The sequence below is a fragment of the Pongo pygmaeus genome, chromosome 20 (genome assembly GCF_028885625.2).
Source record: "Pongo pygmaeus isolate AG05252 chromosome 20, NHGRI_mPonPyg2-v2.0_pri, whole genome shotgun sequence".
Taxonomy (NCBI): Eukaryota; Metazoa; Chordata; class Mammalia; order Primates; family Hominidae; genus Pongo; species Pongo pygmaeus.
Window position 1 is genome coordinate 59728349 of NC_072393.2, and position 121896 is coordinate 59850244.

The 121896-nt window shown below is 44.5% G+C and overlaps 2 protein-coding genes, 1 long non-coding RNA gene and 1 pseudogene across 20 annotated transcripts; all 4 read left to right on the plus strand.

Annotated features, from left to right (window-relative positions):
• The first annotated feature begins 8160 nt into the window (after positions 1 to 8160).
• On the plus strand, positions 8161 to 37370 carry LOC129020869 (zinc finger protein 813). 6 transcript variants are annotated; one of them, XM_063658409.1, is made up of 6 exons: positions 8205 to 8243; positions 17674 to 17779; positions 18544 to 18681; positions 24159 to 24245; positions 27834 to 27960; positions 33121 to 37370. In XM_063658409.1, exons 4-6 carry the CDS (start codon positions 24231 to 24233, stop codon positions 34830 to 34832), a joined length of 1854 nt encoding a protein of 617 aa, XP_063514479.1. In that variant the 5' UTR covers positions 8205 to 8243; positions 17674 to 17779; positions 18544 to 18681; positions 24159 to 24230; the 3' UTR covers positions 34833 to 37370. The 6 variants fall into 6 exon arrangements, 5 of the variants coding, with proteins under 5 accessions (XP_054321731.2, XP_054321732.2, XP_063514481.1 ...); XR_008495917.2 differs by lacking the exons at positions 17674 to 17779; positions 18544 to 18681 and having other exon boundaries at positions 8161 to 8243; positions 33121 to 35787; positions 36469 to 37370; XM_054465757.2 differs by lacking the exon at positions 18544 to 18681 and having other exon boundaries at positions 8185 to 8243.
• On the plus strand, positions 17720 to 20755 carry LOC129020873 (tropomyosin alpha-3 chain-like; annotated as a pseudogene).
• Positions 37371 to 44972: 7602 nt separating the features above from the next.
• Positions 44973 to 55336, plus strand: LOC129020877 (uncharacterized). 3 transcript variants are annotated; one of them, XR_008495918.2, is made up of 6 exons: positions 45426 to 46477; positions 47161 to 47297; positions 47407 to 47478; positions 53917 to 54102; positions 54813 to 55000; positions 55143 to 55336. It is a non-coding gene; the product is annotated as an uncharacterized LOC129020877 (long non-coding RNA). The 3 variants fall into 3 exon arrangements; XR_010125009.1 differs by lacking the exons at positions 53917 to 54102; positions 54813 to 55000; positions 55143 to 55336 and adding an exon at positions 48955 to 53304 and having other exon boundaries at positions 44973 to 46477; XR_010125010.1 differs by lacking the exons at positions 53917 to 54102; positions 54813 to 55000; positions 55143 to 55336 and having other exon boundaries at positions 44973 to 46477; positions 47407 to 48339.
• A 7649-nt stretch (positions 55337 to 62985) lies between these two features.
• On the plus strand, positions 62986 to 119808 carry ZNF331 (zinc finger protein 331). 11 transcript variants are annotated; one of them, XM_054465766.2, is made up of 7 exons: positions 63021 to 64054; positions 64587 to 64654; positions 81418 to 81484; positions 95875 to 95933; positions 108912 to 108995; positions 111175 to 111301; positions 116223 to 119808. In XM_054465766.2, exons 5-7 carry the CDS (start codon positions 108987 to 108989, stop codon positions 117476 to 117478), a joined length of 1392 nt encoding a protein of 463 aa, XP_054321741.1. In that variant the 5' UTR covers positions 63021 to 64054; positions 64587 to 64654; positions 81418 to 81484; positions 95875 to 95933; positions 108912 to 108986; the 3' UTR covers positions 117479 to 119808. The 11 variants fall into 11 exon arrangements, with proteins under 11 accessions (XP_063514482.1, XP_054321741.1, XP_054321738.1 ...); XM_054465763.2 differs by lacking the exon at positions 95875 to 95933 and having other exon boundaries at positions 63021 to 63205; positions 63826 to 64054; XM_063658412.1 differs by lacking the exon at positions 95875 to 95933 and having other exon boundaries at positions 62986 to 64054.
• Positions 119809 to 121896: the final 2088 nt, after the last annotated feature.

Consider the following 121896-nt stretch of genomic DNA (forward strand, 5'->3'; position numbering starts at 1 on the left):
GCGTGGCAGCATGTGCCTGTAATCCCAGCTGCTGGGGAGGCTGAGGCAGGAGAATGACGTGAACCCCGGAGGCAGAGCTTGCAGTGAGCCGAGATTGCGCCACTGCCCTCCAGCCTGGGCGACAGAGTGAGACTCCGTTTCAAAAAAAAAAACCTACATAGAGGCCAGGCGCGCTGGCTCATGACTGTAATCCCAGCACTTTGGGAGGCTGAGACAGGCAAATCACCTTAGGTCAGGAGTTCGAGACCAGCCTGACCAATATGGTGATACCCTGTCTCTACTAAAAATACAAAATGAGCCAGGTGTGGTGGTGTATGCCTGTAATCCTAGCTACTCAGGAGGCTGAGACAGCAAAGGGGACCTGCCCCTCTAGACCTGTGGGTATTTCTCATCAGGTGGAGATGAGACACTGAGAAAAGAAATAAGACACAGAGACAAAGTATAGAGAAAGAACAGTGGGCCCAGGATACTGGCATTCAACGTGCAAGGACCCGCACCGGCACTGGTCTCTGTGTTCCCTTAGTATTTATTGATCACTATTTTTACTATCTTGGTGAGGGGAATGTGGCAGGGCAACAGGGTGATGGTAGGGAGAAGGTCAGCAGGGAAACATGTGAGCAAAGGAATCTATCATGAATAAGTTCAAGGAAAGGTACTGTGCCCAGATGTGCACGTAGGCTAGATTTATGTTTCACTTTACACCAACATCTCAGTGTAGCAAAGAGTAACAGAGCAATATTGCTGCCAGCATATCTCACCTCCAGCCATAGGGCAGTTTTCTCCTGTCTCAGAATAGAATGAATGGTCGGCTTTACACTGAGACATTCCATTCCCAGGGATGAGCAGGAGACAGAAACCTTTCTCTTTTCTCAACTGCAAAGAGGCCTCCCTCTTTCACTACTCCTCCTCAGCACAGACTCTTTACAGGTGTCGGGCTGGGGGATGGTAAGGTCTTTCCTTTCCCATGAGGACTTAGCTCTGGCTGTCTCAGTTGGGGGGAAACCTTGGACAATACCCAGGCTTTCTTGGGCAAAGGTCCCTGTGGCTTTCTGCAGTGCATTGTGTCCCTGGTTAACCAAGAATGGAGAATGGCAATGACTTTTACCAAGCATACTGCCTGCAAACATATTGTTAACAAGGCACATCCTGCACAGCCCTAAATCCCTTAAACCTTGATTCAATACAGCACATGTTTCTGTGACACAGGGTTGAGGCTAAAGTTACAGATTAACAGCATCTCAAAGCAGAACAATTTTTCTTAGTACAGATCAAAATGGAGTTTCTTATGTCTTCCTTTTCTACATAGATGCAGTAACAATCTGATCTCTCTCTCTTTTCCCCACAGAAAGGAGAATCACTTGAACCCAGGAGGCAGAGGTTGTGGTGAGCTGAGATCATGCCATTGCCCTCCAGCCTGGGCAATAACGGTGAAAATCTGTCTCAAAAAAAAAAAAAAGAAAAGAAAAAAAGCTATATACTCCCCTCACAAACTGGGGACCTCAAGATCTCCACCCTAAATTAGTTATTTTGAATTTCCCCCTGGCAATGCAAACTGAGTGCTTATCTGCACAGGTGTGGGACAGAACCATCCCTCTGCACACCTGAGACAAATGCCTATCTGATTGCTTCCCCTGCCCTATTGTTTACATAAAAATGCAGGGTCACTGAGGCAGTCTAAGGCATAAGTAACTATTCCTCCACCATCTCTCACATATTGTGTATTTAGTGAAAGGTTGATCAAAGACTCAAAGAATGTGATCATTTGTTATCTACCTGTGACCCAGAAGCCCCCCAATTCCAGTTATTCCACCTTTCCAGACTGAACCAATGCATATCTTACATGTATTGATTGATGTATTATGTCTCTGCAAAATGTGTAAAACCAAACTGCAGCCTGAACACCTTGGGCACACATTGTCAGGACCTCTTGAGGCTGTGTCACGGGGGCATTTTTAACCTTGGCAAAATAGATTTCTAAATTGACTGAGACCTAGTAGATACTTTTAGTTCACAAGCTCATCAATGCAGAAAAAATCAAGATAGAATAAGAAAAAAGCTAGGCGTCATGGAAAGCACAAAATCAGTTCCAAAATCTGAACTCCTTCATATTTATTCAACATAAGGAAATGCTCTTCAACTTTGTGTGATTAGATTCCATTTGTGAATGATATATATTTCTAGTATTTGATTAAAATAACCCATTCTATGTAATTTTAGCCAACTTAAACTGCAAATAATAAATGATCAATTATATACATACATAAAACTTCCTAATATTTCACTTAGTATTGCTATTACTATGTTCTTGGGGCAGAAGCTCAGTCTGTCAGATACAAGAGAGTGGTGTCTCCATAATTGTGCTTAGGACTGTGTTGCATGAATGGATAAACTGTTAAGCAGGAACCTAGGAGAGCTAGGGTGACAAAGTTCAAGACCATTAAAACTAGCAAGACATATTCCTTACTGCTCATGCACGAGTCACTGTCATAAGATGTTTATGGTTAAGGAAAGCAGCTTATTGATACCTGCAAGGACAAACTTCTACAGAAACACAATGTCCAGATGACCCAATATCCCATGACAATGTATGCTTTTAAGATAGCAGGCTGGTGATCCACCTGCCTCGGCCTTCCAAAGTGCTGTCAATACAGGCGTGAGCCATCGCGCCTGGCCAAGGATAGCTTTAAATCAACAAAGTAATAAGTTTTGTTACACTGTCAGCCCACCGGCAGGTAGACATACCTTAGCTTTTACGTAGGCCTTGGCCGGGCGCGGTGGCTCACACCTGTAATCCCAGCACTTTGGGAGGCCGAGGCGGGTGGATCACGAGGTCAGGAGATCGAGACAATCCTGGCTAACACGATGAAACCCCGTCTCTACTAAAAATACAAAAAATTAGCCGGGCGTGGTGGTGGGCGCCTGTAGTCCCAGCTACTTGGGAGGCAGAGGCAGGATAATGGCATGAACCCGGGAGGCAGAGCTTGCAGTGAGCCCAGATAGTGCCACTGCACTCCAGCCTGGGCAACAGAGCGAGGCTCCGTCTCAAAAAAAAAAAAAAGCTTTTACGTAGGCCTCGATGTAAGAAAAACTTCAGGAGGAGGCATTCCCCCTGCTTTCTGAGGACGCCCTAATGTGTAACTGGTAGCTTTCAATAAACTCTCTCTCACTACACTCAGACACTCGCCTTGAATTTTTTACTGCACAAGATCAAAAACTCTCACATGGGGTGTGGACTGTGACCCCATTTTACGCAACAAAACGACTGAACGTTATACAAAAACAGACAATTAATCTAATTCTCACAAAAGTAGGAATTTTGTAGTCCTTATCCACCAAGCCAAGCAAAGATCCACACTGTGGAGTCACCGCTCACGAGAGCAAAGCGGGTGACATCTGGGAAACATGGGTGGATGAAGGGTGAGGCGCTCGGCAGCCGCCAACTGGAATTATTGAAAAGGGCAATAGGGTCTTGAAAGGCGGAGGACACGGTCTAAAACGATACAAAAGCTGCAGAGCCACCGGGCCTGCGAGCTTCCCATGGGGAAGCTGGGACTCCCTGACAACTGCACAAACTCGCGTGGGGATTTCAACATCCCGAAGCACCCAGATTCCTGGTGTGGCTGGACTCGGGGCTGGGATGCTGCGAAAGACAGGTTTGAAGCAGAAAGACAAAAAACACTCACCTGAGTCAGCCCCGGGCGCTGCAGAACAACCGTGGGCCGGTCCTGGACCCTGTCTGGGCGGCTTCTGGACAGCGAGCGGGGACGGGAGGGGTAAAGGTCGCCGAGGGGGCGGGGCCAGAACAGGTGCTGGGTCGGGGAGAGAGGGTGGAGCCGCTTTGGAAACTGGGCCTGGTTAGAGGGTGGGGGTGGGGCCTGGAATGGGAGTGGGCGGGGCAAGAGGGAGGAGGCTGCCTGGGGGCTGGGCTGGACAGCAGGAAAAGGCGGGACCGGAGGGTTAGCGTCATCTTGGGGGTGGGTTCTGGAAGGGGTTTTGTTCTGAAGGGCGGGGCCTGGAGGGGGCGGGTCCGGGTTCTTTTCTCAGCTGGGCGCTGGATGTCGCCTACTCTCATCCCCTTGCCCGCCAGGACTGGGTCCTCCAGGTTCTGATTGGTGAATTGTTTCTGATGTGCTATGATATTACCCCTAATATCACAGGGATGCTTCCTGCCCGTTTAAGTGACTATTTCGAGCAATCGAAGGTAAAACAACATATTGTGTTGGGCCACCTGTACTGAACGTTGAATCGTTTTTCCTCGTAAGTTGAAAACAGTTTTAATGCAAAGAGCCTTTTTGGAGCAGGTAGAGTCGCGCGTCCTGCAGGCGGGGCAAGCTCCCCTCAGTCTGGGGCAGGGCGGGGGAGAGGGGCAGAGACCTCGGTAAAGGGGTGGAGTGGGGCGCTGGTTGCAGCGGACACAGACAATTGGAACGGCTTATTAAACTAAGCAAGGTCCTGGGTTGGGTTGTTTGAGTGGATAATGGAAACTGAAAGGTGACAAGCAGAACTGCCTATTATACACAGGAGGTGAAGGACAATTTCATATTTCATGGAAATAAAGTCAGGGCCCGGAGCGGTGGTTCATACCTGTAATCCCAGCACTTTGAGTGGCCGAGGCGTGAGGATCGCTTGAGCCCAGGAGTTTGAGATCAGCCTGGGCAACATGATGAGACCTCGTCTCTACTAAAAATCAAAAAAAAAAAAAATCAGCCAAGTGTGGTGGTGCGCGCCTGTGGTCCCAGCTGCTGGAGCGCTGAGGTGGGAGGAGTTGAGCCAGGGAGTTGGAGGCGGCAGTGAGCCCTGATTTCACCACCACATTCTAGCCTGGGTGTCAGAGCTAGACCCTGTCTCAAACAAACAAGCAAATATATGAGAGGTGTAATTCCTCCTTTGAAAATAAAGAGATTTACTTTCCTTTCGTCTCTTTTCTTAGGACACTTATTTAGAAAATTTGTAAATGGATTTTCTCTGTCTTCTGAGGTTTTTTTGTTTGTTTTTTAGATGGAGTTTCACTCTTGTTGCTTAGGCTAGAGTTCAATTGCGCGATCTCAGCTCACCGCAGCCTTCAACTTCCGGGTACAAGCCCGGTTTCGAACTCCTGACCTCAAGTGATTCGCCACCTTGGCCTCTGAAAGTGCTGGGATTACAGGTGTGAACCACCACACCTGGTCTGAAGTGGTATTTTTTTAGAAACTAACTAAACCTTTTTTCAGCTTGATGACCCAGGGATGTATTTCTGAAGGACTTGGGAGCTCTCTTTGAAAGGCAAAATACAAGGGAGACAGTACCTGTATCTCAGTAGGAAATTAAACAATTCATACATCAAATAATTCCAATTTAAAGCTACGACCTTTAAATAATTATGAGCCTTTGAAGAGAGAGGCCATTTCTCTTACTGTCTCCTGTCTCTGAAGTAAAAGCTGAAAAACAACAGGAATGAAGTCAGTGGCAAGACCAGCTGGTGCCACTGATGACCAGGCCTGAGGTTAAAAGATTAACCCCCAACTCTAACCACACGTGCTCTCAATCTATCACGACCCTTTCACGTGGAACCCCTTAGAGTTGTAAGCCCTTAAAAGGACCAGGAACTCTTTTTTCGGGGAGCTCAGTTCTTGAGACGCTGGTCGGCTGATGCTCCCAGCCAAAAAAGCCACTTCCTTCTTTAACCCTGTGTCTGAGGGCTTTTGTCTGTGGCTTGTTCTGCTACACCTTGAGAGGAATGTGCTCATTCAACTTGAGTCCAGTGGAATGCAGGCGTAACTTCTATAAGTCTTCCTGGCCAAGTGTGGTGGCCCACACCTGTAATCTCACCACTTTGGGAGGTCGAGGTGGACAAATCCCTTGAGGTCAAGAGTTCAAAACTAGCCTGGCCAACATGGTGAAACCTCCTCTCTACTAAAAACACAAAACAAAAGGCCAGGCATAGTGGCTCACACCTGTAATCCCAGAAAATTGGAAGGCTGGGGTGGGTGGATCACAAGGTCAGGAGTTTGAGACCAGCCTGCCCAACATGGTGAAACCCCATCTCTACTAAAAATACAAAAGTTAGCTGGGCTCCCAGCTACTCGAGAGGCTGAGCCAGGGGAATCGCTTGAACCCGGGAGGCGGAGGTTGCAGTAAGCAGCTGGGATCGTGTCACTGCACTCCAGCCTAGGCAACAGCGAGACTCTCTCTCAAACAAAAAAAAACACTAGTGGCATGCACCTGTAATCCCAGCTACTTGGGAGGCTGAGGCAAGAGAACTGCTTGAATCTGAGAGGTAGAGGTTGCAGTGAGCCGAGGTCACCCCACTGCACTCCAGCCTGTGCGAGTCTACCTCTTATTTACAGGAAAAGAGTTTTCCTGTAAATAATTAGAAAGACTAAGCAGCCCCAGAGATAAGACCTCCTGGGATCATTGTCCCTTTTTATGGAATGATAAAGTAACCTTCCTTGAAGTGTATCACTCTGTCACCAGTCAACTTGCTGCAGCCTATGCACTGGTCTTGAATGGAAAATGTGGTGATTGTCCTAAAGCTTCTCTGTCTTTCCCTGTGTGTGAAACTTTAACGTCTGTGCTTTGGAACGCTGATCACATTCATTTGGAGTTGATGTTTGCCGGTGGCTATCCTCACGCTTTGTGTTCAGATAAGCTGTATACTTAATCATAAATTCTAAATTTTATTATTTACTGCTGACAGTTTCTGTCGGATTTTAGGAGCCTCACTAGAGAAGGCACCTATCGCCATGTTGTAAAACTCACACTTGTCAAAAAAACATGGGTTAGGGTTTCTTCCCCTCCTCGGCATGAAGCTAATTAGCTGACACAGATGGTCACCTCCATTACCAAGTAGAGCCAGGATGAACTATGTGTGACCAAGGGTGTTGGCAAGTCCTCTTCCCTGAGGACTGATTAGCGTTTATCTTGAAAACATGTACTTAATGGGTTGTATAGAACAGTGAAGTTTCTCTTTTTTCAACCTCTTAGCTGTTTGCCTGTATTTCGCATCACAATCTGGTCTAAGGCTTATTTATTAATGAAATGGTTTAAATTTCTTTCTCTATTATCATCGTGGAGATGATTTCTCATTTGGGGGGAGACTTTTTGTTTTCAATTATATTTTCTCAACAATTAGTGAAGTAAAAAGTATTTGTTGGGCCAGGTGCGGTGGCTCACGCCTGTAATCCTAGCACTTTGGGAGGCTGAGGCAGGCGGATCACTTGAAGTCAAGAGTTTGAGACCAGCCTGGCCAACATGGTGAAACCCGTATACAAAAATACAAAAATTAGCCAGGCATGGTGGCACGCGAATTTAATGGCACTTACTCCAGAGGCTGAGGCAGGGGAATCGCTTGAACCCAGGAGGAAGAGGCTGCAGTGAACCGAGATCCCGTCACTGCCCTCTAGCCTGGGTGACAGAGAAATACTCTGTCTCAAAAGAAATAAGTAAATAAATAAAGTAATAAATCTCTTCCACAAATGTGCTGAGACAAGTAACTGAATATCCAGATGGAAAAGAATACTGTTGGATCCCTATCTCACACAATCAAAATTGTATTTTAAAACATAAAAAAAAAAAAAGGAAAAAAAGAGACAGAGACGAGAAAGGGAGCCCTGCGGGAGGGGGTGTTACTTTGTCGCCCAGGCTGGCCTGGACCCCCAGGCTCAGCGATCCTCCCGCCGCTGCTTCCCGAGTAGCTGGGACCTCAGGCTCCTACCCCGGGCGCCCACATCCTTGCTGTGTTTATCCAGCAGTTGGTCATCTCACTCCTCCCTGGCCTGAGCACTCCGTCCCGCATCCCAGGTGGTGGCCCTAGGGAAGTCTCTGAAGCTGAGCACAGGGTGGACTTGCCCTCCTGAGTGAATGGAGAGTGGAAAGGCAGAGGATTTCTATTCTGTTCTATGGGCTGTCAGCATGAAATCGTACCTTCCGCCCAGGCAGGGCTTTGCATGTCACATTCTAGTTTGCATCCCCGTTCCAGACAATTCCAGGGCTTTTGAATCATACTTCAACCTTAGTGGTCGGTCTCGACTCCAAAACCCCAAAACAGGCGCTGGAGCGAGGGTGAGGGACTCACAGGTCCCACCCTGGCCCCGCCCTCTGCGCATTCCAAAGGTCAAGGTCTCTCCGCCTCGCGCCCCGCCCCTACCTCGTCCAGGCCCCGCCCACCTCCTCCCAGGTCCCGCCCAGGCCTGGCCTCTGTCCTGCGCGCAGATTGGCGAAAACCCGGAAGCGGATCGCGTGGAGTGACGGTCCCACGGCAGCGCGTGAGTTTGGCTCTGTGTTGTATTAAGTCTGCGCTTCCCAGGTCCCTGGCGCTTCTGTACCTGGGGCGTGGGGTCCCCACAAACCTGGAAATTCTCAGCCATCTTCCTTCACCTAGAGCAAATTGAGACGACCAGTGAGAGTCCGGGGGTCGCTTCCTTTTGTGTTTAAGGTCGCCCTGAGGCTGGTCCCCTCCTGGGTCTTTTTGCTATAGGGCAATGTATACACTTTCTATCGCACATTTTTCCTGCTCTAAACCTTTCTCTGACTCCTCTCACCCAGCGCTTTATAAAGTCCTCACCCAAGAGATGGATTCTCGCCCTCTTTGGCCGGTAGAGCACAGAACCGCGGCCCCAGTCCCGGGAAGGCCGCGTCCTCTGTCTGGTCCTGGGATCCTGCAACCCCACCCTTGTCTTAAGGCGCCCTCACCCCCACCACCTCCCTCTTCCTGCCAGGCCCTGCTGCTCCCTAGGTCTCTCCTCCGCAGTCACGGCTTCCCCTGAGCCCACATTGGGGAGGTGCCCGGGGCTTGTCCTGTTGAAGGGGGCCAGCCCTTCCACACCTGTGGGTATTTCTCGTCAGGCAGGAAGAGAGACTGAGAAAAGAAATAAGACACAAAGACAAAGTATAGAGAAAGGACAGTGGGCCCAGGGGACCGGCGCCAGTGCCAGCCTCTGAGTTCCCCCAGTATTTATTGATCATTATTTTTACTGTCTTAGTGAGGGGCGTGTAGCAGGGCAACAGGTGGGGAGAGGTCAGCAGGAAAACATGCCAGCAAAGGAATCTATATCATGAATAAGTTCAAAGAAACGTACTGTGCCCGGATGTGCACATAGGCTAGATTTTTGTTTCTCTTTACCCAAACATCTCAGTGTAGCAAAGAGTAACAGAGCAAGCAGTATTGCTGCCAGCATATCTTGCCTCCAGCCACAGGGCAGTTTTCTCCTATCTCAGAATAGAACGAATGGAAATGGTCAGCTTTACACCTAGACATTCCATTCCCAGGGACCAGCAGGAGACAGAAGTCTTCCTCTTATCTCAACTGCAAAGAGGCCGCCCTCTTTGACTATTCCTCCTCAGCACAGACTCTTTACGGGTGTCGGGCTGGGGGATGGTAAGTTCTTTCCTTTCCCACGAGGCCATATCTCAGGCTGTCTCAGTGAGGGGAAACCTTGGACAATACCCAGGCTTTCTTGGGCAGAGGTCCCTGCAGCTTTCTGCAGTGCATTGTATCCCTGGTTAATCGAGAATGGAGAATGGCAATGACTTTTACCAAGCATACTCCCTGCAAACATATTGTTAACAAGGCACATCCTGCACAGCCCTAAATCCATTAAACTTTGATTCATTACAGCACATGTTTCTGTGAGCACAGTGTTGGGGCAAAATTTACAGGTTAACAGCATCTCAAAGCAGAAACAATTTTTCTTAGTACAGATCAAAATGGGGTTTCTTATGTCTTCCTTTTCTGCATAGACTCAGTAACAGTCTGATTTCTCTTTCTTTTCCACATATCCTGTGACACGGGGTGTTCTTCCCTGCCCAGCTTCAACCCCTTGAAAATGCACTCCCCTGGTATGTAGGCATCTTACTCCAAACCATCATGTGATTCTGTGGGCCAAAGGGATCAGGAGACACAGGCAGTAGAAAACCTGAGAAAGAGAAAAGAATGAGAAAGGCCCATAACAGATGGCAAAGTAGAGGATGGGTGAGGGATTTGCCAAGAGACAGCAAAAGTGAAAAAAAAAAACAAAACAAACATAAGAAAGCAGGAAGAGAAAAGCAATTGGAGACATGCAGAGAAAAGCTAGATGTACAGAGAGATGAAGGACAGCAAGATAGGGAGAGGGGCAGCAAAGAGGGAGGCTCACCAGAGTGAGGGAGAGGAGGAGGGATTTGGAGCCAGGGCAGACAGAGCAGAGTGATGCTGGTGGCAAAGAGAACAGAGGGAGAACCACAGCAGGGAGGACACCTGGGGATCTAGGCTGCCAGAGAGTGGGGACAAGGGGTATAACAGGGAAGAGATAATCTAACAGGGAAAGCAGAGGAGGCACAGAGATGGTGTTGTGGGAAACTGAGGACTAGAGAGACTGATATGGGGGAGACAGGAGGATGTTTATTTAAGTACGCACCAGCTCAGTGGATTTACATCTAAAAAGCTGAGCATTTCAATGAAGAGTGGGGTTTTTATAAGCAGGCTTACAGAAGCAAAATAAAAGCAGTTAATCATATAATGATAGGTCACATAATCTATAGCATACCATAACTTGTAGGCTTGCATAGCTGGTGGTCTTGCAGCTGCATTGAAAGAAAAACAAGAATAGCTAAATACATTTGTTTGTTTGTTCTTTTTCTTTCTTTCTTTCTTTCACTCTTGTTCTAAAGGGGAGGAGGTGTCTGGAGCCCATTCCTTTGACTTCAACTTCTCAAACAGCGTTATGTTATAACTGTCCTTGAAGTGAGCTTGCTAGGCAGAGGAAAACTAGTTCTTTTCTTTTTAACCCTTGCCTTTCCTGATAGTTTTCTTGGAGTGAATGAATGCATATTTTTTTTTTAATTTCTGCCTCAGTTTTCTCCCTTTGCTGCTTTTTATAAACAAGATTTTAATAGAAAGCACCACTATTACTTGATTCTTCATGAAAGAGCAGGTTTTCTTCTTTAGACACAGGCTGATATTTATACGGAGCTATTAGCTGAGTGCTAGTCTGCCTGGTCACAATTGCTTCTATAGTTGATTGAATGTTTCTTAACAAGGAGAGGTGAGGCAAGGCAGTATTAAACCAATTCTTAGTATTTCTAGAACTACTCCTACTAAGGTTTTGAATCTACTGAAGGAGGAAAACCAGCCTCAAAAGAGGGACTCAGGAGTCTACTTTATCTAAGTCTGGACTGGAACATGGGCTAATTTTTTCATTCTTACAGTTATTTCTATAACAGCCTTCCTATTGTCACTGATTTCTAGGTAGCAATTAGTTAGATTAAACTTTCTACATACTCCTGCTTCCTGGGCTAGGAGGTGTCTAAAGCTAATCTATTTTGGTAGATGGCATTTCTCATTTTTGTGGCTTGCTGGGCCAGTAAGTCTAATGCATTTGCTGTTTCATTAGCGACGATTCCAAGTACTGTTTTTAACTTTATGATGCGGTTAAGCATGTAAATTGGTGTGCGGTACCCTTATGACTTATCTTGTGCCCAGGTAGCTGGCCTAGAGTACTGAATTAGTCTTTCAGGAGGCCAATCTGTGTCTTTCTAATCTTCTATTTTTATGTCTTTTCTTATGTCTATATCTCTTTTGTTTTTTTCTTTGATTTTATTGTAGACAGGATACCTTCAAGTTTCTCCCTGTTGCAGTAGGAGTAAGAAGAAACATGGTCTAATTGTTTCAAGTACACAAGCCCTTGTCCTTTTTCCTGGCAACTGTCAGTAGGCCTGTGGCACACAGTTCTAACAGAGACCAGAGGGTGCTTGCCAGGTATTTGGAGCTTCAAGCTGATACTAGGTGTGGTTTAGAGAAGAGAAAGAGGAGAATGGGTTTGGATGAGGTGATCTGGAGTCATCTTTGCCTTGCCACAAAGTTTTCTTTAGTGTTTTATTATAATATTGCTGTCTTAAACAAGTTAATTCTTCTACTCAGTCTGTAAAAGCTTTTCCTTAGTGAGCAACCCAGTATCTCCTGATAATGGAAGTTTTTAAGAGCTAGGGGCTTAAGGCTGGGTGTGGTGGCTCACACCTGTAATCCCAGCACTTTGGAGGCCGATGCAGGTGGATCACGAGGTCAGGAGATCAAGACCATCCTGGCTAACACGGTGAAACCCCGTCTCTACTAAAAATACAAAAAACAATTAGCCAGGCCTGGTGGCGGGCAACTGTAGTCCCAGCTACTTGGGAGGTTGAGGCAGGAGAATGGCATGAACTTGGGAGGCAGAACTTGCAGTGAGCCGAGATCGCACCACTGCACTCCAGCCTGGGTGACAGAGTGAGACTCTGTCTCAAAAAAAAAAAAAAAAAAGCGCTAGGTGCATTGGTTCGGGAGAAGAGTCAGTTAGAGTGAAATTATCTTGTGACATTAACTCTTTTGCTTCTTAAGGCCAGTGGCCTCCTGTTAGTCCTTCTACAAACATAACATGAGAAAATGCTTAAGCTGCTGGCAATGTTTTCAGCCAGCTGAGCAAACAGCTTTTTAGCTAAAGCAGGAGGCTGTGGTAACTTCTTGTCTACATGCTTATGGAATGATTTAAAGACTCAGAATTGTTGCTGGTCTGGGTTCCTTTTTGGTAACATATATGTAGGTTGCTGGGTAGGTGTGTGTGGAGACATGTATGGGGTAACCTGCACTCCACATGGGTAAGTCTGGCTTTAGAATGGTGAAATTTACAGGATGACAGGTTTTTGTTTCACAATCTGGTTTTACTGGCATTTCAATAAGCATAATTGGCCTTTGTTGTGTGCTAGGGTGCCACAATATGCAATACTGACCATCTTTTTCTGGGTCCCAGGGGGACAAGCTGGCATGCATACATATTTGTAGTCATTTCTGTAGTATCTTTGTATAGGTAGGTTACCATGGATGGGTGAGTCTAGGTCTGCTGCTGGACAAGCATCAAAATACAGAGAAATAGGCCATCGGTAAAAGGGAGGGACCTTGGTTTGGTTTAAGAGAAGACTTTCTTTTGACCTTGCATATATTTTAAACTATTCACCAGGTGAAAACTTGGTGTTATAACATACATAAGGTTGGTTATTTCCTGGGTCACAAATTGAGTAGATGGTCTGATTATAAGTACAAGTCTTTTTTTTTTTTTTTTTTTTTTGAGATGGAGTTTCACTCTTGTTGCCCAGGCTGGAGTGCAATAGCATGACCATGGCTCACCACAACCTCCACCTCCTGGGTTCAAGTGATTCTCCTGCCCCATCCTCCTGAATAGCTGTGATTACAGCCATGCACCACCATGCCTCGTTAATTTTGTATTTTTATTCAAGACGGGGTTTCTCCATGTTGGTGAGGCTGATCTCGAACTCCCGACCTCAGGTGATCCACCCGCCTTGGCCTCCCAGAGTGCTGGAATTACAGGCATGAGTGACCACACCTGGCTTTATAAGTACAAGTTATTAAGCGAGTCCTTGTACACTCATAATAAGTATGGTGCAATAGAGTCTTAGTTATCCTGTTCCCTGACCAGGTAGTATGTGTACAGTGGGGACACCTTTCTATAGATGCTTCTTCTAACATGGTGAAAGGGGGTAACAACAGCAAAACAGTGTACAGCATATTCATATCCAGCAAGGACAGAAGAGGGCCTTGCCTGGGGGAGGAGGTTGAGCACAACGACAGAACAATAATAAAACAGTTAGTATTACAAGGAAAACTACCTGCCTTAAGATTTCTAACCACATTTACTTGCTTGATGAGTCCTCAAGCTTTGGCCGTGCGTAGACTAGTCAGCTTCTGGTGTGTGACTAGAGCAGGGCTTGTCGTCCCCTCCACCTTCAGCTGTGCATAGACTGGTCAGCCTCCAGAGTGACCAGAGCAGGGCTGTCATCCTCAGCAGCAGATTGGTCTCATCTCAGGATCAGCTGAGTTGGATGATCTGGGTCTTGCTGGCTGGTCCACTTGCCCTGAGCTGCCAGTTTCAGCTGACTGTGGTGGATCTAAGGCACAATTCCTGCAAGTTGAACAGCAGTGGGAGTGGACAAGATTACAGTATAGGGCCCATCCTATATGGGTCCTAGAGAAGTTGGATTCTACTTTTTAACCTAAACAGAGTCTCCAGGTTTAAAGGGGTGTACTGGATCTGTCAGACTTATAGGAATTCTTTCTCATATTCAGTTATGGACTTCTTGCATGGCTATTATTAAAGCCTGCATTTGTTTTCTTAAAGTTAATTCCTCTAGTTCTTGGAGATCACTTTTAATTTGACTTATGATTGGAGAGGCTGACTGAGCAAACTCTCATAAAGTGAATACCTAGTTTGTTTGGTGGGGGTGCACCTGACTCAGAGGACAACCATAAGTAAGATCTGATCTTATCTCAGGTGAGTTTCTTGGCAGTATTTCTTCAGTAGCTGCTTAGTGTCCGGTTCACTTTTCTTGAACTTTCTGGCCAATAGGCTGTGTGTAACTTCTATTTTATTTTTAGCAGTCTTTTTAAATCTTGCACTATTTCAGCTGCAAATGCAAGCCCACTGTCTGACTTTAGAGATAGAGGCAGTCCAAACCTGGGAAGAAGTCTTCAGTCACTTCTCATGCTTTTTCTGTCCTGGTGGGGAAAGCCTTAACCTATCTTGAAAAGATACAAATAAGCACTAGCATATACCGACATCCTCTGGCATGGAGCAGTTCGGTAAAGTTTATAACCAAGTTTTCACAAGGCATGGCTCCTGCTTCTTGAATTCTTGGGGGCCAAGTGGGCCCCATCACGGTTATTCTGAGCACAGGTTAAGCATTGTTTACAAACGGCTCAAATGACAGCAGAGAGCCACGGCACATAGAAATGGCACTTTTGTGGCCAGGCGCGGTGGCTCATGCCTGTAATCCTACCACTTTGGGAGGCCAAGGTGGGCAGATCACAAGGTCCGGAGTTCAAGACCAGTATGAGCAACATGGTGACAACCGGTCTCTACTGAAAAAACAAAAAAAGTAGCCAGTCATGTTGGTGGGCACCTGTAATACCAGCTACCAGGGAGGCTGAGGCAGAAGAAATGCTTGAACCCGGGAAGCAGAGGTTGCAGTGAGCCAAGATTGCACCACTGCACTCCAGCCTGGGTGACAGAGTGAGACTCCATCTCAAAAAAAAAAAGAAAAGAAAAGAAATGACACTTTCATAACGTTGCTAATGCTGTTTTTCTTATATGAGTTTCTTGATGAGTATGCTTCACAAACTTAGGAGCTAACATCTTTGGAATGGCTAATATCCTATCAAAGAACTACTACCTTCTTTTAATATATTTTTTATCTTCTTGGGCAAACCAGGTTTTTTGATTTGGTGTATAACTTGGGTCCTCTTGGAGAGGAGGTTCTGGGAGGAGAGGCATAGCTAAGTCTTCCTCTTTAAAATGTGGCATAATCATTGCTGCCTGCTTTGCCTCTGTCTGCCTTTCTGTTTCCTTTGGCTTCTGGCATCCTTGCCTTTTGGTGCCCTCTGCAGTGCATTATAGCTACTTTTTCTGGAGCCTGTACAGCCTCTAAGAGCTGTAGAATCTCTTCTTTGTACTTTATTTCTTTCCTCTAGCTGTTAAAAGTCCTCTCTCCTTATATATAGTTCCATGTACATGCAATGTAGTAAAAGCATACTTAGAATTAGTGTAAATACTGACTTTCTTGTCTTTTGCTAGCAACAGTGCTCTTGTCAGGGCTATTAATTCTGCCTTTTGAGCTGATGTTCCAGTAGACAGAGGCTGAGCCTCTACTGAGTCTAATGTTACCACTGCATACCTGGCATGTCCAAACTCTTCTAGCACAGAACTACTTCCACCTGTGAAGTACTTGACATCTGGGTCTCTGAGGGCTCTCTCTGTAAGATCTTTCTCATTGGGGAATACCTCATCTGTTGTTTTGACACAGTTATGGAGAGGAGCTCCCTGTTCGACTGGGAGCAGAGTAGCTGGATTAGGGTGTTTACTGTTCTAAAATTGTGTAAGCGTTTTCACATAGAAACCCTTGGTACTGAGTCATCCTCAGGTTTGATTACTAATGGTGCCTTCTTTGATCCATCAAAGTTATGACCCTGTGGCACCCAGACAGTTAGTTGCTGTCCTACAGTTAATTTGCTGGCTTCTTGTGTTAACAAGACGGTGGTGGCTGATGCCTTAAGGCAAAGAGGCCATCTTAACACCACGGAGTCTAGTTGTTTGGATAAATATGCCACTGGGTGACGCCATGATCCTATAAGTTGAGTCAGAGCCCCTATAGCCATTCTTTTTTGTTCATGAACTTATAGAAAGAAAGGCTTAGTTATGTCTGGTAGTCTTAAGGCTGGGGCCTGAGTTAAAGCTTCCTTGACCTGCTTGAAGTCTATTTCTTGATTAGGTTTTCAAAGGAAGGGCTCCTTTTCTCCTGCTTTTGTGGCTTCATATTAATGACTTAGCCATCAGTGAAAAATTTGGAATCCAGAATCTTGCTGCCTCTCAAAATTCCTATTTGATGTTGGGTGGTCGGGGTTGGAAGGGCACAAATGGCTTTCTTCCACTCATAGCCGAGCCAGTGTTCCTCGTGGCTCACTATGACATCTAGATATGTAACCTCTTCAAGGCAAATTTGAGCTTTCTTTTTTGATATTTTGTAACTTACTTTCTATAGGAAATGGAGGAGATCCTGGGTTCCCCAATAACAGTCCTCTTAGATTGGGGCCGGCAAAAGAAGCTCGTCTGCATACTGCAACAAGGCGCGGTTGTTTTTTGGCGGGGTATAAGCCATGAGGTCTGAGGCCAATGTTTCTCTAAAGATTGTGGGAGAGAACCGGGCATCGTGGCTCATGCCTGTAATCCCAACACTTTGGGCAGCTGAGGCGGCCAGATCACGAGGTCAGGAGTCCAAGACCAGACCGGCCAAGATGGTGAAACCCCGTTTCTACTAAAAATACAAAAACTGACCACGTGCGGTGGCTGGCACCTGAAATCCTAGCTACTCTGGAGGCTAAGGCAGGAGAATTGCTTGAACCCAGGGGGCAGAGGTTGCAGTGAGCTGAGATCGTGCCACTGCACTCCAGCCTGGGCAACAGAGCAAGACTCCATCTCAAAAAAAAAAAAAAAAAAGATTGTGGGAGAGTTTTTTTGTTTGTTTGAGATGGAGTCTCACTCTGTCGCCCACGCTGGAGTGCAGTGGTGTGATCTCGGCTCACTGCAAGTTCCACCTCCTCCTGCCTCCTAGGTTCACGCCATTCTCCTGCCTCGGCCTCCCAAGTAGCTGGGACTACAGGTGCCCACCACCATGCCCGGCTAATTTTTTTATTTTAAGTAGAGACAGGGTTTCACCTTGTTAACCAGGATGGTCTCGATCTCCTGACCTCGTGATCCGCCCGCCTCGGCCTCCCAAAGTGCTGGGATTACAGGCGTAAGCCACCGCGCCCAGCTGTGGGAGAGTTTTTAAATCTTTGTGGGAGTCTAGTCCAGGTGAACTGTGACGCTTCATTGTCTTATGAAATGCAAAGATAGGCTGACTAACTGGTGCCAGACAGATATAAAAGAAAGCATCCTTTAGGTCTAAGACTGTAAACTAGGTAGCACTTGCTGGAGTCCTATCAAAATGTACGGGTTGGCTACCACTAGATGGATAGTTACCGTGGCCTGGTTTACAACATGCAAATCTTGCACCGGCCTATATTCATTAGACCCTGGCCCTGGCAATGGCTTCTGAACTGGCAAAGGTGGAGTGTTCTAAGGCGACTGGCATTGGACTAAAATCTTATGTTTATAGAGCCTTTCTAAATGCTTGCAGATGCCCTGTATGGACTTTTGAGGAACTGGGTACTGACAAACCTGAACAGGAGTTGCTCCTGGTTTTGATTCTGCTTCTACTGGTGCATGATTTACAGCTAACCCAGGTGGGTTGTCCTCAGCCTGTACTCCAGGAATTTCTTTAACTAACTGGAATAATTTTTCTTCTACTTGAGTGTGAGGTTGCATTGGTGCCTGAAAAAGGGGTTGGGCACAGTGGCTCACTCCTGTAATCCCACCATTTTTGGAGCCTGGGGCAAGGGGATTGCTTGAGTCCGGGTATATGAGACCAGCGTGGGCAACATAGTAAGGCTCCCGTCTCTGCCAAAATAAATAAATAAATAAAATTAACCGGATGTGATGGTGCACACCTGTACTGCCAGCTACTCTGGAGGCCGAGGCAGGAGGATCACTTGATCTCAGGAGGTCCAGGCTGCAGTGAGCCGAGATCATGCCACTGCACTCCAGCCTGGTCAACAGAGCGAGACCCTGTCTCAAAAGAATGAAAGGGGTGGGGGACTTTGGGTTCAGATGACTGGGTGAGTTCATTGGATATGATTACTTGTGACATGTTGAGTTCTGTGTATATAATCTAATAACTTAAAATTTCTTTAAATTATACAGATGAGATTGAGAATTTAAAAATTCCCATCTATAAGACGTACATTCTGTAAATCTTGGCATAGAGGTCAGCTTCCACTTGGAACCCCTATTCAGCCAGAGGGCAGTGACTTATTCAGTTGTGACTCACTCTGTTCCCTTTTCGCAGGGCGGGGGTAGAAAGTGGGGCAATGAAGTGGGAAAAAAATCAATTTCTGTTATTACATAATACTTTTAATTAAATTAATTAATAATTAATATTTTGGGACAGGGCCTGGCTCTATCGCCCAGGATGGAGTGCAGCGTGATCTCTTCTAACTGCAGCCTTGACCTCCTGGGCTTAAGCGATCCTCCTACTTCAGCTTCCTGTGTAGCTGGGACCACAGGCATGAGCCACCAAGTCAGACAAGTATTGTATTTTTTTTGTAGAAACGGGTTTCACTATGTTTCCCAGGCTGGTCTCAAAATCCTGAGCTCAAAGGATCTTCCTGCCTTGGCCTCCTGAAGCACTGGGATTACAGGGATGAGCCACCACACCTAGCCTACATAGTACTTTTTAAAGGGGACATCAAAACGTGGTGGCTCCTGCCAGTAACCCCAGCACTTTGGGAGATGGAGGTGAGTGGGTCACCTAAGGTCAGAAGTTCAAGACCAGCCTGGCTAACATGGTGAAACCTGGTCTTTACTAAAAATACAAAAGTTAGGTAGGCGTGGTGGTGTGTGCCTATAGTCACAGTTACTGGGGAGGCCAAGGCACAAGAATTGCTTAAACCTGGAAGGTAGAGGTTGCAATGAGCCGAAATTGTGCCAGTGCACTGCAGCCTTGGTGGCAGAGCGAGTCTCCATCTCACAAAAACAAACAAGCAAACAAAAAATAAAATAAAAAACAAAAGGGACATCAAAAGTACATTTGTTCTTATGTGTAATAGATTTACTTTATTTTCTTTGTTTCCTCTTCATTGCTTTCTTTATTCTTTTTTTTTTTTTTTCAGTTTGAGATAAATTGTAGGGTTTTTTTGTTCATTTTTTTTTTTTGGCAGAATCTTATGCAGTCACCCAGGCTGGAGTGTAGTGGCATGATGTCGGTTCACTGCAACCTCTGCCTCCTGGGTTCAAGTGATTCTTTTGCCTCAACCTCCCGAGTATGTGGGACTACAGGCCCACGCCACCACACCAGGCTAATTTTTGTAATTTTAGCAGAGATGGGGTTTCACCATGTTGGCCAGGCTGGCCTTGAACTCCTGACCTCAGGTGATCCACTCGCTTCGGCCCCCCAAAGTGCTGGGATTACAGGTGTGAGCAACCATGCCCAGCTGAGATAAATCTTAGTTTTCAAAATTTCTTTTTTAATTCATAATCACAGAGAGGAGGCTGCAACGCCGAATGGAGGAGGCAGGAACTGGAGTGTGAGCAGTAGCTGGGTGGGCACCATGGCTGGGATCACCACCATCGAGGCAGTGAAGCGCAAGATCCAGGTTCTGTAGCACCAGGCAGGTGATGCAGAGGAGCGAGCTGAGTGCCTCCATCGAGAAGCTGAGGGAGAAAGGCAGGCCCGGGAACAGGCTGAGGCTGACGTGGCCTCCTTGAATGGTAGGATCCAGGTGGTTGAAGAGGAGCTGGACTGTGCTCAGGAGCACCTGGCCACTGCCCTACAAAAGCTGGAAGAAGCGGGAAAAGCTGCTGATGAGAGTGAGAGAGATATAAAAGTTATTGAAAACCGGGCCTTAAAAGATGAAGAAAAGATGGAACTCCAGGAAATCCAACTCAAAGAAGCTAAGCAAGTTGCAGATGAGGCAGATGGGAAGTATGAAGAGGTGGCTCGTAAGTTGGTGATCATTGAAGGAGACATGGAACACACAGAGGAACGAGCTGAGCTGGCAGACTCCCATTGCCGAGAGATGGATGAGCAGATCAGACTGATGGACCAGAATCTGAAGTGTTTGAGTGCAGCTGAAGAAAAGTACCCTCAAAAAGAAGACAAAATGTGAGGAAGAGATGAGGATTTTTACTGATAATCTCAAGGAGGCAGAGACCCATGCTGAGTTGGCTGAGAGATCAGTAGCCAAGCTGGAAAAGACAATTGATGACTTGGAAGATCCACTGAAATGCACCAAAGAGGAACACCTCTGTACACAAAGAATGCTGGACCAGATTCTGCTTGACCTGAATGAGATGTAGAATGCCCCAGACCCACCCTGCTGCTGCTCCTCCCTCTGACCCTGACTCCACCTGAGGCCAGCCTGCCCGAAGCTGACCTTTACCTGAGGGCTGATCTTTAACTGGAAGGCTGCTTTCTCCTCTCGCCACCCCCTCCTCCCCTGCTTCTTTTTCACCAAACGGTCTCTGCCTCTTCCCGGAGATTCCAGCTGGGCTAGAGGCTGAGAACCTTTGGAAACAACATTTAAGGGAATGTAAGCCCAATGCATAATGTCTTTAAAAAGCATGTTGTGATGTAAAAAAAAAATACATAATTACTTCTGAAAGATGCCTTTGTCACATCCTGTAATCAGCTCACATCATTTTTTTTTCTGTACATTTCCCAGTTATTTTCCTGTTGACCCCAGAATTTGTTAGATTTTTTTAAAAAACAATTTCAAAATAGTTTCTGTTTGAAACTAGTTGCATCTGGTTCAGATTGAGGTCTGCATGCTTTCTAGTCTTTATTATTTATTGAAAACCTTTAGTACCTAATACAGAAGTTTGCTTATTTCAGTGTGTACCTGGTAAAGATGTCAGTGACCTTTTACCTTAACATCAAAATGTAGTTTAACCAGTTAGTATATTTTTCAGTTTTCTTTCCTTATGTCATCTGTGAACATCTTGAGCTGTGAGCTATTAAGTGCATGTTTCCCTCAAGGCCCTCTGGTCCATTCTGGACTAACGTTGAAAGATGGGCTGGATTGGCGTGGAACTTTTGGGGTGGCCAGACCCAACACCAGGCCATGGGGGCTACGAAGTCTGGTGGAGTCAAAGGAATGAGAAAAGACAAGTTAAGAATGCATAAGGTGGGTCTAGGGGGCCAACGCTAGTATGGAGGCTGCAAAAGACCCAAGCTCTGGAAGCCCACACTATTTATTGGTGATCAAACAAAGAAGCAGGTGGTGAGGATGTGGGGGTTGATAGGAAGTGGTACATCAAGCACATGATCTATAGGTGTGTCGGTTTAGCATTTATATGGAACGTGTTCTGCTACTTGAGATCATGGGGAACTTGAGATCATGTTCTTCTAGTTTAAGATACAATCATTTTATGAGCCTGGGAGTGCTAGAAGCAAGGAAGCAGCAAGTCTGGGCACATTCCAGAGGCCATGAGGGGTTTTATGCCCTGGGCTTAGATTATGGTGCAGCAGGGCAGCCTTCAACCCTTTGGCACAGAGCTTGGTGTTCCAAAGGCCACAAAGGGTTATAGACCCTGGACCCTGGCATGTTCCAAGACTCTTTTTATATTATGTCAGACTAGCAAGCCCTGCCTCAGCTTTTCCCCAACATGGAATGCTATTCTAAAAGCACCCATGTGTTCTTTTTTTTTTTGAGATGGAGTTTCACTCTTGTTGCTGGGCTAGAGTGCAATGGTGTGATCTAGGCTCACTACAACCTCCACCTCCTGGGTTCAAGTGATTCTCCTGCCTCAGCCTCCCAAGTAGCTGGGACTACAGGCACCCAGCCACCACGCCCAGCTGAATTTTTGGATTTTTAGTAGAGATGGGGTTTCATCATGTTGGCCAGGCTCATCTCAAACTCCTGACCTCAGGTGATCTACCCACCTCAAACTCCCAAAGTGCTAAGATTACAGGCATGAACCATTGCACCTGGCCACCCATATATTCTTGATTGAAAATTTTTTCTTATGTCTTAGTTCTACAGCTGACCCTCTTTCACTGTTTTCAAGGTCAATAGCTGTGTGTTCACACTTCTGTGTTTTATAAATGTTACTGTGATTTTCTTGTAATGAAGAATTAAATGTTGGGAATCAATGGCATCAGAACCTTGCAAATGAAGTTTTTTTAGCCCAGGCATGTGAAAGATGCTTCTCCAATTTTCAAGGATGGGGTGATAAAGACCAACACTTCCCATTAGCACTTCCAGGCCCCAGTAAGAATTCAGGCACACATTTTCACTCATCTCAGACATTCTCAGGGTAACTTGGTGAAAATGTCTCTTTCTCTGAGCCCCAGTGAGCCTCCCTGCAACTAGGAGATGAGGGGCTAGACAAGAAAAGCTCATCCTGAGTGGCCCTGGTCCCTGAAATGATTGGCAAAATAGAGTGTGTGTCTGGGTGTGACTTTTCTTGTGGGAGAGAGGAGTGCCCAGTTGTAATTAGAATTTTAAATGGGATGCAGTACCCCAAAAATAAAAAAGAATGAAAAAATGCAAAAGAATAGAAGAAACAGAGTTGTAGACTCAGACACAGAGACCATCTTCGAGGCCTTTCTCTGTATGATGATATCACAGTGAAATCTAAAGCAGGTCATGCCAGTCCCTGGCAGGGAACCCTCCACCGGCTTCCCGTGTTCCCCAGGACAAAAGCCCAACTCCTCACTGTGGCCCCACAGCCCTGTGTCCAGGGCCCCTGCCAGTGTCCAGCCTCCTCCTGGGAGCTTACCCTCATCTCCTGACTCCTTCTGCACCAGTCACATTTGCTTTTCTCTTTTCCTAATCAGCAGAATGCTTCCTGTCTCAGGTTGTTGTCCCTGCTCTTACTCTATGTCCCTAAATGATCACAGCACTGTCCCTTTCTCCTCCTTCAGTTCCAGGCTCAGAGCTGTCTCCTATGCCCTCCCACCCCCATCTGAAGTTCCCTCTGCCCATCAGTCTCTATCACGTTACTCAGGTTTTATTATCTCTGCATCAATCACATCAGAAATGCTTTTTTTTTTTTTTTTTTTTTTTTTTTTTTTTTTTTTTTTTTGAGAGAATCTCACTCTATTGCCCAGGCTGTGAGTGCAGTCTTGTGATCTTGGTTCACTGCAACCTCTGTTTCCTGGGTTCAAGTGATTCTTGTGCCTCAGCCTTCCAAGTAGCTGAGATTACAGGTGTGTGCCACCACACTAAGCTAATTATTTTATTTTTATTTTTATTTTATTTCTGAGTCTTACATTGTCACCCAGGCTGAAGTGCAGTGGCATGATCTTGGCTCACTGCAACTGCCGCCTCCTGGGTTCAAGCGATTCTCCTGCCTTAGCCTCCTGAGTAGCTGGGATTACAGACACCCACCAAGCCCAGTTGCTTTTTGTATTTTTAGTAGACATGGGGTTTCACCATGTCTCTGACTTCTGACCTCAAGCAATCCACCCCCCTTGGCCTTCCGGAGCGCTAGTATTACAGGCATGAGCCACCGTGCGTGGCTCAATTTTTGTATTTTTAGTAGAGACCGGGTTTCACTGTGTTGGCCAGGCTGGTCTCGAACTCCTAAGCTCAAGCAATCCTCACACCTCAGCCTCCTAAGTAACTGGGACCACAGACACACAGACGTGCACAACCATGCCTGGCTAAGTTTTTGTATTTTTGGTAGAGATGGGGTTTCACCATGTTGCTCAGGCTCGTCTCAAACCTGAGCTCAAGAGATCTATGCACCTCGGCCTCCCAGAGTGCTGGGATGACAGGCATGAGCTACCGCACCCAGCCTTTTTGTGAGGTTTGGTCAGGTCTGGGTCTGTGCCCTAAAGGGGAGCTCATCCCACCCCAGCTCCCCACTGCTACAGCATGTGTGTGGGCTTCTCCAGGAGGGGAGTGGGAGTTTTCCTGTAGGAGTTTATTGTCCCTGGTGCAGTGGGCAGCATAGGGGACCATATTTCCTCAGGATGAGGTCTCCTTTGTATGTGTGGTTATGTTCCAGGGAGGAGGTGTGTTGATTCTGAGCAATAAACAACATATTTCTAACATTCAGGATTGACTTATAAACACCTTGGTATGTGAGGAAGAAACCCAGAAGAGGAAGAGGAAAGCAAAGGAGTCAGGGATGGCTCTTTCTCAGGTGAGATGATATTTTTGGTGGATTGTTCCGTCTCCTTCCTTTCAGAAATGCTGGGCCTTGGAGTTGGGAGTCTTCTCTGAGTCTGAAGCATCCTGCCTGACAGGTTTACTCACATTCACCCATGCCTTCCCTCAGTCCCTCTCATCTCACTTAGATTCCATCTCCCATGATCCAGTGACATGAATTTGGGAAGAGGCTGCACTAGGCATGGTCTTGGGAAGGGGTCACACCCAGACATGGATGGAGACGGGGTGAGGGTCCCATGGTGTCAGTGCTGTTGGGCAGCAGGGATTGTTCAGGGGCCACATCTGGATGCACTGTCAGCTCTCTGTGGACCAGGATTAGAGCAGCTGCCAATGGAAGTCATGTATTCATGTGCACGAAGTACGTGGTAAATTCTAGAAAAGGCGACCAATATGGAGAAATTTTCTGCCTGATTTTATACTGCATTTTTAGTTTTTTGAGTGAGTTACTGTGTTTCTGAGTCCAAAAATCTTACTAATTAGAATGGAAAGTTCATACACAGACATGAATGATACAAGATGTTTTATTCTATCATTATTTTAAGAATAGGAAATCAACCTAAATAATAGCAGGAGATTCATTAAACCATTCTTAGCACATTAAGCTCATGGAGACTGTGGTGTTACTGTGGAGAGGCTTGTGAAACAGGTGTTTTCATTAAACATGGTTATAATTTTTATTATTATTAAATTATGATAATATTATTGTATTTTAAATATACAAAGTCTTGCTCTGTCGCCTAGGCTGAAGTGCAGTGGCATGATCTTGGCTCACTGCAACCTCCACCTTCCAGGTTCAAGTGATTCTCCTGCCTCAGCCTCCCAAGTAGCTGGGATTATAGGCACGCATCACCATGCCCAGCTAATTTTGTTGTATTTTTATTAGTGATGGGGTATCACTATGTTGGCCAGGCTGGTCTCGAACTGCTGATCTCAGGTGATCTGCTCACCTCAGCCTCCCAGAGTGCTGGGATTACAGGTGCAAGGCACTGTGCCCAGCCCCACCAATTATTATTAAATATATATTTTTATATTTAACCATCACATGATATATATATTTGTTTTGTGGTAAAACTCCAAGCAAAGCTGCAGCTTAGACTTTTTGCCATAAAGCATCTCCTTTCCCTGTCACGTCCTCCACCCTCCTTCCAGCCTCACTGGGGTGCCGTTACTGTCAGTTCTGTGTGAGGTGTCAGAGCAAGTCTCATACACGTGTATTTCTGCATCACTATGAGACTTAAAAAAAATTCTGCTGTAAATTAAAAAAAAATACTTTTTTACAAAAATTAGGCAGGCGTGGTGGCACGTGCCTGTAATCCTAGCTACTCAGGAGGCTGAGGCAGGAGAATTGCTTGAACCTGGGAGGTGGAGGTTGCAGTGAGCTGAGATTGTGCAACACTCCAGCCTGGGCACAGAGCAAGACTCCATCTCAAAAAAAAAAAAAAAAAAAAAAAGATAGAAAAAAAAGTTTTTATGTTTTTACTTTAGGTTTGGGGCTGCATGTGCAGGTTTGTTACATAGGTAAACTAGGGTCATCGGGGTTTCTTGTACAGATTATTTCATCACTCTGCAGTTAAGCCCCATACCCAATAGTTATTTTTTATTTATTTATTTTTTTGAGACTGAGTTTTGCTCTTATTGCCCATGCTGGAGTATAATGGCATGATCTCGGCTCACTGTAACCTCTACCTCCCAGGTTCCAGCGATTCTCCTGCCTCGGCCTCCTGAGTAGCTGAAATTCCAGGGGCCTGCTACCATGCCTTGCTAATTTTTATATTTTTAGTAGAGACAGGGCTTTACCATGTTGGCCAGGGTGACCTAGAACTCCTGACCTCAGGTGATCCACCCGCGTCGGCCTCCCAAAGTGCTGGGATTACAGGTGTGAGCCACTGCGTCCGACCCCAACTAGTTATTTTTTCTGCTCCTCTCCTTCCCACTCTCCATCCTCAAGTAGACCCCAGTGTCTGTTGTTTTCTTCTTTATGTTCCAGTAAATATTTTACATGATATTTGATCCTGCTAGTTGTGAGAATTTACATGTTGTCATGTTAGTAAACATGGCTACCTTGCTCTTTGACATCTGCATTGGAAATTGGCTGAATGAAAACTTGTGGGTCCTTTGTGATTTTTCCCTGTATAAAGAGTGCCATAGTGGCTGCCTCTGAGCCCTCCTGCATTACTACACATATCTGAAGATTCCTCCAGGTCAGGCAGTTGAAAGGGTGATTGCTTCCTCTAGGATGAGGCATTTCCTGTTTTCTTAGATCTGACAAGATTCCCCCCTGCCCCCAACTGCCAAAGTATCTTTTTCCAGCAAGATGAGATTCCTCTTCAGTTAAACAAAACTTGCTACTTTTTATATTTGTAAAAACTTCATATACACACTCACATATACAATATACACACACACATATACATAGACATATATATACACACACACAAATGTATATATTTTGAACAACTTTTACAGTTTGAAAATCTGGGGAAAATGACAACCCTTTGTATTAACATCTAGTTTTTTGTGAGTCTGTGTAGGTTTCATTATTTTGTTGACATATATATATATATATGTCATGACATATATATATATATATTTATATATACACATACACACGCAATGGATTTTCATACTTTGAGTAATCTAGTTTTCATGTATTTTATTTTGAGACTAGGTCTCACTGTGTTGCCCAGGCTGGAGCTCAGTGGCGCGATCTTAGCTCACTGCAACTTCTACCCTTAGGTTCAAACCATCCTCCTACCTCAGGCTCCCAAGTAGTTGGAACCACAGGTGCCATGCCAGGGTAATTTTTACGTGGTTTTTTGTTTTTTGTTTGTTTGTTTTGAGATGGAGTCTCTGTTGCCCAGGCTGGAGTGCAGTGGTGCAATTGTGGATGATTACAACCTCTGCCTCCCAGGATCAAGCAATTCTGCTGCATCAGCCTCCCAGGTCACTGGGATAACAGGCCTGTGCCACCATGCCCAGCGGATTTTAGTTTCTGATCTTTCACTGTGGATGTTGTCATCTCTGAAGACATCACTCATACTCTGTCTCATCTAGATACTGAATGTCACTTGGTCTGTCAATAAAAGTTTCTGGGCCAGGCACAGTGGATCACGCCTGTAATTCCAGCACTTTGAGAGCCTGAGGCAGGCAGATCACAAGGTCAGGAGTTTGAGGCCAATATTGTGAAACCCTGTTTCTACTAAAAATACAAAAATTAACTGGTCATGGTGGTGCGCGCCTGTAATATCAGCTACTCAGGAGGCTAAGGCAGGAGAATCGCTTGATCCTGGGAGGTGGAGGTTGCAGTGAGTGGAGACTGCACCATTGCACTCCAGCCTGGGCAGCAGAGTGAGATCCCACCTAAAAAAAAAAAAAAAAAAAAAAAGAAAAGTATAATAAAACACAACTGGGAAGACAAAATGTGGTGAAAAATCCCTTATTCAGATTTGTCAGAACATTCACTGCAATTAAATCCATGCTTTCCCCTCTCTCCTCTTCTCATTTTCTGTAAAGATAAGAACTCCTCCCATAACCATTTCCTTAAAACGTGTTTTCATTTCAGGGTCTATTGACATTCAGGGATGTGGCCATAGAATTCTCTCAGGAGGAGTGGAAATGCCTGGACCCTGCTCAGAGGACTCTATACAGGGACGTGATGTTGGAGAATTATAGGAACCTGGTCTCCCTGGGTGAGGATAACTTCCCTCCAGAAGTGGGGATGTGCCCTTGTGTATCTTTGTATTTTCTCTTTTTTTAGATACAGTGTCTTGCTCTGTCACCCAGGGTGGAGTGCAATGGTGGGATCATGGCTCCCTGCAGTCTTGAATTCCTGGGCTCAAGTGATTGTCCCACCTCAGCCTCCCCTGGTAGCTGGTACAGGTGCATGCCACCATGTCAGGCTACTTTTTTTGTTTTTTTTTTTTTGTACAGACAGATTCTTGCTGTGTAGTTGAAGTTGGTCTTGATCTCCTGGGCTCAAGAGATCCTCCTCAGCCTCCCGAGTAGCTGGGATTACAGGCGGCAACCCCCATAACTAATTATTGGCTTTTATTTTTAAAATTTTTGCATATGTGTGTCCTTAAGGCCAATATGAGTCTTCTGTAGAAAACATGTAGTTGGTTCCTGTTGATTCCAGCTAGTCTTTGCCTTCTGAGTGCAGAGTTAAATATTTACAGTTGAAGTATTACTGATGGAGAAGACCTTACCGTTGTATTTCTGTTACATATTATCTGTATTTCTTGTAGATTTTTTTTTTTTTGTTATTCATTTCTCATTTCCTACTTTTTGTGTTTAATTGCTTTTTTGTGTAGACATGCTTTGACTCCCTTCTTATTTACTTTTTTTTTGTTTGTGATGGAGTCTCACTCTGTTGCCCAGGCTACAGGGCAGTGGTGCGATCTTGGGTCACTGCAACTGGCTCTGCCTCTCCAGCTCAACTGATCCTTGTGTGCCAGTGGCTCATGCCTGTAATCCCAGCACTTACGGAGGCTGAGGCAGGCAAATCACCTGAGGTCAGGAGTTCAAAACCAGCCTGGCTAACATGGTGAAACTCTGTCTCTACTAAAATACAAAAATTAGCCGGACATGTTGGTGGGCACCTGTAATCCCTGCTACTCAAGAGGCTAACGCAGGAGAGTCACTTGAACCTGGGAGGCGAAGGTTGCAGTGAGCTGAGATTGTGCCACTGCACTCCAGCCTGGGCAACACAACAAGACTTTGTCTCAAAAAAAAAAAAAAAAATTCCATAACCTGCAAAAACTACTCTTTCTCCAGTAGAACTCTTTATTTATGTCAGAATTCTGTGTATGTTGCATTTTCATCAACATACATGTATATTGTGTTTTCATGCTTTTTTCTTCTAAATAGGAAAAAAAGTTGAATTATGAAGAAAAGGTACACTTATAACAGTTTCTGCATCTTTTATTTGCCTATTTATTTATTTATTTGTCGATGAGATGAAGTTTCATTCTTGTCACCCATGCTGGAGTGGAATGGCACAATCTCAGGTCACTCCAACCTCTAACTCCCGGGTTCGAGCAATTCTCCTGCCTCAGTTTCCTGAGTAGCTGGGATTACAGGCATGTGTCACCATGCCTGGCTAATTTTGTATTTTAATAGACACAGGGTTTCTCCTTTTTCATCTGGCTGATCTCAAACTCCCGCCCTCAGGTGATCCGCCAACCTCAGCCTCCGAAACTGCTGCAATTACAGGTGTGAATCACCGTGCCCTGCCTATCTGTCTTTTAATTTATCTTTACTGGAGAACTTTATATATATTTGTGGGTTGGAGTGACTCTTTAGACTTCTTTCATTTCTTTCTTTCTTTTTCTTTTTTTTTTTTTTGAGATGGAGTCTTGGTCTGTTGTCCAGGCTGGAGTGCAGTGGCACGATCTTGGCTAACTGCAACCTCTGCTTACCAGGTTCAAGTGATTTTCCTGCCTCAGTCACCCAAGTAGATGGGACTACAGGCACTTGTCACCACACCTGACTAATTTTTTGTATTTTTTTTTTTTTTTTTTTGTAGAGGTGGAGACAGGGTTTCATGGTGTTAGCCAGGATGGTCTCAATCTCCTGACCTCCTGATCCTCCTGCCTCACCCTCCCAAAGTGCTAGGATTACAGATGTAAACTACCATGCCCAGCTGGCCTCAAAGTTTTTAAAACATGTTATTGCTATTAGATGGCTTCAAGTATTGAAAGATTTATAGTACAGGCTGTAAACTTCCTTTGTTTAATAAGATTTGTCAGCCTTCAGTGATGTTGATCTGATGGGATGCTCCCTTTCATGTCTCAGTCATTTCACTGTCCTGTCAGAAATACCTTAGACTGGCCAGCCGAGGTGGATCATGCCTCTAATCCCAGCAGTTTGGGATGCCGAGGTGGGCGAATCACTTGAAGTCAGGAGTTTGAGACCAGTCTGGCCAACATGGTGAAACCTCAAATCTACTAAATACAAAAAAAATTGGCCAGGTATAGTGGCTCACGCCTGTAATCCCAGCACTTTGGGAGGCCAAGATGGGCAGATCACCTGAGTTCAGGCGTTTGAAACCAGCCTGGCCAACATGGTGAAACCCCGTCTCTACTAAAAATACAAAAATTAGCTGGGCATGGTGGCACACCGCTGTTATCCCAAGTACTCGAGAGGCTGAGGCAGGACAATCTCTTGAACCTGGGAGGTGGAGGTTGTAGTGAGCCAAGATTGCCCCACTACACTCCAGTACAGGCGACAAAGTAAGACTCTGGGCTGAGGCGGGAGAATCTCTTGCGGCAGGAGAATCATGCCACTACACACCAGTCTGGGTGATAGAGCATGACTCGATCTCAAAAACAAACAAAAAAAGAAATAAACTGGGAGCCTTCAGACACAGAAAATTATTTCTCATGAATTTGGAAAGTGGGAAATCCAAGAGCAAGGTGCCAGCCAAATTGGTTCCTGTCGAGAGCATTCTTCATGGTTTAGCCCAGCCACCTTCCTGCCATGTCCTGACATGGGGGAAAGAGGAACAGGAAACTAGCTCTTTAATATCTCTTTTTATGAAAGCACAAGTCCTATTCATAAGTAGTCAACACCCATGACCAAATTCTCTCAAAGGCCCCATCTGCAGAACATCCTATTGGAGAATAAGAACTCTGAACATGGCTTTTGGCCAATAAGAACATTCAGACCAGGGAGTCTGCATCATATTTATTGTTTTTATTGTGCAACTTGTTATATACAACGTTTTCTCTGATCTCAGTTTATAAATTTTCCCAGTGAACATTCTATGTTTTGTATTTTATGCATAGTGAGCTAGATAACTAAAGGCAATGCATATATATAGAATTGCTGTATTGCCTGGCTGTTTCATAAATGTAGTTGTGACATCATAATTGCACCCTCTGACACTGTTAGTCAATTCTTTTTTTTTTTGAGATGAAGTCTCACCCTTTCACTCAGGCTGGAGGGCAATGGTGCGATCTTGGCTCACTACAACCTTTGCCTACCAGGTTCCAATGATTCTCCTGCCTCAGCCTCCCAAGTAGCTGAGATTACAGGTGCACACCACCACGCCCAGCTAATTTTTTTGGATTTTTAGTAGAGTTAAGGATTCACCATGTTGGCCAGGCTACTCTCGAAATCCTGACCTCATGATCTGCCTGCCTCGGCCTGCCAAAGTGCTGGGATTACAGGTGTGAGCCACCACACCCGGCCGTTAGTCAATTCTTATTCCTTATAATGCTGTGTATATTTTTGACCTCATAAATCAGCAGGTAGTGATCTTAACATGTATTTCAGTTCTTATATTGTGTGCTGGTGGTAAATAGAAGTTGTGGCTTTTTTCTTAACAGGAAATTGTTTAGAATTCTGCAGGTTGTATAAATGTACTTGTTCTTTGCTTGCTAGTTTTATGGGTTACAATATTTTACTAACTAATTTTTATGATGTACATAAGGCTTTTCGGTATATGGTATGCAATATAACTGACACAGTCCGCTAGTTAATGTCATTTTTTTTTTGAGACAGAGTTTCACTGTTGTTGCCCAGGCTGGAGTGCAATGGTGTGATCTTGGCTCCCTGCAACCTCTGCCTCCTGGGTTCAAGTGATTCTCCTGCCTCAGCCTTCCCAAGTAGCTGGGATTACAGGCATGAGCCACCACACCCGGCTAATTTTGTATTGTTAGTAGAGATGGGGTTTCTCCATGTTTGTTAGGCTGGTCTCGAACTCCTGACCTCAGGTGATCCGCCTGCCTCGGCCTCCCAAAGTGCTAGGATTACAGGCGTGAGCCACCATGCCTGGCATTAATGTCACATTAACTAGGGCACTGTGTCTCATGCCTGCAATGCCAGGACTTTGGGAAGCTGAGGTGGGTGGGTCATTGAGGTCAAAAGTTTGAGGCCAGCCTGGCCAACATGGTGAAACCCTATATCTACTAAAAATACAAAAATTAGCCAAGCATGCTGGCATGTGCCTATTATCCCAGGTACTCAGGAGGCTGAGGCAAGAGAATGGCTTGAACCCAAAAGGTGGAGGCTGCAGTGAGCCAAGATTGGGCTGTTGCACTCCAGCCTGTTGCGACAAAGTGAAACTTCATCTCAAAAATAAAAAAATACAAAAATTTTTTTTTAAATGTCACAATGTGCCTTTTCTGCATAGATATAGGTAATTTAATGACAGTTATTCAGAAAAATATTGTATTAACTTTTTTTTTTTAGATAAAGTCTCACTTTGTCACCCAGGCTGAAGTACAGTGTTGCAATCTCAGCTCACTGCAACCTCTGCCTCTTGGGTTCAAGCGATTCTTGTGCCTCAGCCTCCTGAGTAGCTGGGACTACAGACGTAGGTCACCACGTCTGGCTAAATTTTGTGATCTTTTCTTACCTTCTCAGTGCTATGATTGTTTGAAAATACAGAATTTCCATTGATTTTGGTTATCCTTACATGAGCTTGTTGTGGACTATTTACCAATATAGTATATCATGTGGTCCTTTAGCATTTATTTGTATACAGTAAATATGCTGTAAATATGAAGAATATATACTTTTCATTGATGTGACAGTGATATGTTTTTTGCAAACTGTTAGACACTTTAGGGTCACAGTGGAAAAATACTTCTTACTTTAGGCTTATACACATTTGTGCACTGTCAGTGTTTTGTCGTGATATTGGAAATATGGTTCCATAGAAATGATTTGAAGTACATGTAATACCCCTTTATCTAATAAAGAATCTTATGCTTTTGTGTTCCTAAACTTTGAAGATCATGTTTGGGAAGTTTAAAATAAGTATTTTTTTGTGTCACATTTACACATTTCAGTATTATTTACCATCTGTACTGAACTGGAAACCTATTGGTGTTTATATTTTGTAGATATCTCTTCCAAATGCATGATGAAGGAGTTCTTGTCAACTGCACAAGGCAATAGAGAAGTGTTCCACACAGGAACATTGGAAAGACATGAAAGTCATCACATTGGAGACTTTTGCTTTCAGGAAACTGATAAAGATATTCATAACTTAGAGTTTCAGTGGCAAGAAGATGAAAGAAATGGCCATGAAGTACTCATGACAGAAATCAAAAAGTTGACTGGTAGTACAGACCAATATAATCAAAGTCATGCTAGAAACAAGCCTATTAAAGATCAGCTTGGATCAAGCTTTTATTCACATCTGCCTGAACTCCACATATTTCAGACCCAAGGGAAAATTGATAATCAAGTTGAGAAGTCTATCAACAATGCTTCCTCAATTTCAACAGCCCAAAGAATTTCTTGTAGGCCCAAAACCCATATTTCTAATAACTATGGGAATAATTTCCTGAATTCTTCGTTACTCACACAAAAACAGGAGGTACGCATGAGAGAAAAGTCTTTCCAATATAATGAGAGTGGCAAAGCCTTTAATTATAGCTCACTCTTAAGGAAACATCAGATAATCCATTTAGGAGAGAAACAATATAAATGTGATGTATGTGGCAAGGTCTTTAATCGGAAGCGAAACCTAGCATGCCATCGTAGATGTCACACTGGTGAGAAACCTTACCGGTGTAATGAGTGTGGCAAGACCTTCAGTCAGACGTATTCCCTTACATGCCATCGTAGACTTCATACTGGAGAGAAACCTTACAAATGTGAAGAATGTGACAAAGCTTTCAGTTTCAAATCAAACCTTAAAAGACATAGGAGAATTCATGCTGGAGAAAAACCATACAAGTGTAATGAATGTGGCAAGACCTTTAGTCAGACGTCATCCCTTACGTGCCATCGTAGACTTCATACTGGAGAGAAACCTTACAAGTGTAATGAGTGTGGCAAGACCTTTAGTCGGAAGTCATCCCTTACATGCCATCATAGACTTCATACGGGAGAGAAACCTTATAAGTGTAATGAATGTGGCAAGACCTTCAGTCAGGAGTTAACCCTTAAATGCCATCGTAGACTTCATACTGGAGAGAAACCTTACAAGTGTAATGAATGTGGCAAGGTTTTTAATAAAAAAGCAAACCTTGCACGTCATCATAGACTTCATAGTGGAGAGAAACCCTACAAGTGTACTGAGTGTGTCAAGACGTTCAGTCGAAATTCAGCACTTGTAATTCATAAGGCTATTCATATTGGAGAGAAACGTTACAAGTGTAATGAGTGTGGCAAGACGTTCAGTCGAATTTCAGCCCTTGTAATTCATACAGCAGTTCATACTGGAGAGAAACCTTACAAGTGTAATGAATGTGGCAAGGGTTTTAATCGAAAAGCTCACCTTGTGTGTCATCATAGACTTCATACTGGAGAGAAACCTTACAAGTGTAATGAATGTGGCAAGGTTTTTAATCGAAAAACACACCTTGCACATCATCATAGACTTCATACTGGAGATAAACCTTACAAGTGTAATGAATGTGGCAAGGTTTTTAATCAAAAAGCACACCTTGCACGTCATCATAGACTTCATACTGGAGAGAAACCTTACAAGTGTACTGAGTGTGGCAGGGTTTTTAATCAAAAAGCAAACCTTGCACGTCATCATAGACTTCATACTGGAGAGAAACCTTACAAGTTTAGTGAGTGTGGCACAGTTCTTAATTGAAAAGCAAAGCTTGCACATCATCATACAATTCATACTGGAGAGAAACCTTATAAATGCAATGAGTGTGGCAAGACCTTCTGTCACAATTCAGTCCTTGTAATTTATAAGAATTCATACTGGAGAGAAACCTTACAAGTGTAATGAATGTTGCAAAATTTTTAACCAACAAGCACACCTTCCACGTCATCATAGACTTCATAGTGGAGAGAAACCTTAGAAATGTGAAGCAAGTGACAAAGTTTACAGTCACAAATCAAGCCTCGAAAGACAGGAGAATTCATACTGGAGAGAAAGCTTACAAAGGTGAAGAATGTCACAAAGTTTTCAGTCACAAGTCAAACCTTGAAAGACATAAAATAATTCATACTGCAGAGATACCATAAAATTGTAAGAGTTTGTGACAAGGCTTTCGGGCATGATTCACACCTGGCACAACATCCTAGAATTTATACTGGAGAGAAACCTTACAAGTGTAATGAGTCTGGCAAAGCCTTAATGAGCAGTCAACACTTATTCACCATCAGGCAATCCATGGTGAAGGAAACTTTACTGATGTATTGATTGTCACCAAGTCTTCAGTAATGCTACAACCTTTGCAAATCACTGGAGAACCCATAAGGAAGAGAGAGCATAGAAGTGTAATAATTGGCAAATTTTTCAGACATCGTTCATACCTTGCAGTTTGTCGGTGAACTCACGCTGGAGAGAAACCTTACAAATGTCATGATTGAGGCAAGGTCTTCAGTCAAGCTTCATCCTATGCAAAACATAGGAGAATTCATACAGGAGAGAAACCTCAAGTGTGATGATTGTGGCAAAGCCTTTACTTCACGTTCACACCTCATTAGACATCAGAGAATCCATACTGGACAGAAATCTTAAAAATGTCATCAGTGTGGCAAGGTCTTCAGTCTGACTTCACTCCTTGCAGAATAGTAGAAAATTCATTTTTGAGGTAATTGTTCCAAATGCAATGAGTATAGCAAACCATCAAGCAGAAATTGACATTAAAGTGTTTACGTTAAGGGGATTGGGCCGGGTGCAGTGTCTCACGCCTGTAATCCCAGCACTTTGGGAGGCCAAGGTGGGTAGATCACTTGAGGTCAGGAGTTTCAGATCAGTCTGGCCAACAGACACGAGCCACTTTTCCCAGTTTGCTTTTTGTTCTGTAACAAAAACGATAGGGATTTTTATGGATATTGTGTTGAATCTAAATCACATTGGGTTATATAATCATTTAACAATATTAATTTTTCCAAACCATCAATATGGGTTATATGTCTGTATATGTTTTTAATCATATTGATCTATGTTCGTAGATTTCAAGGTACAAACTTCTCACCTTTTTACTTTTATTCCTATTTCTTACTTTAAGTTCTCTAGCAAATGGAAGTGTTTTTAAATTTTCTTTTAAAATTGTATATTGTTAATGTATGGAAATTCAACTGATTTTTGTTGCTGATATTGTACTGTGCAGATACACTGAATGTGTTTGTTACTTCCAGTAGTATTTTGGTTGAGTCTTTGTGATTTTCTACACAGAAGATCATGTCGCCTACAAACAAATATAATTTTACTTCTTTCTTTCTGATTTGGACGTGTTTAATTTTGTTTGCTATTTCATTGCTCTGGATAGGACAGCCAGTATTTATTGAATAGAAGGGGTGAGAGCATTCTTCCATCACTTGAGATCCTACAGGAAAATCATTCCATGTTCCCTGCTTCATTATCTACTCGTTGGTCATTTCATGGATGGTCTATTGTTGAGGTAAATTTCCTTTTCTATCTATTTTGTTCAGGATTTCTATGATGAGTGGATTTTGAATTTTGTGAAATGCTTTTTCACCATCTATTGAGATGATGTGGTTTTCATCTTTCATTCTGTTCAAGTGGTATGTCACATTGATTTGCTTGAATATGTTGAACCATCTTTGCATCCCAGAAATAAATGGCACTTGAATATCTACAATCCTTTTTATGTCCTCTTGAATACAGCTTTTTAGTACAAGGGGTCTTCAAGAAGTTCATGGAAAAATACATATTTTGCATATTATGAGAAAATTGTGTGTGAATTTCCCAGTTTTTGCACCAAAATAAACTGGTACAAATCTGTTATAACATGTCTGAACAGGCTGTAGTTTGAGGCACTCAGAAGGATAAGACATGAGTTTTAAAAGACACTCTATCTGCCGGGAGCAGTGGCTCATGCCTGTAATCCCAGCATTTTGGGAGGCCGAGGTGGGCGGATCACCTGAGATCCAGAGTTCGAGACCAGCTTCACCAACATGGAGAAACAGCATCTCTACTAAAAATACAAAATTAGCCAGGCGTGGTGGTGCATGCCTGTAATCCCAGCTACTCTGGAGGCTGAGGCAGGAGAATGGCTCAAACCCGGGAGGCAGAGATTGCTGTGAGCCGAGATTGCACCATTGCACTCCAGCCTGGTCAACAAGAGCGAAACTGCATCTCAAAAAAAGAAAGAAAAGAAAAGAGACTCTTATCAAAGCAATATAAATCCCGCTAAAATTGAAACAAAAAGAAGCATCAGATTTACAATGAGACCAGATGCAGTGGCTCAGGCTTGTAATCCCAGCACTTTCAGAGGCCAAGACGGGTGGGTCACATGAGCCCAGGTATTCAAGACCAGCCTCGGCAACATGGTGAAACCCCCTTGTCTACAAAAAATACAAAAATTAGCTGGGCATGGTGGCACATGCGTGCAGAGCCAGCTGCTGTGGAGTCTGCGGTAGGAGTATTGCTCAAGCCTGGGAGGTTGAGGCTGTAGTGAGCTGTGATCATGCCACTGCACACTCCAGCATGGGTGACGGAGCGAGATACTGGCTCAAAAAAAGAATACTTATGGTAAAGTTTGGGTAGAGGAATAATGAAATCATTGATGCTTCATGAAAAGTTTATGGAGACGATGCCCAAAAGAAATAAACAGTTTGTAAATGGATAACTTAGTTTGAGTTGGGACAAGACAATGTTGAAGGTGATGCATGGAGTGGCAGGCACACCATCCACATCAGTTTTTTTGTTTGTTTTTGTTTGTGTTTTGTTTTTTGATTTTGTTTTTGTTTTTGAAATGGTGTTTTGCTCTGTCTCCCAGGCTGGAATGCAGTGGCACGATCTCGGCTCACTGCAACCTCTCCTCCTGGGTTCAAGTGATTCTCCTGTCTCTGCCTCTTTAGTAGCTGGGACTACAGGCGCACGCCACCACGTCGGCTAATTTTTGTATTTTTAGTAAGACAGGGTTTCACCATATTGGCAAGGCTGGTCTTGAACTCCTGACCTCGTGATCCGCCCGCCTCAGCCTCCCAAAGTGCGGGGATTACAGGTGTGAGCCATCGTGCCCCCTCCACATCAGTTTTACAAAAAAAAATTAATCTTGTTTGTGCCACAGGGAAAAGGACTGACAGGTAACAGCAGAAACAATAGTCAGGAGTTCGAGAACAGGCTGATTAACATGGTGAAACCCCGTCTCTACTAAAAATACAAAAATTAGCTGGGTGTGGTGGTGGGCGCTTGTAATCCCAGTTACTCAGGAGGCTGAGGCTGCGGTATCACTTGAACCCGGGAGGCGGAGGTTGCAGTGAGCCAAGGCTGGGGCAAGAAGAGCAAAACTTTGTCTCAAAAAATAAAAATAAAAAAAATAAAAGATGTCAAGCCCCTTCTCTTCCTCTCTCCTCTCGTGGCGTATATTTGACTCCCCTTCTCGCCAGATCTTCTCACAAGACTTTCAGATTTAAGAGATTCCTGGCCAAGAAGCAAAAGCAAAATCGTTCCATTCCCCAGTGGATTCAGATCAAAACTGGTAACAAAATCAGGTACAACTCCAAAAGGAGATATTGGAGAAGAACGAAGCTGGGTCTATAAGGAATTGCACGTGAGATGGCGCACATGTTTGTGCTGTCTGAAGGTCACAATCACGTTACCATATCAAGCTGAAAATGTCACCACTGTCTGGAGAGTTGGACATGTTTTGTTGGGAATATATTTTTTCTCTGAATCTGTTATGAACATGTCGGTTGTGTGGGTTCGATAATAAATATGTGAGACTTCATTTCAAAATAAAAAAGGCAAATGATGTAATTGCATAGAGTACCTTAATTTCTGTATTGCTTTTTTTTTTTTTTTGAGATCGAGACTCCACTGGGTCAGTGGATCGCACCTGTGGTCCGCACTTTGGGAGGCTGAGGTGGGAGGATTGCTTGAGGCCAGGAGTCTCCTGGGAATCTTCTCATCTCCCCTAACCCAGTTCGTGACAGAGCCTTGGACTTTACTGTTATGGAAAAATCTATATTAAGCAATATCAGTGTGTGAAAGCATTATGTCTGTCACAAGCTCGTGAAAGGAAAATAAAAATTACTAAGCCAAAGAGAAAAGTCAACCTGAGAACTGCATCAGACAAACCTGCCTCCCATTTTATTCCTAAATGAGATAGCCACAAAGACTAAATTAAAGCTACATAAAGGCCGTGCGCAGTGGCTCATGCCTATAATCCCAGTACTTTTGGAGGCCTAGGCGGGCCGATCACTTGAGGTTGGGACTTTGAGACCAGCCTGACTAACATGGAGGTACCCTGTCTCTACTAAAAATACACAAATTAGCCAGGCGTGGTGGTGCACGCCTGTAATCCCAGCTACTTGGGAGACTGAGGCAGGAGAATCGCTTGAACCTGGGAGGCAGAAGTTGCAGTGAGCTGAGATCGCGCCATTGCACTCCAGCCTGGGTGACAGTGTGAGACTCCCTCTCAAAAAAAAAAAAAAAAAAGAAGACTTCCAGCAAACATCGTATGTTATAATAATCCTTTGCCACAGGAGAGAATCAGGTATGATAAGGTCCTACATGGAGAACAAAATATGAGTTTCTGTTCTGTCTTCAGGTGCCTTCCCAGGGATGCCCCCAAACTTTCCTAAAGCAGTGGGGATATAGGATGGACTGACCCTCCCCACCACACACACACACACACACACACACACACACACACACACACACACACACAGACACACCCTGGGGAAAAACCCATATAAAGCAGTTCCCATTTCCCTCCACAAACTGAGGGCTCCCAGTGAAAACTACCTTAGATTTTCTTGCAAATCCCATTCTTTTTCTGGCCTTCTACGGGATGACAGGGGCCTAGAGAAGGCAGTACTAGGTGGTGTTACCTGGGTGCACATTTGTTAGGATGTGGCATTTTATGGCTATTCTAAGGTCTGTTATCAGTTGTCTGTCTTGGAGAGAATGTGCAATCACCATGGTGCAATAATCCTCTATCCAAGGACCACACAGGTCACCGCATGTGCTCAGTCAGCGTGATCCACATGGTATGATGTGTGCTCTGGCAGGGCACAGATGGACACACTCAGCTCTGTCAATGTGTAAACAGGGAGTGTTGCAATGACATGGTTTATTCACAGTCACCATGGAATCTGATGTGGCATTTTAAAAAATGCATAGATCTATTGCAACTGGTATGAAAACAAAACTTGTGGGGAAAAGAGAGATCAGACTGTTACTGTGTCTGTGTAGAAAGAAGTAGACATAAGAGACTCCATTTTGTTCTGTACTAAAAGAAATTCTTCTGCCTTGAGATGCTGTGAATCTGTAACCCTAGCCCCAACCCTGTGCTTGCAGAGACGTGCTATGTTGACTCAAGGTTTAATGGATTTAGGGCTGTGCAGAATGTGCTTTGTTAACAAAGTGCTTGAAGGCAGTATGCTTGTTAAAAGTCATCACCATTCTCTAAACCCAAGTACCCACAGACACAATACACTGCGGAAGGCCACAGGGACCTCTGCCTAGAAAAGCCAGGTATTGTCCAAGGTTTCTTCCCATGTGACAGCCTGAGATATGGCCTCGTGGGAAGGGAAAGACTTGACCATCCCCAGCCCAACACCCATAAAGGTTCTGTGCTGTGGAGGATTAGTGAAAGAGGAAGGCCTCTTTGCAGTTGAGATAAGAGGAAGGCATCTGTCTCCTGCTCATCCCGGGGAATAGAATGTCTTGGTGTAAAACCCGATTGTATGTTCTATTTACTGAGATAGGAGAAATCCGCCTTAAGGCTGGAGGTGAGACATGCTGGCGGCAATACTGCTCTTTACTACACCGAGATGTTTGTGTGCGTTGCGTGCACATGAAGGCACAGCACCTTTCCTTAAACTTATTTATGACACAGAGACCTTTGCTCACATGTTTTCCTGCTGACCTTCTCCCCACTATTACCCTATTGTCCTGCCACATCCCCCTCTCTGTGATGGTAGAGATTGTGATCAATACTGAGGGAACTCAGAGACCAGTGCTGGCGGGTGCTCCCTATGCTGAGCGCTGGTCCCCTGGGCCTACTGTTTTTTCTCTATACTTTGTCTCTGTCTCTTATTTCTTTTCTCAGTCTCTCATCCCACCTGACGAGAAACACCCACAGGTGTGGAGGGGCTGGCCACCCCTTCATCACTGATTGGCCGGGCGCGGTGGCTCACACCTGTAATCCCATCACTTTGGAAGATCAAGGAAGGCAGACCACCTGAAGTTGGGAGTTTGAGACCAGCCTGACCAACATGGTGAAACCCCTTCTCTACTAAAAATACAAAATTAGCCAGGTGTGGTTGCGCATGCCTGTAATCCCAACTATTAGTGAGGCTGAGGCGGGAGAATCGCTTGAACCTGGGAGGCGGAGGTTGCGGTGAGCTGAGATTGCGCCATTGCGCTCCAGCTGGGCAACAATAGTGAAACTCCATCTTAAAAAAAAACAACAAAAAACCCCATCACTGATTGGTGAAAGCTATTGAATTAGACAGAAATGTAACTCTGCAAATATATATTTAAATATTGAATAATGAATATCTGAATGGTGTGTATATACGTATATATTTTGTATGTGATTTCAGATGCAATTTTAGATATTCTATGAAATTGATAGTAGATATTCTATGACATAGATAATTAGATAATCTATGATATAAATGGTTGCTTTTTATTTTAGTGTTTAAATGTTTTATTGTTACATTTGTTCAGATGTGTATTAATTTTCTATTTATGAATTGCGACGGTTTAACCAGCAGTTTACTACAGCACTCATATATTTTCTCACAGTTCATAGGTGAGAAATGTGTCAGGTTTTTCTGGGTACTCTGTCTGGTCTCACAAGGCCAAAATCAAAGTCAAAGCTATGGGCTCTATTCTAGAGACTGTGGGGGCAGAATTTACTTCTAAGCTCATTCAGATTGTTGTCAGAATTCATTTCTTTCTCCTGGTTCCTATATATTCAATATACAGCACGTGAAATCACTCTCATGCTCCTGGGTCCTAACTTCCTCTGTTATTGCATCTCTCTGACACGTATTTCTTCTTCAAGGACACATAGGACCCACCCAGATAATCCAGGATAACTTTCTTTTCTTTTCTTCTTCTTTTTTTTTTTTTTTTTTTTGGAGACTGTCTTGCTCTGTCGACCAGGCTGGAGTGCATGATCTCTGCCCACTGCTACATCTGCCTCCAGGTTCAAGTGATTCTCCTGCCTCAGCCTCCAGAGTAGCTGGGATTACAGGCACTCGCCACCATGCCTGGCTAATTTTTGTATTTTTAGTAGAGACAGGGTTTCACCATGTCGGCCAGGCTGGTCTTGAACTCCTGACCTCAAGTGATCCGCCTGACTCGGCCTCCCAAAGTGCTGGGATTACACACAGTTTTCTCTTTCAAAGTCAAATGAAGCTGGGCATGGTGGTCGGTGCCTATATCCCAGCCACTGAGGAGGCTGAGGTACGAGGAACGCTTGAACCTGAGAGGTGGAGGATGCAGTGAGCCGAGATCACACCACTACACTCCAGCCTGGTCGACGGAGCGAAACTCAGTCTCAAAAAAAAAAAAATAATTCAAATTACTGTTAGCCTTCGTTAATCAGTAAATTACCAGCCAAACTCCTTTTGGCAGGTAACATAACATAAACACAGGAGTAGCACCAGGAGTTGGAGACCTGGCTACAACATTATAGGACCAGTAAACTTTTTTGCACTGAGAAAATAATTTGTCACTCTAGCTAGAAGATTATTATCATTCGGGATATTTCTGTTAAGAGAAATTGGTATACTATATATTGCTAAACTATATTGGTGATACTATATTTAACATAGTTATAGAACTAAACATCAATATAATTATATAGTAATCTGTATTTAAATATTGGTAAACTATATGTTTCTATGAAATTTCTATATAACTTGGTATTCAGTTGTGCTCACAAGTCCATTTATTTATTTATTTTCTGAGACCAAGTCTTGCTCTTTAGCCCAGGCTGGGGAGCAGTGTTGCGATCTTGGCTCACTGCAACCTCTGCCTCCCAGGTTCAAGCAATTCTCCTGTCTCAGCCTTCCAAGTAGCTGGGACTACAGGCGCACACCACCACGCCCAACTAATTTTTGTATTTTTAGTAGAGACGGGATTTCACCATCTTGGCCAGGCTGGTCTCAAACTCCTGACCTCAGGTGATCTGCCTGCCTAGGCCTCCCAAAGTGCTAGGATTACAGGCGTCTGCCACCACACCCGGCCATATCTGGACTTCTTATATACCTCCTTGTACTTTGGACTCTACCTGTCAAGCTGAAATATAAAATACTCACCTGACCCACCCTTTTGTCTGGATGGTGAGCTCAGTGTGCTGGTCATGCCAGTCAGTATTATATGAGAGGGTGGCAGCCAGGCTGCTAGATATGGGCTTGTGATTCAGTGACCTCACCTGCTCTCAAAACTGCAATGATCATTTTACCTGTCACAGCTATGACTGTGCAGTCCTAGGAAGCTATTCTTTTTTTAAAACTTTATTTCCCTGTTGTAATTACCAAGAAAACGTTTACTAATTCCTAGATAGCATCTCCAAAGGGATTTTCGAGTGTCTGGGGGAGATTCTTTCTTCTTGATCCCTGGAGGCAGAGAGGGTCTCACAAGAAGGAAGCAGGAAATACTGAGCTCTGGTACATCAGGGACTGAACACACACCAGGTATGTCTCAGTGGATTCTCTGAATCCCAGAGAAATCTTTCCACCCAAAGTAGGTTTCCTTATAATATTCAGACCTTTGATCTTTTAAGTTATATGCAGATAAATGGAATCAGGCAAAGTACCTAAGAAGGATTTCAAGAGATTAAAAAAAAAAAAAAAGTAAAAGGAAGAACATGAAGCCATTAGTTCACATTAGAAATTTTGGAACTCACCACTCTGTCTTCCAGAAAATAAACCTAAAGACAGATATACCATTTGACCCAGCAATCCCATTACTGGATATATACCTAAAGGAATATAAATTGTTCTATTATAAAGACACATGCACGTGTATGTTCGTTGCAGCACTATTCACAATAGCAAACATTAAGTCAACCAAAATGCCCATCACTGGTGGACTGGATAAAGAAAATGTGGTACCTATACACCATGGAATACTATGCAGCCAGAAAAAAGAACGAGATCATGTCCTTTGCAGGGACATGGATGGAGCTAGAGGCCATTTTCCTTAGCAAACTAACACAGGAACACAAACCCAAATACCACATGTTCTCATTTGTAAGTGGGAGGTAAATGATGAGAAGACAGATACATAGAGGGGAACAACACTAGGACCAATTGGAGGGTGCAGGGTGAAAGAAGGGACAGGATCAGGAAATATGACTAATGGGTACTAGAATTAATACATTGGTGACGAAATGATCCGTACAACAAACTCCCATGACACACGTTTACCTATGTAACAAACCTGCACATGTACCCCTGAACTTAAAAGTCTTTTAAAAAGGAAGGAAATCGCACTTGATCTCCAAATCTGCCATTTCAATTTATCAAATGCACAAGATCCCATGCCTTACAGATTTAATTTTCCATATATGTTCTATATTAACACCTTTGACAAATCTCACCTCAACACTTACTGTTTTAGTTAATTTATGTACTCATTAATTGATGAGTATATGAACTGAAAAGAATGATAATTTCTACCCGACTCTATTTTATGATCCTCTAGTATGTCACATTACCTACTTAGGACATGATATCAGATTGTCCATTAATTCCTGTGGTAGGTGCCATCGTACTTTCTTTCTTGGTGTAAAAAGAAGTGAGTCTCTGTGTGGCTGTCATGATATGGGGTCAATCTTTTAAATCTAATTTAGTCATGAGGCAGATTCCTATAATTTTATACTCCAATCAGTGTATCTACATTTTATCAAGGTCTTTAAAGATTTATTCATAATTGCTATCAGTCTATGGGCTAATATTTTATACATCAATGGAAACTGGTCAAAACCAAAATTATAAAATTAAATGTCACCTGCATAAAATATAGAGACAAGGTATAAAATAGAAATTAAATATGTATGTTCATTATTGGAAGAACTCTGCTAACTAGCTTTGACAGTAGAACGTGGTGGTTAATGCACTCAGAAATCAGTCCAGACAAGATCAGTCCCCGTTCTACCCCAAACACGATGTGAATTTATACAAATCATGTCATCTCTCTGTGCCTGAGTCCTCTTTGTCTTTATAATGGTGGTGTCTGGCTCATAGATTATGAAGAATGTGGAGGTGAATACATGTCTGTTCTTCACAGCAAAGAGCAATTCATTGCAAATACACTTAAAATGGGACACATCCATATATGGCAAACTCTTCATAATAGAAAGTAACTTTATTAAGTATTTCTATTGCATTTCAGCTGACTTTATTTTTTATTTTTATTTTTTATGTTTTGAGACAGGGTCTCACTTTGTCATCCAGGCTGGTGTGCAGTGGTGGGATCTGGGCTCACTGCAGCCTCAATCTCCTGGGCTCAAGGGATCCTCCCACCTCAGCCCCCACCAAGTACCAGCTACCTTTTATATGTCGCTCATGCATCACGTTCCCTGCAGGATCCTGTGTCTCTGAAGATAAGTAGCAGCCTGTGGGAACTGACAGAATGGCTGCGGGGATGTGGCCATGGGAATGATCTTCTTATCGCGGACTGTACTTGGAATCCTGGGGATTTCTCTCTTATTTACCATTATCTGTCCTTTTACATCACTGGGTGCGGGTTAAGGTCCACAGATTTGATGATCAGACACCTAATTGTAGCCAACACCTTATTCCTCCTCCCTAGAGGAGTCCCACAGACAATGGCAGCTTTTGGATTCGGGCATTTACGGAATGATTCTGGATGTAAATTTCTTTTTTGTGTCCACAGAGTTGTCAGGGGAGTGTCCATTGGCAGCACCTGCCTCCTGAGTGTCTTCCAGGCCATCACCATCAGCCCCAGGAGCTCGGGTGGGCCGAGCTTAAAGGGAAAGCCCCCAAGCATGCTGGCTCCTGTGTGTTCCTCAGCTGGCTCCTGCACATGCTGGTCAGTGTCATTGTTCTCATGCACGTGACTGGCAAGTAGACTAACAAAAATACCACAAAGACAAAAGATCTGGGATACTGTTCTGCTGCTCATCACAAGGACACCAGAGAGTCGCTGACGCGGCACTGCTGTCCTTCGCTGATGTGATCTGTCTGGGGCTCACGTTCTAGGGCAGCAGCTCCATCGTTTGCATCCTGCACAGGCACAAGCGGCGGGTCCAGCACATTCATAGGAACAGCGTCTCCCCCACATCCTCCCCTGAGTCCAGAGCTACCAAAACCATCCTCCTGGTGAGCACCTTTGTGTCCTTTTACACTCTCTCTTCACCTTTCAAGTTTGTTTGGTTCTTTTAAATAATCCCAGTCAGTTGGTGGTGAACATCTCTGCAATGATCAGTGCAGGTTTCCCAACTGTCAGCTCCTTTATTCTCATGAGTAGAGACTCCATTGTATCCAAGCTTTGCTTTGCTTGGATAAGTAACACAAAACCCCCTAATCTTATCAGAAATATGTGAATTGGACATGTCTGTACAATGTCTATGTTTGTTCTTTGATCTCTAGAGACCCATAAACACGGTTATGAAACGAGGTTTGTTAGTGCTGTGCTTGCCAGCAGGGGTCACTCTTTCCTTCTTTAACTCCTGATTCCTCCCTCCACCCACACCGCTCTGGAGCAGCTCTGTGGAAAAATTGGAATCAGCTTAGAGGTTTTTGGGAGGAAGACACTGAAACGTAAACGTTATAAGAAAGTGACGGTGTACAAACACACATACCTCATCCCTGTGTCCCTTGGAGTAGACGGGGAACGTGCACAGATGCGAAGTTCTTGCTGTCATTTTCGTGATGGATAGTTAAATATATATTTTCTCAGATCCAGAAATCTCATGCCCTCAGTCAACATCCATAAACTGACAATCTTACTTGTTGGCTTGCAAGTAAGGTTAAAATTTAAAACCTTTTGCAATTTCTGATAGGTTTGGTGATGCTGAGACAGATGTGACTTTGTGTAAGAGGAAGGTAGAAAGGTTCTTCACCGGTGTGGTTAGCGGACAGAAAACGGCTCTCTGGAACAAGCAGCAAATTCTCTCACCCAAACTGGAGTGAAATGAGAGTAAGATTCTTCCACTCTCTAACCCTGGAATGGGGCTGTTATGTGAGAGGGAGGATTGAAATGAACTGTCCCAACGTGATTTATTTGTTGCTCATTCTCCTCCTGGCAGGAGGAGGAAAGGACGAAGAGTCCCCAAAGCTGATGCTGAGAGCTGACAGCGGCCAACAGGCTGTCATAAACTGTAAGCAAACGAGGCTTGTTAGTGCTGTGCTTGCCAGCAGGGAGCAGTCTTTTTTTCTGTACCTCCTGATCCCTCCCTCCACCCACACCGCACTACAGCAGCTCTGTGGAAAGAGTGGAATCAGCTTAGAGGTTTTTGGGAGGAAGACATTGAAACTCCGTTTTTTTGTTTTTGTTTTTGTTTTTAGATGGAATCTCACTCTGTCCCCCAGGTTGGAGTGCCGTGGTGCCATCTTGGCCCACTGCAACCTCCCCGCCCGGAGCTCCAGCCTCGTGCCATGTTTCCCAAGCTGGTCTGGAACTCCTGGGCTCAAGTGATCTGCCTGCTTGTGCCTCCCAAAATGCTGGGATTACAGACGTGAGCCACTATACCTGGACTGAAACACTTTTAGTCCTGTTGCATGCAAGGATTTAAGTCACCAACGTACATGGATTCCAGGAAGAAGGGTCAGTAGGTGCAGGGGTGGGTAAAGGTGCTAAGGATGGTGGGGTGAAGTGTGGCTGCAAACAGGCAGAAAGAGACAAGCTTCTGACCCTGAATAGTCACCAAATGCTGGATGGTGCAATGCTAAGCATGCAGCACAGGCCGGGTGTGGTGGCTCATGCCTGTAATCGCAGCACTTTGGAAGGTCAAGGTGGGTGGATCATGAGGTCAAGAGATCAAGACCATCCTGGCCAACATGGTGAAACCCTGTCTCTACTAAAAATACAAAAATTAGCTGGGCGTGGTGGCGGGCACCTGTAGTCCCAGCTACTCGGGTGGCTGAGGCAGGAGAATCACTTAAACACGGGAGGCACAGGTTGCAGTAGCCAAGATCCTGCCTCTGCACTCTGGCCTGGTGACAGAGCAAGACTCCATCTCAAAAAAAAAAAAAAAAAAAGAAAAGAAAAAAAATGCAGTGCAGACCATGGTCTGAAAAGCTAAAAAAGAGTCACACCTCCCCCATTGTCCTGGCCCCTACCACACACACACACACACAGACACACACACACACACACACACACACACACTCTCTCTCTCTCTCTCTCTCACACACACTCCTATCCTAGCTTCCTCTGGTCTACTGGTCCCTCACAGTCCCTTACCCATGCCATTGTTTAGTGTATACTTATTAGTCTGTGTTTACATAGAGAAAAATACAAAACACAAAAACAAGAAACAATCTCAACAGAGAGGGTTTGGGCAGGGTTCCCAGTGAGGGTGGAAAGAGTGTCTTTTGTGCTAATTCAATGTCCTGTTCGTTTTCTGCATCAGAATAGACAGTAGGAGTTGATGTGTTGCATGTTTTTGGGCTTCGTGTCCCTATGTACCAGAGGAAATTATTGCAATCTGGGTGGGGTGCAGGTAGGGACACGTGAGACTAACTCACCTGCCATTTGCCACCAGTTGGGGGTGGTCATTAGGATTCCTATGAGTGCCTCTAGCCTCTGATGTCCCAAATCCTCACTATGCAGATGGTGTTCTGTGTCTCGGCAGGTGAGAGGAGTTGCTCTCAATCTTCCTGCATGAGGTGTGATCCCCGCTCCACCAGCAGAGGTAACTGACAGAACCCAAAGAAATGTAGCCTTCTGTTTTCCCGGGAAGGTTTGTTGAAATTATGTGAGCAGACCTACATTGCTCAATGATTCCAATGGTCGACAAAAGTCATAGCTGGCGATTTTGTCATCTGCACCCTCTGGAAAAGGGAGGCAGCCTCCACCTAGAGGTGCCCGTGGGGTCCTAGTTGCTCTGACATAATAATAGTCACACTGATTTTGAACATTATCTGTTACTTTGCTACTGAGCTCTTGTCATCACCAAATCCTGACCCACAGACAACTTGGGGCTCCCCAACTTGATATTCCAATTCTGAGACGGGTTAGTCCAAACTCTACAAAAGCCCCCGAAAGCCTTGCTTATTACACAGAAATGGTGTATTCCGGAAGGAAAATGGACTGGCCCAGGAACATCTCAGCTCTAAAGGAAAAATCAAGATCTATCATCGGTGAAAATTGTATGCCCTTCTCCACGGTCTGAAGCAAAGCTGTGGCATCATGGGGTCCCAAATTTAGCACGTAGCCCCTAAATGCCTGGCTCAGGTTCACTGATGGGTCAGGGAAGTAGATTCCTCATGGTGTCCACAGCAGAGGCTGTTCGGGCTCAGTGCCAGCCCAGCCACATGGAACCTGCAGCAGGGGCGTTTGCTCTGCTCAATGGTCAGACTTGGGGCCAGGCGTGGGGCTCCAGCCTGTAATTCCAGCCATTTGGGAGGCTGAGGTAGGCGGATCTGTTCAGGCCAGGAGTTCGAGACCAGCCTGGCCAACATAGGGAAACGCCATCTGTACTAAAAATACAAAAAATTAGCTGGACGTAGTGGCAGGCACCTGTGATCCCAGCTACTTCGGAGGCTGAGGTGGGAGAATTGCTTGAACATGGAGGCTACCAAAAAAAAATCATCAAAACTCAGGGTTTTGGCCACTGCCCACATTGTAGCTGTTTGTTCATCCCCATTCAAACTAGAGACTGTCTGATGAAGCACACCCTCTTTGAGGCTGCAAACTGGAAACAATCTCAGCTGCTGATCTAACAGTTGCATCCCTGATTTAGGAGTCCATAGTAAAGGTCTGTTTTCTGAAGCACCTGACCAAAATCAAGCTCTGGACAGAGCCTGAATCTGTCTCATGCAGAGCTTGTCACTGCAGGCCGGGCTTGTGGTTCTTGGTGAAAGTTGATCTGTTTATCTGGCGGTTGGCGAGGCCCCTGACCATTCCTGGAAGAATGAGTGCATTGGACTTTTGACCCACTTCGGAAAGTTTCAATCATGTCACACCACTCTCGCCACCTTCAGCGTCATGCCAGCAGACTCCAGCCACACCATGTGTCCCTTGAAACTCATTCATGTCACCTTTTAGACTTTTGGGGCCATTTTCACTCTGACATACTGAGTCTTTAATCACTAAATCTACTAAAAATGGGCCAACTGTCTGATTTTACTTCCTTGTTTCCCCTCTTGATCCATCAGTGTTGTTTAGGGAATTTGTTGATTGAATGTGGCTATCTCCAAAAGGAATGATCTCTTCTTGACAGCCTCCAGGATCAGGATGAAATCACTGGGGGCTATGAATCTATTTCCAAAATATGAGATTTCTCTCTCTGACCATTCTGGGCACAATATGTCATTCTTTCTCTGAACAGCAGCCCCAGGCCAGTCTACTTTGCCCACGATGAGTGGCAGCCCAGCTAAAAGCGAGTTTATGGGACTCGAAGTTAGTTACAATTAAGTTTCATACAAAAATCTTTATCCCTGTTTCGCCTTGCTCTTAGGGACAAAATGTCTTGGAGACAGTAGGGGATGATGAGAATAAAGGTGAAATTATAGGTACCGGAATGGGATTGACTGATTCTGTGGAGGGAGAGGGAGAGTGACAACCTGAAACCTGGAGAGCAATCAGCTTAGATCCTAGGAGCTCTGAGGAATGGAGGGACATTCATCACCTTTTGTCCCTCATAATCACCTCCGTGAGTCCCAGAGAAGAGTATCCCTGGAAATCATGTTGGGCCAGAACTGTGTTAGTTACAGTTAAGCCAGATGGCAGGGCAGGTGCTGGGGGTTCCTGTGTGTTTGGTCTCCAAGCCACCTGGAAAAATCCTTTGGGACTGTTCCCTCCCTCTGGGATGCAGGCTTGGGATTCTAGTGAGGAGTGTGCCCTTTCGGTGCCCACCTGCCATTCTTCCTCTGTGAGCCGTGTCTCCTCCTCCTGTTTTTCTTCCACGTAGAGATGAATGTATGTTTATTCCTATTTGGATAAAACAGAGAAACAAATCAAGTAATGGAACCCCAGACCGAGCCTCCAACATAGCCTGATTCTTTTCTGTTCCTCTTCCCACTGTACTAATTTCATTATGTCGGTGCAGAGATACCCTGAGATGGGGTCTCTCAGAACAGATTGCAACACCATATGTGTAGAGAAGGTGGTTGGAGATGGCAGGAGTCCAATCCTGCCAATCCTGAGAATCAAAGCTTGTGTCTGATACTACAAGTGTATACACAGGAAGTAGATGGATCCAGGAAAGATCCTAGAGCCCTGGAAGAGATTATTTAGAGCAGGCAGGATCCCTGCAGGAGAGCAGAGTAGCAGGACACAGGTTCAGCAGCCACTTCTGAGGTCAGATGCTCACAGCTAAGCCTCTGTGGTAGGTCTGATCTGCAGAGCAATGCAGAGCCTGGGAAAGCTCTGATCACATGTGGAAGATGAAACTCTGGGCTTCTATTAGTCTGTTTTCCCCCAGCTACGAAGAACTACCTGAGTGGGTAATTTATACAGAAAAGAGATTTAACTGACTCACAGTTCCACGTGGATGGGGAGGCCTCAGGAAACTTACAGTCATGGCAGAGGGGGAAGCAAGGTATATCTTACCATTGTGAAAAGCAGAGACAGAGAGAGTGAAGAAAAGCACAAACTTTTAAGCCATCAGATCTCGTGAGAACGAACTCACTATCAGCAGAACAGCAAGGGGGAAATCCGCCCCCATGATTCAATCACCTGCCACCGGGCCCCTCCCCTGACACATGGGGATTACAATTAGACATGAGATTTGGGTGGGGACACAGAGCAAACCATGTTAGAGCTCATGGACAAGTGTCCTATGTGATGGAACATCCTGCTTCTGTGGGCGTGACAGTCTTTGCTCTTTCTTGGCAGAGAAACACTTACAATAGTCATTTGAGGACCATGTATAGATAAGATTGCTTTCTTCTGAGTTTCTTGAAAAAGGATTCAGAGAAAACATTTTACCCACTTTCAATTCGAGTGATGGTGGGGAGTGACTTCAGTAAAAATGGCAGATTAGGGAACTCGGGGTAGGAGTGGGAGCTGTCCATCTCCAGAAATTTCAGAAGGCCCAGCACAACTTGCCAGAATTAACCTGATCGAAACTTGTACTTTTTTTTTTTGCCATGTAGCTTTATTTTAAATCAGACCTTTATCTTACAATGTGTTGTAAAGAATCGATTTTGTCACTTTGTAATGTGTCTTATGCACTGCAGTCTATTTCTGAGTTGTGAGCTCCACCCATCTATCAGTCTGCCCATCAACCAACATGTCTTACAAGACTAGCTACCCTCATTTCGTTCTTTTTCAGAGTTTTCTTGATTATTCTTATTTGTGTTTTCACCTATGAGATTCTTGCAATAACATCCATAACTCCCAACTGAATGTATCTATATTTGGACCAAATTAAATTTATAAATTAGCTTATGAACAATTGATTTTTATAATATTGATTTTTTTACCCAAGTCCATGCTGTAACTTATGTGTACATTCATATATTTCAGAAATTTTCTACTTAATTCTTATATACATTTCACATATTTGTTAAAATTATTCCTAAGTATATTTTATGTTATTGTTATTTTGTAATTGTATCCCCACCTCAAATCTAACTTGTAAATTATTATTTCATATATACGTAAATACCTGCTGTGTGTAATTTAAGGCCATGTCATGGTTCAAACTGATTTGTAAAATCAACCACTCAATTTTCCCCATTCACTGGAATGACTACTATTCCATATCCACAACAAGAGCTGTTGAGTTGAGGGAAATCAGGGTGGAGATGAAGCAGAAGTGAAGAGAAAACCTTATCTAACCCATGCATGCAGCAAAACAACCTCCCTATGGATCAATATGTAATTATCTAAAGTATAAAATACTTAGAAAATATTAATATTTATCTCATACTGTACAATATGGAAATTATAAGGAAAAGACAAAAGAATACCGAATTACTTATATATTCCCTACATAAAAATATATACATTTATATGGTAAAAGATTGCATTATCGCAGTGTAAAATGAAAATAGGAAAACATATAAAACATAACAATATGTAAAACAAGTGACAATATGTATGTTAGATTTAATATCCTATAGTAAAATAGACTAAATTAAAACTATAAAATAGAAGAAAATTTAAAGCCAAGTAAATCATTTGAGCCAGCCAAAAACTAAATAAATATAATCAATAAGCATTTAATACATCTTGACTCAGTTTAGATATAAAAGAAATAAAAATCAAACAATGACATGGTGGTTTTGCCATGATGTCATCAAGCGTAAAACGATAACCTTTTCTCAATAGAGATGCATCTCAGGTTTGTGGGTCTGAGTCCCGCATGGACTGCAGGTGAGAGAGTGAAGAGACACAGCCTTTTCTGAATCAAAGTAGAAGGATATAAATATATATATTTATTTTTGCTATACTTTATAATACACATATGGATGATTACATCCTAATATTTGCTGTGACTCTACAGAAAAGCATGACTCTCAGGAGACATCCAAAAGACAGCAAATATCTCACATGAAACTGAATAGTGAACTTCATCCTCAATGAACCACAGAGTTCACCATTCTGAGTATATTGTTCAAGTTATTTTCCTATTTTCCTTCCGCAGGTTCTAGCATGTATTAACACCGTGTGTCTAAAGTCTTCCCTGCTGGTCATCTGGAGAAATCTGAGAAGGGGCAGGTCTTTGTTCTGACTCTCAGAGCAGCATCCTCTGCTGGACAGGGCCGGGCACCTCATCTCATGCCCAATCTGATCCACCAACAGGGTCTGTTATCTCCCGTCCGGGGAAGAGGTGGGCCTCTCTCCCTCCTGGGAGGAGCGCTGAGCTTCTCCTTCATCCAGGGATGGGCCCCAGGGACCCGCCAGTGGGGCTGGGAGAAGCCACCCTCAGCAGGGAAGACACAGGTGCCTGGGTGGCCGAGGCCTGGAAGGTCTGCACCATGGTGCACGGAGGCCCCGGAGCTGGGCGAGGCCAGAAAGCTGCTCTGGGGTCAGCGGGGAATGTGCCTGCTGAATCTGCAAGCTCCTGGGCTACCTCTTCACAAATGCCTCAGACCTAGAGTGCAGGGAGATCCCCTGGCTTTTCTGAAGTGGTGGCCGGTGGTCTCCTGGGGAGCAGGACCCGGGCTGCTTACTGCCCTTACCCGGTGAGGGCCCGCGGGGAGCTCTTAAGTTGGGCATCATGAGTCTGCGTGATGTGGCTGCTGTGCCCACATCAGAGGGTTTTTGTTTCTTTTCCAAAGTCAAGCTGCACTAATCTAGACCAGGGATCCCCACCCCTGGGCTGCGGACCGGTCCCCGTGGGTGGCCTGTTAGGAACTGGACCGCACAGCAGGAGGTGAGCAGTGGGTGAGTGAGCTTGACCACCTGAGCTCTGCCTCCTGTGAGATCAGCAGCGCCATTGCATCTCAGAAGAGTGCGAATCCTACTGTGAACTGTGCATACGAGGGATCTGGGTTGCATGCTCTTTATGAGAATCTAACTAATGCCTGATGATCTCAGGTGGAACAGTTTAATCCTGAAACCATCCCCCCGTCTGTGGAAAAACTGCCTTCCACCAAACCAGTCCCTGGTGCCAAAACCCTGGGAACCACTAATCTAGACAGTTCTCTGCTAAGGAAGCACGTGGTTGAGAAACATCAGAATCGTTCCCAGGGACCATGCTCCGGAGTCTCAGCAGGCTCCTGCAGGTGAGCCCCACTGGCCTCTCCTCTTCCAGACTCCCTCAGCTTTGGTCATGAAAAGCTGCGTCCTCTTCTGTCCCCAGTTCCTCTCCGGGTGTCAGGATCTCTAAAACCCTCTCAGCCGCTGAGAAATCTATCTGTCTCACAGTGTGTTTATCCGTGCATCATGAAGGACCCTCATATGGCTGACGTGACTTGGCTAATGCGAGTAACACTGCAGCAAGTGTGGGAGTGCAGATAGCTCTTGGAAATACCCATTTCCTTCAGATGCATACTCAGAGGTAGGATTGCTGGATTGTTTGGTCATTTTGATTTTTAAAATTAAAAAGAATTTTAATTCTCATATTGTTTTGAGTAAAATTAAATTATAACTTGTAAGGCAACTCCATGATTTTTTTTTATAATTTTTTAAGAAATAATTGCTCTGCCAATTGTCCCAACAACAATGTACAGGGGTATTTTTTTTTCCTCCACATCCTCACCACTTGTTACCTTTTGTCTTTTTAATAATAGCAATCCTAAGACATGGAAGTGATACCTCACTGTGATTTTGATTCACATTTTCCTGATGATTAGTCTATTCGGGCCCTTTTTTTTTTTTTTTTTTTGGAGATGTACTCTCACTCTGTCACCCAGGCTGGAGTGCAATGGCACAATCTCGGCTCACTGCAACATCCGCCTTCCGGGTAGGCGTGATTAGCCACCACACCTGGCTAATTTTTGTATTTTAGTAGAGATGAGGTTTCACTATGTTGGCCAGGCTGGTCTCAAACTCCTGACCTCAGGTGATCCACTTTGCTTGACCTTCCAAAGTGCTGGGATTACAGGCATGAGCCACCACACCCAGCCCCTTTGCTCATCTTTAATAGGGTTATTACTATTACCATATTTGCTTTTGAGTTGTGGGTGTTCCTTATATATTTTGGATATAAACTCCTTATCACGCATAGGGTATATGTGGTTTAACATATTTTCTCCCATTATCATGCCCCAATATCACTAAGTTATATTTCACAGCTCCCACTTGAACACCTGAAAAAATTCCTAACATATTTCCATGTGTCTGTATCCAGGTTATTGTGGTTTTTGCCTGAAAACACATTTTTATATGCTGATATTCCCCAATAACTAATATATTTTTTCTCTATCTGTTTTTTTTGAGACGGAGTCCTGCTCTGTTGCCCAGGCTGGAGTGCAGTGGCACGATCTCAGCTCACTATAACCTCTGCCTCTCAGGTTCACGTGATTCTCATGCCTCAGCCTCCCGAGTTGCTGGGATTACGGACACATGCCACCACACCCGGCAACTTTTTTTGTATTTTTAGTAGAGACAGGGTTTCACCATATCGGTCAGGCTGGTCTCAAACTCCTGACCTCAGGTGATCCACCCGCCTTGGCCTCCCAAAGTACTGGGATTATAGGCATGAGCCACCGCGCCTAGCCCTAACTAATATATTTTAAATAACTTTTTGCTCTTGGCATATGGACTAAAACCACATCACCAGGCCTTCAATGACGTCCAATGTCCGCTATGTTATTTCCACTCCAGCTCCGCCCCAGGCATAGTTGCTTTTCTTTTTATTGAAGCCTTCTCTTCTTTTTTTTTTTTTTTTTTTGAGACGGAGTTTCACACTGTCGCCCAGGCTGGAGTGCAGTGGCGCGATCTCGGCTCACTGCAAGCTCCGCCTCCCAGGTTCACGCCATCCTCCTGCCTCAGCCTCCTGAGTAACTGGGACTACAGGCACCCGCCACCACGCCCAGCTAATTTTTTTGTATTTTTAGTAGAGACGGGGTTTCAGCGTATTAACCAGGATGGTCTCGATCTCCTGACCTCCTGATCCGCCCGCCTCGGCCTCCCAAAGTGCTGGATTACAGGCGGAAGCCACCGTGCCCCGCCAAAGCTTTGCCCTTGCCAAGTTAATTAAAGAGAATGTTTTATTCATCAAATTAGAAATTACATCCTCAGAGAAGCTTTCCAGTATCTGTAGTTCTTACAAGCCACATTTATTATAAGTTTATAGACTCCAAACTTCTCCACTGAACAGTTAATTAAAAGGACCCAGGCTTATTGTAAAATAATTCATTTAGTGCCTGCCACTCTGACTACATTAGAAATCTAGTTCTCCTGCTCAGCGTTCTGTTATGTGACTGTTCAATGCATTACTTAAAACTGCAAGATTGAATAGAGAGATCAGCTTCTGACATTGATGAATGCAAACCACAAGAAACCAAGTCTCTTCTGCAAAATGATGAAAACACTAGCAAAGCCACTAAAATCAATCATTTCAGACTTCTGAATTTACCAAAGCCAGCAGAACAAAGTGAAAATTATCTATCCCACAGAAAGTACCAAACTTCAGTAAGACAGCAGCATTTGTGTCATTTTAACGTGGGGGCATTTCTGTCACCCTCCATCCTTCCTTCAGTGTGGAGCATTGACTTTTTTTGTTTGTTTGTTTGTTTTTGAGACGGAGTTTTGTTCTTGTTGCCCAGGCTGGAGTGCAATGGCGCGATCTCGGCTCATTGCAACCTCCGCCTCCTGGGTTCAAGCAATTCTCCTGCCTCAGCCTCCTCAGTAGCTGGGATTACAGGCATGCGCCCCCACGCCTGGCTAATTTTGTATTTTTAGTAGAGGCGGGGTTTCTCTATGTTGGTCAGGCTGGTCTCAAACTCCCGACCTCAGGTGATCCGCCTTCCTGGGCCTCCCAAAGTGCTGTGATTACAGGCATGAGCCACTGCACCTGGCTGCACTGACGTCTTTCGAAGCTCCTTTTAAACCCCTTCTATCTCCATCTTCGTGCTCACCACAGGATTATTCGCCATGGCCAAGACACGGAAACAACCTACATTTCCTTCAAAGGACAAATGGGTAAAGAAAATGTGATATATACACATTAAAATATTATTCGGCCATGAAAACATGGAAATTCTGCCATTTATGACAACAAGAAAAAAGCTGGTAGATGTTATGCCAAGAGAAACAAGGAAGACACAGAAAGAGAAATATTGCATGATATTCATTTCTTCATTTCTGGGGAGGCCTCAGAAACCAGGTCCTTACTAAGATGTGGCAGGCTAGTTTTGTATTTTAGACTGCTCATTAAAATATATATTTATTGGGCCGGGCATGGTGGCTCACACCCATAACCCCAGCACTTTGGGAGGCCGAGGTGGGCGGATCACCTGAGGTCAGGAGTTCGAGACCAGCCTGGCTAACATGGTGAAACCCTGTCTCTACTAAAAATATAAAAATTAGCTGGGCATGGTGGCGCGTGCCTTTAATACCAGCTACTCAGGAGGCTGAGGCAGGAGAATCATTTGAACCCAGCAGGCAGAGGTTGCAGTGAGCCGAGATGGGCCACTGCACTCTGGCCTGCACAACAGAGAGAGACTCCGTCTCAAAAAAAAAAGTATTAATTGCCTATGGTTTTAAAAAACGCAAGTAGTTTCTGAAGGATAAACTGAAGACTCTTAAACAGAGTACTTCTGTTTTCTGAGTCAACCTTTCTTGTTCAGAGAATGAAAAGATCAAGATGCCTCACCTAATATCCAGGAGGGTCCCTGACTTCCTGATTCTAGGCCCTAAACCTATGTCCAAGAGGAAAGTTCCATCTGTAGTCCAGAGCTTTTTAAATATAGTTATCCAGGCCCCTAAACAGCACAAGAAAATGGAAGCTAACTCCTTACAACTTGTGAAAGAGACAAAGTAGCTGCTGCTTTTTTGTTGCTTATTTTGGATTAATTAAAGTGACATCTTTTTTATTCTTTCTTATTTAAAAATTAAAAAACAGGTTGTGTTGACTTACACACTTCTCCATAAAAATACAATATACTGATTCAATATGAAATGTCTACTTTAGTGCCAGATAAATTGAGAATCTGTATACCAAATTTTAACAAATTTGATGTTCTCAAAAGAAACAGCATTATTCACTTTGTTTCAGATGAGACTGGGCTTATGTTCACAAGTACACACTCACAGAGATATAATTCCGCAGGCACATGTGGTAGAGTAGGCTAAGATCATCACGGACAGTAATGACTTGCAGTGCCATTTGACAAATCCCCCAACAGAGCCCTGTAAAACCACTAGAAAACGCGCACAACAGCACAACCATCAAAATGAAAACACCTGTTGTATAGAGTTGTATAGTAGTTGTATAGTTAGTAGTTGTATGGAGCACCCTTGACATAAGTAACTCCATCTTAGAAAAAGACTCCATCTTAGAAAAAGACTCCATCTTATATTTCATGGGGCACTTTGCCAACAGGCACAAGATGTTTTGCTTAGTAAATAAATAATAAGGACTGCATCCAAGCAGATAAGAACATAAACAAGCACATTCTTCCACTATCAGTCCTCCCCACAGGACTCTAGCCATAAAAGAAGCGTGCTTCAGCAGCTCAAAATGGCCATCTTAACTGCCAGCTGTCCTGCTGTCATTTGTGATAAGCACTTGACATCTGCTGCCAAAGTTTCTACCCACATCAAAGATTCTTCTTTGCAAGATCAACAGACAACTCAGCCCAGACCAGGAGACTGTTTATGTCTTCATTACTCTCCCCACGCAGGTTCAAATCTGCTGAGATTTGGTTTATCTCTGATTTATTAGGGAGAATTGGCTCACACAATCACAAGGCAAAGTCCCATGATAACCCATCTGCAAGCTGAGGAAGAAAGAAGCCAGTAGTGGCTCAGTCCGAGTCCAGAAGCCTCAGAAGCAAGGAAGCCAACAGTGCAGCCTTCAGCCTATGGCCAAAGGCCCGAGAGCCCCCAGCAAACCACCAGTGGTCCAGAGATAACCAGGTCCACACACGTTTGTATCTTTCCACAGTGTCAGGCTTTGATTGATGCTATTTCAATCACAAAAGCCATGAGCCGCCTGGAGTTCCCAAAGAGGCATGTGATGGTTAATATTAAGTGTCAACTTGATTGGATTGAAGGAAGCCTAGGCAGCTGGTAAAGGATTGTTTCTGGGTGTGTCTGTGAGGGTGTTGCCAGAGGAGACTGACGTTCGAGTCAGTGGATGCAGAGAGAGGAAGACCCACCCTCGATGCTGGTGGACACCATGCAATTGGCTGCCAGCTCGGGTAGAACATGGAAGGCAGAAGAAGGTGGGATACCTTTGCTTGCTGAGTCTTCTGGCTTTCATCTTTCTCTCGTGCTGGATGCTTCCTTCCGCTTCTCCTGCCCTTGGACATCAGATTCCAGGTTCTTTGGTCTTTGGACTCTTAGACTTACACTGGTGGTTTGCCGGGGGCCCTGTGGCCTCTGGCCACAGGCTGACCTCTGCACAGTTGGCTTCCTTACTTCTGAGGCCTTTGGACTTGGACTGAGCCACTACTGGCTTCTTTTTTCCTCAGCTTGCAGATGGTCTATCATGGGACTTGGCCTTGTGATCGTGTAAGCCAATTCTCCCTAATAAACTTCCTTTCCTATAGACATATGTCCTATTAGTTCTGTCTCTCTGGAGAACCCTGACTAATACAAGGCAATTCTCTTTGGTACTGCCCCTTCACTTGGTAGTCAGAGCCATAGGCACGCAGGCTCAAGCCACTTCACAAGTCAGTCAATATTGCAAACCATACATAGTAGCGTACTTAATCAATATATATAAATGTTATAAACATTTCACCATAAACAAAGTAATGTTTAACATCAAGAGAAAAGAGGAGAAAGGGTTAACAAGTCAGTCTAGGGAGAGAAACAAAGCCTTTGGTCAGGGCTGGGCAGGCCCATTGGTCTTGCAAGGAGAAGTCTTTGAGGCTTCAGCAGCAGATGCCAAGTGCTCATCACAAATGACAGCAGGACAGTTGTCAGTTAAGATGGTTATTTCAAGCCACTGAAGCCTTGCTCCTTTTCTGGCCACAGAGTCCTCTGGGGAGGACAGATGGTGGAAGAATGTGCTTGTTTATATCCTTATCTGGTTGGATGCAGTCTTTATTATTTATTTATTAAGCAAAACATCTTGTCCATGTTGGCAAAGTGCCCTGTGGAATGCAAGATGGAGTCTTTTTCTAAGATGGAGTTACTTATGTCAAGGGTACTCTATACAGTAGTCTTACCCACACGTTCATAGAAACATACAATCTCATCCATGTCATAATCAAGGCCAAAAACCTCACAGGTGCACTCCCTTACCTCAGCTCCAGGAGGCTCCCTGATGAGTCCACACAATCACAAATCCAGTCACACCCACCAATGATTCTCTCCCAACAACAACATATATTTTTGAGGACAAAGCATCTCACACCCCAGTGTTAGTCTAAATCGCACCATTTTGTAAGCCCCCTGCTCTTTTGCAGACCTTGGTCAAAGTGAAACATTTCACAGGGGTTCAGGCAGTGAGAAATCTCCTGCCCAACCACCTGACCACAAGGCGAACAAAGACCCAATTAAAGAAACATTCTCATCATGTCCTACCGGGCAAAGGCCCAACTAAAAAACCATCTCTATCATATCTTGCTGGGCAAAGGCCCAACTAAAAAAACCATCCCTATCATATCTTTCTGGGCAAAGGTCCAAGGAACATCCTGATGAGATCCCACCGGAAAAAGGGCCAAACCGCCTGATCATAAGAACATCTTGTCAATATCCTGCCGGGCAGCAAGCCATACAGCCCAGGCCTCTCCCGCCCATACCAAGATAACACTCACAGAGACATTTGAAGAGCCAGGCAGTGCTGTCAAGCCTGGGACAGCATCAGAGAACAAAACGCAAAGTCCTGCCCTTACAGAAAGAGCCTTGGCACAGACCCAGTCAGGACCGGGTCACTCCCGTGGAACCTACTCAAGGTCCCTACACACGTGCCTGGAGCTCCCCAATCTACTGGGGGGTGGGGGAAAGGGCAGTGCTGAAACGTCCCCAAAATCTCACATGTAAACACCCTACCTAACACTTTCTAGAGGCATTTCCAGCTCGGGGCTGTATTTCCAAAAACTTTCTGGAGGCACAGCTCTTTTCGAAGGAGGGCCATGTTGCATGCTGAGAAATTTTTCAACTTTTCCCAAATCACAGCTTTTAAGCTTTCTGGGCTTATTATTATTATTATTTCACTCTTATCGCCCAGGCTGGAGTGCAGTGGTGTGATCTCGGCTCACTGCAACCTCTGCCTCCTGGGTTCAAGCGATTCTCTTCCCTCAGCCTCCCAAGTAGCTGGGATTACAGGCACACCCCACTACGCCTGGCTAATTTTTGCATTTTTGGTGGCGACGGGGTTTCACCATGTTGGGCAGGAGGGTCTCGAACTCCTGATCTCAGGTGATATACCCGCCTCGGCCTCCCAAAGTGCTGAGATTACAGGCGTGATTTCTGGTCGTTACACACTACATTTCCTTCCCAGAAGGACACGGGGACACGCCTTCCCTATGGACGGATCCCAAATGCAAGTTGTAAGCAATTGGAACTGTGGGCTCCTAAAGCCTGAACCACTTTTCCCAGGAATTTTTTGCGGTGCGCCTTAGGAGCAAGCACAGTTTCAGGGCAGGAGAAGGCCGACAGGGCTTCCAGCATTTGAAGATTCTCCCAATCTGAAATACGCTTCCCCAGAAGTCTATGGGGGTGCAGCTGCTCTAACAGTGGGAGGAGACACCTACGAAGAGCATTCTGAGAGCCGCGCTTCCAGCGCTGAGTATTCCAGCGTAGTGAGCATTTCCCAGAGGTCTCTGTGGCATGGCTCCATTAGGGCCGTGTGCAGTTGCATGCTGGGAAACACTGATGGGCGCCCTTCCAGATACGTCAATTCCCGGGTTATGAGCTACATTTCCCAGAAGCCCTCAAGGCACGACCCCCTTAGGGCCGCGTAGAGTTGCATGCTGGGAAATCCTGACAGCCGCTTCCAACTCTGTGGATTCCCGGGCTACGGACTACATTTCCCAGAGACCTCTGGGTCACGGCTCCATTAGCGCCGTGTAGAGTTGCATGCTGGGAAACACTGACGGGCGCCCTTACAGCTACGCCGGAGCTTCTCTGGTTACGGACTACATTTCCCAGAGGGCCTTGGGGCACAGTCCAATGAGGAGCGAGCCAGGTGGCCGGCTGAGGGGCGTGCTTCATGCTCGCGGGATTTTTAAAAATGGTTTCGCCTGGATCTCATCCCAACTGCGCCTGAGACCTTGTTTCACCTCCTGATGTGCTGGGTGTGGTTAGGCCTCGAGCCGGGAGCTATTTGCCCAGGAGGAAGCCAGGGCAGGGTTCCGCGGGGAATGGCGGTGAGGGAGCCACTCGAGACGGGGAGGCCGTAAAATGAAGAAGCTTCGGCCTGAGGCTTTGGGAGCGGCGAGCAGGGAAGTGGGAGTGTGTGTGAGTGTGTGTGTGTGTGTGTGTGTGTGTGTGTGTGAATAAGCCAGAGGCTGTCTGGTGGGGCCCTGCCGTGGCCCAGTGACTGAGATAATTGTCTTCGTCTGTGGGGTAATGCGAACAAGCCCCGTTCCCCTAGCTGTGATGCATGCGGGGTTGACGCGGCCGGGCTCTGTCCCCATAAACTGTGACACAGGTGTGTGTAGATGTCTATGAGGGCCATAGCGCCGGGCTGTAAGGGCACCTGTAGGGGTGACGCAGCCGGGCTGTGTCTCTGCACCTCCGCTCTGTGCGAGGTCAATGCTGGTGGGGTCTGCAGAGGTAGCACGGCCAGGACGGGTTTCCGTGTCTCTGAAATGTGCCTTTGCATTTCTGTCAGGTTGACAGGGACAGGCAGTGTCTCTCTGGTGTGAGCGTCTGTGGGTGTGAAAGGGCCAGCGAGTGTGCGGCTGTGACTGGTCGGGATCGGGCCTGGATGCATGGCCTTTTGAGTGAGCACAGGTGTGTGCGACCATCTCACCTGTCTTTGTAGTGTCTCCGTTGCTTCCTGTACCTTCGCCTTCCAGCCATGTGGTACCTGCTAGGGAGCAGTGGTCCCAAAATGACGTGAAAGGCTCGACGCTGTTGTGAAAATGACCAAGAAGAAGGCTTCACAAGTCACGAGATGGCAGTTTTGGAGCCAGAAGTGGTCTCCATGCACACTACCTGGACGACAAGAGGGAGTAACCTCAAGAATAGAATTCCTTTTGGGGAAGAAAGAGGTACCTGACATGGGAGGCGGGGAGGCGCTGAGAGGGGCAGCTCCATGTTTCAGAACCCCAGTTCCTAGAGTTTTCCAGCATTTCTCTGAAAAACTCACATGCCTGTGCCCTCTTATTTCTGATTGATTTTAACTGTGGTCTGGGGACAAGTGTGTCCTATTTTCTTTCTTTCTTTTTTTTTTTTTTGAGACAGAGTCTTGCTCTGTCGCCCAGGGCTGGAGTGCAGTGGCGCGATCTCGGTTCCCGGGTTCAAGCGATTCTCCTGCCTCAGCCTCCCGAGTAGCTGGGACCACAGGCGCATGCCACCATGCCCAGCTAATTTTTGTATTTTTAGTAGAGACGGGATTTCACCATGTTGGCAAGGATGGTCTCGATCTCTTGACTTCATGATCCGCCCCCCTCGGCCTCCCAAAGTTCTGGGATTACAGGTGTGAGCCACCGCGCCTGGACATGTGCGCTATTTTCTAACGTAGCTTGTGATCCAGAAAGGTCCTGGTGCCTCATTCTTATCTTCCTTTTCCCCTCCTGCCAGCTGGCCTTCAGGAAAAGCATCCCGGAGGAGGAAGAAGAAGTGTTATATGTCCTAAAGTAAGGTTTCAGGTGAGTTAGCTTTTTGTTCATTCAATGATTTGTGTTTATACAACTTAAGACTATTTACTTTCCTTGGGCCCATGTCTTCCCAAATAGCCATTTATCCCACTAATTCCTCCCCAAGGGATGTGACAGGGCCGTGCAGGTCATTCCTCCGTGTATTCTCCATTGACCTACCCTCTTCTAAAATGTCTAAAAATTGTCTAAGAATCTGATGGGACAGAAGAGATTAATTCTAACACTTTATAGTACAGTGTGGTTTAGTAAGAAAGGGATTTATTTTTGGGTGGAAGGAAACACCAGATATCTTTGGTCTTTTGTTTATTTTTTATTATTGTAGTTATTTTTTAACATGGTTAATTTTTTTTAATTTTTATATAATTGGCAAATGACAAATTGTATTTATTGTGTATACATTTTTATATATGTATACATTATGAGATGATTAAATCAGGCTGATGAACATATCCATCACCTCACTAATTATTATTTTTGTCATGAGGACATTTAAACTGTACACTCTTAGCAATTTTCAAATATACTATATATTTTTATTTTTATTTTTTTTTTCTTTTGCCCTTGTCCCCCAGGCTGGAGTGCGATGGCATGATCTCAGCTCACTGGAACCTCTGCGTCTCGGGTTCCAGCGATTCTCCTGCCTCAGCCTCCCAAGTAGCTGGAATTATAGGCACCCACCACCATGCCTGGCTAATTTTTGTATTTTTAGTAGAGACGGGGTTTCATCATGTTGGCCAGGCTGGTCTCAAACTCCTGACTTCAAGTTATCTGCCCGCCTCAGCCTCCCAAAGTCCTGGGATTACAGGTGTGAGCCACCATGCCCTGCCTTTGTCCCAATTTTTAATCACATTTTTTTTCACCCTCTTAAGTTGTGTGAGTTTCTTATATATTGTGAATATTAACTGCTTATCAGATGTATGGTTTGCAAATATTTCCTTCTACTCCATAGGTTCTCTCTTCATTCTATTGATTGCTGTGCTGTGCAGAAGTTTTTTAATGATGCAATTCATTTGTCTGTTAGCCACCATGCCCAGCCTTGATTTCTTTTTCAAATAGTTGTTAGTCTATAGGGATACTATTTTTTTTTTTATACTTTAAGTTCTAGGGTACATGTGCACAACGTGCAGGTTTAATACATAGGTATACATGTGCCATGTTGTTTTGCTGCACCCATCAACTCGTCATTTACATTAGGTATTTCTCCTAATGCTATCCCTCCCCCAGCCCCCCCACTCCGACAGGCCCTGGTGTGTGATATTCCCCACCCTGTGTCCAAGTGATCTCATTGTTCAGTTCCCACCTATGAGTGAGAACATGCGGTGTTTGGTTTTCTGTCCTTGTGATAGTTTGCTCAGAATGATGGTTTCCAGCTTCATCCATGTTCCTGCAAAGGGCATGAACTCATCCTTTTTTATGGCTGCATAGTAATCCATGGTGTATATGTGCCACATTTTCTTAATCCAGTCTGTCATTGATGGACATTTGGGTTGGTTCCAAGTCTTTGCTATTGTGAATAGTGCCACAGTAAACATATGTGTGAATGTGTCTTTATAGTAGCATGATTTATAATCTTTTGAGTATATACCCAGTAATGAGATTGCTGGGTCAAATTGTATTTCTAGTTCTAGATCCTTGAGGAATCGCCACACTGTCTTCCACAATGGTTGAACTAATTTACACTCCCACCAACAGTGTAAAAGTGTTCCTATTTCTCCACATCCTCTCCAGCATCTGTTATTTCCTGACTTTTTAATGATTGCCATTCTAACTGGTGTGAGATGGTATCTCACTGTGGTTTTGATTTGCATTTCTCTGATGACCGGTGATGATAAGCATTTTTTCACGTGTCTGTTGGCTGCATAGACGTCTTCTTTTGAGAAGTGTCTGTTCATATCCTTGGCCCACTTTTTGATGGGGTTGTTTGTTTTTTTCTTGTAAATTTGTTGGCGTTCTTTGTAGATTCTGGATATTAGCCGTTTGTCAGATGGGTAGATTGCAAAAATTTTCTCCCATTCTGTAGGTTGCCCGTTCCCTCTGATGGTAGTTTCTTTTGCTGTTCAGAAGCTCTTTAGTTTAATTAGATCCCATTTGTCTATTTTGGCTTTTGTTGCCATTGCTTTTGGTGTTTTAGTCCTGAAGTCCTTGCCCATGCCCTTGCCCATACCTTGTCCTGAATGATATTGCCTAAGTTTTCTTCTATGGTTTTTATGGTTTTAGGTCTAACATTTAAGTCTTTAATCCATCTTGAATTAATTTTTGTATAAGATGTAAGGAAGGGATCCAGTTTCAGCTTTCTACATATGGCTAGCCAGTTTTCCCAGCACCATTTATTAAATAGGGAATCCTTTCCTCATTGCTTGTTTTTGTCAGGTTTGTCAAAGATCAGATGGTTGTAGATGTGTGGTGTTATTTCTGAGGCCTCTGTTCTGTTCCATTGGTCTATATCTCTGTTTTGGTACCAGTATCATGCTGTTTTGGTTACTGTAGCCTTGTAGTATAGTTTGAAGTCAGGTAGTGTGATGCCTCCAGCTTTGTTCTTTTTGCTTAGAATTGTCTTAGTAATGTGGGCTCTTTTTTGGTTCCATATGAACTTTAAAGTAGTTTTTTCCAATTCTGTGAAGAAAGTCATCGGTAGCTTGATGGAGATGGCATTGAATCTATAAATTACCTTGGGCAGTATGGCCATTTTCATGATATTGGTTCTTCCTATCCATGAGCATGGAATGTTCTTCCATTTGTTTCCTCTTTTATTTCGTTGAGCAGTGGTTTGTAGTTCTCCTTGAAGAGGTCCTTCACATCCCTTGTAAGTTGCATTCCTAGGTGTTTTATTCTCTTTGTAGCAATTGTGAATGGGAGTTCACTCATGATTTGGCTCTCTGTTTGTCTGTGATTGGTATAGGAATGCTTGTGATTTTTGCACATTGATTTTGTAAGGGATACTATTGATTTTTTAATGTTGATGTTGCATAATGCAACTTTACTGAATTCATTTATTATTTCTAATCATTTTTGATGGAGCTTTTAGGGTTTTCTATATGTATAAGATCATGTCATCTACAAACAGGAACAGTTTAACTTCTTCACTTCCTATTTGATTGGCTTTTCTTTTTCTTGCCTAATTGCTCAGCCTAAGGCTTCTACATTGATTAGAAGTGGTAAGAGTGGTAATTCTCATCTTGTTCCTGGTATTTCAACTTTTCACCATTGATTATGATGTTAGCTATGTGCTTGTGTTATATCACCTTTATCATATTGAGGTACATTCCTCAATACCTAATCTTTTGAGAGTTTTTATTCGGAAAGGCTGTTGAATTTTGTCAGATGCTTTTTTTGGATCTATTGTGATGATCATATGGATTTTATCCTTCATTCTGTTAATGTGCTATATCAGATTTATGGATTTGTATATGTTGAACCATACTTGCATTCCTGGGATAAATCCTGCTTGATCATGGTGAATGATCCTTTTTATATGCTACTGAGTTCAGTTTGCTAGTATCTTGCTGAGGATTTTTGCTTTTATGTTTATCAAAGGTATTGGCCGGTGATTTTTCTTGTCTTGCAGTGTCCTTGTTGGGTTTGGTCATGCTGTTCTTATAAAATGAGCTTGGAGATAGTCCCTTCTCTTGAATTTTCTGGAAGAGTTTGAGAAGCATTGTATTAGGTCTTCGAATGTTTGGTAGAATTCAGCAGTGAGGGCATCAGGTTCTGGTCTTTCATGGGAGATATTTTATTGCTTATTCAACCTCCTTACCTGTTGTTAGTATGTTCAGATTTTGTATTTCTTCATGATTCAATCTTGATAGATTGTATATTACTGGGAATTTATTCATTTCTTCTACATTATTCAATTTTTTGGCGTAGAAATTTTCTTTTTTTTTTTTTTGAGACGGAGTCTTGCTCTTTCGACAGGCTGGAGTGCAGTGGCGCGATCTCGGCTCACTGCAAGCTCCGCCTCCCAGGTTCACGCCATTCTCCTGCCTCAGCCTCCCGAGTAGCTGGGACTACAGGCGTCTGTCACCGCGCCCGGCTAATTTTTTGTATTTTTAGTAGAGACGGGGTTTCACCGTGTTAGCCAGGATGGTCTCGATCTCCTGACCTCGTGATCCGCCCACCTCGGCGTCCCAAAGTGCTGGGATTACAGGCGTGAGCCACCGCGCCCGGCCGGGGAACTAATTTTTTTATACCAGGCCTGCATTAATTGCATTATAAGAAACATAACTTGCTGGGCGCAGTGGCTTATGCTTATAATCCTAGCACTTTGGGAGGCCAAGGCAGGCGGATCACGAGGTCAGGAGTTTGAGCCTGACCAACATGGTGAAACCCCGTCTCTACTAAAAATACAAAAATTAGCCAGGCGTGGTGGCATGTGCCTGTAATCCCAGCTACCCAGGAGGCTGAGGCAGGAGAATCACTTGAACCCAGGAGGTGGAGGTTGCAGTGAGAGCCGAGATTGTGCCACTGCACTCCAGCCTGGGTGACAGAGCGAGACTCCATCTTTAAAAAAAAAAAAAAAAAAGAAATATAACTTAAGGAAGTCCTGAATTTAAAAAAAATGATTACTCAAGGTAAAAAAAATCAGAGTTATGAAGGTGCTGGTACCTTGTAGTTATTAACAAATGTTTGAATGGATAGGCTTGTGGTAAGCAGAATAAGTATATCTCAAAAATGCCCACACCCTAATTCATGAATGCGGGAATATGTGGTGTTGCACGGCAAGGGAAATTTCAGTTGTAGATGGACTGAAATTGCTAATCAGCTAACCTTAAGACAAGGAGATTATCCTGAATTGTGCCAGTGGGCCCAATGTAATCACAGAGTATTAGAAGTAGATGAGGGGGTTCAGAAGAGGAGAAAGAGGTGAGGATTTACTGTTAACTGTGAGTATTTACTGTTAACATTTTCTAGGTATGTGTCCTGTCTCCCACTCCCCCACTAAACACGTGTGTATGTTTGTTTCTGGAGCGTTAAATCCTGCTAATTGATCATGTAAATGAGTTAAAGACTCTTCGAATCTTAGTTTGTGAAAGAAATCCAACCCAGCCATGGGTCACATTACATTTGTGTACATGTGGAGAAGAGAGAGGCAGGCCAGTTATCTTTCTCTTGCTTTGAAAAGCCTCACATGTTTACACCTGATAGAATTAGAGATACGCCATTTCAAACTAATCCCATGACAGCAGATTATCAAGAAAGAGAGCCTTTCAGAATTAGATTTTCTATGATTTTAATGTTTCTTTGACAGACAATGATAATCGGTGATGTCTGATGCCTTCCAAATATATACAAGCAACATTTCCATGATTATATATACAAGTAACAAATCCAAGATATATGAAATCCAAATATATGAAATGACTAAAATGTCAATAAATTGAAATAATTACATGAATCTCCCATATCACATAGAACACATGATTCAGTCTCTTGCTAATATTCTCGATTTGGTATCTCTTCTCAGATTAGATTCTTTCAACTTGATTTCTGATGCAGAATCATATATCTATTTCTCTAGTTGCTGGTAAAGAGGGAACATTTTCTTCTCATGTGTCTTAGAATCGTTTTTGCTAATTTTGCTAATTCAAATAAATTCATGCTTAACATCAGGCTTGGAAAGTTATTCTTAGTTAGCAGTCATGATATTGATAGCTGACTGAGAAGCACGTATTTTAGCATAAGAAAACAGCAGCCTTGTGTTTCTTTTCTAAAAATGGATTAAGGGATATGTAATGTCATTGATCTTTAATAAAAACAGCTAACTTATATAAAGTAATTGTTATGTATTACTATGTTTTATGTAGATTATCTTACTTGATAATTGAGATAGCCGTATCTTATGGTATTTATATTCCAGTTTCACCAGTGAGGAAAAAGACACTGCGAGTTAGTAACTGTCAGAGTTCGGATTCACACCCTGAAAGTTGTACTGCAGAGCCTGTGTTCTTAATTTCTCCAAAGTACCTCTGCCCAAATTACGTGTACCTTTTTAAACCTACTTTCTTCATTTGGTAATACATCATAAATGCTTTCTCAATTATATGGATCAGTATCATTAGTAAATGTATTTTATGTCATGATATAGCAGATCATAATTTATTTAATCTGTCCTCTACTGTCAGATATTTCTTTCTTTTTTTTTTTTCTGAGACAGAGTCTCACTCTGTTGCCCAGGCTGGAGTGCAGTGGCGCAATCATCGCCCACTGCAGCCTCCGCCTCCCGGGTTTGAGCGATTCTCCTGCTTCAGCCTCCCAAGTAGCTGGGACTACAGCTGCCTATCCCCACGCCTGGATGATTTTTTTGTATTTTTAGTAGAGACGAGGTTTCACCATGTTGCCCAGGCTGGTCTCAAACAACTGACCTCAGGTGATCCGCCCACCTTGGCCTCCCAAGGTGCTGGGATTACAGGCATGAGCCACCGCACCCAACCTATTTTTTTGATTTTTAAAAAATTATTCTCTGAAGGCTGGGCGTGGTGGCTCATGCCTGTAATCCCAGCACTTTGGGAGGCTGAGGCAGGTGGATCATGAGGTCAGGAGATCGAGACCATCCTGGCTAACACGGTGAAACCCCGTCTCTACTAAAAATACAAAAATTAGCCGGGTGTGGTGGTAGGCGCCTGTAGTCCCAGCTACTCGGGAGGCTGAGGCAGGAGAATGGTGTGAACCCGGGAGGTGGAGCTTGCAGTGAGCCAGGATCATGCCACTGCACTCCAGCCTGGGCGACAGAGCAAGACTCTGTCTTTAAAAAAAAAAAAGAAAAAATTATTCTCTGGAGAAGTGGAATAATATCAATTGATTGCATCAATGACAGTGTCCTAGTTGTGGTATTATGCTGTAGTTCAGTCATCATTGGTATAAATCAGGTAAAAGGTAAACAGGATCTCTCTCGCTGTATTGTTTCTTACAACTGCATGTGAATCTTTATCTCCATTCTAAAGAAAATTCACAGAGAAAAAATTCCCTGAATATTCTTGCACAAACATTTGCGTATGACTATAGCTGTGTCCTTCAGATAAATTTTGAAAACCAGAATTTTGAGTCAAAATCAGACTTGTTAAGTGTCTGCAGTATGCCAAACTCTGTGATATTAGCACGAAGAATGAGAGAATAACTAAAAGGACACAGCTGCTACCTATATGTTGTCTATAACCCAGCAAGGAGGGGAAACTGAGTAGAAGCGATTCAGGGCAGCCTGTGATCACGGATTGTGGGGAATTCCAGGTGATGTGCCCTGAGAGGTGCTAGGAAGGGAACATCATTCTGACAGCAGCCACTCGGATAGGCCATTCTTGCATTGCTATCAAGAAATCCCCGAGACTGGGTCATTTATAAAGATTGGCTCATGCTTCTGAAGGCTGAAAAGGAAGCATGGTATCGACATCTGGCATCCGCTTGGCTTCTAGGGAGGCCTCAGGAGCTTTTACTCCACTTTACTTGGAAGGTAAAGTGGGAGCAGGCACGTCACATGGCAAAAGGAGGGGTAAGGTTGGGGCACAGCGGTGGCGGGAGGTGCGGGGGATGCCATGTACTTTTAAATGACCAGATTTTGCAAGAACTCACTCACCATGGCCAAGACAGCACCAAGACATGAGGGATCTGCCTCCATGACCCAAACACCTCTCACCAGGCTCCACCTCCAGTACTGGGGATGACAGTTCAACTTGAGATTTAGACAGGGCAAATATTCAAGCCATATCGCCCATGGATGTCGAGTTATAACCAAATAATTCTGAATTCACAGGTTCCATTGTAGGTAAATACAATTTGTTTTATAACTTGTATTTTTCTAATAATGTTTGATGCAAAGGGAAGACCAATAGTGTAAGGCGAATTAATGCTTGTCTGCTGGGCCATCATGGCTTGAAGGACAAGTTCAGAGGTAAAATTCACACTCCCCTCAGACGTAAAAGGAAGCAGCCTCAAAACAACTGTCGGTATGTACAGGGCATCACTTGGCGTTTTGGTCATTTTTCCAGTCAGTGCTCCAGCACGTGTGGAAATATGTGTCTATGTGTGCATGTACATTGGCATCCGCAGGGGTAACCGGGACCTGACGTGTGAGTAGAAGACGCACTTGCGTGGGCGTGTGTGGGGTTGATGTGCCAGCTCTGTCTCCATAATTGTGACAGGTGTGCGAGTATCTTGGGGGCAATGGGACCATCCTTATAGAGTGAGGTCAGCTACACGGTCTATAACCCCAGTTAATACAATGTAGACCCCAGGAATCTCTGAAACACTCTGATCCCAGTGCCCTCTGACTTCTGATTGTTATAGATATGGCCTGAGGGCAGGTGTGCCTTATGAGGTATTTTCTAATGTAGGCTGTGCACCTAGAAAGACCCTAGCTTCTCATTCTTATCCTCCTCTTTTCCCTAAACCAACATCCTTCTGAAAAAGCACCCCTTGAGAGGAAGAATCATTTACCCATCTTAAAATCAAGGTTCAAGTGAGTTACGTTTTATTCATTAAATGATTAGTGTTTATAAGACAGCACTATTTACTCTCCTTGCCCCTAAATATTCTCACTATAACAACTTATCCCAGTCATCCTTTCCAAAGAGGTGTCAGGGGTTCATACAGGGATATCCCTCAATGTACTCCCCACTAACCAAGTCTCTCTTCTGAATGTTATTCACGTGCCCCTTTGGCAAACTGTGTAGCTCTTTCTGTGTGCTCTGCTCTTCTAAGAATCTGATGGTATAGAAAAATACCTCCTGGAGCTTAACCTTAGTGCTTGATATTAGAATGTGGTTTGCTAAGGAAAGGATTCATTTTTAAGTGGAATCAAACACCACCTATCTTTAGTCTTTTCCCTAAGCCTGATTTTCATGTCACAGCCAGAAAGTAGATGGTTTGACTACGTGACAAGGTTGTCAGCTTTGTGAGGCTTTTAAGAGTGGAGTTTGAGCAAACTTCTGTGTCATCAAAGGCATAAATGTTTTCCAAGTAATCAATAAATTGAAATTTCTTCTGTTTACTAGATTTTCTTTGAAGCTGACAGCTTCAGAGTTGTTGTTTTTTTCCACTTGCTTTGTGTGCACAGTGAGAAGCAATGTGGTTTGATTTTGAGTATGAGTTCTGGATCTAGGACAGAGTTGGCAAATTTTTTCTGTAAAAGGTTCAGCAGTAAAGGGATTTATGGGCCATATATAGTTCTGTATTTTTCTTCTTTTTATTTATTTATTCGGATTATTGTTGTTTTGTTATTAAAATGACATCCTTTATTTTTTATTTTTATTCGATAGATAACAAATTATGTGCTTATTATGTACAACATTATGTTTTGATACATGTATGCATCACGGAGTGATGAAACCAAAGTGAATAACATACCCTTCACCTTACTAGTTATCATTTTTGTGATTAGAACATTTAACATCTCTCAGCAACGTTCAAATATACATTGTTATTCATTATAGTCACCAGGTTATAAAATAAGTACGCAGAATTTATTCCTCCTCTCTAGCCTTTGTAGCCGTTCATCTCCCTGTTCCCATCCCTGTCCCAGCCTCTGGTAACCATCATTCCACTCTTTGCTTCTATGAGTTCAGCTTTTTGACACTTAAATAGGTGAGATAATGCAGGTGGACGTTTCTATGCCTGGCTTATTTCACTTAATATGATGTCCTCTATGTTCACCCATGTTATCACAAATGACTGGATTTTCCTGGTTTTTAAGGCTGAATAGTATTTAATTATGATATATGCCACATTTTCTTTACCCATTCCTCTACTGATTAACATGTAGGTTGATTTTTTTTTGTTTTCCCCTGGGGTATTGTGAATAATACTGCAGCAACTTGGGAGCATTCCTTCCTCTATAACTTTTTGGGAGAGTTTCAGAAGAATATTTTGTGAATATTTGGTAGAATACAGCAATGAAGCCATCATCAAGTCCTGGGCTATTCTTTGATCAGAGATTCTGTATTATTTATTCAATCTCTTTACTTATTACTGATGTGTTCAGATTTTTCTGTTCATGATTCCATCTTGGTAGGTTGTGTGTTCCTAGGAATTAATCTTCTAGGTTATCCAATTTTTTGGCACCTAATTGTTCATTGTAGTCTCTCGCGATTCTTTGTATTTATGTGATATGAGTTGTAATGTCTCCATTTTCATTTTGATTTCATTGATTTTTGAGTCTTCCCTTTTTTTTGTCTTCGAAAGTCTCATGGTTTTTCAATGTTGTTTATCTTTTCAAAAAATCAACTCTTAGTTTCATTGATCTTCCCATATTGTTTCTCCAGTCTCCATAATAAAAGTCTCCAACCTTTATTATTCCTTTCATTACTGTGAGCTTCATTTGTTCTTTTTCGAGTTCCTTGAGAAGTAATGTTTGTTTAAGGTCTTTCTCCTTTCTTAATGTCGGTGTTTATTGCTATAAACTTCCCTCTTAGAACTGCTTTTCCTGCATTTCTCAAGATTTGGTATGTTGTTTCCTTTTGCATTTATTTCAAAATATTTTTAAATTAAACTTTTAACTTCTTCCTTGACCTGCTGGTACTTATGATGTTGTTTAATTTCCACATATTTGTGAATTTACCTAAATTCCTCCTGTTATTGATTTCTAGCTTAATACCACTGTGGTTGAAAAGATGCTTGATAGGATTTCAGTTGCCTTAAATTTCTTAAGACTTGTTATTTGGCCTAATATGTTATCTGTCCTGGAGAATCTTTCATGTGTGCTGGAGAAGAATATGTATTCTGCTGCTGTTGGGAGGGATACTCTGTATACATCTGATAGGTCTATTTGGTCTAAAGTAAAATTCAATTCCAGTGTTTCCTTATTGATTTTCTGCTGAATAAGTTGTCCTTTGTTGAAAGTAGGATTTGAAGTCCCCTTCAATTATTGTATTGCAGTCTGTTTGTCCCTTCAGATCTCATAATGTGTGCTTTATATATTTACATGATCCAATGTTGGGTACATACATATTTACAATTGATACATCTTCTTCGTGAATTGATCCCTTTATAATTCTATAATGACTTTCTTTCTCTTCTTATAGTTTTTGACTTAAATTCTATTTTGTCTGATATACATACAGTTGACCCTTGAACAACACGGAGCTGGGGCGACAACTCGCCATGCAGTCAAAACTCCACATTTAACTTTTGACTCCCTAGAAATGTAATAGCCTACTGTTGAATGGAAGCCTTATTGAGTACGTGAAGTAGATTAACACAGATATAGAATGGTATATGTGTTATATGCAATACTCCTACAATAAAGTAAGCTAGAGAAAAGAAAATGTTATTAGGAAAATATGCCGGGCACGGTGGCTCATGCCTGTAATAGCAGCTGTTATAGCAGCCAAAACGGACTAAGACAACTGTATTGCTGAGACACAGTGAAAGGGTCATTCAAGATCGGGGGTGACATCTGAAGTCCTAGAAATCAAAAGTCTAAAGTGGGTCTCACTGGGCTAAAACCAACATGTTGAAGACTGTGTTGCTTTTTGGAGGCTCTAGGAGGCATTGTCTTTCATGGTCTTTCCCAGCTTCTAGAGGCTGCCCAGACTCCTTAGCTCATGACCCCATGCTACTTTTTTTTTTTTTTTGATACAGAGTCTCACTCACTCTGTCGCCCGGGCTGGAGTGCAGTGGCACCATCTCAGCTCACTGCAAACTCCACCTCCCAGATTCAAGTGATTCTCCTGCCTCAGCATCTTGAGTAGCTGGGATTGCAGGCAGGACCACCACACTCAGCTAATTTTTGTATTTTTTTAGTAGATGGGGTTTCACCATGTTGGCCAGGCTGGTCTCGAACTCTTGACCTCAAGTGATCTGCCCGCCTCGGCCTCCCAAATGCTGGGATTACAGTGTGAGCCACTGCGCCCAGCCCCATCCTACACCTTTAAACGCAGAAAAGATAAGTCAAGTTCTTATTGTATCACCTCATTCCCCACCTGTTTCTGTCATCACATGTTTCTCTTCTTCGGAACTCCCTCATCTACTTTTAAGGAACTTTGTAATTGCACCAGGCCCACCTGGATAATTCAGGGTAATCTCCCTATCTGAAGGGTGGCTGGTTAGCAATTTAAGTCCATCTGCAACCTTATTTATCTTGCCTTGTAACATACCATATTCCCAGGTTCCAGATGTAGGATGTGGATATATTCTGCCAGTAACAGGCCTGTCCATCAAACTTTCCTGAATAACTAGAATGTACCCACTCTCCTATAACAATGGTCCTTTTTCCTTACTAATCTTTTTTTAAATATGGGGCTCCCTATAATTATATACTTCATAATGGGATTAATGAAAGCCTGTAACCAAAAAAAAAAAAAAAAATCATTCCCCTAAGAAGCACACAAAGAGGAAACTAAAAATTACCCTTATTTATTTATTTATTTATTTATTAAGACAGAGTCTTGCTTTTGTTGCCCAGGCTGGAGTGCAATGGCACAAGCTCGGCTCACTGCAACCTCTGCCTCCCGGGTTCAAGAGATCTCCTGCCTCAGCCTCCTGAGTAACTGGGATTACAGGTGTCTGCCACCACATTCAGCTAATTTTTGTATTTTTAGTAGAGATGGGGTTTTGCCATGTTGGCCAAGGCTGGTCTCGAACTCCTGGCCTCAAGTGATCCACCTGCCTTGGCCTCTCAAAGTGCTGGGGTTACAGGTGTGAGCCACTGTCTGGCTGTAATTACCCATATTTATACCATCTAAAGATAATTACTGTTAACACTTAGTATGTATGTTTACTGTCTTCCCCTCCACCTCTAAGCATGTGTGTGTTTTGTTTCTGGAACATTGAATCCTATTAATCATGTAAATGAGGCAAAAACTCTCCAAATCATAGTTTGTAAAAGAAATCCAGCCCAACCACGGGTCACATTATGTCTGTGTGCATGTGGAGAGAAGAGAGATGCCAGTCATGTTTCCTTGCTTTGAAAAATTAATCATTGGTGAATATGAAAATAGTCACTGGATACCTTACAAATATGGACTTTGGAAACATTCCCAGGGTTATATGTGCAAGTAACAAATATTGACTGTAACATTTCAAAGGTATATGAAATAGAATGAGATAGCACTAGTTTAAAATGTTCACTTTTTTTTTTTTTTTTTTTTTTTTTTTTGAGATAGAGTCTTACTCTGTCACCCAGGCTGGAGTGCAGTGGTGCAATCTTGGCTCACTACAACCTCTGCCTCCCAGGTTCCGGCGAATCTCCTGACTCAGCCTCCTGAGAAACTGGGATTACAGGCACCCACCACCATACCCGGCTAATTTTTGTATTTTCAGTAGAGACAGGGTTTCACCATGTTGCCCAGGTTGGTCTTGAACTTCCGACCTCAAGTGATCCGCCCACCTCGGCTTCCCAAAGTGCTGGGATTACAGGAGTGAGCCACTGCACCCAGCTGATAAGAATCTTTAAACTAGATTTTTTAAGGAACTATCATGTCTCTGTCTCCCTAGTTGAAATAGCAGACTTGTTACTTTTATGAAAATGGATTGAGATATGTTATTGATTTTTTAATAATAACAGCTACCTTACCTTAATTGTTATATATGACTGTGTGTTTCATATAGATGATCCTGTTCAAACAGTCATACTTTGCACTATCTTTCTTGCAGTTTTACCAGTGAGGAAATTTTACCACACTGTGAAGTTAATAACTATCAGAGCTCAGATTAACACCCTCAAATCCGACCACAGAGCCTGTGTTAATTTCACCAAAACATCTCTGCTCAAATTATATGTACCTTTTTAACCTACCCTTTTCACTTGTTGATTCATCAGTTTTCTTAATGAGTCAGTATTATTAGGAAATGTACTCTATGTCATTGTATAACAGACCATGGTTTAATCTGATTTTCCTTTATCCTCCACTGCAAGATTTTCATTTTTAAAAATTATCCTCGACTGGGTGCAGTGGCTCACGCCTGTAATTCCTGCACTTTGTGAGGCCGAGGCGGGCGGATCACCTGAGGTCGGGAGTTCGAGTCCAGCCTGACCATCATGGAGAAACCCCGTCTCTTCTAAAAATACAAAAAAAATTAGCCGGGCGTGGTAGTGCATGCCTGTCATCCCAGCTACTGGGGAGGCTGAGGCAGGAGAATCGCTTGAGCCCAGGAGGCGGAGGTTGTGGTGAGCCAAGATCGCACCATTGCACTTGAGCCTGGGCAACAAGAGCGAAACTCCTCAAAACAAACAAACAAACAAACAAACAAAAATTATTCTCTGGAAATTCTGGGTACCGTCAGTGGATTACATCAATGTTAATCCACTGGTTGTGGTATTATATACTACAATCACCAGCTGGGGTAACTAGGTGAAAAGTACACAAGATCTCTCAATTTTATTTCTTGTAACTACATATGAATCTAAAGTCTATCTAATTAAAAGAGAAAAACATTTTCAGAAAAAAAGCATTTTGTGAACATACTTCAACATTGTGTACGACTATAGCTACTTCCTTGGCATAAATACCAAAAAGTGGAATTTTGAGTCAAAATGAGACTGTGGTTAAGTACCTGCAACATCCTGTAGACCCTATGACGTTAGTACTTGGAATGACAGCGTGACTAACGGGGCATTAACTGCTGCCTGTACATTGTTTACAATCCAGCAAGCAAGGGACACCGAATAGCAGCTCAGGCAGCCTGTGCTAGCGGCCTGCAGAGAATTCCAGGTGACGCTCCAGAGGGGCTAAGAGAGGATACCCTTCTGAGGACAGTCATGGCTCGTCCGGCATCACCCCACTCAAGAGGCCAGATGGGGTCCCAGCTGGGGTGACACAGCCCCTCTCCCAGTCGGGACGGGGCGTCTGCAGGGAGCAGGAAGGGCTTAGCATGGGGCTGCCCGCTCCGGCACCGACCTGGGACGCTCCCTGAGGCCCCTGCCTGGGACCGTCCCGGACTACATTTCCCAGAGACCATCCAGGAGTACGCCGTGCTGCATGCCGGGACACGGGGCTTGGGGCTCTGGTTTCCCCCGACGGTCCCGCATCCTCCTTTAGCCTCACCCCCTCCCGAGGCCCCAGCGTTGGGGGACTACCGGGTGCGTCTGCGGCTTTGGGAAAGTCTGAGGAGGGAAACGGATGGGAGGGGTGCACGCACACGTGTCAGTGTGCCCGCGTGTCAGCGTCTGTGCATGCGCACATGTGTGTCGGGCTCTGTTGTGTCTGCACATGCGTGTCGGGCTCCATGCACACATGCGTGTCGGCATCAGTGCGTGCGCACACGCCTGTGAGGGTCTGTGTGCCCGCACAGGCACGTCAACGGCAGAGCATGCTGTGTATCGGGGGTCTGTGTGCGCTCACATACATGTCGGGGTCTGGGTACGTGCACATACGTGTAGGGGTCGGTGTGCACATGCGTGTTGGGCTCTGCTGCTGCCTGCGCGCTCCGGCCGCTGGGTGCGCGTGCGCATGCGCGCTGGCCTGCAGGGGTGGTGGGACCGAGTGTGTGACGCACTTGCGTGGGAGTACGAGGCTGACGCGGCGGCCCTGTCCCCGTAACTGTGACACAGGTGCACGCGAGCGTCATTGGGGGTGATGGGGGCTGTGCTGGGTGCGCGTTTGCACCAGTGACGCAGCTGCTGCATCTCCGCCAGTCCGCGCAGGTGAGATTGGCGCGCGTGGCTCCGAGGGGAGACGGGCACAGGGCTTCTGACGGTGACGCACTTGCTGGAGAGTGTGGGGTGACACAGCCGGGCTCTCCCCATAACTGGTGACCGGGGGTGCTCCAGAGGCTTTGGGTCAACGCAGCCCGAGCCTGTGAACCTCGGCAGTGCGTACCTGGGACTCTGCTCTGTGAGGTGCGCTCTGGGAGTTGTGCGGGGGCGGCGGTCGGGACCGGTCTTCGTGGCCCACGGATGCACCTTTGCACCGTGTGGGGTGGCGGGGCCCGCAGCGTGGCTGTGCTGGGCGTTAGTGGGTATGAGGGGCGCAGATGTGTCTCAGGACAGTGTATGCTGTGGTGAGGCTGAGCTGTCCGTACAGGCTTGTGCTGGGATGGTTGATCGGCCTTCTGGGTGACGCAGGTGTGTGTCACAGCACAACCTGTGGCTCCAGCGTCTCTGTGCTGGGATGGTTGATCGGCCTTCTGGGTGACGCAGGTGTGTGTCACAGCACAACCTGTGGCTCCAGCGTCTCTGTGCTGGGATGGTTGATCGGCCTTCTGGGTGACGCAGGTGTGTGTCACAGCACAACCTGTGGCTCCAGCGTCTCTTTGCTGGGATGGGTGATCGGTCCTTCTGGGTGATGCAGGTTTGAGTGACAGCATAACCTGTAGCTCCAGCGTCTCTGTGCTGGGATGGGTGATCGGACCTTCTGGGTGATGCAGGTTTGAGTGACAGCATAACCTGTAGCTCCAGCGTCTCTGCTGCTTCCCCTGCCTTCACCTCCTAACCAAGCGGTACCTGCCTGAGAACAAGGGTGGCGGAGGGACGTGAGCGCCTGAGCCTCGCCGGGAAATTCACCAACAAGAAGGCAGAAACAGCCATGAGGTGACACTTTCAGAGCCAGAAGTGCTCTCCACTCAGGGCGCCTGGGTGACAGGAGACGGTGGCCTCAGGAGTAGAATTCCTCCTGTAGAGGGACACGTCCCTGATGTGGAGACAGGGAGAGGGGCAGCTCCACGCTTCATCATCTCAGTCACCACAGCGTGCTCTTCAGGAATCTCCCAGAAACTCCATCTCGGGGCCTCGTATTTCTCATTGGTTTTATTAGGTATGGCGGGGGTTTTCTAATGTTGCTTGTATTTCAGAAAGACATAATGTCTTACTCTTCTGGTTCTGTTTCCCCCAGGCCAGCATCCTTCAGAAAAAGCATCCCCGAGGAGGAAGACGAATCGTTAAACATCTTAAAGGGTCAGGTGAGTATCCTTTTTTTTTTTTTATTAAATGATATGTGTTTATAAGACTTAAGACCAAACATTAAATGTAGATGACCAAGATTTGAGTCCTGTTTCTGCCTCTTAGCTTTTTGAGCCTTCTGAAGATAGGCTTGTGAGGAGGGTGAAGTGCATTAACACGCATAAAACCCATAGACCAGCACCCCTGAGCGGGAGTGCGCAGTGAGTGCTGCTGTTTTGTGCTAAGTCTGGATGTCTGTACATCAGGAGCAACGTACATATGACGGTAACTGGGATGGGTGTTTGCAAGTTCACAAAATGGACCACAGGCTCAAATGGTCTAGAACTATTCTCCTTAACCTGAGGGCCTTCCACAAAATGAACCACAGCCTCAAATGGCCTAGAACTGTTATCCTTAACCTGAAGGCCTTCCTTTAACTCCACTTACAACTTTCCAAGGGACATTCTGTATATATTTACTGTATGTGTTTATCAGTGTTAGTGTATTTGTCCCCCCCCCCCCCCACCACCCTAAGGAGATACTCTATAATTTCATGGCATTAAGAAGGCTGTACATGCCCCAAAGACATTTAGACCCATTGGTCTAGAATCGAAGACTGTGTACCTTGACCGCAATTATTGTTCAGGATGGTGGAACTGGTTGAGTAATTATACCACATTCATTTCATGGAATACTCTGCAGCTACAAAGAAATAAGTTTAGTTATAGCCATAAGAAAGAAAAATGCACCTGACATAATATTAAACACTGCTAATAGTTATTAACAACAGTAAATGAAGGAAATGCTTCAATTGCCTAGAAATTCCATTGAATAAGATTTTTGTACATACCTTATTCAACATGACATTTTAGTATATTATTTAGGATTATTCATGAATCCTTCAGAAGAGAGGAGCCTGGCAACATTTATTGAGCACATTTTTGTACCATACTCTCTTGTGTTTTGCACACACTCCTTAATTTATTCTTACCTTAGTCTGTAACAAAGTACCATAGACTGGTGGCTGAAACAACAAACATTTATTGCTCACAGTTCTGGAGGCTGGAAGTCTGAGAAGAGTGTATCAGCATGGTCAAGTTCTGATGAGGGCCCTCTTCCAGGTTGGAGACTGTCACCATCTTGCTGTGTCCTCTCATGGAGGAAAGAGATGCGAGCTCTCTGGGGTCCTTTTCATAAGGCACTAATTCCATTCCTGAGGGTTCCACCCTCATGACCTAATCACCTCCCAAAGACCCCACCTCCTAATAGTATCGCATTGGGGGATAGGATTTTAATGTAAGAAATTGCCGGGGAGGGGACAAAATATTCAGTTAATTAAGATGCCTACAGAGGCAATTTAGCTACATTATTATGTTGAGGGTCTGATTGTATTAACTGAAACTGAGTGAAAACATGTTTTGGAACAGGAAGGTTATACCTGTTTCAGTGACACTTTTTTCAATACTAAGCCTCATATCAGTTTATTTTTCCTGCTTTAACAAATTACCACAGATTTATTAACTTAATACAACACAAATATATTATCTTGCTATCCTAGAGGTCAGAAGTCTGAAGTGGGTCTCACTGGGCCAAAACCAAGATGTTGGCAGGGCTCTAGGAGGTGTGTGTGCTTGGAGGCTCTAGGAGATAGTCTTTTTTTTTTTTTTTCTGTAATTGAGATGGAGGCTTGCTCTGTTGCCCATGCTGGAGCTCAGTGGCACAATCTTGGCTCACTGCAACCTCCACCTCCCAGATTCAAGTGATTCTCCCGCCTCAGCCTCTTGAGTAGCTGGGATTACAGGCACACACCACTATCCACAGCTAATTTTTGTATTTTTAGTAGAAACGGGGTTTCTCCTTGTTGATCAGGCTGGTCTCGAACTCCTGACCTCAGGTGATTAATTAGCCTGCCTCGGCCTCCCAAAGTGCTGGGATTATAGGCGTGAGCCACCGTGCCCAGCCTATATTTCTTTTTTTATGTGTTTTTGTTTTGTTTTGTTTTGTTTCCTTATAGACAAAGTTGTGTTCTGTTGCCCATGCTGGAGTGCAGTGGGTTGATAATAGTTCACAGCAGCCTCAATCTCCTGGGCTAAAGTGATCTTCCCACCTCGGCCTCTCAAGTACCTGTGATTACAGGCACAAGCCACTGTACCCTGCTCCTATCTTGTTATATTTCTTATAATAGGATTAATGCAGGCCTGCTGGGGGCAAAGAAAAAAACAGTCCCTAAGGACCCCTTAAGAATCTCCAAATTACCCATAATTGTACCATCCAGAGATAATCACTGATTAACATTTTAAATGGCCAGCACTTTGGGAGGCCAAAGCGGGATGATCACTTGAGGCCAGGAGTTTGAGACCAGCCTGGGCAACAGTGAGACTCCATCTCTACTAAAATAAAAAATTGAAAAAAATTAGCCAGGCATGGTGATGCATACCTATAGTTTCCGCTACTCAGAAGGCTGAGGTGGGAGGATCAGTTGAGCTTAGGGGTTCCAGGCTGCAGTGAGTCATGATTACGCCACTGCACTCTAACCTGGGCGACAAAGGGAGACAATGTCTCAAAAACAAAACAAGAAAAAAACATTTGAAATGGTATTTATGTTTCTGGCCTCTTCTTTGCCTCTAAGCATGTGTGTGTTTTGTTTTTGGAGTATTGAATCCTGCTAATTCATCATAAATGAGTCAAAGACTCCAAATCTTAATTTATAAAAGGAATCCAACCCAGCCATGAATCTCTTACACCTGTGTGTGTGTTGGGAGGGGAAGGGCTATGCCAGTGATCTTTGCCTTGCTTTATCTCACATATTTCTACCTTGTAGGATTAGAAATACATCATCTGAATCTAACCTATGGTAACAAATTTTCAAGAAAGACAGCCTAAAAGGCTTATAGAATTAATTTTCCTTTCCCAGAACATCACAGTAATCACCCATGAACACTGATCACTGGGTGCCTGGCAGATGTGGACTTTCCATGTAACATTAGCAAGATTATTTGTACAAGTAACAAATATGGGCTGTATAAGTAACATTTCCAAGATAGAAAAAGAATTAGATGATGGTATCTCATATGTATCTCCCTTATCCCATGGAACACAAGATTCAGCCTCTTGCTAATGTTCTCAAATTGGCATCTTCTCAGATTAGAATCATTAAATTACATTTTTTTTGTGCAGAACAATGTCTCTGTCCCCCTAGTTGCTGATGGAAAGGGAACATTTCTTCTTTATATTTCTTAGAATCTCTAATTTTTGTATTTTAGTAGAGACGGGGTTTCACCATGTTGGCCAGGCTGGTCTCGAATTTGTGATCTGCCTGCCTTGGCCTCCAAAAGTGCTGGGATTACAGGCGTGAGCCACCATGCCCAGCCTGTACTGTAGTTTTATAAGGTATCACTACTGGTGTAAGTCAGGTTAAGGGTGCACTGGCTCTCTCTGTATTATTATTTACAACTACATGTGAATCTACAGTTATCTCAGTTTTTTAGAAAAATAACTTTCCTAGAAAAAAATTTTTCTTGATCGTTCTTTCACATACATTTGTGTACTTCTAACTGTTTTCTTGTCTTTCTAACTGTTTCCTCCTCCTGGACCCATAAATTCCACATGTGGAATTTTGAGTCAAAATTAGATGTTTGTTAAGGGCCCGCACTGTGCCACCCTCTGTGACGTTAATACTTGGAATGAGAGCATGACTAATGGGGCATAACTGCTGCCTGCACATTGTTTACAATCCAGCAAGCAAGGGACACCCAATAGCAGCTCGGGCAGCCTGTGCTGGTGGCCTGCAGAGAATTCCAGATGACGCCCCAGAGGGCCTAGGAGAGGATACCCTTCTGAGAACAGCCATGGCTCGCCCAGCATCACCCCACTCAGAGGCCAGACGGGGTCCCAGCTGGGGTGACACAGCCCCTGTCACATCCACTTGTGGACACTCAGTAGGTCACACTCCCGATCACCCAGCCACAGTCCTAGATCAGTCACTGACTCACAGTCTGCCACTTGTATTTCCATTGTCTCTGGGCTTCCTCTGCCTTCACCTTCCAACCGTGTGGTACCTGCCTGAGAGCAGCGGCCCCTAGTGGGACATGAGAGCCAGGACCCTGTCATTAACTGAACCAACACAAAGGGCACAGCCATCGCCATAGATAACAGTGTTCAAGCCAGACGTGTTCTCCGTACAGGCTCCTGTGTTGCAGTAACAGGAAGCCTCAGGAGTGGGAGTCCTTGTGGAGGGAGAGGTGACTAACTTGGTAGGTGGGTGTCGGGAGAATCACGTGTTCTAGAATCCAGTAAATACAGGTGAGTCCCCAAGAACTCTGAAACTCACAAATGCCAGTGTCCTCTCAATTCGGATTGGTTTCGGCTGTGGCCTGGGGGCAGGCGTGCCCTGGAGGGTATTTGCTAATGCAGCCTGTGCTCCAGAAAGACCCTAGGGTCTCATTCTTCCTTTCCCCTAGGCTAGCATCCTTCAGAAAAAGCATCCTGAGGGGGAAAAATTATTTAGGTTGGTGCAAAAGTAATTGCAGTTTTTGCCATTACCTCTAATGTCAATTGCTTTTGCACTGACCTAATATGATACATCTGAAAGTCAGCTCTCCACATGAGTTACCTTTTTTGTTCATTAAATGATTTGTGTTTATATGACTTAGGACGCTTTACTCTTTATGGCCCCAAATATCCTCCCTAATAGCAATTTATCCCAGTAATTCTTCCCCAGGAGGTGTGGCAAGGGCCATGCAGGTATATTCCTCTCTGTACCCCCTGGTTGACCAGCCCTCTCTTTGGGTATTCACAAACCCATTTGTCAAATTGTTGACGTCCTGCTGTGTGCTCTGGTTTTCTAAGATCTGATGGTATAGAAAAATCCCCCCTAAAAAAAAAAAAAACTCCCTCCTAGAGGTTCATGTTAGCGCACTTTATTTTACAGTGTGCTTGGGTAAGGAAGGGATTCGTTTTTAGATGGAGTCAAACACAGATATCTTTGGTGTTTTCCATGGGACTGATTTTTAGAGCACAAGAAAAGAGAAAGTTAGTTTGTTTAGTCTGTACCTGGCAAAGTTGTCAGTTTTGTGAGGCTTTTGAGAGCGGAGTTTGAGCTAATTTCTGTGTCATCAAAGGCAGAGATGTTTTTCAATATGCAGTAAATCGACATTTGTTCTATTAACTCGGACTTCTTTGGGCAGACAGCTTCTGTTTCTCTTCAGTTCCCCGTTTGTGTGAACTGTGAGAAGCCATATGGTTTAATGTTGAGTATGAGTTCTGGATCTAGGGCAGAGGTTGGCAGATGTCTTCAGTGGCAATTTATGTATGTTTATGGTCTAAAGAGGCTTTGATCTGTGTTTATACTGCAGATTAAATCAAGCTGATTAACATATCCCTCCCTCAACTCACTGATAATCGTATTTGCAATGAGAACATTTAAATCTAGTCTCTTGGCATATTCAATATTATTCATTATATTTAGTCACCATGCTAGACAATAAATCTCCAGGAATTATTCCCACTTTATCTCCTTTAATCTTCTCATTCCCCATCACCCTCCCAGCCCCTGACAACCACCTCTCTTCTGTGAGTTTGATTTTTTTTACACTCCACGTGTAAATGACATCATGCAGGATTTGTCTGTGTCTAGCTTATTTCACTTAGTACAATGTCCTCCAAATTTACCCATGCTGTCACAGTAACAGGATTTCTTTCTTTATAAAGGCTGGATAGCATTGCATTGTGTTATCTCTACCACACTTTCTTTATTAATTCCTGATGGGTATGTAGGTTGATTCCTTATCTTGGTTACTGTGAATAATATACTGCAGTGAACATGGGAGCACAGGTATCGCCATGACATACTAATTTCATTTTCTTTGGATATATACCCAGAGTAGGATTGCTGCGTCATCTGATAGTTTTAGTTTTTTGAGGCATCTCCACAGTGTTTTCCATAATGGCTATACTAATTTACATTCTAACCAACAGTGTATAAGGGTCCTCTTTTCCTTACAGCCTTGCCAACATGTTATTTTTTTGTTTGCTTTTTAATAAAAGCCATTCTTACATGTATGAGGTGGTATCTCATTGTGGTTTAACTTTTTGTTGCCCTGAATAATAGTAGTGATCTTGAGCAATTTTTCACAGACCTATAGCAGTTTGTATGTGTTCTATCAAGAAATGGCTGTTCAAGTTTTCTGCCCATTTATTATCAGGGTTATTTGGTTTTTTGCTGTTAAGTTGTTTGAGTTCTATGTTTTGTCGTTTTTGTTCGTTTTTTTTTGTTTGTTTTCTAGACAGGGTCTTGCTCTGTCATCCAGGCTGGAGTGCAGTGGTGCAGTCACAGTTCACTGCATCCTTCACCTCCTGGACCCAAGCAATCCTCCTACCTCAGCCTCCCGAGTAGCTGGGACTACAGGCACATGCCATCATGCCCGGCTAATTTTTCTTTTCTTTTCTTTTCTTTTTTGAGATGGAGTCTCCCTCTGTCACCCAGACTGGAGTGCAGTGGCGCGATCTTGGCTCACTGCAACCTCCACCTCCCGGGTTCAAGCGATTCTCCTGCCTTAGCCTCCGAGTAGCTGGGACTACAGGCGAGTGCCACCACGCCCGGCTAATTTTTTTTTTTGTATTTTTAATAGAGACGGGGTTTCACCCTGTTAGCCAGGATGGTCTCGATCTCCTGACCTCATGATCCACTTGCCTCAGCCTCCCAAAGTGCTGGGATTACAGGCGTGAGCCACGGTGCCCAGCCAATGCCCGGTTAATTTTTCAATTTTTTGTAGATATGGGGTCTCACCATGTTGCCCAGGCTGATCTTAAACTCCTGGGCTCAAGTGATCCTCCCATCTTGGCCTTCCAAAGTTCTGGGATTACAGGTGTGAGCCACCATGCCAAGCCCTATTTTGGATATTAACCCCTTATCAGATATATGGTTTGAAATAGTCTCTCCCAATCCATAGGCTACCTTTTCATTTTGTTGTTTCCTTTGCTGTGCGGGAGATTTTTAGTTTGACGTAGTCCCATTTGCTTATTTTTGCTTTTGTAGGATGATCTTCTGGTGTGATAGCTAAAAACTCATTGCCAAGGGCGATGTGAAGGAGAATTTTCCCTATGTATTCTCCCAGTAGTTTTACAGTTTCTGGTCTTACTTTTATGTCTTTAATCCATTTTGACTTCATTTTTCTTTTTTTCTTTTTTTTTTTTTTTTTGAGACCAAGTCTCACTCTGTCACCCAGGCTGAAGTGCAGTGGCACGATCTCGGCTCACTGCAACCTCCACCTCCCAGGTTCAAGTGATTTCTCCTCCCTCAGCCTCCTCAGTAGCTGAGATTACAGGCTCCTGCCACCACACCTGGCTAATTTTTGTATTTTTAGTAGAGACGGAATTTCCCCATGTTGGCCAGGCTGGTCTTAAACTCCTGACCTCAGGTGAGCCACCGCACCTGGCCTCATTTTTCTCTATGAAGTAAAATAAGGGTCCAGTTGCATTCTTCTGCATGCAAATATCCAGTTTTCCCAACACCATTTATTTAAGAGATCATCCTTTCCCCATTGTGTGATGTTGGCACCTTTGTCAAAGATCAGTTGACCATGAGTTTGGATTTGTTTCTGGGCTCTGTTCTTCCATTGTGTGTGTTTTCGTGCCGGTATTATAACCGTAATAGGTCCATTGCCCCATGAGCACAGCATGTCAATACAGCAGGTTGCAGCAAAGAAAGAAGGTTTACTGTAAGGCTGCAGAACAAGGAGGTAGGATGAAAATGAAATCCATCCTCCCAGGGAGTTTGGAGCTAGGGTTTTTAAGGGTTTTAAAGTGTGGAAATCACTGGTTAAAGAGTGCAGTGTGGAGTCATGAGACAGGAAGATGAAGAAACTATGCTCATGCTGATTCTGTCCCTCTGTGGTTGTCTTCAGACTGCTTGGCATCAGCTATTTCACTGGGATTTGGGACCTGAGAAACATCTTGTGCAATTCTTAAAAGCCTCATGATTCTAACATTAGAAATCCTATGTATGGGAACAGTGGGGACTCTGTCTCAAAAAAAAAAAAAAAAACTTTAAAAAAAAATCTTTTCATATTGTTTTCCAGTCTGTATTTTATTTATTTTTTGCTCTAATCTTTATTATTTCCTTCCTTCCTATCTTTAGACTCCATTTGTTCATTTTCTGGTTCCTTGAAATGTTTGTTTGAGGTCTTCCTTCTTTCGTGATATAAGTATTTACTGCTATAAACTTCCGGCTTAGAACTGCCTCTCTTGCATTCTTTAGGATTTGAGGATGTTGTGTTTACATTTACGTTTGTCTCAAAATATTTTTACAGTTTCTTCCCTGGCCCATTGGTTGTTTGGCTTCATGTCGCTTAATATCCACATATTTTTTAATTTACCTAAATTTCTCCCGTTATTGATCTCTAGTTTTATGCCCTTGTGTATGGAAAAGATCGTTCATATGATGTTAGTCATTGTAAATTTCTTAAGATTTGTATCATGACCTAACATGATCTGTCCTGGAGAATGTTTTATGTGTACTTGAGAAGAATGTACATGCTGCCACTATTAGATAGATGGTGCAGAATACAACTATTAGGTCCATTTGGTCTAAAGTGTAATTCAAGTCCAATGTTTACTTGTTGATTTTCTGTCCGAATGATCTTTCCTTTGTTGAAAGTAGGATTTGAAGTCCTCTTCTATCATTATATTAAAATCTAACCCTCCCTTGAGATTTCTTAATGTTTGCTTTATGTATTTAAGAGCTCCAATGCTGGATGCATACATATCTATAATTTATATATCATCTTGACTGATGGACTGATTTTATTATATAATGACATTCTTTGCCTCTCTTTACAGTTTGTGATTTAAAGTCTATTTTGTCTTTTTTTTTTTTTTTTTTTTTTTTTGAGATGGAGTCTCGCTGTATCACACATGCTGGAGTGCAGTGGCCTGATCTTGGCTCACTGCAACCTCCGCCTCCCAAGTTCAAGCGATTCTCCTGCCTCAGCCTCCCGAGTAGCTGGGATTACAGGCTCCTGTCACCACGCCAGGCTAATTTTTGTATTTTTAGTAGAGATGGGGTTTTGCCATGTTGGCCATACTGGTCTCAAACTCCTGACCTCAAGTGACCTGCCCACCTTGGCCTCCCAAAGTGCTGAGATTACAGGTGTAAGCTACCATGCCTGGCCGTTAATCTTTTTTTTTTTTTTTCTTTTTTTTGAGACAGAGTCTTGCTCTGTCACCCAGTCTGGAGTGCAATGGTGCAATCTCAGCCCAACCTCCGCCTCCCGGGTTCAAGCACTTCTCCTACCTCAGCCTCCTGAGTAGTGTGCACCACTATGCCTGGCTAATTATTGTATTTTTTAGTAGAGATGGGGTTTCACCATGTTGGTCAGGCTGGTTTCGAACTTCTGACCTCTTGATCCACCCACCTCGGCCTCCCAAAGTGCTGGGATTGCAGGCTTGAGCCACCGCGCCTGGCCAATCATTTTTAAAAATTAGGACTCCCTTAACTTTCATTCCTTATAACGGGATTAATGCAGGCCAACTGCAAAAAAATTCAGTCCTCTAAGGAGTTCATAAAGAAGAATCTCGAAATTAATTACCCATAATTCCATCTAGAGATAATTACTGTTAGTCATATTTTGGTATATATGTTTATAGTCCTCCACTTCCCCTCTAAACATGTGTGTGCTTTTGTTTCTGGAACATTAAATCCTTCTAATTGATCAATGAATCAAAGACTTTCCAAATGGTAGTTTGTGAAAGGCATCCAGCCCAGCCATGGGTCACATTATACCTGTGAGCATGTGGGGACGGGAGGGGCGTGCCAGTGATCTTTGTCTTGTTTTGGAAAACCTCTCATATATTTACACCTTATAGGATTAGAGACACATCATCTGAAACTAATCCCATGGCAACAAATTATCAAAAAATATAGTGCACCCTTGGAATGAGTTCTGCATCTGTGGATTCAACCACAGATCAAAAATATCCTTGGGAAAAAAAATAGGATGTTTGCATCCTATTTTACAGATGCAAACATCTGTATTGAACATGTACAGACTTTTGTTCTCATTATTCTAAACAATACAGTATGAAAATTATTAGCATAGCATATAAGATAATTTATAAAGAATCTAGAATCTAAAATGTACAGGAAGATGTGGATAGGTTATGTGCAGATACTACACCACTTTGTATAAGGGTCTTAAGCATTCGAGGATTTTGATATTCAGGGGGGTTCTGGAACAAATCTGGATACTGAGGGATGGCTCTACAGCCTTTCAGAATTAAATTTTCTATGATTGTAATGGTTCTTTCAAAGACCATGACAGTAATCACTGACACCTGTTGCCTTACAAATCTGCTTGTACAAGTAACATTTCCATGATTATATGTACAAGTAAAAAATACCCACTATACAAATAACAAATCCAAGATCAGTGAAATTGAGTACGATGACAATTAAAATGGTTTGCATAAATGTCCTATAACACATGGAACACATGATTCATCCTCTTGCTAATGTTCCCAGTTTGGCATCTTCTAAGATCATATTATTTGAGCACAATTTTTGATGCAGAATCGTCTCTCTGTTCCCCTACTTGCTTGTGAGAGGGAACATTTCCTCCTTACGTGTCTTAGAATCTTTTTACCTAACGTGCTTAAACAAAACAAATTTCATTCTTAACATCAGGCTCTGAAAGTTCTTTTTAGTTAGCATTCGCTATATTGACAGCTGGTTTGACAAGTACATATTTTAGCATAAGAAAAAAACAGCAGGCCGGGTGCAGTGGCCCTTGCTTGTAATCCCAGCACTTTGGGAGGCCAAGGAGGCAGATTGCTTGAGCTCAGGAGTTCAAGGCCAGCCTGGGCAGCATAGCGAGACCCCGTCTCTACCAAAAAAAAAAAAAGAAAAAAAATTACAAAAACGAGCCAGACTTGGTGGCGTGCACCTGTAGTCCCAGCTCTTGGGAGGCTAAGGTGGGAGGATGACTTGAGCCTAGGAGGCAGAGGTTGCAGTATGGTTGAGATTGCACTACTGCTCTCCAGCCTGGGTGACAAAGTAAGACCCTGTTTCAAAAAAATTAAAAACAGCAGATGAGTTTCTTTTTTAAAACTGGATTCAGGATCAGTGTAATGTTACTGATCTTCAATAGTAACCACAAACTTAAAAAATCTTTACATATTACTGTATGTATTAGATATTCTGATATTTAATAGCTGAGACAGTCATACCTTATAGTATTATTATCCCAATTTTACTAGTGAGGAAACCAGCAGTTAATAACTGTTAGAGCTCAGATTCACATTCTGAAAGTTATAGAAATTAAGAACATAGAGCCTATGTTCTTAATTTCACCAAAATATCTCCTCCCAAATTATACATACCCTTTCAAACCTACCTTCCTCTCTTAGTAATTAATGATACATTCTTTCAATTTCTATGAATCAGTATCACTATTAGTAAATGTATTTTATGCCATTATATAGCAGACTAATTTATTTATTCTGTACTCTACTGTGATATTTTCCTCCATCTTCTGCAAGATTTTCATTTTTAAAAATTACTGTCTTGGCTGGGTGCAGTGGCTCATGCCTGTAATCCTGGCCTGGGCAACAAGAGTGAAACTCCATCTCAAAAATAAAATAAAATAAATAATTCCTGCCTTGAAATTTGCATAACATCAATGGATGATGTCAGTGTGAATGTCCTGGCAGTGATATTATACTGTATACTACAATTACCAATTGGGGTAACCAGGTCAAAGATACATAGGCTTTCTCAGTATTATGTGTACAACTACCTAAGAATCTACGGTTGTATCAATTTAAAAGAAAAACTTCCACACACAAGATAATCTCCGAACATATTGGGCATACATGTGTGTACTACTCTAGCTATTTCCTTGGGATAAATTCTAAAAAGTGGGATTTTGAGTCAAAATGAGACTGTGGTTAAGTACCTGCAACATCCTATAGACCCTGTGACATTAGTACTTGGAATGAGAGCGGGACTAACCGGGCATAACTGCTGCCTGTACATTGTTTACAATCCAGCAAGCAAGAGACACCTAATAGCACCTCGGGCAGCCTGTGCTGGCGGCCTGCAGAGAATTCCAGGTGACGCTCCAGAGGGGCTAGGAGAGGATACCCTTCTGATGACAGCCATGGCTCGCCCGGCATCACCCCACTGAGAGGCCAGACGGGCTCCCAGCTGGGGTGACACAGCCCCTCTCCCAGCCGAGAAGGGGCGTCTGCAGGGAGCAAGATGGACTCAGTGTGGGGCCGTCTGCCTGGAACGCGCCCTGAGGCCCCTGCCTGGGACCGTCCCAGACTACGTTTCCCAGAGGCCCCCCAGGAACTTAAGGTGCTGCATGCTGGGACACGGGGCTTGGGGCTCTGGTTTCCCCAGACATCGCCCGTCTCAAGCCTCTCACTCCTTCCCGAAGCCCCTGTGTGTTTGGGCCTGAGTGGGGCATTCGCTTCCTAGGAGGAACCCAGGGGTGCGCGCCAAGCATGGGGGTAGGGGGACCGCCAAGTGCGCCTGTGGCTTCGGGAGAGGCCAAAGAAGGAAGGAGTGGGAAGGGTGCGCGCACGCGTGTCAGTGTGTTCATGTGTCAGCGTCTGTGCACGCGCACATGTGTGTCGGGGTCTGGTCGCACATGCGGATCAAGGTCTGGCCACACACATGCGTTGGGGGGTCAGTGTGCACGTACACGTGCGTGTCGCGGTCTGGGTGTACATGCGTGTCAGGATCTGTGTGCACGCACATGCGTGTCGGGCTCTGCTGCTGCCCGCGCGCTCCGGCCGCTGGGTGCGCGAGGCCCCTCCGGAGTCCGGGGTGCGCATGCGCGCTGGCCTCCATGGGTGGCGGGACCGACTGTGTGACGCACTTGCGTGGGAGTGCGAGGCTGACGCGGCGGCTCTATCCCCCGTAACTGTGACACGGGTGCACGCGAGCGTCATTGGGGGTGATGGGGGCCGTGCTGGGTGCGCTTCTGCACCGGTAACGCAACCGCTGTGTCTCCGCCAGTCCGCGCAGGTGAGATTGGCGCCCATGGCTCCGAGGGGAGACGGGCACGGAGCTTCTAGCGGTGACGCACTTGCTGGAGAGAGTGTGGGGTGACGCATCCGGGCTCTCCCCATAACTAGGGCCGGGGGTGCTCCCGAGGCTTTGGGGCGACGGAACCCGCACCTGTGAACCTCGGCAGTGCGTCCCCGGGACTCTGTTCTGTGAGGTGCGCTCCGGGGGATATGTGGGGGCGGCGATCAGGACGGGTCTCCGTGACCCACGGATGTGCCTTTGCACTGTGTGGAGTGGCGGGGCCGGCAGCGTGGCCGTGCTGGGCGTTAGTGGGTATGAGGGGCGCAGATGTGTCTCAGGACAGTGTGTGCTGTGGTGAGGCTGAGCTGTCCGTACAGGCTTGTGCTGGGATGGTTGATCGGCCTTCTGGGTGACGCAGGTGTGTGTCACAGCACAACCTGTAGCTCCAGCGTCTCTGTGCTGGGATGGGTGATCGGGCCTTCTGGGTGACGCAGGTGTGTGTGACAGCACAACCTGTAGCTCCAGCTTCTCTGTGCTGGGATGGGTGATCGGGCCTTCTGGGTGACGCAGGTGTGTGTCACAGCACATTCTGTAGCTCCAGCGTCTCTGTGCTGGGATGGGTGATCGGGCCTTCTGGGTGATGCAGGTGTGTGTGACAGCACAACCTGTAGCTCCAGCTTCTCTGTGCTGGGATGGGTGATCGGGCCTTCTGGGTGATGCAGGTGTGTCTGACAGCACAACCTGTAGCTCCAGCGTCTCTGTGCTGGGATGGGTGATCGGGCCTTCTGGGTGATGCAGGTGTGTGTGATAGCACAACCTGTAGCTCCAGCTTCTCTGTGCTGGGATGGGTGATCGGGCCTTCTGGGTGATGCAGGTGTGTGTGATAGCACAACCTGTAGCTCCAGCTTCTCTGTGCTGGGATGGGTGATCGGGCCTTCTGGGTGACACAGGTGTGTGTGACAGCACAACCTGTAGCTCCAGCGTCTCTGCTGCTTCCCCTGCCTTCACCTCCTAACCAAGCGGTACCTGCCTGAGAACAAGGGCCGCGGAAGGACGGGAGTGCCTGAGCCCTGCCAGGAAATTCACCAACAAGAAGGCAGAAACAGCCATGAGGTGACGCTTTCAGAGCCAGAAGTGCTCTCCACTCAGGGCGCCTGGGTGGCAGGAGACGGTGGCCTCAGGAGTAGAATTCCTCCTGTAGAGGGACACGTCCCTGATGTGGGAGACAGGGAGAGGGGCAGCTCCACGCTTCATCATCTCAGTCACCACAGCGTGCTCTTCAGGAATCTCCCAGAAACTCCCATCTCGGGGCCTCGTATTTCTCATTGGTTTTATTAGGTATGGCGGGTGTTACCCTTCTGGTTCTATTTCCCTCAGGCCAGCAACCTTCAGAAAAAGCATCTCCGAGGAGGAAGACGAATTGTTACACATCTTAGGTCAGATGAGTATCTTTTTTTTTTTTAATTAAATCATATGTGTTTATAAGACTTAGTCGGCGGGCGCAGTGGCTCACGCCTGTAATCCCAGCACTTTGGGAGGCCAAGGTGGGCAAACTACAAGGTCAGGAGATTGAGACCATCCTGGCTAACACGGTGAAACCCCGTCTCTACTGAAAATACAAAAATTAGCCGGGCGTGGTGGCGGGCACCTGTAGTCCCAGCTACTCGGGAGGCTGAGGCAGGAGAATGGCATGAACCCAGGAGGCGGAGTGCAGTGAGCCGAGACTGTGCCACTGCACTCCAGCCTGGGTGACACAGTGAGACTCCATCTCTAAAAAAAAAAAAGGAAATCCCATTGAATTAGACATTTTGTAAATATCCTATCCAACATGACAATTGATTATTCAGTGAAGGAAGAGAGGAGCCTGGTCACATTTATTAAGCACATTCTCGGTGCTAAACTGTCTCTTGTCTATTTTGCACACACCTCTTAATTCTTGTCTTAGTTGATTCAGTCTGTTATAACAAAGTACCATAGACTGTGTGACTAAAAGGGCAAACTTTTTTTTTTTTTTTTTTTTTTAAGAGACAGGGTCTCACTATGTTGCCCAGGCTGGTCTTGATCTCATGAGCTCAAGCTGTCCACCCACCTTGGCCTCAAAAAATGCTTGGATTACAGACGTGAGCCACCGTGTTGGGCCTTTTTTATTGTTTTTGTTTTGTTTTTGAGACAGGGTCTCACTCTGTCATCCAGGCTGGAGTGCGGTGGTGTGATCATAGCTTACTGCAACCTCAGCCCCCTGGGCTCAAGCAGTCTTCCCACCCCAGCCTCCCAAGTAGCTGGGGCTACTGGTGTGTGCCACCACGTGTGGCTGTATATTTTTATTTTTATTTTGAGACGGGGTCTCACTTTGTCATCCAGGTTGGAGTGCAGTGGCACGATCTCGGCTCACTTCAACCTCTGCTTTCTGGGCTCAAGCAATCCTCCCACCTCAGCCTTCTGAGTAGCTGGGACTACAGGTGTGAGCCACCACACCTGGCTCTTTCTTTTTTTTTTTTTTTTTTTTTGGTAGGTACAGTGTTTCACCATGTTGCCCAGGCTGGTTGTGAACTCCTCAGCTCAAGCAATCTGCCTGCCTCGGCCTCCCAAAGTGCTGGGATTACAGGCGTGAGGCGCCGCACCCAGCCAATTTTTTAATATTTTGTAGAGACAGGGCCTTGCCATGTTGTCCAGGCTGGTATCAGACTCCTGAGCTCAAGCAGTCCTCCCATTTCCACCTCCCAAAGTGCTGGGGTTACAGGCATCACCCACCGTGTCCGGCCACAGCAAGCATGTATTTCTCACAGTTCTGGAGGCTGGAAGTCTGAGACCAGGGTGCCAGTGCAAGCAGGTTCCGGTGAGGCCTTCTTCCAGGTTTCAGGTGACCACCCTCGTGCCATGTCCACACATGGTGAAAGGGAGCTGAGAGCTCTCTGGGATCCTTTTTATAAGGCACTAATCCTATTCCTGAGCACTCCTCCCTCATGTCCTAATCACCTTCCAAAGGCCTCACGTCTTAATACCATCACATTGGGGAACAGAATTTCAATATAGGAATCTGGGGAGGAGTAAAATACTTAGTTTATCAGGTATCTTCAGAGGCTATTAAGGTACAGTATTGTGCTCAGGGTCAGTGTGTACAAAACCAATTCATTTTTCTTCTGTCACACCACAACAATAATCAACACAGAAAACTTTGTGACTTGGCCGGGTGCGGTGGCCCACACCTGTAATCCCAGGACTTTAGGAGGCCGAGGCGGGTAGATCACTTGAGGCCAGGAGTTCGAAACCAGCCTGGCCAGAATGGCGTAACCCTGTCTGTACTAAAAATATAAAAATTAGCTGGGTGTGGTGGCGCATGCCTGTAATCCCAGCTACTCAGGAGGCTGAGGCAGGAGAATCGCTTGAACCTGGGAAGCTCTGAACCTGTGATGAGCTGAGATCACGCCACCGCACTCCAGCCTGGGTGACAGAGCGAGACTCTGTCTCAAAAAAAAAAAAAGCTTTGTGACTAAATATGTGGGGAGAAGCAAGCTGTAGTGGACATCAGCTGGATGTCCTGCAGTTCAGTTCTGACACCGTCTACCTGGAGATGGCATCAGATTCCACAGGTTGTAAGCAAGACTGTCCCACTCTGCCCCACTTGCCACAAGACCAGGCCTCTGGGACATCTTGCCAACCCTCTACAGGTTGGGGTTCTTATACTCTTTGGCTTCCATTAGTGTATTTGATTGACTCAGAATTCAGGGAAACACATATACCCGTTTATTACGAAGGATATTTTAAAGGATACCAATGAACAGCCAGATGAAGAGATGTAGGGCTAGGGTTGGAAGAGTCCCAAGCACAGGAGCTTCTGTTCCCGTAGAATTGGGGTGCGCCACCTTTTCAGAGTTCTTTTGTACCTTCCTAACAGCCACCTCTTGTTCAGCTGTCCAGAAGCTCTCCTCACCCTGTCTTCTTAGGCCTTTTATGGAGACTTCATTGGATAGGTGTGACTGAAGCATGCACGAATGTGTTGAAACGTGATTGGACAAATAAGAGTTGATCTAATGCTAATAGACTGAGTGGGGAAACTCAAGGCCCGTCTGTTCAGATTCTTCTTGGCCTCTCAGTGCAGCATTCCTTCCTACAGGCACAGGGCAGGACCCTCTCTGGAGTGAGAGTCCTGCTTTGGGCAGGTGAAAGGAGGGCGAGAGAAGATGAGAGAGAGAGGGAGATTCTGCTTCCCGAGGCCTGCTTCTGAGGCTGAAAGTGCCCTAACATGAAGATTGTACCAAGGGTTATGGAATTATGAGCCAGGAGCCATGGACAGGAACATACAGACACACACATACCCCATATATACACACATATAGGCACCTACATATATGCACACCATACACACATATACACATACCCCCCATATATACACACATATACACACCTACATATATACACACACATATATACACACCATACACACATATACAAACACACACCATATACACACACATATACACACCTACATATAGAGACACACATATATACACACCATACACACATATACACACACACACCCCATATATACACACATATACATACCTACATATATACACACACCCATATATACACACTATACATATACAAACACACCCCATATACACACACATATACACACCTACATATAGAGACACACATATATACACACCATACATACACACAAACCCCATATACACACACATATACACACCTACATATATACACACCATACATATACAAACACACCCTATATATACACACATATACACACCTACATATAGAGACACATATATACACACCATAGACACATATACACACACATACCCCATATATACACATACACACCTACATATATACACACACATATATACACATCGTACACACACACCATATATACATATATACACACCTACATATATACACACCATACACACATGCACACACACCATATATATGCATATATACACACCTACATATATACACACCCCATATATACACACATATACACACCTACGTATATACACACATATATACGCATCATTCACACATGTACACACACATACCCCGTATATACACACATATACACACACATCCCCTATATACACAGCTACATATGTACACACATACAAAAACCATACACACATATACACACCCCATATATACACAGATATACACACCTACATATATACACACATATACACACCATACACACATGCACACACATACCCCATATATACATACATATACACATACGTATATACACACATATACACGCACATATATACACACCATAACACACGTATATACATATACACACATATACACATATACCATACACACAAGTATATACACACACATGCCATACACACATATATATACACACACACACCCACACCATACACATACATACACACCATACACACATACATACACACATATATACACACACCATATATATACACACACACATAAATGCACACACACCCCATACACATGCATCCCTCATATGTACAAACATATACACACCTACATATACACACCATACACACGCATATATACACACATATATATACCCACACCATACACACACACACACACACATATACACATACCATATATATACACACATATATATGCACATCCACACCATATATACACACACACCATGCACACACATATATACACACACCATATATATGCACATATATATATACACCCACACCATATACACACACATACATATCATACACATATATATACACACCATATATATAACACATACACACCCACAGATAGACACACATGTACACAAACATACACACAATTATATCACAAGGTCTGATTGTATTACTGAGACACAGTGAAAGGATGCTCCATAACAGGAAGGTTATGCCTGTTTCAGTGACACTACTTTTTCAATATTAGGCCTTGTGTCAGTTTATTTTTGCTGTTTTAACAAATGACTGTAGATTATTAGCTTAGTACAACACAAATGTATTATCTTACTGTCATAGAGGTCAGAAGTCTGAAGTGGGTCTCACCGGGCTAAAATCAGGGTGTTGGAGGCTGTAGGAGGTATTCTGTGTCCTTGCTTTTGCTGGCCCCTAGACGCCGCCCACACTCCTTAGTTCGTGACCCCTTCTTCCATCACCAAAGCCTAAAAAGACAGGCCCTTTTTCCGTCACATCACTCTGACGCTCCTCCTCCAAGTTTAAGGACTCTGGTCATTACATTGCGCTTGCTTCTATGAGTCAAGAGAATCTTCCATATCTTAGAGGCAGCCGATTAGCCATTTTAAGTCCATCTGCACCTTAATTTTCCTTTGCCATACAAGGTAACATATTTGAAAGTACTGGAATTACCATAGAGACACATTTGAGAGGTGAGCAAAATGGCAAGATCCCACCTCTACAAAAATAACAAAAGTTAGCCAGGCATGGTAATGCACAACTGTGGTCCCAGCTACTAGGAACGCTGAGGTGGGAAGATCACTTGAACCCAGGAGATCAAAGCTGCAGTAAGCTGGGTTCACGCCACTGTACTCCAATGGCGACAGAGTGAGACCCTGTCTCAAAATATATGTACACACATACACACATATGAGAGGCAGGCCTATCCATTCAGTTTCCTTAATGACTACAGTGTGCCTGCTCCCCCATAACTATGTTTGTGTTTGGCATTTTCTTTTAATATGGGACTATCTCGTTATAATGGGATTAATGCAGGCCTGCAGGGGGAAAAAAAATTAGTCCCTAAGGAGCTCTTAGAGAAAACTCTCTAAATTACCCATAATTGTGCAATCCAGAGGTAATTACTGTTTCTAGTCCTCGTTTTTGTAATTAATGTTTCTAGTCCTCCTTTTTGCCTTTAAGCATGTATGTGTTTTCTTTCTGGAGCATGGAATTTTGCTAATTAATCACGTGACTACTCCAGAGACTCTTTAAATGTAGTTTTAAATCTAATCTATAGCAGCAAATTATCAAGAAAGACAGCCTTTAAAATTAAAGATCCTAAGGTGGAATGATTTCTTGAGGCCAGGAGTTTGAGACCAACCTGAGCAACATAGTGAGACCTCATCTCTCCAAAAATTTAAAAAATTAGCCAGGCGTGGTGGTGTGTGCCTGTGGTCCTAGCTACTTAGGAAGCTGAAGTGAGAGGATCCCTTCAGCCCAGGAGGTTAAGGCTGCAATGAGCTGTGATCCCACCACTGCCCTCCAGCCTGGGTGAAAGAGTGAGACCATCTCAAAAAAAAACTAGAAGGCCGGGCGCAATGGCTTGTGCCTGTAATCCTAGCACTTTGGGAGGCTGAGGCAGGTAGATCACCTGAGGTCAGGAGTTCGAAACCAGCCTGGCCAACATGGTGAAACCCCGTCTCTACAAAAAATACAAAAATTAGGCAGGCGTGGTGGCGTGCACCTGTAATCCCAGGTACCTGGGAGGCTGAGGCAGGAGAATTGCTTGAACCTGGGAGGTGGAGGTTGCAGTGAGCCGAGATTGTGCCACAGCATTCCAGCCTGGATGACAGAACAAGACTCTGTCTCAAAAAATAAGATAAAATAACTAGAGATTCTAGAATTGTAATGTTTCTTTCCCAGAACATGACAGTAATCACTGATAAATTCTAAGTAATCATCAGGTGTCTTACAAATATGGACTTTCTGGGTAACATTAGCAAGGTTATAGATACAAGTAACAAATAAAGACTGTATAAGTAACATTTGCAAGATAAAATAATAAGGTGATAAGATGGCAATAGTTAAAAATGTTCACATGTATCTTCCATTTCACATAGAACACAAGATTCACGCCGGGTGCAGTGGCTTATGCCTGTAATCCCAGTACTTTGGGAGGCCAAGGCGGGTGGATCACCTGAGGTCAGGAGTTCGAGACCAGCCTGGCTAACATGGTGAAACCCCATCTCTACTAAAAATACAAAGAATAGCCGGGCATGGCGACTCATGCCTGTAATCCCAGCTACTCGGGAGACTGAGGCAGGAGAATCACTTGAACTCGGGAGGCAGAGGTCGCAGTGAGTCGAGATGACACCACTGTACTCCAGCCTCAGCGACAGACTGAGACTGTCTCTAAAAAAAAAAACAAACCAGATTCACCCTCTTGCTAATGTTTGCAAGTTGGCATCTTCTCAGAACTTCTCAGAATAGGTTCTGTAAGCTGGATTCCACACCCCCCCGCCCCCCGCCCCCGAGGAGAGTCTTGCTCTGTCATCCAGGCTGGAGTGCAAGGGCACGATCTCGGCTCACTGCAACCTCCACCTCCCGGGTTCAAGCGATTCTCCTGCCTCAGCCTCCCAAGAAGCTGGGATTACAGGCTTGTACCACCACACTCAGCTAATTTTTGTATTTTTAGTAGAGATGGGGTTTCACCATGTTGGGCAGGCTGGTCTTGAACTCCTGACCTCATAATCCACCCACCTCCGCCTCCCAAAGTACTGGGATTACAGGTGTGAGCCACCACACCCAGCTGACCAAGCTGGATTTTTTAATGCAGAATCATGTCTCTTTTCTCTCCTTACTGGTGGAGAGGCAACATTTCCCTAAATGTGTCTTAGAATCTTTATTGCTAGTTTTGCTAATGAACAGAATTTCATTCTTCACACATTAAGCTCTGAAAATTGTTTTTAGTTTGCATTCATTATATTGGCAACTGGTTTGAGAAATATATTTTAATGTAAGTAAAAAAAAGCAGACTTTATTTTATAAAATTTGAGATGTGTAATGTTGATCTTCAATAATAACAGCTAATTTACATTAAATAATTGTTGTGTATTACTGCGTGTTGTAGATAGATTATCTTAGTTAATAGTTCATGCAGTCATACCACAATCATACCTTGTGGTATTTTTATTCCAGCTTTACCAGTGAGGAAACCGACACTGTGAGGTTAGTAATCGTCAGAGCTCAGGTTTGCATCCTGAAAGACCACAGAGCTGCCGGGTGCGGTGGCAAAACCCATCTCTACTAAAAATACAAAAATTAGCTGGGCATGGTAGCGCACCTGTAGTCCCAGCTACTCGGGAGGCTGAGGCAGGAGAATGGCTTGGACCCGGGAGGGAGAGGTTGCAGTGACCCGAGATCACACTGTTGCACTCCAGCCTGGCGACAGAGCGAGACTTCATCTCAAAAAAAAAAAGAAGAAGAAGACCACAGAGCCTGTGTTCTTTTTTTTTGAGACAGAGTCTCACTCTGTTGCCCAGGCTGCAATACAGTGGCTATTCACAGGTACCATCCCACTACTGATTAGCACAGGAGTTTTGACCTCCTCTATTTCTGACCTGGGCCAGTTCATCCAAGCCTGTGTCCTTAATTTCACCAAAACATCTCTGTCCAGATTATACGTACCTTTTTATTTTATTTTATTTTATTTTTTTGAGATGGAGTCTTGCTCTGTTGCCAAGACTGGAGTACGGTGATGCGATCTCGGCTCACTGCAGTCTCCGCCTCCCGGGTCCCAGCGATTCTCCCGCCTCAGCCTCCCAAGAAGCTGGGATTACAGGCATGTGCCACCATGCCCGGCTAATTTTTGTATTTTTAGTAGAGACGGGGTTTTGCTATGTTGGCCAGGCTGGTTTTGGAACTCCTGACCTCAAGTGATCCACCCGCCTTGGCCTTCCTAAGTGCTGGGATTACAGGCATGAGCCACCGCGCCCGGAGTATACATAATTTTTTTAAATCTACCTTCTTCCCTTGGTAATTCATCACAAATTTTTTCTCAATTAATCTGCATCAATATCATTAGTAAATGTATTCCATATCATTATATAACATTATTTATGTACGTGTTCTCTACTATGAGATATTTCAATTGTTTTCATTTTTAAACATTATCTGCTGGAAAATCTGGATAAGATCCATGGGTTGTTGTCATTGTCCTGGTTGTGATGTTTTACTGTTACTTTGCAAGGTGTCACAGTCGGCATAAATCAGGCCAAGGGCACAAAAGACCACTGTCTAGTATTTTTTATAACTACATGTGTATCTACATTTATCTCAGTTTAAAAGACAATCTTTCCCAGAAAAAACTGATTTTTTGGACATTCTTAGGCATGCATTCATATACTACTATAGCTATTTCCTTGTCATAAATTCCAGAATGTGGAATTTTGAGTCAAAATTAGACATTTGTTCAGTGCCTGCAATATGCCAGATGCTGTGGCTATTAGTACTTGGAATGAGAGTCTCATTCAGTGGGCTCAGCTGCTGCCTGTACAGTGTTTATAATCCAGCAAGGGAAACTAAATAGAAGAAGCTCAAGGCAGCCTGTGGTCAAGGCCGGTGGAGAATTCCAGGTTCCACACTCAGAGAGGTGCCAGGAAGGGGACATCATTCTGTGGACAGCCACTGATAATTCATGACCAGGTAATTCTGAATATACTGACTCTTTGTTGGGATAAATGGAATTTATTTTCTAGACTTTATACCTTATGTAATTTTTTTCCTTTTTTAATTTTTGGTAGAGATGGGGTCTTGTTATGTTGCCCAGGCTGGTCTCAGACTCCTGGCTTCAAGCAGTCCTCCCACTGTGGCCCCACAAAGCACAGTGTTGGCATTACAAGTGTGAACCACTATGTCTGGCCTTTTTTGTCCTTTATCCTTTTTTATTTTTATTTTTTTTCTTTTTGAGACAGAGTCTCAGTCTGTCACCCAGGCTGGAGTGCAGTGGCACGATCTGGGCTCACTGGAAACTCCACCTCCTGGTTTCAAGCAATTCTTGTGCCTCAGCTTCCTGAGTAGCTGGGATTACAGGCACGCACCACCACACCTAGCTAATATTTGTATTTTTCTAGTAGAGATGGAGTTTCGCCATGTTGGCCAGGCTGGTCTCAAACTCCTGACCTCAGGTGATCCGCCCGCCTCAGCCTCCCAAAGTGCTGGGATTACAGGAGTGAGCCACCATGGCTAGGAGTAGACTTTTTAAGAAAAAAAAGAAACCTTCTTTGTCTTTGGAGAGTCTAATTGACTACATTTCAAATCATTACACATTTATATTTGATAAGGGAATGCGTGCCTTTTGTTGCAACAAATAGGTGCACTTAAATGAAGACACTCAAGATCACGGGGTGTGTCAGGAGTTGTCAAGACCATCAGGTTCCTTGTTTCTCTAGATGGACTCAACAGGACTCACCATCTAGACCTACTCATGACCGATTTATTCCAGTGAAGGGATACAAAGCAAAACCAGCCGAGGGAGAGGTTGCATAGGACAGGTTAGCAGGGAACCAGGCTCCCTCTTCCTCAGTCCTCTCCCAGGGGCATCACACCGGATGTGCCTGGCTCATCCAGCATCACATTGTGACAACACCTGTTCCATATTATCAACCAGGGAAGCTCACCAGAGTCTGGTGGTGCAAGGTTTGGTTTGGTTTGGTTTTGGGTCGGAGTTTTGCTCTTTCGCCCGGGCTGGAGTGAAGTGGCACGATCTCGGCTCACTGCAACCTCTGCCTCCTGGGTCCAAGTGATTCTCCTGCCTCAGCCTCCCAAGTAGCTGGGATTACAGGCGCCCGCCACCAGGCCCAGCTGATTTTTGTATGGTAGGGCAAGGTTTTGATCAGGGTTCATGCACACACTGCCTTGCACAATCTGAATCTTCTGGACTCCCGGAGGAAACCAAGGGTTCCGTGTAAACCACATCGTTTATACTGATTATTCCAGTGAAGGGATACAAAGCAAAATCAGCAGAGGGAGAGGTTGCATAGGACAGGTTAGTAGGGAACCAGGCTCAGTTTAGGCGCAGCGAGCCACTCTTACATGTGAAAGAAGAGTGAGAACACCCGGATCTGGTTTTCAGACGCCATGGGCCAGTGTTGCGAGCAGCCTAAGGATGGCAGTTTCCAGTTCACTGTGTTAACTGTTCTGCGTAAGGAGTCGTAGAACTTCCTGGACTTTTTCTTTCCGTTTCTCTACTTTCTGTTTCTCTGTTTTTATATCTCTATTTTATATATTTTTCTACTGATATCTTAGGGTTGGTTTGTCAGCGTGTATGGTTCTGCATTCCCTCCTTCCCGCTCTCCTCCTCTCCCTCTCTCTCCGTATATATACATGTGTATGTGTATATACAGACAGATGCGTGTGTGTGTATTTTTATATATGGAATTTTACAAATGTTATTGTGTCATTCTGTTTTGGTAACCTAACTTTTCTACTGAGAGTATGTCTGAAATATCTCTCATGTCTTTAAATAGCTTTCTAACTTAAAATTCAGTAATCATTTACTATTTTGCTTTGATATTCTGTGTGTAATTATGCTGTCAGCTTTTCTGGACTCAAAAGTGCTCTCAGATATCACCTCTGGTATACAAAAAAAAAAAAAAAAAAAAAGTTCTGTATATTACCTGAGCAGTTTCTTGTCCACCTGCCATATTTTGAGTAACATCACCCAATCTAGAGGCCAGAAGAGGCCCAAGTTTGGATAATACAGTCCCTGTTCACCCTGGAAGCTTGTCTGAAGGGACCAGGGTAGGCTCAGAATGAGACTAAATACTCTAAGCACCTGCTGTCTGATCCTAGATCACAATCCCCCCGTCCAGAGTTAGCTAATCTATGAGGCTCATGGGCACAGTCTGCATAGAAGACCACCCTCACTTCTGACACCACTGCAAGATTGGGGGGGATTCCTCAAACCACCCTTAGGTTCAACAGTTCACTAGAGCCAGGCATGCTGACTCATGCCTATGATCCCAGCACCTTGGGAAGCTAAGATGGGAAGATCACTTGAGGCCAGGAGTTCAAGACCAGCCTGGGAAATATAGTGAGACGCAATCTCTACAAAAAAAAAAAATTAGCCAAGTGCAGTGGCGCAACCTGTAATCCCACCTACTCGGGAGGCTGAGGTGGGAGGATTGCTTGAGCCCAGGAAGTCAAGGCTGCAGTGAGTTGAGATTGTACTACTGCACTCCAGCCTGGATGAGAGTGAGACCCTGTCTTAAAAACAAAAAACAAACAAACAAAAAAACTATTCACTAAAAGGACCCACAGAATTCACTGAGAGATGTTATGCTTATGGTTACAGTTTATTACAAGGAAAGGATACAGATTGTCATCACCCAAGGAAAGAAGTACGTGGCCAGGTGTGGTGGCTCATGCCCGTAACCCCAACCCTTTGGGAGGCCAAGGAGGGCAGATCATGAGGTCGGGAGTTTGAGACCAGCCTGGCCAACATGGTGAAACCCCATCTCTACTAAAAATACAAAAATTAGCTGGGCATGGTGGCGTGTGCCTATAGTCCCAGCTACTCAGGAGGCTGAGGCAGGAGAATCGCTTGAACCCGGGAGGCAGAGGTTGTGGTAGGCCGAGATCATGCCACTGCACTCCAGCTTGGGCAACAGAGCGAGACTCCGTTCAAAAAAAAAAAAAAGAAGTACGTAAGTTGAAGTCCAGGAGGGTTCCAGACACAGAGCTTCTGGTGTCCTCTCCCTGTGGAGTCAGGACTCATTACTCTGCTGTCTTTGATGTGTGACAACAGGCACCAACTATCGCCAACTAGAGAAGCTCACCAAAGCTCTGATGTTGGAAGTTTTTATTGGGGCTTCAGCATGTAGACATGATTGACTGGTTGGTTGATTAATTGTCTACATGGTTAATCTCAGTGTCCAGGTCAGCTGATAGTGCATGACCGAAAGCTCCTATCCTGAATCTCTTGATTAGTATTTCTGGCGTAGCAAGCCCCCATCAGAAACAAAGACATTCCTCTTAGAGGTAATACAGATTACCTTTCAGCACCAGAGGGCAAAGGCCAGACCACTTTTTAGGCAAGTCCACATTCTTTACTACATCCCACCCATCCGTCCCCGACAGGGAGCTGGCCAGAAATGAAGCCGTCCTGTTAAATTGTCTGGGCCTGTCTTTGAGGCAAAAAAAAAAAAAGTAAAGCCTCCTCTGCTGCGTGCAGCTAGGTTTCTTGAGGTTTCATTGAGAGCTTGGTTTAGGTTTGATCCATGATACTCTTTTTTTTTTTTTTTTTTTTTTTTTGAGACAGAATCTTGCTCTGTCACCAGGCTGGAGTGCAGTGACGCAGTCTCAGCTCACTGCAACCTCCGCCTCCCGGGTTCAAGCGATTCCCCTGCCTCAGCCTCCCAAGTAGCTGGGACTACAGGCATGTGCCACCACATCCGGCTAATTTTTTGTATTTTTAGTAGAGACAGGGTTTCACCGTGTTAGCCAAGATGGTCTCAATCTCCTAACCTTGTGATCCACCCTCCTCAGCCTCCCAAAGTGCTGGGATTATAAGCGGGAGCCACTGTGCCCGGCCTGATCCATGATACTCTTCACCTTTCCCAGATATGTCACGGTTATGTGTTTGTGTTGGGAAGCCAAGACAGAGGAGCCAGAAGGTCATATGACATCACTATGGGGACCCCGGGTGCACCTGGTTTTAATCTCTTTTTTTTCCACCCCTAGCTCTAGCCTCTCAGAATTTGTGTCTTCTTCAGTGGAAACCCCAAGAAGACTGATCAGTTCTTCAATTCTAAAACAATGGCCCAGGTAAGTGTATATTTCTCTTTCCTTCTTGAGCTATGATATTTGCGTTTTGTGCATCTGCTTGTGAATTATCTGAAGCCTTTTATCTAGTCAAGCTCTTTATAATTACCCATTTCCCAGTTCTTTCTATTCCAGTGAATGATAATGCCACGTAGCTCCGTGTCTGCCTTTTTGGGAAATCACTGAGCAAGTGATTAAGTATCTCCTATTTGCTCCCTTTTTTGGCAAGGATAATGTTGGAGCAGTGAAGTAGCAAAGTCCTTTGAGGGAAATATTTAAGTCAAGTCCGTGGTTTGATGAGTTAGATATGTTGGTCCCATTTGACCACATGAGAAACAAATCCTCCGCTGATCATGTTTTCTGCGTAGATAAGAGGGAATGTTCATATTCGCTGGTCTGTCTTAGTATGTGCTCAGATCCCAAGCTTTATGGGACTTTTGGAAGGGGATGGGGCTGTGATTAGGACCTTTGAACAGAGGTCATGTTCCTGCCAGGGAAACTGGGGGATAAATTTTATTATTGAATGGATCTCTCAGACCACAAGATGATTCTAAATCATCTGACATCCTTATTCTCTAAATCGGGAACAGGGAGCCAGGCATGGTGGCTCACACCTGTAATCCCAGCACTTTGGGAGGCCCTGCTGGGTGGATCACTTGTGGTCAGGAGTTCAAAACCAGCCTGACCAACATGGTAAAACCTCATCTGTACTAAAAATACCAAAATTAGCAGGGTATGGTGGCATGTGTCCATAATCCCAGCTACTTGGTAGGCTGAGGCAGGAGAATTGCTTGAACCCAGGAGATGGAGGTTGCAGTGAGCCAAGATCATGCCACTGCACTCCAGCCTCGGCAACAGAGCAAGACTCTATCTCAAAAAAAAAAAAAAATCAGGAACAGGGGAAAGGCAGGGTTGTGGATGGTAACAAACATGAAAATCTTCCAGTATGGAAGTAGGAGATGATCACATACCCCAGAATCGGAGAAAGCCTTAGGTGTTTTGGTCAACCTAAGTGAATAACTGTAATAAACAGTCTGACTTACCTGTGTGGGAATTTTTTAAATGCTTAAAAGGAAGACTGCTTAAAATGTAGTTTGGCATGATGAACTGGAGGCCTGAAAACATTCAAACATACAAACCCCATTTTCTTGTTTTTTTTCTTGGGATGGCGTTTTGCTCTTGTTGCCCAGGCTGGAGTGCAGTGGCACGATCTTGGCTCACCTCAACCTCCGCCTCCCGGATTCAAGTAATTCTCCTGCCTCAGCCTCCTGAGTAGCTGGGATTACAGGCATGAGCCGCCACGCCCAGCTAATTTTGTATTTTTAGTAGAGACAAGGTTTCTGCATGTTGGTCAGGCTGGTCTCGAACCCCCAACCTCAGGTGATCCGCCTGCCTCAGCCTCCCAAAGTGTTGGGATTACAGGCGTGAGCCACTGTGCCTGGCAAACCCTATTTTCTTTTCTTTTTTTTTTTCTTTTTTTGAGACAGAGTCTTGCTTTTTCACCCAGGCTGGAGTGCAGTGCCGCGATCTCTGCTCACTGCAAGCTCCACCCCTCTAGGTTCATGCCATTCTCCTGCCTCAGCCTCCCGAGTAGCTGGGACTACACGCGCCCGCCATCACGCCCGGCTAATTTTTTTGCATTTTTAGTAGAGACGGGGTTTCACCACCAGGATGGTCTCGATCTCCTGACCTCATGATCCACCTGCCTCGGCCTCTCAAAATGTTGGGATTACAGGCGTGAGCCACCGCTCCCGGCCCCAGCAAACCCTATTTTCTAAAATAAAAGATCTTAAACGAAACTATTGATTTTTCTTCCCCCCTTAAAAGAAAAAATGCTGTAGGAATCCACACTTGTTGAGAACTTATAAGGTAGGCACATAGCAGACACTGCTTGTAAACAAGAAGAAAACTTGGATTGTTTTATCCACTTCCTGGCAGGTTTGACTAATTGAGGATTCTGCACAGTACAAGTCATTTTCTCTGCAGCGGTAGAGCTCTTCAATGACATGCAGGCATTCTGCTTCTGTCACAGTTACACTGATGTCCTTACCGCCCCTTGCCCATGTCACAGATGTTCAGTCTACTCACGGTGTTCACCCTACCCAGAGGGTGGTCTCTTGTCTCCTTCATCTGGAAGCTGTTTCCTTTCATTTCATCATGCACATGTGGGTTTCTGTTTCAGGGTTTGGTGACATTCGCCGATGTAGCCATAGACTTTTCTCAGGAGGAGTGGGCCTGTCTGAACTCTGCTCAGAGGGACCTGTACTGGGATGTGATGCTGGAGAACTACAGTAACTTGGTCTCACTGGGTGAGTTGCACGCCTCAGATAACTTAGACTGCCTCCTGGAATATCCGCTGTCCACTATGAATTTCAGGACCACCTTTCAAGAAACTAGTTGAATTTCTTCTTCCTGTCCCCAAGGAATGTATTGAGCCTTACTGATGTGGCCATGAGCACCACACACCTTCCCCTCCCATCCATCAGTTACCTTCCCACTTTTGTCGACTCCCCCTGTAATCATCTCACTTCCTTAATGTCTGTGGAATGAGTGGGAATTCTGGGCTATTTATTTCATGACCATGTTCAAAGGAACCAGTTTGTCTTATGAGATGATGTTTACACCCAAACTGCTGTTGGTGGTCGCTGTCACTCTGGGGACCCACATCTGGGGAAAACATGTGGACACAGTGCCCTGAATTGTTCTAGTAAACTAGCCTATGTGTTTGAAGTAGAGTAGATTAGACAAACAGAATTTGTATAAAACCAAAGTGGACGTATTTCATTTCTTACATACCATACCTGAAGTGAGGTTGAAAGTTACAGTCCCTGAACTTTGAGTTAAACATTGAATGATAATATCTTGTAAACATCTCTGGAAATTTATTTTTCTTCTAGCAAAAATAACAACAATGATATTAATGGCTAAGCCGTCTGTGGTGACACTGCCTGTAATCCCAGCTACTCGAAAGACTGAGGCAGGAGGATCACTTGAGCCCAGGAGTTGAAGGCTATAGTTAGCTATGATCATACCACTGTACTCCAGGCTGGGTAACAGATCAAGACCCCATCACTAAAACAATAAACAAACAAATAGGAATATATATATTTTATATATATATACACATATATATATTATATACCCATATATATACATATACAATATATACATATAATATACACATATATAATATATACACATATATATACAATGCTTACTCTGTGCCATGCACTGTTCTAAGCACTGTGTGTGTAAGTACATTTCATTTCATTCTCACAAGCAGATGAGATAGGCGATTGTCTATTTTGGAGATGAGGATACTGAGGCACAAAGTGATGTGGTCAGACAGAGGGAGCAGGAGCTAGAATCAAATCTAATAATTTTGGTCCCCAGATTCCATGCTGCTAGCCACCATGTTCCACTTGCTTCCAGGCATAATGCCTACAGAAATTTAAAATATGACCTCTTCTCGGCCAGGCGCAGTGGCTCACGCCTGTAATCCCAGCACTTTGGGAGGCTGAGGTGGGCAGATCACTGGAGGTCAGGAGTTAGAGACCAGCCTGGCCGACATGGTGAAACCCTGTCTCTACTAAAAATATAAGAATTAGCCGGGCATGGTGGCGCATGCCTGTAATCTCAGCTACTCCGGAGGCTGGTGCAGGAGAATCATTTGAACCTGGGAAGCAGAGGTTGCAGTGAGCCAAGATCGTGCTACTGTGCTGCAGCCAGGGCAACAGAGCGAGACTCTGTCTCAAAAATAATAAAAAATAAGGCTGGGTGTGGTGGCTCACTCCTGTAATCACAAGACTTTGGGAGGCCAAGGCAGATGGATCACGAGGATAGGAGTTCGAGACCAGCCTGGCCAACAGAGTGAAACCCCATCTCTACTGAAAATACAAAAATTTGCCGGGTGTGGTGGCGCATACCTGTAATTCCAGCTACTTGGAGGCTGAGGCAGGAGAATCACTTGAACCCGGGAGGTAGAGGTATAGCATTTCTTTTTTTTTTTTTTAGAATGAGATTTTTTTTTTTTTTTTTTTGCACTCTGTTACTCAGGCTGGAGTGCAGTGGCATGATCACAGCTCACAGCAGCCTCAACCTCCTGGGCTCAAGCGATCCTCCCACCTCATCTCCCTGAGTAGCAGGGACCACAGGTGCACACCACGACACCTGGCTAATTGTTGTGTTTTTTCGTAGAGATGGGATTTCGCCATGTTGCCCAAGCTGATCTTGAACTCCTGGGCTAAAGCAATCCACTCACCTCAGCCTTCCAAAGAGGTTGGATTATAGGCGTGAGCCACTGCACCCAGCTCAATAGCATTTTGACTTCTGGTTGTTATAAATTTGATTAATACTCAATCAAAAAAAATTTAAGGCCAGGCATGGTGGCTCATGCCTGTAATCCCAGCACTTTGGGAGTCCAAGGTGGGCAGATCACCTGACGTCAGGACTTCAAGACCAGCCTGGCCAACATGGTGAAAACCCATCTCTACTAAAAATACAAAAATTAGCCAGCGTGGTGGAATGCGCCTGTAATCCCAGCTACCCAGGAGGCTGAGGCAGGAGAATCGCTGGGACCTGGGAGGCAGAGGCTGCAGTGAGTCAAGATCATGCCACTGCACTCCAGCCTGGGCAACAGAGCAAGACTGCCTCTCAAAAAATAAAAATAAAAATAATTTTTAAAGAATTTTTAAAGTTTTGAGCTTGAAATTTTTCCTCAAGTTCTATGTCCTCTAGCATTTCGTTTTTTTAAAGGAGGGCATATGATTTCTAAGCCAGATGTACTGTCTTATAGAATTAAGGGAAAGAGCCTTGATGGTTGTGAGGAAAAAGACAAGACAACAATACGGAGGAAAGTGGGAGCCAGTCAGCCACCCGTACAAAGAGCATCCCCACAGGGCAGGGAACAGGCACACCCTGAGGTGTTGGAGAAGCTTTCTCCGAGGGCTCGGGCCCAAAGCCTCTAGGAAAGAAAGATCTTACCACGAACTTGATCGTCACCCCATTTCCCTGTCGCCGTGTTTTTCCTGTCATATCTAACCCCATTTTATGTGCTGCTGGTGCTGCTGGTCTGTGGGCAACGCCTTTAGTAGCAGGGGTAGAGGTGACGTGATCCTCTGCCCTTTATCATTCCTGAAAGTGGGTTAGCCTCACTTTAAGTGCCCGTTTTCTTTTTCTTATATCTAGGTGTTGGCAATACTGCTTCCTGGGTGCTGTTAATGTGTCTCCACCATGAAGCACCTGGTATCTGGTTGTAGCTCCTCTTTGCCATTGGCAGTCATTGGCAGTGCTTGCATTCATTACACCGGGGGCTCAAATGGTGCACGCCTATTACTGCCCCTTCATTTATTAGTTGTTATAATTTAAAGAGAAATTTTGTTTCATCTGCTAATTGCTCATGCAGTGGCACTGTTCATACTGGATAAGAAGGATAAAAACTTTGTTCTTTTTCTTTGTCAGTTTTTATGTTGTATTTTTTTCTTTTTTTCTTTTTATTTTTTGAAGCAGGGTCTTACTCTGACTCCCAGGCTGGAGTGCAGTAGTGCAGTCACTGCAGCCGTGACTTTCAGGCTCAAGCCATGCTCCCACCTCAGCCTCCCAAGTAGCTGGGAATATAGGTGTACACCACCACACCTGGCTAATTTTTATATTTTTCTGTAGAGACAGGGTTTTGCTATGTTTCCCAGGCTGGTTTTGAACTCCTGAGCTCAAGTAATCCACCCACCTCGGTCTCCCAAAGTGCTGGGATTACAGGCATGAGCCACTGCACCTAGCCAATTGCCAGTTTTTATAATAAAGGACTGGTTTCCTAGCGTGCTCCAAAGCTGGCCATTTAACATTTTGTAGTATCATTACGAACTTACAGATTTAAACGTTTGCTGTTTCTCAGTCCTTTGCAGTGAGCCTCCTTATTGATGCTCAAGTTCTAAACTTTTCCTTATTGTTCTTCTAAACTTTTTCACATTTTTTATTAAATTTAGTCTTGTAAATTATCTTTTTTGTTGCTTTTGAATGTTGTATTCTTTTACCCAGTTGCTTTTTTTTTTTTTTTTGAGACAGAGTCTCACTCCATTGGCTCACTGCAACCTCCACCTCCCGGGTTCAAGTGATTCTCCTGCCTCAGCCTCCCAAGTAGCTGGGATTATAGGCACACGCCACCATGCCTGGCTAATTTTTGTGTTTTTAGTAGAGAGAGGGTTTGTTTGTTTTTGTTTTTTGTTTTTTGTTTTTGAGACGGAGTCTAGTTCTGTCACCCAGGCTGGAGTGCAGTGGCACAATCTCGGCTCACTGCAACCTCCGCCTCCCGGGTTCAAGCGATTCTCCTGCCTCAGCCTCCAGAGTAGCTGGGATTACAGGCACCCACCACCACGCCCAGCTAATGTTTGTATTTTTAGTAGAGACAGGATTTCACCATGTTGGCCAGGCTGGTCTCGAACTCCTGACTTCATGGTCTGCTCTCCTCGGCCTCCCGAAGTGCTGGGATTACAAGCGTGAGCCACCGCACCCGGCCTGTTTTTTTGTTTTTGTTTTTGTTTTGAGACAGAGTTTCATGCTTGTTGCCCAGGCTAGAGTGCAATGGCATGATCTTGGCTCCCTGCAACCTCTGCTTCCCAGGTTCAAGCAATTTCCCTGCCTCAGCCTCCCGAGTAGCTGGGATTACAGTCATGCACCACCATGTCTGGCTAATTTTGTATTTTTAGTAGAGACAAGGTTTCTCCATGTTGGTCAGGCTGGTCTTGGACTCCCGACCTCAGGTGATCCGCCTGCCTTGGCCTCCCAAAGTGCTGGGATCACAGGCGTGAGCCACCACTCCCGGCCCTTTACCCAGTTACTTTTAATAATACTACTGACATATACGTGTATCAGTTTCAGAATGCTTTACACATAGCTATCCAACTGCATATTGTTTTGTTACAGTACTTCTGTATTTGGTTTTCCAAGTATATCATCACATCATCTACAAATACTTGTTTTCATCTTCAAAATAGGAAATAATAGGACTAATTGTCGGGACCTTTTTCATGTCTGACTTTAAAACAGATGTCTCCAATGAATTCTCACTTAGTATTGTGCCAGAAGTAGAATCTACATTTTAACAAGAGCCCTGGGTGATTCACATTTATTCTACTGGATAATTTTTATTTCTATTAGACGAGTTTTTGGTTTGTGGTTAGGTTTGTTTGTACTTGTGTCCCTCTAAAGGAAAGAAAATATGTTCTTTTTTCCCAGATTTGGAGTCAGCATATGAAAATAAGAGTTTACCTACAGAAAAAAACATTCATGAAATAAGGGCTTCCAAAAGGAATTCAGATAGAAGAAGTAAATCCCTTGGCCGTAACTGGATATGTGAAGGTATGCTTGAAAGACCACAGCGCTCCAGAGGGAGGTATGTCAATCAGATGATCATCAATTATGTAAAAAGACCTGCTACTAGAGAGGGCACCCCTCCTAGAACACATCAGAGACATCATAAGGAGAATTCCTTTGAATGTAAGGACTGTGGGAAGGCCTTTAGTCGTGGCTATCAACTTAGTCAACATCAGAAAATCCATACTGGCGAGAAACCTTATGAATGTAAAGAATGTAAGAAGGCCTTCCGTTGGGGCAATCAGCTTACTCAACATCAAAAAATTCATACTGGGGAGAAGCCCTACGAATGTAAAGACTGTGGGAAGGCTTTTCGATGGGGTTCAAGCCTCGTTATTCATAAGAGAATTCATACTGGTGAAAAACCCTATGAATGTAAAGACTGTGGAAAGGCCTTTCGGCGTGGTGATGAGCTCACTCAGCACCAGAGATTCCACACTGGGGAGAAAGACTACGAATGCAAAGACTGTGGGAAGACCTTTAGCCGTGTGTATAAACTTATTCAGCACAAGAGAATTCATAGTGGGGAGAAGCCTTACGAGTGTAAAGACTGTGGGAAGGCCTTTATTTGTGGTTCAAGCCTCATTCAGCATAAAAGAATTCACACAGGTGAGAAACCCTATGAATGTCAAGAATGTGGGAAGGCCTTTACTCGAGTCAATTACCTTACTCAGCATCAGAAGATCCATACCGGTGAGAAGCCTCACGAATGTAAGGAATGTGGGAAGGCCTTTCGCTGGGGTTCAAGCCTCGTTAAGCACGAGAGGATACATACGGGCGAGAAGCCGTACAAATGCACAGAATGTGGGAAGGCCTTCAATTGTGGCTATCACCTCACTCAGCACGAGAGAATCCACACGGGCGAAACCCCGTATAAATGTAAAGAGTGTGGGAAGGCTTTCATTTATGGGTCGAGCCTCGTGAAACATGAGAGAATTCATACCGGGGTGAAACCCTATGGGTGTACAGAATGTGGGAAGAGCTTTAGTCATGGCCATCAGCTTACACAACATCAGAAAACGCACAGTGGGGCGAAATCCTACGAATGTAAGGAGTGCGGGAAGGCGTGTAACCACCTAAACCATCTCCGAGAACATCAGAGGATCCACAACAGTTGAAGAGCCTTTTGAACACAGTAGCCCGCTCGTATCTATGGTTTCGCTTTCCACAGTTTGTTACCTGCAGTCAACTGCAGTTCAAAAATATTAAATGGAAAATTCCAGAAACAAAGAATTTGTAAGTCTCAAATGGTGTGCCCTTCTGAGTAGCGTGATGAAATCTCTCGCTGTCCGGCTCCAGCCAGCCAGGGATGTGAATCATCCCTTGGTCCAGCACATCCACGCTGTACACGCTACCCACCCTGCTAGTGACTTAGTAGCCGTCTTGGTGATCAGATCGACTATCATGGCATCACAGTGCTTGTGCTCAAGCAATCCTTACTTTGCTTAACAGTGGCCCCAGAGAGCAAGAGTAGTGAAGCTGGTGATTCGGATATGCCAAAGAGAAGCCACAAAGTGCTTCCTTTTAAATGAAAAGGTGAAAGTTCTCAACTTAAAAAAGAAAAGAAAAAAATCATATACTGAGGTTGCTAAGATCTACATGACAATAAGATATTTTGGGAGAGAGAGATACGTTCACATTTTATTACATATATTGTTACAATTGTTCTATTTTGTTAGTTACTGTTGGTAATCTCTTACTGTGCCTAATTTATAAATTAAACTTTAGATATGTATGTACAGGAAAAAATGTAGTATATAGTATCGTATATATGTACAGGAAAAAAACGTACTATCTGTGGTTTCAGGTATCCACTGGGGGTCTTGGAACATACCCCCCTCAGGTGAGAGGGGACTGCTGTACAAAGAATATAGGAAGGCCTCTAGACTACATCCATTCCTTCCTCAACACGAGGAAAATTCATGGTACAGTTTAACATAAGAAAGCCTTCACTGATCACTGTTTTTTTGTTTTTTGTTTTTTTTTTTTTTTTTGAGACAGAGTCTCACTCTTGCCCAGGCTGGAGTGCAGTGGCACGGTCTTGGCTCACTGCAACCTCCACCTCCCAGGTTCCAGCAATTCTCCTGCCTCAGCCTCCCCCAGTAGCTGGGATTACGGGCATGCACCACTACACCTGGCTAATTTTTGTATTTTTAGTAGAGACAGGTTTCACCATGTTGTCCAGGCTGGTCTCAAACTCCTGACCTCAGGTGATCCACCCACCTTGCCCTCCCAAAGTGCTAGGATTACAGGTGTGAGCCACTGCACCCAGCCCACTGATCACTCTTCTGCTTACAGAATATCAGATGTCATTCTAGAGGCAAATTTGAAGAGTGGAAAAATCACTTTTTCTTAATGATCTTGTTTTTGGTGTAGATGTTTTTATTGTGTGGGTTAGTTTAATGAATACGTAAAGACTACCAGTACCATTCTGAGTTTACTCCGTGGCATCTGTGGAATAACCTGCTAATGCAACACATGAGAAAGACTTTAGTCCTGGCACGCACTCTACCAGTTGTCCCCACCATCCCCCGCCCTCCTGCCTGTGAGACACTGGGCCAAAGGCTCGCTACCCCTGTGCGTTGTCCGGCACACAGACACTATGTGCATTATTTGTACATAAGGATAATCACAGCTACCTGAGACTGCTATCATGGAAATTAAATGTTTGGTACATGTGAAGTCTTTGAAAGTGTGACTGGAATATGGTGTAATTTCAATAAATATTAACTATTGTTGTTTTTATGATCATTACTGCCATTTGTGTGGCCGTTAGTGAATTTTTACAAGAAAACCCCCTGTGGGTGCAGTGAGGCTGGAAAAGACCATTGAGTCTTCTAGAAGAAGATGTTAAGAGATTATTGGCACAACCGTGGGTTACGCAATGATTTCTTAGTACACAAAACACAGCAAACGTAAAAAGTTGTTACACTTCATCAAAAGTACAAAGTTCTGTTCATCAAATGATGCTGTTAAGATAGGGAAAAGACAAGAAACAGGACTGGAAGAAGATGTTTGCTCTATGGTACACCTGACAAAGGAACTCTCATAGAAAATATAAAGAATCCCTCAAGTTGAAAAAAAAAAAAATCAATTTAAAGGGGAGAAAACTTCAGCACGTCTCAACAGAAGACCACCAAATGGCCAATAAGTAAGTGAAAATGTATTCAATGTCATTGCTCCTCAAGGAACTGTAGCGTAAAACCACAATGTGCTGTCACTCTAGACAGTCACCAGGATGATTAAATTTAAATCACAATAACAAGGTTGATTTCAGATGTCCCACCACAAAGAAGAAGGATAAGGGAGCGAGGTGATGGATATGTTAATTAGCTTGATTTAATCCTTCCACATTGTATACATGTATCAGAACATCACATTGTACTCCATCAATATAATACAATTAGTATTTGTCAATCAAATATTAATAAATAAAATCAAAGATGAGCAGGTCTCTGTTGGATATTCAAACGACCTATTCAAGAAGGGACCCCGCCAGCAGACTGGACCTCTGCCAAATCCTGGCGGTGCCCCACAGCAGGGACAGGGCGGGAGGGAGGTGAGCGGACTGGTCCTGGGGAAGGGGTCAGGGCCCAGAGTAGAGTTGTTACAGGAAAGGGGTGCCAATCCAGACCCCAGCAGAGAGTTCTTGGATCTCACACAAGAAAGAATTCAGGACAAGTCCTCAGTGCAAAGCAAAAGCAGCTTTATTAAGAAAGGAAAGTGGTGGGACCAGGTGCGGTGGCTCATGCCTGTAATCCCAGCACTTTAGGAGGCCGAGGTGGGTGGATCACCTGAGGTCGGGAGTTCAAGACCAGCCTAGCCAACATGGCAAAACCCCATCTCTACTATAAGAACAAAATTAGCGAGGTGTGTGGGCGCACATCTGTAGTCCCAGCTACTCGAGAGGCTGAGGCAGGAGAATCACTTGAACCCGGGAGGCAGAGGTTGCAGTGAGCTGAGATCACACCACTGCACTCCAGCCTGAGTGACAGAGGGAGGCTCCATCTCAAAAACAGAAAAAGTGGTGAAAGGACAGCTGCTCCACAGACAGTGTTGGACGCTCTTGACATGAGGAGGAACGCATCCACCCTAGGTCCAATGCTCACCTATGTGGGGGACGTGCTCTGCTACAAGGGTTTGTGATAAAGGATTCCTTTTCTTCATTATTTTGCAAGAATTGATATTATCTTTAAAGCAAAACTAGGAATGCCTTTGTTCTCCAGATACCGGGATATCTGGACAGTCCCAAGTGTGGGTCTGTTTAGTAACTGTTATTAATTTGTTCTCTTAACCGTAAACATCTAGAGGCTCGGAATGCCTACATTTCTCAGAATGCAGCCCAACAAGCCTCAGCCTCATTTTCCCAGCCCGCACTCAAAATGGAGTCGCTCTGGTTCAAACACCTGACAGAGTCCTGGGGGAGGTGAGGACCCAGACTCAGGGGAGAGACCTGAACTATCTTAAGATGGTGCTAGGCTGAGGGTAGGATTACCTTAGGGAAAGGACCAGAGCCCATAGTAGGAATCGGAGAATATGGATTGGGGAGGACTCTAGACCCCATGGGAGTGAGTTTGACGGGGCAGAGGAGTGGCTAATGGGCATGGGAGGGCCTGGCGCATGGGAAGGGACGGCTAGAGCTCGGGGATGAATTCTGGGAGAGAAGGGATAGAGTCCTGGAGAGAGGCCTTAGGGCTGGGAGAGGACTGGAGTGCTCCTGAGAGCAGCTGCGGAGATGGAGGGCAGACGCTACATCCTGCAGGAGAACCTTAGGCACAGGGGATGGTGGTGTGGTTAGAGCTCAGGGGTGTCCTATAAAGGTTGGCAAAGGATCCAGAATACAGGGTTGAAGTCCTGCTTGTTTGATTTATCTCAGGGGCAGGGTTACATTTCAATCAAAGCTGCCTAGTTCTCAGATTACAAATACCTCAGCGTTAGGTTAAGGATTCAGATTCTCCAGGGGTGGTGGGGAAGTGAGGGAGCATGTTCAGGGGAAGGGGTTCCAGACCCAGGTTTCAGAGCTGGGTATCTTTCTGATCTAGGCTTCAGTACCCTTAGGAATCAACCTCATAGGCGGCATCATCCTGCTTAGTGCCCCTTTCCCCTGTGGACCGTACGCCAGCCTCAGCAGAAGGGGCCCAGGGTCCCCTCCTTGCCACCAAGAGCAACATGCATGGTGGGGCCACTGCTCTTCCGGGCATTCCTGCGTAAACAGAGGAGGAGCTGGGTGGGGTAAGAAGAGAAGGGCAAGGGAAGGAGTGTGAAGAGGAGAAGCAGGTGGCAGACAGTGAGAGGAGGCTGGAGGAATGTGGGAGTAGGGGTAAGGAGAATACTGAGAAACGAGGAGGCTGTGCGGAAAGGCAGCACTGGCCTGGCCTTAGAGGACACAGCCAAGGCACAGGAAGACAGCCTAGGTGGACAGGGTTAGTTCACAGAAGGAAATATGGGAAGAATGTGTGTCAGGCAGGACTCTTGGCTCAAGGAGCAAAATCCAAAGTCTATATAAAAAGCCCAGAGGTGGGCCAACGCGGTGTCT

Coding starts and splice junctions, on each gene's coding strand:
- LOC129020869 (XM_054465756.2), top strand. Junction 27,961..33,120: donor TAGGAACCTGGTCTCCCTGG/GTGAGGATAACT, acceptor TATATTTTGTAG/ATATCTCTTCCAAATGCATG.
- ZNF331 (XM_063658412.1), top strand. Junction 111,302..116,222: donor CAGTAACTTGGTCTCACTGG/GTGAGTTGCACG, acceptor CTTTTTTCCCAG/ATTTGGAGTCAGCATATGAA.